This window comes from Medicago sativa, chromosome 8 (genome assembly GCF_051527215.1).
Source record: "Medicago sativa cultivar Bolivia chromosome 8, Bolivia_mono, whole genome shotgun sequence".
Taxonomy (NCBI): domain Eukaryota; kingdom Viridiplantae; phylum Streptophyta; class Magnoliopsida; order Fabales; family Fabaceae; genus Medicago; species Medicago sativa.
The window spans coordinates 17,781,820-17,925,998 of NC_140756.1; the positions used below are offsets into that span (position 1 = coordinate 17,781,820).

The 144,179-nt window shown below is 34.2% G+C and overlaps 4 protein-coding genes and 1 non-coding gene across 6 annotated transcripts; 3 read left to right on the top strand and 2 right to left on the bottom strand.

Annotated features, from left to right (window-relative positions):
- Positions 1 to 689: 689 nt before the first annotated feature.
- Positions 690 to 796, top strand: LOC146897461 (small nucleolar RNA R71). Its single transcript, XR_015024369.1, has one exon. It is a non-coding gene; the product is annotated as a small nucleolar RNA R71 (small nucleolar RNA).
- A 7,131-nt stretch (positions 797 to 7,927) lies between these two features.
- On the top strand, positions 7,928 to 10,245 carry LOC146897462 (cytochrome P450 78A3-like). The gene is made up of 2 exons (XM_085738083.1): positions 7,928 to 9,049; positions 9,227 to 10,245. The coding sequence occupies exons 1-2, from the start codon at positions 8,021 to 8,023 to the stop codon at positions 9,839 to 9,841; spliced, it is 1,644 nt and encodes a 547-aa protein (XP_085594209.1). The 5' UTR covers positions 7,928 to 8,020; the 3' UTR covers positions 9,842 to 10,245.
- A 7,787-nt stretch (positions 10,246 to 18,032) lies between these two features.
- Positions 18,033 to 68,567, bottom strand: LOC146897463 (cytochrome b5-like). Of its 2 annotated transcripts, XM_085738084.1 has the most exons (6): positions 68,521 to 68,567; positions 68,258 to 68,353; positions 64,704 to 64,770; positions 63,976 to 64,246; positions 60,434 to 60,495; positions 18,033 to 18,211 (listed from the first exon to the last, which is right to left on the bottom strand). In XM_085738084.1, the coding sequence occupies exons 2-6, from the start codon at positions 68,342 to 68,344 to the stop codon at positions 18,033 to 18,035; spliced, it is 666 nt and encodes a 221-aa protein (XP_085594210.1). In that variant the 5' UTR covers positions 68,345 to 68,353; positions 68,521 to 68,567. The 2 variants fall into 2 exon arrangements, with proteins under 2 accessions (XP_085594210.1, XP_085594211.1); XM_085738085.1 differs by lacking the exons at positions 18,033 to 18,211; positions 60,434 to 60,495 and having other exon boundaries at positions 63,728 to 64,246.
- Positions 68,568 to 70,802: 2,235 nt separating this feature from the next.
- Positions 70,803 to 73,895, bottom strand: LOC146897464 (NAD-dependent protein deacetylase HST1-like protein). Its single transcript, XM_085735020.1, has 5 exons — positions 73,769 to 73,895; positions 73,557 to 73,605; positions 72,774 to 73,420; positions 72,334 to 72,463; positions 70,803 to 71,037 (listed from the first exon to the last, which is right to left on the bottom strand). Exons 1-4 carry the CDS (start codon positions 73,772 to 73,774, stop codon positions 72,335 to 72,337), a joined length of 831 nt encoding a protein of 276 aa, XP_085591146.1. The 5' UTR covers positions 73,775 to 73,895; the 3' UTR covers positions 70,803 to 71,037; position 72,334.
- Positions 73,896 to 85,099: 11,204 nt separating this feature from the next.
- On the top strand, positions 85,100 to 86,982 carry LOC146897465 (uncharacterized). The gene is made up of 2 exons (XM_085736426.1): positions 85,100 to 85,963; positions 86,068 to 86,982. Exons 1-2 carry the CDS (start codon positions 85,100 to 85,102, stop codon positions 86,980 to 86,982), a joined length of 1,779 nt encoding a protein of 592 aa, XP_085592552.1.
- Positions 86,983 to 144,179: the final 57,197 nt, after the last annotated feature.

The following is a 144,179-nucleotide window of genomic DNA, read 5'->3' on the forward strand; positions in this document are numbered from 1 at the left end:
TTGGGGCACTTGAGAAGTCTGAGTTTCAAGCATCTTACTGTGAGTAACTATGGAGTCTTCTTTCGATGTAAGTTTGGCAAGAGAGTCCTTCAAAAATTCAGTTTGATTTTTGAGCTCTTGGAGCTGTTCAGATTGATTTATAAAATGATTTTCTAAAAAAAGTTCCAAGCTGGATTTTTGAGGGACTCTTTGGTTGTTTGCATAACTGGGTGGTGTTGTTTGTTGTCCAAAAAGATTTTGAGGGGTTTGAAAAAAAATTTGGTTGTTTCTACACCCTTGATTAGAGTTTACTTGCTCAGGACTTCTAACGACACTACCTAGTTGGCAATCAATGCCAATATGGCCAAATACACCACAAACTTCACAGGGAGGTGATACAGGGGCAGGTGTGACGGCACTAGTATTTATTTTATCAAATTTTTGTGTAAGTGTGTCAACCTTAGCAGCTAGATGATCAAGGGAAGAAATTTCATACATACCTACATCTTTTTTTAGAGGGTGAAGGAGCAACATTAGTGATGTCCCTTCCTTAGGTCCACTGATAGTGGTTTTGTGCCATGTCCTCGATCAAAGCATATGCTCCTGTGTATGTTTTATTCATCAAAGCTCCACCTGCAGCTGCATCAACATAAATTTTTGTGGTATACAAAAGACCATTATAAAAAGTGTGAATAATAAACCACTTCTCTAAACCATGATGGGGACAAAGTCTAAGCATTTCTTTGAAATTCTCCCAAGCATCGTAAAGAGATTCTCCATCTTTTTGATTGAATTGTGTGATTAGATTCCTTAATTGAACAGTTTTAGAATAGGGAAAGAATTGGGCAAGAAAAGCTTGCTTGATTTGGTGCCATGAAGTGATAGTACCGACTTCCAATGAATGAAACCAAGCACTAGCTCTATCCCTTAAGGAAAAAGGAAAGAGGTGCATCCTTACAACCTCTTGGTTTGCATTCAAGGTTCCACTGAGTCTTAAAAAGGTTGAAATATGAAAATTCGGATCCTCAGTGGGTGATCCGAAAAATTGATTTTGCTGCACTAAGTGAATAAGTGCAGGTTCTATTTCAAAATTGTCCTCACCCGTTGGGTACACAATAGCATCGTATGACTCATCTGAAGATGAGATTGCATACTCTTTGAGAGTGCGTTCCTCAGCCATATCGTTATTATCTCATGTTTCCCAAGAAGTTAAAGGCATAAGAAGAAATAGAAAAAGAAAGAAATAAAATAAAGAAAAAGATTTTTTTTTTCTTTCAGTCTAATCGTTAAAAAAAATTAATCAAATTGCAATAACTCCCCGGCAACGGCGCCAAAAACTTGATAGGATAAACCGCAAGTGCACGGTTTACCGATGTAGTAATAAAAAGATATCGTTCCGACAGGGAATTATGAATTCAATTAACTTTTAACAATGATTAGATTGAAAGTTTAAAAGGTAGAAAGTTGTATTTTTGTTTAATTAAAAGAAAATAAAAATAATGAAAGAAAAGAGTCTTGGGATTATTGGTTCATCATAATGACAAATCCTTCACAAACAAACCATAAACTTCTAACTTTACAATTGATCTACTTTCAAAAGACAAGTTTCTCTTTAGCCTATCACATCTCTTTTCGGTCTCAGTGAGTGTGTTCCTCTAATAAACACGCCTATTCTCATGGTTGATTGTTATTAGAATCCTTGAAGAACGAAACTTTATATGTCTCAAGGTTCGCTAGACTATTCTCATGTTTCGCAACCCTTGTCTAATTTTACTTGTTCCAATATTAAAACTTTATCTCTCGATCCTTCACCTAATATTTGTGATGATGACTTAACAATTACTAATCCCTTTGTGTTCGCTTCCTAGCTTTGTAATTGTTAATTCATTATAAAAATGGTAAAACTAGATTAGAAAGTAGATGTCTATAAAACTAGGGTTTATGGTTTGGTTTGATTAGGATTACGTCATTAGACTTATCCAACAATCCCAAGACAAGAAGAGTCTACTCACTCATGTTCATCGTAGACATAAAGAAGAAGAAGTAAAACATAAAGGTAAAATACAAGAAAGTAAAGGAAAAGGCCCATGTCTTTTTATCTTCCCTGACCTATAGATAAGAGGAAAAAAAAAAAAGGGAACTTGTAAATAAACAACAATACAAACACAATAGGAAGAAGAGGGTATAACCGGAAACTATCATGTTGCATCAATAATCTAGATTTCAGCCCATGCATAAGCTATAAAGAACGGAGGGAGTAACAAAGAAGTTAATGTTGTAGAGCTCATCGACATTATTTATTTAACATAGTTTTAAAAACTGGCTCGGTAATCGACTCGGTAAGTTGGCCATTGAGTTACTGGTCGAACTGCATGACTAAATCAGATTAAATCGATTAACTCGGTCATATAACTCGGTCTCTAAAAATTATCGTTCTTATAGTAATTCGGTCTCTAAAAATTATTTTTCTTATAATTAATTGAGTTAAATCAAAATAACTACTCACTCCGTTTCAAAATGAATGTCGTTTAAGGTTGTTACACACATATTAAGAAATGCAATAATGTTGTCTATAGACATGACACTTTTACTAAAAATGTAACGTCCAATTTTAAAGTTTTAATTATTGAACGTTACAGAAAATATCAAAAATAATTTTGGAGAAATATGAGAAAAATTAATTATAAATTGTTTGATAAACAAACTTCGAAAAAATCGGAAATGATTATTATACATCCAAGAAGTTCATAACTGATTAAAATACTCAAAAATGGGTATTTAATAACTACTACCAAATAAGAGAACTATGTATTCATTTTGTCTTCGAGCATTGATAACTAAACACAAAAACCATAACACATATACGACACCGTATCCAATTACACTGTTACTCAATACATCTGTTTTTTATTTTATTTTTTTATTTTATTTTATTCTTTCTCCATCAAGAACGGACCCTTCTTTCTCTCTCACCACGTCCTCTCTCTCTCTCTCTCTCACAGACCTCAGTTCTGACATCCACCGGCCTCCCTCCGCCGGTCACCGGCCACCAGAGACACGTCAGTTCTTTGCACAACCTCTGTTGAGCGTCGCTTCCACCACCACCTCCTCGTCCTCTCTCTCCTCGTGCTGTAATCGCAATCCCCGACTGCAACAACACCATCACGAAGGCCACCGTCCGCCATAAATTAGGACTGTCGTTTTCCGTAGTCATAGATTCAGTCGTTACTTCGCTTCTGTCGTCTTAGATCTAACGTCTATACTCCGATTCTTTATTTTCATATCGATCTGTTGTGACGTGAATTTAATCTTTTAGATCTGTTTCTGTCATTGTTTTGTGGAGGAGGAAAAGGTGGAGGGAAGGTGGTTTGCAGAGAAGAGGAGTAGTTAGATAGAGAAGCAGAAATTACGGTGAAAGGAGGAGGAAGAAGAAGAGAGAAAATGAAAAAATTGCCTTCCATTTAAAGTTGAAATTACAGAATTATCCCTAATGTCTGTATTGTGCCTAAAAAAGTGTGTTTAGTTATCATTTATGTTTTGTCTTCTAATTCCCAACCTATCAACCTAGTCTAATGAAAATGATACTTCTAAAATGTCGAACCCCGCAACTTTCAGTGTCATTAGTAGTCTCCGTCTCAGTCTTTAAATCTGAAAACAACACTTTAATGAGATACAAAATCCCAGTGAATAATACACACAGGTTTAAAAACGAGTATTGTTCTCAGCCGACGCGGTAACCGGAAAAATCTACCACTGTATCCGCTTTCTTTCTAAAATAGTCTTTAAAATATACATTATTATTACAATTAAATCAACCAAAAATCTCTTTGTTATATGGAGCATTAGCTCATCTAATATGGGGTACAAGACCCATCCATATGGAGTACATAGCTCATCCGGGTAAAAGGAATGTCCTTGAGGCCACTCTTGTGTATTGTGCGACTTTGTGTGGTAAGGAGGAGGAAAGGGACCATCTATTTTTTGAATGTGACCACTACGGGCGGCTTTGGCTCTTGATCTCTCATTGGTTTGGTAACGTTACGATTTTACATGGTAATTTACATTCACATGCTACCCAATTTTGTTCTCTTGGAGGTTTCTCAAAGAACTCTAGGACGGGCTTTACTGTTATTTGGATTTCGACCTTATTTGTTATTTGGAAAGATCGTAACAGGAGAATTTTTCATAATCAATTTGATCATGTTGATGCTCTTCTTGAGAGGGTTAAACTTCAAATGTATTGGTGGTTGAAAGCGAATTACATCATGTTCAACTTTGACTACCCCCATTGGAGGAAAAACCCTTTAGATTGTTTACAGACTGTTTTGTAATGTCTATTTTTGTTTTTTGGACTGTTTCTAGCCTGTCAGTATTGTAATTAACACTTTCCAGCTCCCTTAGGCACACCTTGTGCTTGAGGGACTGCTTGTTTCTTTAATATATTTCGCTTAGTTTCATAAAAAAAGGTCTTGTTAACTATTGATGCATTTCTCATCATTATAAATTAAAGTAAACTGTGGTACTTTGAAAGTAGTGTGCATAATAATAATTAAGGGGTAATATTAGAAAAAGTAATTAATAGTGCATTAAAAAGTGAGAGTGACATTCATTTTGAAACAATTTCATTTTGCTAAAATGATACTCATTTTAAAACGGAGGTATCGACACAATGACATAAATAAAGAGCAAACATTATCTAATATAGCCACGTTACAATTTTTTTCAATTCTTTGACAATGGGGTAACAGTCACTTTGATCCCTGAAATTGCAATGAGTAGTCAAAATAGTCCTTCAATGTATCAAAACTTCAAAATAGTCCCTGATTATGCATTTTGTTAGTCAAAGTAGTCTTTGATATTAAAATGTTTAATTAATATTGTCAGATTAGTCCTTCAATATACCTAATTATTGTCATATTAGTCCTTATAAGTACATGTTTATTGTCATTTTAGTCCCTCTATGAAAAGAGTTATTGTGAGCATTGAAAGGTTATTTTAGTGACAAGAACTATTTTGACTAACATAATGCACAATCAAGGACTATTTTGAAATTTTGATTCAATGAAGGACTAAAATGACTAATCATTACACATTCAGGGACCAAAGTGACTATTACCCCATTTGACAATTCTTAAATTCCCTACACCAGCCACTAATATAATTATAGAAGACTCTTGCACTTCTGATTTGTTGGGCATCGTTTTGTGGCACAGAGTACCAAGCACCCTCTTTTTCGTATCACTTATTACTCTATCCGTCTCATAGTGATGCAGTTGACATTGCCACATATACTAATGTATACTCCCTCCATTCCTTTTCTTTTGATGTTTTAAAAATTCAACTATATTCCAAAACTTTTGATGTTTTAGTAAATTTATTATTGTTTTCTCAAGTTTACCCTTGTTGGAAAACACAATAAACTATTAAAGTAGTTATGACCTTTGGTTTATCACATGTGAATTTAATGATAAATAAGGACATTTAAGTAAAAAACACACAAATATTTATATACTTTAATTACTCCTTAAAACTTGTGTCAAGAGCTAAAACATCAAAAGAAAAGGAATGGAGGGAGTATAATTTTGATCTTAAATAACTTTACTAATTTATTAGAAAAAATTATTAAAATTTGATATTTTGAAAATATTCATCGAGATGAATCCAACAACATCGTATATGATATTATTTATCTTTGTATATTAGTAGAAATATATTGTCAAAGTATGTTAGATCTATAATTCACATTTTCAAATAAATCATCTTTAAAAGACAGAGGGAGTATTATTCCATATTTTCAAGTACTCAACGTTAGTACTAACCAGAAAAATAAACATTCATTAGAGTCATTATTTTACCACTTAATATCCACCTTTCCAACTTTCCAAATGTTCAGTCTCCCTATATTGAACTAATGGTCGAACTAGAGCTATCAAAACAGATGACCCGACTCGTTTAGGGCCGGCCCTAACGGGCTTCGGGCTTGATTTGGCCGGGCCAAAAAGCCCGGTTGGAAAAACGGGCTTAAAATATACTACCCGAGCCCGGCCCTACACGGGCTGCGGGCTAAACAGGCCAGCCCGTATTAAAAATTACACCCTCCGGTCACAAATATAAGCAAAAATTCACACTTTAGATTCATTCAATAAATGATGTATATGGACTATTAAATAGACCACATACATCATTTATTGAATGAACCTAAAAAGTAAGTTTTTGCTTATATTTGTTGTGACCGGAGGGTGTACATTTTTTTTAAAAAAAAAAGTTCTATAAAATACTTCTAATAATTTTTTTATAAATAATATTTTTAATATGTTTAAATAATGCCTAACACAAGTAAATTGCAAACATTTTCGTACAAACGTCGTAAACTAAAACGGCGAGAAAATTTTTTTTTAAATAAATTAGATACGTTATGGTTATAGATATTTATATATTTGATCTTTAAAATTATAAATAACGAAACGAGTAAATATAATTTTATATTACATTTAGTTTGTGCAAAAAAAATTTATATTACATTTATATTTGTGTTAATTCATTGAATTTTCACTTTTATTTTTTACTTTGATAATCTACTAATTAAAGAATTATTTGAAAAATATATATAATTTATAGGATTTTTTTTTTTGTTATGCAGGCTATCGGGCAACCCGCGGCCCTTTCGGGCTAGCCCTAACGGGTACTGGATTTTTTAGGGCCGGGCTAAAAAGCCCTATTAAAATTCGGGCTCAATATTTAACGCCCATACGAGCTAAACAGGCCGGCTGATACAGGCTAGCCTGTTTTGACAGCTCTAGGTGGAACCATAATAACTTTCCTATTTAGAGTATCATCAATCTTCAATAACCATGTAATTCATCCTTATATTGATGTTCTTAATTTTTTTTTTTGAAGAATATTGATGTTCTTATTATTAATAAAATGAATTTAGTTGCTTAAAAAATCCCTACTACTCACTCTGATCATATTTATAAGCAAAAAACACGCCTCAAATTTTGATCACTATTATAAGCAAAATTTAACCACTTTTAAACCATTTAATACTTTTATTCAGAATACACCCTTATTTCATTCTATGTTATTTTATCTTTCTAAGGCATTCATTTCACTTTTACTCCCTCCGGTCACATTTATAAGCAAAAAAGCACTTTTTAGATTCATTCAATTCTCAATGTATTTGGTCAATATATAGGTCAAATACATTATGTATTCAATGAATCTAAAAAGTGCATTTTTGCTTATAAATGTGACCGGAGGGAGTATTTTTCAATGGTACATGCGATTTTCAAGAAAAATGATTGTTACGAGAAACATAGTAACGATAAAGAAAAGGGTAGTGTTAACTTGTGCCCTTAGGGCACATGTTAAGAAACCTAAAAGAAGAAACTTTCTCTAAAATTTTGTGATTAAAAAGTTAAATATTAAATACAATACACACATTCCAATAAATTTTTTCTATATTTAAATCATTAACTTGTGCCCTCAGGGCACATGAGGGCACAAGTTAACATTTCCCTAAAGAAAAATGAAGAGTCTTCTAATTATCAAGTGAACATTAAAGAAAGGAAAAAAAAAAAAAAAAAGAGCAAAGCAAAGCATGATAGCGCGTGCAACAAAAACTTTATAGGAGCATACTTTTCCAAGATTTCGTCATGCATTCGTGGCGGCGGAGCTCCTATGATTTCTCCAAAAACAACAAAAATTAAAACTTACACCATTTATTTATCTCCCCCCACTAAACAAAATCATTACCACCAATTAATAACCATAATACCTATTATTTATCCGTTATATACGGTCCTAGTAGTGTATTTTAATCTCATGTGTTAAGTATGTTTACATAACATAACCATAACGGTTATGATTTCATTTTCATTTCAACCTTCTCTCTTCTCTTCTCTTCTTTTTCTCCCTATATATATTCCCCTCAACCAACCTCTTACTTACTCACCACACCACACTTCTTCTTCCCTTCAATAACCAAACTATCTTCCCTTTCTCTCTCTACCTATCCCTTTCTCTCTCTAGCTTCTCAAACATGTCAACCAACATTGATAACCTCTGGATTTTTGCTCTTGCTTCCAAATGCACACAAGAAAACATTGCTTACTCTCTTTTGATCATGGCTTTACTTTGGATAACCATGACTTTCTTTTATTGGTCTCACCCTGGTGGTCCTGCTTGGGGCAAGTACTATTATTCCTCTAACTATTCCACCACAAAAACCAACAACAACAAAAACAACCTTAATTCCTCAACAAAATCTAGTACAACAACTTCCTCTTCAATATTCATTCCTGGTCCAAAAGGGTACCCTCTATTTGGAAGCATGAACCTTATGTCTTCATCACTAGCACACCACCGTATAGCTTCCACAGCAAAAACATGCAAAGCCACAAGACTCATGGCTTTTAGTCTTGGTGACACAAGAGCCATAGTTACTTGCAATCCAGATGTTGCTAAAGAGATTCTCCATAGCTCTGTCTTTGCTGATCGTCCTATAAAAGAATCAGCTTATTCTCTTTTGTTCAACCGTGCCATAGGATTCGCACCTTACGGTGTTTATTGGCGAACCCTTAGAAAAATCTCAACCAATCATCTTTTTTCACCCATGCAAATCAAATCATCTGGGCCGCAGAGAACTGAAATTGCGACCCAGATGATTGACTTGTTCAGAAACCGTCATCTGCATGGCGGTTTTTGTGTTCGCGATGTTTTGAAAAAAGCATCGCTTAATAACATGATGTGCTCTGTTTTTGGACAGAGGTTTAAGATTGATGAAGTTAATGAGAGAATGATGGAACTTAGTGGGTTGGTTGAACAAGGTTATGATTTGTTGGGTAGTCTTAATTGGGGTGATCATCTTCCATTTTTGAAAGATTTTGATGTTCAGAAAATCCGGTTCAGTTGTTCTGAATTAGTTCCTAAAGTGAACCGGTTCGTTGGTTCAATTATTTCCGACCACCGAGCCGACAAAAACCAAACCAACAAGGATTTTGTTCATGTTTTGCTCTCTCTTCAAGAACCAGATAAATTGTCTGACTCCGACATGATTGCTGTCCTCTGGGTAAGTTTATTAAATAAAAGTAGTACACAATTTTTCAATTTCAATTTCATTTAAATTATTATTCTGTTACATAAAAAAATGTTACACTTTTATTATAAGTATATGTATTGTATTCATTGGTTCTTATGTGACAAAAATATAAGAAAAAGACATTAAAAATATATATTTTTTTGGCAGGAAATGATATTTAGAGGGACCGACACGGTGGCTGTTTTAATAGAGTGGATACTTGCAAGGTTGGTGATTCACCCTGACGTGCAAAAGAAGGTACAAACGGAGCTTGATGAGGTAGCAAGTGGTGAATCACGTGCTATAACGGAGGAGGATGTGGCGGCGATGGTTTATCTGCCTGCGGTAATTAAGGAGGTTTTAAGGTTGCATCCACCGGGCCCACTTCTTTCGTGGGCCCGATTAGCCATCACTGATACGACAATTGATGGGTATCATGTGCCAGCGGGGACTACTGCTATGGTTAATATGTGGGCCATATCTAGGGACCCGAATGTTTGGAGGAACCCACTTGAATTTAATCCGGAGAGGTTTATGAATGAAGGGGCGGAGTTTTCAGTGCTTGGATCGGATCTTAGGTTGGCTCCGTTTGGATCAGGTAGGAGAAGTTGTCCCGGGAAGAATTTAGGTTTAGCTACCGTGACTTTTTGGGTGGCTAAACTCTTGCACGAGTTTGAATGGTTACCGTTGGATGAAGTGAATGGAGTTGATTTGACGGAGGTGCTGAGGCTTTCGTGTGAAATGGCTAACCCTCTTACTGTTCAAGTGCGCCCGAGGCGTTAGTTATTTAGTTAGTTAATTTTAAAAAAAAACCGTTTCTTTTGTTTCTTGTTGTAAGAGAAAATGTGAAAACCAAAAAAAGAAATGAAAAAGAGAGGTGAAAAATGAGAAGCTTTAGCATGTGGAGGGGGCTTGGTGGCAGATATGCCAATCAAAATATTAAGTGAATGAATGAATGAAAGAAACAAGTCAAGCTCGATAGATTGGATTTGCCCTGTCTCTTTAATTATAATGGGTCATCAGGTTTTCTTCTTTTTTGTTTTTTAGTTTTTTTCATTTGACAGTCAAGTTTTAAGTCTAAGTTGTCTTATTATTATTGTTATTATTATCTTCGATGATTCAAAGAAAAATCTGTTGCCCATGTAAATATTGCTGATATTAATACAACTTTTATGTTTACTACTATAGTCATATTCTCTGATTCTTTTCTTATTACTTCAAGTAAAGTTTTTATTTTAAGGAATTTAAGCCAAACCAAATAATTGATGTTAAAAATTAAAATTTTAGTTTAGTTTTTCAATGGATTTTTTTCACGCTAACGCTATTAATTCCAAGGTAATCAAAGACCAACTTCCTAGTAAGTAAATGGAGTAATTAACAGTAGTAACTACTACTTTATATTTCCAACCTAATATTCGTTATGCAGTACCTAAATCCTTCCATATTCGTTTGAGAAATGATATTTGAACAACTATTTTTTGATAACTTTTGTGACAACTTCGATATTCCTTTTATCAATTCAATTCAGTAATCCTCTTTAATTCGATTTATAATACTCCTCAATTAACAAAACCTAAATGTGTTTGCATAATTTTCCTTTTTTATTTGAACTTATGCAGACTAACTCTTCTCCCACTCCTCTCAATGAAAACACATATTAATAAGAAGCAAAAACATGTGAAATCGGCTTCATTATAGGAAAAGAAAAAGGGATACAGTTCAACGTGTGAAACCGGCCAATCTGCCGGTTTTCACCAGTTTTCCGATTCACTCCCCGGTTTTTTGTAGAACGGTTTTTATGGTCTATCGGACATAGGTCCAGTCCAATTTTTACTACCTTGATTGATAATATTAGAGAGTGTAAGACATTAAATACACATATTTTTTTGAAAAATTTGAATCTTAATTTATTTGAAATTTAATCATTTCAGTTAAATTTAACTTGGTTTTTTTTTGAGAGAAAATTTAACTTGGTTTAAAAATCACTTCTGTTTACTTTCTGTTTAATAGAATGACACTATAGACCCGATCAAGAGAAAGAGTGTTATGCTAATTTGTGCTTTTACGGTACATGTTAAACATTCCATTAATGGAAATAATTTATTGAAAAAAATTAATATCAAACCTTTTAAACAATACATTAACACAATTTCCAATACATATTTTTTTAACAGGCAAAAATGAAATATATATTAACAACAATGTCGCATCTCCAGCACAAGATGTGCCAAAAGAGTGTGTAGTTCACAAATAGAGTCCAAATCGAAATCAGACATGGCTTGCCAATGCCGAAACAAGCGAGCGGGCATGCCAAACAACTATGAACCCCTAAACCAGATACTCCAATCCAATCACAAACTAAATGCCATAACTCTCTGAATATGGTACAAGAGACAATTCGATTAGTGAAATTCTTAACATGTGCCCTAAAAGCACAAGTTATTTCCCAAAGAAAAATACTACTCCCTTCGGTCACTATTATAAGCAAAACTTTACTTTTTAGATACATTAATTATGCAATGTATTTTAAAAGTGAAATTTTGCTTATAATAGTGACCGAATTGATTACTTTGTTTTGACACGAGTGTTTTGTTTGTTAATTTTTTTCTGTCTCTCACAATTTATACGTGAAAGAAATTGTGAATGACTCTTGATTTATTTATATAAAAAAATGTTTATCTCTTAATATTAGACTCACTATAAATTACTAGTACATGTGTACCAAAAAAAAAAAATTACTAGTACATTTATTACTTATTTTTCAAATATACTAATTATTTATATTATCAGTTTATCTTAAAATATGAAAAATAATATTGAATGAATTTATATATAAGGAGTAATTTACTAATAGTCACTTATATTTCAGACAAATTTATGATTCAACAAGTCACTTATATTTCAGTCAAATTTATGATTCAACAACTTTTCTTAATACCATTGATTTTTGTAAAATGCTCTTATTAAAAAAGACAGATGGAGTATTTATTTTTCAATTCTACTATCTAATTTATACATTTTTCGTGTAAAATAATCAAATGCATCACTTACTTATAGATTAGAATCATCTTCATTTCTCGAAAGAAATTTATTACAGTTTTGAAATAAATTAACCGACATAAATGCATATTTTTTTAGAAAGAAATTTTATAATTTTAAAATAAATTAATTGACATAAATGCATATTTTTGTAGAATTTGTGACAATAATTAAATATTTATACAAAAATTAATTATGATGTTCATTTATATCTCTACTCTTTATTTGAGAAGTTAGGATCCCCTCCCTTCTTGGATAAGACACTAAAAAGAATATTCTTTGTTCATTTTATACGATTCTTTCAAAAGAAATTAATTGTACTCCCTCCGTCCATGTATGTAAGCACCTTTTTTTTTGTGAGGGTTAGGGTTTGAACCCCAGACTTTGCATATTTTATGCATTGTCCATACCAATGAGCTAAGCGCACGAGGACATATGTAAGCACCCTTTTATTAGAGGCAAAATGTACATATAAGGACGGAGGGAGTATTTATTATACTCTTTAGCCATACATCTATTTTGATTATATTTAAGATTGAATGAATCGTCGTATTATATAATGAGAAATGATATTTGTACAACCATTTTTTAACAACTTTTGTGATAACTTTATCTGATACTCATATTATAATTTTTACTTTCTCTATCTATTATTTTAGTTTTTGTATAAATACCTCAATTTCTTTATAACGTCGTTGAAATGATAGTTCAAATATCGTAACTTTTATATAATTCTCTCTTATTTTTGTTTGACAAGAATATAATTCTCTTTCATGAATACTCTATCCATTTCAAAATGAGTGTCGCTTTAGCCAATTATACACAGATTAAGAAATGAAATAAAATAGTCAAAAATGTCGTAACAATTTTATCAAATTATCCTAATCGACTATTGGTTTGTTTTTCATAAAAGAAAAAATAATACTTTGGAAGTAGTGTAACATAGTATTAATTGAGTACAATTGAAAAGAAAAAGTTATTATTGCATTGAAAACCGAAAGCGACATTCATTTTGAAACAATTTTTTTTGGCTAAAGCGACACTCATTTTAAAATGGAAAGAATAGTAGATTTAATATTTTAATATTAATTTAATGTCTGGCACGTTATTTAATACACTACTGTACTTGATGGAGTATAGTACATACCATTTGCCAATGACGTGTTTAGCCATTCATAAGTTAGCACACGTGATTTTCACACACTAATGTCAGAGTGACGAATTGCTATCTGAGACATGTTTAATTGCTTTGCTCTCAGAATTTCAGACCAACTAAAAAATTTAAGAGAAATGATATTTTGACAACCATTTTTTGACAATTTTTGGACAACTTTCTCTTTCATACTCACATGATGTTGTTATCTTCTCTCTTCTTTTTTCTCTCTCCATTGTTTTTGACCAATAAGAAGTGAGAAAAACAAGGTTGTCAACAAAGTTGTCATCAAATGGATGTCAAAATATCATTACTCAAAATTTAATGTGTCTAACTACTGTACATGCACAATTCAATGAGTTTCGAGAAATGATATTTGTACAACTATTTAGTGACAACTTTTAGATAACTTTATCTCTCATACTCACATTATTTTATTCTCTCTCTTCCTTTTTCTCTCTCCATTGTTTTTGAACAATAAAAAAAGAGAAAAGAAAGGTTGTCAAATACACCCTCCGGTCACTAATATAAGCAAAAATTCAATTTATAGGTTCATTCAATTAATGATGTATGTAGTCTTTATTATAGACTACATACATCATTTATTGAATGAACCTAGAAAATAGATTTTTGCTTATATTAGTGACCGGAGGGTGTAGGTTGTACCAAATGATTGTTCAAATATCATTGCTTATGAGTTTCATTGTCGGATGTAGGACTTGCTACAACTATCCTTCCAAGGAAGACACCAAATATAGGGTACTATTGACTACAGTAATTGATTATTCTGTACCGACTTAAAGTCCTTAATAGATCCAATAACTACAACTTGATTCCTTCATACTTCATCCTAACCTCACAGGAGAAAGAAAGATATAAATAAGTACCGTGCTAACTTATACATCCGGGACATTGATTAAGAAAACTAAAAATGAAAGTTTTAAGTCAAAATGTTACTTTTTAAATTTTTGATAAATTGATTGCACAACTTTTAATACAATACTGTTATATTTGATTCTTTAAGCAGTACCTTAGAAACACCAGTTAACATTTCTCGAAAAATAATAAAGGTCGGTACTTGTTAGTTGACTATAAACTAGTTCATCCTTTGTCCTAAGGAAGCTCACAAGCAATTTATATGTACTAGATACTGCAAACTAGTTCATACTTTGTCCTATATAGTTGACGACAAACTAGTTCATACTGTCTAAGCAAGCTCAAAAGCAATTAATATGTACTAGATGCTTAGACTACAAACTAGTTCATACTTTGTCCCAAGCAAACTCACTAACAATTTATATGTACTAGATCTTGACCTCAAACTAGTTCATACTTTGTCCTAAGCAAGCTCACAAGCAAATAAATATAAAGAGAAACATGAAGTTATGAATTACTACTAATTTACTCAAACTATCAATAAAAGAAACTCACTTCATTTGCAGTCATTCAACCAAAACTTGATTGTTGAAATCAGATGCAATCCATATTCAGCAATCAAGATTTGATTGAATAAATTGAACCATCATGCAAAAGTCTACACTTTTTTTTCTCTAAAATCTCTAGCCCTCTTTGATGCTTCACTATCAAATAATGTAATCGTTTAAGTGTGTGAATGTATATGCTTGCTATCTTGCACCCCAATAATTTTTTATGTTGTTTGAAAATTTAAAAATAATATACAAAAAATTCAAATGGTAAAATTGAAAATACATTTGTAAACAAAAAACAACTTTTTAGATATATTAAATAATTAATATATCTAACCTATAAATATGATTGGATACATTAATTATTGAATGTATATAAAAAATTGTTTGTTTATTGTATATGTGACCGGAAGGAGTACACTACTTATGTTCGCCCTTACCATGATTGGTATCATTACAACTAATTTTCTGCCTCCCCCTTTGTTCTTTCAAAGGGTCAGTCTACAAGAAAACTGACTCCTGAACTTCATTTTTACTCTAAAGGACAAACAAAAGTTACTTTTTTCATTTTTTGCTTCCATTTATCTTTAGGATAAACCTTTACTCTAAAAGGACAAAGAGAAGTTACTTTTTTTTTTGTCTCTTCATTTTTTGCTTCCATTCATCTTTACTTTAGGATAAACCTTTATGTTTTTTTTGTTTAGGCTCTGTTTGGTAAAAATAGCGGATAGCTGATAAGCTAGCTGATAGCTTTTAGCTGATAAGCTAGCTGATGACTGATGACTGATAAGCTAGTTGAAGTGTTTGGTAAAATTAGCGGTTTAACTAGCTGATAAATGTAAAATGACAACAAAGGACATTCTTAATTTATATTAAATTTATATCAATTAATAAACTAAATGTAGCAACACCTTTTCTATTTTCTCGACAAGATGCTATTATCTATTTATTATCATTTGTCTCTATTTTATACAAAGAATAGACATTACCAAAATGTATTATTATCTATACGGGACGACATTACCAAAATGTATTATTATCTATATGGACATTTTGTAAAAAAAAAAATCTATATGGAATATTACCTCAAAAATATATATGGAATATTATATACCATCTATATGTGTTATCAACGACGGATTATTTCTCTAAAAAAATTGATGGATGATTATAAAAAAAATAACTAAACAGTTATCGTAAAAAAAATGGACAATTGCACTTCTTTTTTGACAAGGAACAATTATACTTTATTAATACCCTGAAAAAACATGCCAGAATTATTCCTTTTATTGTTTTAATCTTTATGGCTACATTTAATACATATAAATTATAATAAATAAAGAAGGGGTAAAAACAGATTTACATAAAACAAAAAGGGTAATAATGGAAGAAAAAAGAATAAGCTATAAGCTCAAACGCTACTTGGAATAGCTTCTGAAAAATAGCTTATAAGCTCGTTGAAATTCGTGAAATAAGCTATAAACTCATTGTAAAAAAAGTTACCAAACAGAGCTTATTTTGTCAAATGAGCTTATAAGCTATAAGCTATAAGCTATAAGCTATAAGCTCTTTTGGTGGCCTTACCAAACAGACCCTTAGGATAAACCTTTATGTTGACATATTAAATGATATATAAGATGATTTTATATTAGCTTTACAAATTATACATGATCAGATATATAGTGCTAGTAACTTTACAACATGGCTAAATTGCATTTTTGGTCCCATAACTATTTAGGTAGTATCACTTTGATCCCTTAATTAAAATTCGATTTATTTTGGTCCCTTAACTTCTCTCCGTTACACATTTTGGTCATTTCCGTTAGTTTTAATTCAAAAACGTTAGGTTTTCTTCATCTTCTTCTCCTCTTTTTCATCGTCATATCATCTCCATCACTTCAACAACAAGAATCCCAAAAAATTCCTAAAGAAAATAAAGAAAACCTAACGTTTTTTAATTAAATCTAACGGAAAGGACCAAAATGTGTAACAGAGAGAAGTTAAGGGACCAAAATAAATCGAATTTTAATTAAGGGACCAAAGCGATACTACCTAAATAGTTAAGTGACTAAAAATGCAATTTAGCCTTACAACATTTAACTATTATAAGTGAATTTGCATTTTTTATTATAATTTAAAGTTTGATTCAAGATAAATAAAGTTTGAACAAAAGTTATTTCAAACAAAACTTGCACCCGTCTAAGCACTTTGCTTTTACGTTTAAATGACCTCAAATATGTCCTCGTGAGCTTAACTCAGTTGATAAGAACAATGCATAAAATATACAAGGTCTGGGGTTCAAACCCCGATCACCACAAAAAAAAAGACCCAAAAATAACCCCAAATATACGTCCAATGTAAAGCTACAAATTGAAGCTTCCATATTTTCACGGTAAATATACATTAGGACACAGGAATTTTAGCCCTACCGCCGTTCTAAACACCCACTAAGCTGCAGTAATTTTCATAATATGCCTCTTTCAAAATCACAATAAAATTGCATATAGACGTTCTTTTGGAGCCACATAAGCCAAACCAAAAACACATAACCTAAAATTTGATTACCAACTTATGTACAATTACTTGAGTGCTTTTGTATGGTTCTTAATTAAATTTAGGAAAATGATAACTAGTGCCCTGGGGCACTAGTTAAGGTGATTAATATAGAAACTTTGCATTGGGAAATGATGAAAAGTGGAATGTTTTACTTTAGAAAAGTCAAAAAGTTGTTGTCTTTAATAAAAAAATTCTATTTTTAACTTTCTTAACTAGTGTCCCGGGGGCACTGGTTAACACAACCTTTAAATTTATCATGATTTTATCAAATCCATAATTTTATCAGAGTTTGTTACATCAAAAAAGATATATTTTTAATTAAGAACCATACGAAAAATATCTAAAAAATTGGACCGAGTTTTGCCCTAAATAATACTCCCCCCATCCCGAATTAATTGAGCCCTTGACTCATTTCACATTTATTAAGAAAAATGTATAAATAAAGGGGAAAGTGGAATATATTGAATTAGGAATGATGAAAGTAGTATAATTAGAGTTATAAAAGGGAAAAAGTGGAATATATTGAATTGGAAATGATGAAAGTAGTATTGAAAATTGAAATGACTCAGTTATTTTAGGACACTTTTTTTAATAAATGACTCAGTTAATCCGGGACGGAGGGAGTATTATATTTGATGAACAGAATATTAAATACTTTTTTTGTTGACATGAACAGAAGATTAAGTACTTGATCATGTGTGCTAGTGTCTGCAACTTGGGTAGTGTTAAATCAATCATGCAAGAGTTGTCAATTAAACAATATTTTGAATGATATTGGCAATTTGGCACTACTATTAAGTCACACAGACAAAAATCTAGCTTTACACAAAGTACATGGTTTCTTCAGCTTTCTAGTTTCTTGGCAATTGTGACTCTTACACACAAACGACATCTCCATTACTGTGTGTGGGGGCACCACCACTGCCTTTCTACTTGTCCTCTCTCCACCTTTGACGCTCTGTAACACAACCTCTTTCTCTGTCACAAGTTGGACCACAATAACTGATGATATATTTATTTAATTTACCATGTCTTATTTGGTCATAAACACAGATAAAAATGTTTAGGGCACCAAATAAATGAAAGTAATAACTGTTCATGTGAAAAATGTTTTTTAAACTTTTAAAATTTGACATCGGACATAATATTTCAACACATTTTACACCGTTTATGATTTTATTTTTCCTTCACTGAAGCTGAGTCTATTTTATACGGTGTCATAAACACAAAACAAAAATATTTAGGGCACACACATAAATGAAATTTTTTACAAATAAAAGTAAAAAAGTTGATGTGTTTAATTTACTTTTTTTTTATTTGTGTGTTTAAATATTTTTGATTTAAGTTGTGACTAAGTAAGAACCATTCATGTTTAATATATGAAAAAAAATGTTTTTTCAGACTTTAAAATTGGACATCGGACAGCATATTTCAACATATTTATACTGTTTATGATTTTTTTTCCTTAGAATCCAAACACGTTGAAGCTGAGTCTTTTTTATACGGTGTTAAAATTTTGTGTCCAAATACGGGTGCTAATAATATATGGGTCATGTTAACTTGTGTCCTTAGGGCACAAGTTAAGGAGCTTATAAAGGAAATTAAAAATAAATTTTATATTAAAAGTATAACTTTTGCAACTTTTAAGATATTGAATACACACATTTCAAGAAAAACTTTATACATTTGTCTTCCTAATTTATGCCCCAAGGGCACAAGTTAACATTTCCCATAATATATTGGCTTAATAGCAGTTTCGATCCCTAAGTATTAGGAAATTGCGATTTTGCCCCCCTAACAAAATAAAGGGTAATGATATTTTGACATCCATTTGATGACAACTTTGTTGACAACCTTGTTTTTCTCACTTCTTATTGGTCAAAAACAATGGAGAGAGAAAAAGGAAGAGAGAGAATAACAATATCATGTGAGTATGAGAGAGAAAGTTGTCCAAAAATTGTCAAAGATGAAGGTGAGAAAAACACAAGAAGGGGGGGGGGGGGGGGTTGAATTGTGTTTTGAAAAATTCTTCGTTTCTCCTAAAAACTGAACACACTGATCAGAAGCTAAGTGAGACAGCTTCTGAAGTGATAATCAGAATCTAAATGCAGCGGAAAAAACAGAGAGAGAGAAGAAGAACGACACAAAACAATTATACTGGTTCCTTCCACAATCCGGAAGTAGTCCAGTCCCCCTTGCACTTCCAAGGAGATTTCACTATGAGTAATATCTGATTACAAATGCTCAAGCACACAAGCAAGAGACTTCCTTTGCTCAAGCACACAAGCTACAGACTTCCTTTGCTCAAGAACACAATCAAGAGACTTCCTGCTCAAGCACAACTGCAAGAGACTTCCTAACTAAACAAAATTACACAGAAAATTGTTTAAGGTTGAACACTTGATATACAATCAGAGGTGCTCACAATACAAATCAGATACAGACTCAATGGACTTAAGAATTTCTAAGATATGACTTTGAGACACAGAAATTCTAAGTGAATGCAGAACAATTTCAGCAGAGGTTTGGTACTTGTGAAAATCTTGTGAGTCTTTCGTTCAGCGTTCTTGCATTTCCAAATCTCTAGGTCTTCACTCCTTTATATAGAGGTGTGAAAGAGACGTTGTGAAATTGCCAGCACACCAAAGAGTCGTTGTTGAAGCTTGATCTTTCACCAATGATCTTTTGCCTGATTTGGTTGTTGTCCTATGAAGAACCAATTTGAAATCCATTCCTTATCCAAAGGAACATATATGCAGGCGAGACCGTATTCTGGAGCTGTTTTCTTGTCTTGTAGCGTGGACACAAAACAGAGTGGTGGAGAACGTGGTTGTACAATTCGTACAAAGTACAATGTCAACGCTTTCGTCCAAATTGCAAGCACAAGCCTTCAAACACCTTTGAAATGACCGTTGCAATGTTCCACTAATTTTCTGCTATGTTTTCGAATCCAATAGACAGCTTTTGCAATGTAGATCCTTCAATCTTTGAATGTTTTGCAAATCCAGTTGATCTTCAGCTTCTGGTGAAATGACTTCTGATGAGGCAGCTTCTGATGAAGCAACTTCTGCAGCTTTTGATGGTGCAGCTTCTGATGATGTGGCTTCTGGACCTCTTGTCTTCAGAAGCACTATTCTTCAGGAGCAGCTTTACTTCAGGAGCGGTATTTCTTCAGGAGCAGCTTTGCCTTCAGAATCATCTAAGCTTCATTTCCTTTGCTCTTTATTTGCTCATTCAGAACCAATGATGATGTAACTTTATAATTATGGTCCTGTACACTTGAACAAATATTAGCTAGTCCAATTTACAATTTTTAATACCTTGTTATCATCAAAACTCTTTAAGGTTCATTGTTAAACACATTTTGTTCCAACAATCTCCCCCTTTTTTATGATGACAAACAAAAGTATTTAAAATTGATCAATTGTTGTTAATCTAATTAACAAGTTGACTTTGGGGTTCTGAGGTTTGTAAGCTCAGAATCTGAGGTTTGTAAGCTCAAACTCCCCCTGAGTCTGATAGTCTTTAAGGTGAGGTTTGTAAGCTCCCCCTAAGTTCTATCCAGGTTAATTAAATTCATTTTTCGCACAATAAAAATACCAGAGCTTTAAAAAAAATTGAATCATTGAAAGAATTAACTTATAGATAAGAAGAATGGTTCAATTAATTTTACTTGAATTTTGATACTTCTTCGTTCGTTCATAGCTTATACCAATAAGGTAAAAAAAATGATAGAAGTTTTTCAAAAATTTCAAATGCCATTAATGGGGCTCAGAGCCTTTAAATACTTGTCACATATACTCCCCCTTTTGTCATTATCAAAAAAAAATAAAAAAAACATAAAAGACAAAAAGATTTGAGAAAAACTCAAACAGGAGAGAGTATACAAGAAATTAATTAATTCAATCAGATCAAAATATATGAGCATGAATATCCAATTATCAGAAGCAGCTAAGCAGTCAGAAGCAGTAAGCATTCAGAAGCATAAAAATAAAACAAGATGGTTTCAGAAGCAAGAACTAAGAATTTTAAAACAAACAACAAACAAAAATAACACAAAGGTGTGCAACTAAGGGTTGGTTTGTTGTTGTTTCTTCATCTCCTCCATTTCTTCAATTTTCTTTTGCAACAGTTCTTCAAGCTGTTGTTGCCTCTGGAGAAGAGCCTGTTCCCTTTCTCTAGCTTCTTGCTGCTGCTGTGCCATCTGTTTCTTCAGAAGCTTACACAACCTTGCTTCTCTGGTCAAGTAATCCGTTTCTAAGAAGAAAGGCTGGTTTGCCAGGAGCAGTGTAGAACTTCGTACTCTGAGACTCTGATTCAAATGCTCCATTAGCCTTCTGACTGAAGCTTGCTTGACTCTGATGCATTTAGCCTTGATATCTTCAATAAGCTCAGCTGCCCGGTTCTGAAGAGATGCCCAGGAGTCTTCATATGCACTTGTGAGATCAATTGTCCTTCTTTGATCCACCAGATTATGCATCTGACTCAGGATTGTGAGATGCTCAGCATTGATATATCCAGATTCCAGGATGTTTGTGGGTGGTTGTTCAAGAGTTTCAAGATCAGAATCACTGATTTCCAAATCTTGAACAGGGTTAGGAACTGGAATGGTAAAGTGTGTTTGTGTGTTTGAAGATGAAGGCTGGTCAGAAGCAATGTGTGTGGTAGAGGTTGAGGCTTGAACATTGACTTGAGAGATGTCAACATCCATAGGAGTTGGTGCTGGGGAGTGTTCAATTTCAGTTGGTGGTTGTTGTGGTGAAGTTGATGTTTGAGTGTTGAGTTGGGGGTCAATGGTAGCTATTGGTGATTGTGGGGGTGTTGTGGGTTTATGTGGTTCAGGTGTGTGTTGATGGGGGTTTTCTGAAACAACATTTTCAGAAGCAGCTGCTTCTGGAGTTGTTTCAGAGGCCTTTTCTGAGGTAGACTCAACATGTTAAGGAGTTGTTTCAGAGGCCTTTTCTGAGGTAGACCCTAATTTTGGACCTAAAAATACTAATCAATCTTTCTTTTCTTGCATTTCCAGTTATTTGAACTATCTCTGATCAATTGCATCTTTCTCTGCACCTCATTTCAATTCCATTTGCAAAATTTACATGTAAGGGCATTTTAGTCATTTCCTATGTCAAATTTCTCTCAATCTTTCAAAATTTTGTTTTGAGTCCTTTCAAATAGGTTGAATAAGTCTTTGTTTCATTCTATGTCAAAATCCATTCCAAAATCTGCATTTGAAGTCATTTTAGGTCAGTTTTGCCCCTAGGGGCATTTTAGCCTTTTCAAGTGCCAAGTCACTGTTTAAACCCTAAAAATTGTCTCTGAGTCCTTTAATTTTGCTTGTATGAGTCTTTGATTCATTTTCTTGTTAAAAATTCATTTTAAATTTGCATCTGAGTCATTTTTAGCCCTAGGGGCATTTTGGTCATTTCACACGAAATTTCGGCAGAGAGGTACTTTAGAGTACCTCATTTAGGCCATTGGTTCGTTTTAGTCCGTTTTGTCAAATTTTAGACGTTTCACTTTACGTTTAGTCAAATTACTTTTTTTATTTCCAATTTTATTTTAGTTTTTTTTCCTAAGTCCTAAAGTCCCTAAAATTGCACTTTGGTCCTTCATGTCATTTTCTCTTATTTTTTTTTAAGACTTCTTTTTATCTTAGGTCAAATTTCCTTTAAGTCCTCTTGGTCAAAATTGCATTTTAGTCCCAAAGTTCCAAATATTGCAATGTGGTCCTTTTTGTGTCCAGGTCATTTCTTTTTAAGTTTTAGTTTTTGCAGGTCAGTCCTTTATTTCTCAAAATTGCAAACAGGTCCCCAAGTCCAAAAAAATAGCCCAAGGCCGAATTATTCCAAGTCCAGGTGGCGCTTTCACATTGGTCCAATTATCACACTTGTCACCTATATAAAGGCCACATCACCAGTCACAGAGAAATCATCAATCATTACGTGACAAATCATCATAAACACACTTCATCATTCTCTCTCCAATTTCAAAGATCAAAACTGTAACCGTTTCCAGAAACCATCAAGAACACCATAGAACCCTAGAAAATTTCCAGAACTCAATTCATCAATTCATCATAGATTCGAACCAATTCCATCACAAATCAATCTAATTCTACAATCAAAGCAGAAGCATCGATGCAAATTCATAGAAGGTTCTCAGAGAATTGTCATCACTGAACCTTCACCTTCGCAATTCAAGCAAGAACTCATCGGAGACGAATTCGTTGCGATCACGAAGGGTTTTGTGAAAGAGAAGAAGAAGATTCACCGATTTATTTTCGGTTGCAAAGGTTTCGAAAGCTTACCAGGACAATCAAGAACGAACGTAGGATCTTTTTGTTCGAATCTCCAAACAAATCCAGGTAAATACACAAAAACCCTCTCGTTTGCATTCATGTTCGTCATCGAAGGCTTAAAATGGAAAATAAACGGTGAATTGATATAAAGATTCGAAAGGATTTGAAAAAGATTGAAAACCGAACCCTAAAAAGCAAAATCATGAAGATCCACCGTTTATTTTTCAAATCAAAGCTTGAATCCATCATTAGCATGAAAAATAGGTCAAGATAGGGTTTGATTCTAAGAAGATCAGAGAACTTTTTCAAAACCCTAAGAACGTAAGCTTCAGGCTTAGATCTGCTCGAATCTAAGACTCTATTCCAAAAACCAGTACCAGAATCATGAAGAGGACTTCTAGACGAACACAACGACGTATTTAGTTTTCAAAAAAGAGGTTCAGGTACGGCGGCGCCGCCGGCGGCCACCGTACCTCCGTCGTAGTGTTCGTCGGAGAAGACGACGGAACTCTAGAGAGAAGTGAGAGCTTCTCACTCTAGTTTTGAGAGAAGAGAGAGAAGGAGAGGTGAGAAGTGACCTTGGACCGGTCTTCTGGCTTTTTAAAGGAGCGTGAACCAGACCGGTTCACCTGAACCAGTCTGGTTCACTCCTGAACCTTGTGCTAGCCACCGTTGGATTTAGGGTTGATCCGTCTGGATCAATCCAACGGTCCCTGAACTCCCTGAGGATCCAGGATCCATTCACCCCTTGGGCTTGGGTTTGGGCTTAATTTCCTGCGTGCTTTCTTGTGTTTTTTTTGCTATGTGCACCACTGAATCTTGCTGCTTACACCACTGCCTTGCCTAAAATCCTTTAAAAAATTCCTAAACCATTTTTTCATGTGTTCTTGATATTTTCTTTAACATTTTTGTGGTATTTTTTGTGCTAAAGTCTGTGGAAAATCTTTGAAGCATTTTTTCTCTTATTTTTTTTGTTAGAATTAATATTTTCTTACACTTTTTAGTCCAAAAAACCCTTTAAAAAATTCCTAAAAATTCATGTAGACTTCTTGATATTTTTGTAGTATTTTGTGATAACTTTCACATGTTAAAATTGGTTAAAAAAAATTAGGTGTCAATTTTCTTGATATTTTTGTCATATTTTGTGCTAAAAATAAGTGGATTTTTGCTTGATTTTGATCCAAATGGCTTGATGAATGTTGGTGTTTTAGTTACTTGAATCCCTAGGAGTCTAGCTACTGTTTGTGTTTAGTTTTGTTGCACAATTGTGAAGTTTGGTAGGTTACTTAGAGTACAAGTTACTTGTATAGTTAAATAATGAAAATATGCTTAAAATTGGTTCTAAAAAATGTCAAGCAAATCATATAGCCTTAATTCCCATTCCAAACTTGTTTCTAAACCTTTAAAATGTAATTGGAATGTGAGAATTATAGGTCACTTGGTTCTTGCATCTTATGAACAAATTTTAGCCATGCTTGCACTTATTTTCTATCTTTTATCTTCTAGTATTTCTCTTACTTCATTTCTTTGATATTGCCTTATACCACTAACCTTCTCATTTCATATTTCATATTCATCATAAGCATCACCATTTCATCCCATTTTCATCTCTATTCTTCTTGCAACTTAATTTGTACCAAAGTTAGAATGTAAACACTTAGGAAATTTTGTAATATTCTTTCATGCTTTATTTTTCTTGGCAAAGAGGCCATAGAATGTATCTAGGGTATGATGTAAAGGACAATGGACTCTAAAGATGTACACCGACACAAGCACCGACACATGCACACACATCACTAAGTAGCTAGAATATGCATGTTTAGATGTATGATTAGGATTGTATGTTTAGATGAATGCCTAGGATTCATACTTAGAAAAAAAATCAATTTTCCAAATAAATGTGAACAACTTCACTTAAACCTTTTCCAAATAAACCTTGGGATCCAATATCCCATTGTATTTTTCTTTTCCATTTTCTTAATCAAATTTCAATGAAAATAATCAAACTTTGACCATATTTTGCAATTCACTAATTCAACCTCACTATTTTCTAATCTCATGCCCTTGAGGCCTCTTTCTATTCTTCAAAATCCATTTTCAAACTTAAAATCAACCAACAAAAACAAAAACATTTTTTGAGAGAGAACTACGGTGGATTTGATCCCTTAATCGGGTACGTAGGCAAGGAACAAAATTCCTTCAATTCAACTAAAATAAAAATTCAAAAACATTCTTCTCCCTCCAATTCTTCACTTAGTAACTTTTAGGTGTAAATATCATTTTCAAAATAGCATTTAAAAATAAAGCGCGCGCGTAGAAATTAAAGACGGTTCCTATAGGTTACTATAGTCGTTATGGGTGCCTAACACCTTCCCGTAGCGAAAACAACTCCCGGACCTCGATTCTCAAGGGTTTTGCTTACTTTTTCCCTTCCCAAGGAAAAATAAGATATCACCGGTTAGAAAGGTTCAAACGTAATCAATGTTTGACACCCGAAAACCAAGATAAAACAGCTGGCGACTCCGCTGGGGGGATTCGAGAGTTACGCCTAGTCTTTATTTCCACGCTTGCACTTGTATTTTTACTTGTTTCTTTTACTTGCTTTCCTATGTGAATAAATGTTTAATTTCTTGCAAACGTGTGGGGTGAGAATATCAAAAGTCCTGCACCCGGGCTGAGTGAACTTAGGATTTAGGAGGGATATAATCGACAATTCATTCCGGGGGTTGCCTCGTGTTTTGGATTATGCGATCAATCCCACATAGCTGAGGCATTTTGGGGGTGATGTTGTCGGCGCGGGTTGTCGCGTTTAGGCACTTTGCTTCTAATTGTTCTATGACGCTATGGACCGTAGATAACCAAACCCATCCATGGCCATTTTCTAGGACGTAGTGCGGAGGCTAAACCGAGTGTCGTCTCGAGTTTTAGTCGTCACGCGATACTACACTCAAGTTAGACCTTCCACGTATAATCATGGCGCGAGTGTTGTCTCGTGGCACCATGAGATACGTCGGAGAGGTTGCAACTTGGGAACCTTTTTTAGAACCCGGTTACTATTATCCTAAAACCCTAGTTTCACCGGACGCCGTGTCCACCCATGACTCCTCGACTTTGAACTTCAAACCCACCATGTTTTCTCCGAACTTGAACATAATTATGCATTCATGCATACATGCATACATGCATAAACTTTTTGTCATGCATTATTATCGAAGGGCTTAGACAAGTTAAAATTGTAAACATTGTAGGGATGAAGATGACTAAGTCCTACAAGTTCAAGGAAGTGGATTTGGCTAGTTTGAGGGATTTGGCACTCAAGATTGAGGATCCGACTGGTTTCCGACACCGTTACGGGGCTTTACTTCCTATTCTCCATACTAATGTGGATGAGAAGCTTGTGCACACTCTAGTGCAATTCTATGATCCGGGGTATCGGTGCTTCACTTTTCCAGACTTTCAGTTGGTGCCTACTCTAGAGGCTTATTCTTCCTTGACGGGTTTACCTATTGCTAAGGATACCTTTCTCAGGACCCGAAAATCCTCTTCCTCCATTGGTTATTGCTAAGGATCTCTATCTCAAGACCACCGACGTCTCCAAGAATCTCGTTACTAAGGCACATATCCGAGGGTTCACTTCAGAGTATCTTCTTGGGAAAGCCAACCTCAATACCACTTGTCAAGACACTCTCGAGGCTATTCTTGCACTTCTCATCTATGGGCTTATTCTCTTTCCGAATCTTGATGGCTTCGTGGACATGAATGCTATTATGATCTTCCACTCCAAGAATCCGGTTCCTACTTTGCTAGCTGACACATACCATGCTATTCACGATCGTTCCAGCAAAGGTCGTGGATACATTCTTTGTTGTGTGCCTCTCCTCTATAGGTGGTTTATTTCGCACCTTCCGCAGTCTTTCCACGACAATCCGAGGAATTGGTCTATTTCACAGAGGATTATGGCTCTCACTCCTAATGAAGTGGTTTGGCTCACTCCCGCTTCTAGGGTCAAGGAAATTATCTTTGGTGGTGGAAAGTTTCTTAATGTACCTCTTCTTGGTACCCGGGGTGGAATCAACTATAATCCGGAGCTTGCTTTGCGACAATTTGGTTTCCCGATGAAAGATAAACCCATCAATCTTGCTACGGCTCCTTACTTCTTTCACTACTCCAATGCTCCCACCGGAATTAGAGAAGATTTCATGCATGCTTGGACTAAGCTTCGGAAGAAAGAGGTGAAGCATATGGGTGTAAGGTCCGGTATTGCTCATGAGGCCTATACACAGTGGGTGATAAGCCGAGCTGAGGAGATTGGTATGCCTTACCCTTCTATGAGATATGTGTCTGCAACTGTTCCTACCATGCCTTTGCCTCTACTCCCACCTACCCAGGAGATGTATCAGGAGCATCTAGCTATGGAGAGTCGGGAGAAGCATCAGTGGAGATTTAGATACTATGAGGCTGAGAACTTGATCATGACTTTGGATGGAAAGGGTGAGCAGCAGACTCATGAGGTCTTGACACTGAAGAAAGAGTTGGCTAAAGCTAAGAGAGAGATTGAAGAGAAAGATATACTGCTTATGAGGGACTCCAAGAGAGCTAGGGGGGCCCGTGACTTCTATGCACGATACTGCGACTATGAGTCCGACTCTGAGGACGATGCTTCCACTTCCTATGCTTGAGGACTTCCATTTCCTGTTTGTTATTTCCTTTTGTTTATGTTGAAATGGTCTTGTAAAACCATATGTTGGTTGTTTGTTTCCCGTTTATGTCAATTGTTGTTTAGTAATGTTTACAAGTTTATAATTTGTCTAGAACTCTTCGATAACACAAAAAGAGTCTTTTTTGCATGCATTTACACATTTCATGCATCATATGCATTCATTGACCACAAAGAACTTCTCTCGTGCTCATTGCCTCCTGGTTTTGTCCGCCGCAGTCTGAAAAGTGGCTCGTGTTCGCAAAGTCTACCAACCAGATAGAATTCATCAGACAAGATTTCACAAGAGAAGGATAATGGCTAACTTTGAAGAAGAAAATGCTCTGCTCCGGGCCGAATTGGCTGCTATGAAAGAAGATCTGGCTAAGGCTCATGACGCTATGTCCACCATGATGGCTGCACAGGAACAACCAGCCACTTCTATTCCAGTTACTGCTGAGGTGATTCCCTCTATCCCACTGTCTACTGTGGCTACTGATGCTCGTTTTGTTATGCCCAACGGCCGTCCTTACGGACTCCCACCTTTCTACTCTCCTAATACTGCTGCTGGTGTCTCTGGGTTTGCTGGTCAAGGACAGATTCCTGTGTCTACTGCTATGCCTCAAGTAACCACCGTTGTTACCGACCCTATTGTACACACTGTGCAACAGGCGATTGATGTTGATACTCCGCGTGGACAAGATCCCGCAATGGAAGCTATGAAGAGACAGTTAAGGGAGTTGGCTGGGGAACTCCGTGAGGTCAAGGCTAGCCGAGGAAACAATGGTGCTCCTGCTAAAGCTCGTGATCTGTGCTTGGTGTCCCGATTTGAGGTTCCTAAGAAATTCAAAGAGCCAGAATTTGACAAGTACAATGGGACTTCTTGCCCACACAACCATGTTATCCGGTATGTCCGAAAGATGGCTAACTATGCCGACAATGATGCACTGATGATCCACTGCTTCCAGAGTAGCTTGACAGATGATGCAGCGGATTGGTACACTAGTCTGAGCAAAGACAACATTCATACTTTTGAGGAACTCGCTGCTGCTTTCGAAGGTCAATATGAATTCAATACCCGTCTAAGGCCAAACAGGGACTCTCTTAAAGCCCTATCTCAGAAATCAGATGAAACCTTCCGAGAATATGCTCAGAGGTGGAGAGGGGCAGCTGCTCGTGTTTCTCCTCGACTTGATGAGGAAGAATTAACGCAGACATTCCTGAAGACTCTAAAGAAGGAATATAAGGAGAGAATGATAGTCTCTGCTCCGAACAACTTCTCTGATATGGTTACAATGGGAACCCGTCTAGAAGAGGCTGTCCGAGATGGTATTATTGTCCTTGAGAAGGGTGAATCTTCAAACAGTGCACCAAAGAAGTACGGTAACGGTCATCACAAGAGGAAAGAATCTGACGTAGGGATGGTGTCTGGTAACCCGTCCGCAGCAGCCATGCAACTACCTTTGCCCTATCAATACATGCAATACTCTCAACATCCTTTCTTCCCACCATTCTATCAGCAATATCCTCTACCACCGGGTCAACCACCAATGCCCGTCAATGCCATCCCCCAGCAAGTACAACAACAGCCTCCTGCTCAACAGCAACGGCAGCAACAACAGGGTCCCCGACCCAAACCTTCTTTTCCAACAATACCAATGCTTTATGGTGAGCTGCTCCCAACTCTACTTGCTAAGGGACACTGTGTCACCAGACCAGGCAAGCCTCCGCCTAATCCATTGCCTCCCAGGTTCCGTCAGGACCTAACATGTGAATTCCATCAGGGTGCTCAAGGCCATGATGTCGAAGGTTGCTTTGCTCTGAAATATATTGTGAAAGATCTGATAGAAAAGGGACGGTTGACTTTTGAGAATAGCGTTCCTCACGTCCTTGACAACCCGCTTCCAAACCATGCTGCTGTCAATATGATTGAGGCCTTTGAAAGGATTCCCGTTCCTCAAGAGGATCCCATGTTGGATGTCCGCAATGTCGTTACTCCCTTGGTACCTCTACATATCAAGCTCTGCCAGGCTTATCTGTTCAAACATGATCATGATTCTTGTTCGGAATGTCTGCAGAACCCTATGGGCTGTTGTGTTGTGCAGAATGATATTCAGAGTCTGATGGATGACAAGTACTTGATTGTCAGTGATGTATGTGTGATCGTGCCAGTGTTCCATGATTCTCCTGTTGAAAGTGCAAAGAATGTTGAGCCTTTGGTGATCAGGCTACCTGGTCCTGTATCTTATACCTCTACCAAAGCAATTCCCTACAAATACAATGCAACCATGGTTGAAAATGGGGTGGAAGTACCTCTGGTATCCCCAGCTACAGTTGATAACGTTGCTAGTGAAATCACAACTCTGAGAAGCGGAAAGGTCCGTCCACCCTTGTTTCAAAGACAGGTGGTCACACCCATTGCTACGGTAACTCCACCAGTTGCTCCTCCTGTTGACAAGAACACCGGCCCAGCGGGCCAATCTATTGAAGAGTCCAATCTGGACGAAATCCTGAGGCTTATCAAGAAAAGTGACTATAAGATTGTTGACCAGCTGCTACAAACCCCATCAAAGATATCCATCTTGTCTCTGCTCATGAGCTCAGAAGCTCACAGGAAGGTGTTAATGAAGATACTGGAGCAAGCGTATGTCGACCACGAAGTCTCTGTGGATCAATTTGATGGGATAGTGAGCAATATTACTGCCTGCAACAACTTGGGGTTTGGTGATGATGAGCTCCCCGAAGCAGGGAAACGCCACAACTTGGCTCTACATATCTCGGTGCACTGTGGGTCTGACCTGATATCCAACGTGTTGGTAGACACTGGATCATCTCTGAACGTAATGCCCGAATCAACGCTAAGGCAATTGAGCCATCATGGAATTTCTCTGAGGGGTAGCAGCTATCTGGTTAAAGCTTTTGATGGATCCCGCAAAGATGTCCTCGGGGAAGTGGACTTGCCAATTACCATTGGTCCCGAGACATTTCAAATAACTTTCCAAGTCATGGATATCAACGCCTCTTACAGCTGTCTCCTCGGAAGACCATGGATCCATGACGCAGGAGCAGTCACATCCACTTTGCATCAGAAGCTCAAGTTCATGAGGAACGGTAAGGTTGTCACTGTATATGGTGAGGAGGCATTTCTGGTTAGCCAAATATCATCGTTCTCTTGTGTTGAAGCAGGGTCCGCAGAAGGAACGTCGTTTCAAGGATTGACTGTTGAGGGTGCAGAGCCCCGGAGGGCTGGTGCTAGCATGGCCTCATTGAAAGATGCCCAGAAGGCTGTCCAGGCAGGGCAAGCTGCTGGCTGGGGCAAAGTGATTCAGATTTTGGAAAACAAGCGTAAAGAGGGCCTTGGATTCTCCCCAACCTCTGGTGTTTCAAAGGGAACTTCCTACAGTGCTGGGTTCATCAATGCTATTACTGAAGGTGCTGCTGGGAGTAGTTACGTGCCCACTTTTGTTATACCAGGAGGCACTGTGAGAAATTGGGAAGCCATTGATGTTCCTTTAGTCATGCATGCTTCCATGTAATGTGTTTTGTTGCTCATGTTTTTTGTTTTCAAAATAACAATCCTCTCGCTCTGCCCAAGGCGAAAGTGATATCATTGTAAGGGCGTGTTTGTTTCGGCATTGCCGTTATCAATAAAAGTTGTCGTTTTTCTCACGACTCTTTGTTTTTTTACTTTTTAGTGCCTTTTTTTTCTTGGAAATAATGGTAATGCCAGAAAAAACCAAAACATCTGTATTTTCTTATTAATTTTAAAAATCTGCATAAAAAACATTTTTCTAAAATCATCCCAATCATATTATGCAGATTGAACCACAATAAACCCGTTGAACACAGTGACCCTATGGCTCCTCCAAATTTTGAATTTCCTGTATATGAAGCTGAAGATGAGGATGATGATGATGAAGAGATACCGTATGAGATCACTCGACTGCTTGAGCAAGAAAGAAGAGCCATTCAGCCTCACCAGGAAGAGATTGAGCTTATCAACCTGGGTACTGAAGAGAACAAGCGAGAGATCAAGATTGGTGCCGCACTTGAGCCAGAGGTGAAAAAGAAGATTATTCAGCTTCTCCATGATTATCCAGATGTCTTTGCATGGTCCTATGAAGATATGCCGGGTCTAGATCCCAAGATTGTGGAACATCGGATACCGACAAGACCCGAATGTCCTCCCGTCAAACAGAAATTGAGAAGGTCTCGTCCAGACATGGCTCTTAAGATCAAGGCTGAAGTACAGAAGCAGATTGATGCGGGCTTCCTCATGACAGCTGAATACCCTGAGTGGATTGCCAACATCGTACCAGTACCAAAGAAAGATGGGAAAGTTCGAATGTGTGTTGATTACAGAGATCTGAATAAAGCCAGTCCAAAAGATAACTTCCCATTGCCTCATATTGATGTACTTGTTGACAGTACTGCTCAATCCAAAGTGTTCTCCTTTATGGATGGCTTCTCCGGTTATAATCAGATACGAATGTCTCCTGAAGATAGAGAAAAGACGTCCTTCATTACTCCATGGGGAACGTTCTGTTATAAAGTGATGCCGTTTGGCTTGATAAATGCTGGTGCTACCTATCAAAGAGGTATGACAACTTTGTTCCATGATATGATTCACAAAGAAATTGAAGTATATGTTGATGATATGATTGTGAAGTCAAGTGATGAAGAGCAGCATGTCGTGTATTTGAAAAAGATGTTTGAAAGATTGAGAAAGTACAAGCTGCGGTTGAATCCTAACAAATGCACATTCGGTGTACGATCCGGGAAGTTGCTAGGCTTCATTGTCAGCCAAAAAGGCATTGAAGTTGATCCTGATAAAGTCCGAGCCATCAGAGAGATGCCGGCCCCTCAAACTGAGAAGCAAGTCAGAGGTTTCCTCGGACGTCTGAATTACATTTCAAGATTCATATCTCACATGACTACTACTTGTGGTCCAATTTTCAAACTGCTCAGAAAGAATCAGCCTGTTGTATGGAACGATGAATGTCAAGAAGCTTTTGATAGCATTAAAGAATACTTGTTGGAGCCACCTATCCTTGTCCCGCCAGTGGAAGGAAGGCCTTTGATTATGTATCTGTCAGTGCTAGACGATTCAGTGGGCTGTGTTCTCGGTCAACAAGATGAGACTGGTAAGAAAGAGCATGCTATCTACTATCTGAGCAAGAAGTTCACCGACTGTGAGACTCGGTATACAATGCTTGAAAAGACTTGTTGTGCTTTAGCTTGGGCTGCCAAACGCCTGCGTCATTATATGGTGAATCATACAACTTGGTTGATATCCCGAATGGATCCAATCAAGTACATCTTTGAAAAGCCTGCTGTTACTGGAAAGATTGCGCGTTGGCAAATGTTGTTGTCTGAATATGATATTGTGTACAAAGCTCAGAAAGCAATCAAAGGAAGTGTCCTTGCCGAGCATCTTGCTTGTCAACCTCTTGATGATTACCAGCCAATTAAATTTGATTTCCCTGATGAAGAAGTTATGTATCTGAAGGCAAAGGACTGTGAAGAGCCACTGATCAATGAAGGGCCAGATCCCAATAGCAAATGGGGATTGGTGTTTGATGGTGCTGTTAATGTTTATGGTAAAGGAATTGGGGCCATCATTGTAACTCCGCAGGGGCACCACATTCCTTTCACCGCTCGAATAACTTTTGAATGCACGAACAACATAGCTGAATATGAAGCATGCATCTTGGGCATTGAAGAAGCCCTTGACTTGAGAATTAAGCACCTCGACATCTATGGAGATTCTGCACTTGTTATCAATCAGATAAAGGGCGAATGGGAGACTCATCATGAGAAGCTGATCCCATACCGTGACTATGCAAGACGTCTGTTGACATACTTTACAAAGGTTGAACTGCACCACATCCCTCGGGATGAAAACCAGATGGCTGATGCTCTCGCTACTTTATCCTCCATGTTTCGTGTGAATCACTGGAATGATGTGCCTGTGATCAAGGTGCAGCGTCTTGATAGGCCCGCTCATGTGTTTACCATTGAAAAAATGCCAGATCAAGCTGACAAAGATGTGAATGACAAAAAGCCTTGGTATTACAACATCAAGCAATTCCTGCAGAATCGTGAATATCCACCTGGTGCTTCCAACAGGGATAAAAAGACTTTGAGACGATGGGCTAGCAAATTCCTTCTAGACGGAGAAATCCTATACAAGAGGAACTATGACATGGTCTTGTTAAGATGTGTTGACAAACAAGAAGCTGAGAAATTGATGCATGATGTACATGATGGTACCTTTGGGACCCATGCTTCGGGTCATACCATGTCAAGGAAATTGTTAAGAGCCGGCTATTACTGGATAACCATGGAGCGTGATTGCCACAAACATGCTAAAAGATGCCACAAATGTCAAATTTATGCTGACAAGATTCATGTGCCTCCACATGCCCTCAATGTTATATCTTCCCCATGGCCTTTCTCTATGTGGGGCATTGACATGATCGGAAGAATTGAACCAAAAGCGTCCAATGGACACCGTTTCATTCTAGTGGCAATTGACTACTTCACCAAATGGGTTGAAGCTGCTTCCTATGCAAATGTGACCAAGCAAGTGGTCGTCAAGTTTATCAAGAATAACATCATCTGTCGATATGGTGTTCCCAACAAGATCATCACTGACAATGGTTCCAATCTGAACAATAGCATGATGCAAGCTTTATGTGAAGAATTCAAAATTGAACATCACAACTCTTCTCCTTACAGACCTCAGATGAATGGTGCAGTTGAGGCTGCTAACAAGAACATCAAGAAGATTGTTCAGAAGATGGTCACTACTTACAAAGATTGGCATGAAGTGCTACCTTTTGCCTTGCATGGTTACCGTACTACGGTGCGTAGTTCAACCGGGGCAACTCCTTTCTCTCTTGTATATGGTATGGAAGCAGTTCTCCCTCTGGAAGTGGAGATTCCATCTCTTCGAGTAATCATGGAAGCAAAGTTAACTGAGGCTGAATGGTGTCAAAGTCGGTATGATCAATTGAATCTGATTGAAGAGAAACGTATGGATGCTATGGCTCATGGACAGTTGTATCAAGTGCGAATGAAGAATGCTTTTGACAAGAAAGTCCGACCTCGAGAATTCAAGGAAGGCGAACTTGTATTGAAAAGAAGGATAAGTCAGCAACCCGACCCAAGGGGCAAGTGGACACCTAACTATGAAGGTCCTTATGTTGTCAAGAAGGCTTTCTCTGGTGGTGCTTTGATTCTTACACACATGGATGGTGTTGAACTCCCAAATCCTGTTAATGCCGATATAGTCAAGAAATACTTTGTCTAAAAAGAAAAGAACAGCGTGGTAGGTCGAAAACCCGAAAGGGCGGCCTAGGCAAAAATGCGCTTCCCGGTGGATCGAAAACCCGAAAGGGCGATCCAGGCAAAAGTTAGGGACAAAAAATGAATATGAAAAAGCTCGCTGAGATTGTACGCAACTCAGGCAAGAATGAGCGCCTCGATGAGCCGAAAACCCGAAAGGGCGGTTCATGCAAAAATGAGGTCAATAAAAGACAAGTAACTATATCTGGCAAACCACCATCACCCCTTGGGGCATCTGCAACTGTCAATGATCTTCTTCATCAGAGGCTTCTGTACTTGTGAATTCAAAATTTCTATGAAATGTAGCGGTCATCGTGTTCAATGTATCACCAACCAATAAAATTACCATTTTCCAAGCTTTGTAAATCCGTGAGGCCATGCCTTTGGCTGACTTTCACTCTTCTACATCAATTTGAGCCTTTCTATTGTTTGAAACTCTATTTTTCTTTCCACTTTCAATGCTATATACAAAACATTTTCTTTCTATTTTGATAATGTTAATGTCTGAAACAAACATCTTTTGAAAATTGAAAAATCTTTTTCTGTCTATTTTGAAAACAAACCTGAGCAACAGGGTACATTTCAATGAAACATGCATGAATGAATGAGTATCAATGTCTATTTCAATACATGTTACAAGCAGGTTACTCCCCAGGATGATCTGTGGTCAGTGGCAAGAATGAAAAAACAGAATGAAAATGAAAAATAAAAAAAATGAAAATAAAAAGCTCGCTAAGTTGAAAACCCGAAAGGGCGGCTTAGGCAAAAATGAGCACCCCGCTGATTGACAACCTATGAAGGCAATTCAGGCAAAAATGGGGCAATGAAAAGAATCTTATCCCCCGGTGAATCGAAAACCCGAAAGGGCGGTTCAGGCAAAAATGGGGTTTGAAAATGAAAAATGAAAGAATGAAATATTGAAAAAGCATTGACCACAGATGCGAACATCCAATGTTTATCCAGCACTGACACGCCTAGCAACGGCGACCTGTATCCACGGACTTTCCGAAGGTCCCTCTTCTACAAGTTTTATTGCCCTCAGCCATGGTTTCGATACGTCTCCCAACGACGGTATCTCCAAAGAGGTTTTTTCCCTGTGAATATGTTGCAGCACGAGCCACTACGTGCCCAATCTTCCAATGTCTTGTCTGCCTTTGTGAAATTTCTCTGCCAAGTTGCCAACCAATCATGCATTTCAAGCATACATACATGCATAATCATGCATTTTATGTGCTCATGCATCCAATGATCTTGCTATATCATACATACATGTTGCATATCCAACTTTCAACTGCCAAATTCAATCAAAGTTTCAACTGTCAAACTCAATTCCGACTGTCAATTCCAATTTTAAATTCAACTGTCAAATCCAATTCAATTTCAATTGTCAAAATTCGATGCAATTTCAACCTTCCAATCTCAATTCCAAACCATGTCAAATGTCGAATTCGAAGCAATCTCAACTCCAATAACAATTCCAATGTTGACATCCAATGACAATGTCAATGTCAATCTCCAATTCCAATATTGACATCCAATGACAATGTCAATGTCAATCTCCAATTCCAATATTGACATCCAATGACAATGTCAATGTCAATCTCCAATTCCAATGTTGACATCCAATCAATGTCAATGTCAATCTCCAACTCCAATTCCAATGCCAATTTCCAATTCCAATGTCAATTTCCAATTTCAATCCAATTCCAATGTCAAATTCCAATTTCAATCCAATTCCAATGTCAATTTCCAATTTCAATTCCAATGACTATGTCAATGTCAATCTCATATTCCAGTATTGACATCCAATGACAATGTCAATGTCAATCTTTCAATTCCAGTATTGACATCCAATGACAATGTCAATGTCAATCTTTCAATTCCAATGTTGACATCCAATGACAACGTCAATGTCAATTTTCAATCCAATTTCAATGTCAAATTCCAATTTCAATCCAATCTCAATGTCAATTGCAACTTTCCAATATCCAATGTCAAATTCAATTCCAATTTCCATGTCAATGTCAAATTCAATTCCAATTTCCATGTCAATGTCAATTTCAATTCCAATTTCAATGTCTATGTCTATGTCTCTGCCAATGTCAATTTTCAATTCAAATCAATGTCAATTTACTCTTGGGCCAACAAAAATGGTCATGTCAATTTTTCAACTCAAATCAATGTCAATTTACTCTCAATTTACTCTTGGGCCAACAAAAATGGTCATGTCTATTTTTCAAATCAAGTCAATAACAATTTACCCTCAATTGGTATCTTGTTAAGCCAGACTTTCAATTGGTATCTCATTGCTGGTCAAGTGCCGGGTTCAATCCAAAAAAGAACCACTTGTACCTACTTGTATACCTATGCTTCCGGACAAACGGCAAGTTCGATAGAACAGTTTGTACCCAGCTTATGCTCTGTTATCGGTCAAACGGCAAGTTCGATAGAACAGTTTGTACCCTAGCTTATGCTTTGTTATCAGTCAGACGGCAAGTTCAATCTGAAGAACAGTTTGTACCCAGCTTATGCTTTGTTATCGGTCAAACGACAAGTTCGTTCTAAGAGAACAGTCTGTACTCTCCCACATGATGTGGTGATAACCCAACAAGCAAGTTCGATCCAAAGAAACAGCTTGTATCAACCCTTTTGTCTATGTCTCCAGCCAAACGGCCAGTTCAATCCAAAAGAACAGTTTGTGTCTGCCTATCTGTTTGTATCTTCAACCGAGTGTCAAGTTCGATCCAAAGAACCGCTTGTATCTGCCTATATGTCTATGTTTCCGGTCAAGTGCCAAGTTCAATCCCTAGAACAGCTTGCACCTATCCCTTGTTTTTGTATTCCTCGGTCAAGTGACTAGTTCGACCCAAAGAACAACTTGTACCCTATTTTCTACTTCCTGGCTTGTCTACCCTGTCAGTGTCTATCTGAATCCCCAGTGACATGATAGGTTCCATAGACTCCAGTTGTTTGTCTTGCATTCATAATCAAATATTGCATAGCATTCATAATTTTGAAAATCTGAAAGCGTATTTTTACGTCCAAAAACAGTGCAAATGTTAATATTTAAGTATCTTCGTCCCGTCAACTCTAAGACTTCGTCTCTCGACTCTCTGGGCAAAGAAACTTAAATAGGGGCAGCTGTTATACCCTAATTTTGGACCTAAAAATACTAATCAATCTTTCTTTTCTTGCATTTCCAGTTATTTGAACTATCTCTGATCAATTGCATCTTTCTCTGCACCTCATTTCAATTCCATTTGCAAAATTTACATGTAAGGGCATTTTAGTCATTTCCTATGTCAAATTTCTCTCAATCTTTCAAAATTTTGTTTTGAGTCCTTTCAAATAGGTTGAATAAGTCTTTGTTTCATTCTATGTCAAAATCCATTCCAAAATCTGCATTTGAAGTCATTTTAGGTCAGTTTTGCCCCTAGGGGCATTTTAGCCTTTTCAAGTGCCAAGTCACTGTTTAAACCCTAAAAATTGTCTCTGAGTCCTTTAATTTTGCTTGTATGAGTCTTTGATTCATTTTCTTGTTAAAAATTCATTTTAAATTTGCATCTGAGTCATTTTTAGCCCTAGGGGCATTTTGGTCATTTCACACGAAATTTCGGCAGAGAGGTACTTTAGAGTACCTCATTTAGGCCATTGGTTCGTTTTAGTCCGTTTTGTCAAATTTTAGACGTTTCACTTTACGTTTAGTCAAATTACTTTTTTTATTTCCAATTTTATTTTAGTTTTTTTTCCTAAGTCCTAAAGTCCCTAAAATTGCACTTTGGTCCTTCATGTCATTTTCTCTTATTTTTTTTTAAGACTTCTTTTTATCTTAGGTCAAATTTCCTTTAAGTCCTCTTGGTCAAAATTGCATTTTAGTCCCAAAGTTCCAAATATTGCAATGTGGTCCTTTTTGTGTCCAGGTCATTTCTTTTTAAGTTTTAGTTTTTGCAGGTCAGTCCTTTATTTCTCAAAATTGCAAACAGGTCCCCAAGTCCAAAAAAATAGCCCAAGGCCGAATTATTCCAAGTCCAGGTGGCGCTTTCACATTGGTCCAATTATCACACTTGTCACCTATATAAAGGCCACATCACCAGTCACAGAGAAATCATCAATCATTACGTGACAAATCATCATAAACACACTTCATCATTCTCTCTCCAATTTCAAAGATCAAAACTGTAACCGTTTCCAGAAACCATCAAGAACACCATAGAACCCTAGAAAATTTCCAGAACTCAATTCATCAATTCATCATAGATTCGAACCAATTCCATCACAAATCAATCTAATTCTACAATCAAAGCAGAAGCATCGATGCAAATTCATAGAAGGTTCTCAGAGAATTGTCATCACTGAACCTTCACCTTCGCAATTCAAGCAAGAACTCATCGGAGACGAATTCGTTGCGATCACGAAGGGTTTTGTGAAAGAGAAGAAGAAGATTCACCGATTTATTTTCGGTTGCAAAGGTTTCGAAAGCTTACCAGGACAATCAAGAACGAACGCAGGATCTTTTTGTTCGAATCTCCAAACAAATCCAGGTAAATACACAAAAACCCTCTCGTTTGCATTCATGTTCGTCATCGAAGGCTTAAAATGGAAAATAAACGGTGAATTGATATAAAGATTCGAAAGGATTTGAAAAAGATTGAAAACCGAACCCTAAAAAGCAAAATCATGAAGATCCACCGTTTATTTTTCAAATCAAAGCTTGAATCCATCATTAGCATGAAAAATAGGTCAAGATAGGGTTTGATTCTAAGAAGATCAGAGAACTTTTTCAAAACCCTAAGAACGTAAGCTTCAGGCTTAGATCTGCTCGAATCTAAGACTCTATTCCAAAAACCAGTACCAGAATCATGAAGAGGACTTCTAGACGAACACAACGACGTATTTAGTTTTCAAAAAAGAGGTTCAGGTACGGCGGCGCCGCCGGCGGCCACCGTACCTCCGTCGTAGTGTTCGTCGGAGAAGACGACGGAACTCTAGAGAGAAGTGAGAGCTTCTCACTCTAGTTTTGAGAGAAGAGAGAGAAGGAGAGGTGAGAAGTGACCTTGGACCGGTCTTCTGGCTTTTTAAAGGAGCGTGAACCAGACCGGTTCACCTGAACCAGTCTGGTTCACTCCTGAACCTTGTGCTAGCCACCGTTGGATTTAGGGTTGATCCGTCTGGATCAATCCAACGGTCCCTGAACTCCCTGAGGATCCAGGATCCATTCACCCCTTGGGCTTGGGTTTGGGCTTAATTTCCTGCGTGCTTTCTTGTGTTTTTTTTGCTATGTGCACCACTGAATCTTGCTGCTTACACCACTGCCTTGCCTAAAATCCTTTAAAAAATTCCTAAACCATTTTTTCATGTGTTCTTGATATTTTCTTTAACATTTTTGTGGTATTTTTTGTGCTAAAGTCTGTGGAAAATCTTTGAAGCATTTTTTCTCTTATTTTTTTTGTTAGAATTAATATTTTCTTACACTTTTTAGTCCAAAAAACCCTTTAAAAAATTCCTAAAAATTCATGTAGACTTCTTGATATTTTTGTAGTATTTTGTGATAACTTTCACATGTTAAAATTGGTTAAAAAAAATTAGGTGTCAATTTTCTTGATATTTTTGTCATATTTTGTGCTAAAAATAAGTGGATTTTTGCTTGATTTTGATCCAAATGGCTTGATGAATGTTGGTGTTTTAGTTACTTGAATCCCTAGGAGTCTAGCTACTGTTTGTGTTTAGTTTTGTTGCACAATTGTGAAGTTTGGTAGGTTACTTAGAGTACAAGTTACTTGTATAGTTAAATAATGAAAATATGCTTAAAATTGGTTCTAAAAAATGTCAAGCAAATCATATAGCCTTAATTCCCATTCCAAACTTGTTTCTAAACCTTTAAAATGTAATTGGAATGTGAGAATTATAGGTCACTTGGTTCTTGCATCTTATGAACAAATTTTAGCCATGCTTGCACTTATTTTCTATCTTTTATCTTCTAGTATTTCTCTTACTTCATTTCTTTGATATTGCCTTATACCACTAACCTTCTCATTTCATATTTCATATTCATCATAAGCATCACCATTTCATCCCATTTTCATCTCTATTCTTCTTGCAACTTAATTTGTACCAAAGTTAGAATGTAAACACTTAGGAAATTTTGTAATATTCTTTCATGCTTTATTTTTCTTGGCAAAGAGGCCATAGAATGTATCTAGGGTATGATGTAAAGGACAATGGACTCTAAAGATGTACACCGACACAAGCACCGACACATGCACACACATCACTAAGTAGCTAGAATATGCATGTTTAGATGTATGATTAGGATTGTATGTTTAGATGAATGCCTAGGATTCATACTTAGAAAAAAAATCAATTTTCCAAATAAATGTGAACAACTTCACTTAAACCTTTTCCAAATAAACCTTGGGATCCAATATCCCATTGTATTTTTCTTTTCCATTTTCTTAATCAAATTTCAATGAAAATAATCAAACTTTGACCATATTTTGCAATTCACTAATTCAACCTCACTATTTTCTAATCTCATGCCCTTGAGGCCTCTTTCTATTCTTCAAAATCCATTTTCAAACTTAAAATCAACCAACAAAAACAAAAACATTTTTTGAGAGAGAACTACGGTGGATTTGATCCCTTAATCGGGTACGTAGGCAAGGAACAAAATTCCTTCAATTCAACTAAAATAAAAATTCAAAAACATTCTTCTCCCTCCAATTCTTCACTTAGTAACTTTTAGGTGTAAATATCATTTTCAAAATAGCATTTAAAAATAAAGCGCGCGCGTAGAAATTAAAGACGGTTCCTATAGGTTACTATAGTCGTTATGGGTGCCTAACACCTTCCCGTAGCGAAAACAACTCCCGGACCTCGATTCTCAAGGGTTTTGCTTACTTTTTCCCTTCCCAAGGAAAAATAAGATATCACCGGTTAGAAAGGTTCAAACGTAATCAATGTTTGACACCCGAAAACCAAGATAAAACATCACCCAGAAGTGTCTTACCAATGCTTCGTATGTTGGTCCATTCAACATCTTGAAGTAATGCATAAGTTCCTGCTTTTCATAGTAGCTTCTGATCCAACACTCATGGAAGGCGAGTGATTCAAAATCCACCGGATTTTCTATTTGAACCTGTAGTTCCCATTCTTCCAATTTCATGCTTCTTCCTTTGTAGTCAAATTCAGGGACCATCCGTGAAGTAGATACTGAAACTTCTCGTTACGAGCTTGATGATGCCATTTGATGATGATTAACGAAGATTTGAAGAAGATGAAGATTTTAGGGTTCTAAGGTTGAGAGAATGCGCTTACTTCGCAAGAGGTTTGAGAGCAAAAGTGTTTGTTGTGAGTGAGTAGTGTGTGAATTGTCAAAGTGTTAAAAGTAAAACGATTGCAATTCAAAAGAGACAAACAAACATAACATTAATGACAAAATTGGGGGCGCGTGAAAAGTACTTTCAAAGCTTTTAAATCATCATTGCCCTTTTAGTTATACACCAACACATACAGGCCACGTAAGAAGTTCACAGAGTAACTACCAAGTTAGTGGGCCAGAAGTTAATTTTTTAAAAGGTAACTTCCAACGTTTCCACTAATTCAACTATTCAGAAGCAACAAATCCAGCTTCTAGACTTCAGATGCTGACGTCATCATCAGAAGCGAGTTTTCCTCAGAACCTCAATAAAGAGCTTCTGATGGACTGCCGCTTCTGAACTGACTTCAGAACCTGAAACCCTATTCAGGAGCAAGCAAGCATTTAATCAGATACAAAGTGCATGTTCAAATTTTTCTTTATAAAATCAAATCTTTCAACAGTTAAAGGCTTAGTAAATATATCAGCCCATTGATTTTCAGTATCAATGAATTGTATATCTAAAATTCCTTTTTGAACATAATCTCTGATAAAATGGTGTTTGATTTCAATGTGCTTAGCTCTTGAATGCAAAATTGGATTTTTAGACAAACAAATGGCAGCAGTATTATCACAATAAATGGGAATACTGCTAGCAGTTATCTGATAATCTTCCAACTGATGTTTCATCCAGAGTAGTTGTGTACAACAACTTGCAGCCGAAATGTATTCTGCTTCTGCTGTAGACATAGCAATAGTTGTTTGTCTTTTGCTAGCCCAGGATATAAGATTATCACCCAGAAATTGACAATTGCCACTGGTTGACTTTCTTTCAATCCTATCACCAGCATAATCAGCATCACAGAATCCAATTAGCTTATAATCTAAGGATTTCCTATAAAGGAGTCCAAGATTAGTTGTTCCTTTCAAATACATGAAGATTCTCTTGACAGCAGTCATATGAGATTCTCTAGGATCTGATTGGAATCTTGCACACAAGCATACACTGAATAAAATATCTGGCCTAGATGCAGTGAGGTATAACAAAGAACCAATCATACCTCTATACAGCTTCTGATCTACTTTAGCTCTTTCATCTTCTTTGCTTAAGTTGCACGTAGGGTGCATTGGAGTGTTCATCACTTTACAATCTTCAAGTTTGAACTTCTTCAGAAGCTCCTTTGTGTACTTTGATTGATGAACATAGACTCCATCTTTGCATTGATTGATTTGAATGCCAAGGAAGAACTTCAGCTCTCCCATCATGCTCATTTCAAATTCATCCTGCATTAACTCAGAAAATTCCTTGCAAAGAGATGCATTAGTAGAACCAAATATTATATCATCAACATATATTTGCACAACAAGAATATCTTTCCCAAGGGTCCTTCTGAAGAGTGTAGTATCAACCTGTCCTCTTTTAAAATCATTTTTGATTAAGAAATTACTTAGTCTATCATACCAAGCTCTGGGAGCTTGTTTCAAGCCATATAGTGATTTCTTCAGTTTAAAAACATGGTCAGGATATTTAATATCCTCAAATCCAGGAGGTTGCTTGACATACACTTCTTCTTCTATGACACCATTTAGAAATGCACTCTTGACATCCATTTGATATAATATTGTGCCATGATTAACTGCATAGGAAAGAAGTAACCTGATTGCTTCCAATCTTGCAACTGGAGCAAACGTTTCAGTGTAATCAATGCCTTCTTGTTGACTATACCCTTGTGCAACAAGCCTGGCTTTGTTTCTTGTTACTTCACCTTGCTCATTCAGCTTGTTTCTGAATACCCATTTTGTTCCAATAATGTTCTTGTGCTGAGGTTTGGGTACCAGATCCCACACATCATTTCTTTGAAATTGATTCAACTCTTCTTGCATAGCTAGGATCCATCCATCATCTGAAAGTGCTTCATCAACTGTTGTAGGTTCAATCATTGAGATTAGTCCAATCATTGACTCTTCTTGTCTGAAATGTGATCTTGTTCTTCTTGGACTATCTTTGTTTCCAATGATTAGCTCCTCAGGATGTGAAGACTTGTGTTTGAATGTGTTTCTGGGAGGATCTTCTTGATGTGAGCCATCTTGTGCTTCATCAGAAGCAGTTTCATCTTGCACTTCTGATGTGGGTTCAGCTTCTGGACTTTCTTCAGATTCAGCTATCTGATCAGGTTCTGGAGTAGCTTCAGGAACCTGTTTCTCTGCAGAACTTTCACCTTGCTTTGAAGTTTTATCTTCAAGCTCCTTGTCATCAAATTTAACGTGCATAGATTCTTCAACACAGAGTGTTTCTGAATTATACACTCTGTATGCCTTTGACCTTTCAGAATAACCTAAAAAGATTCCTCTTTGGGCCTTGACATCAAATTTCTTTAGGTAGAGCTTGTTGTTCAGAATGTAACATGTACATCCAAATTGATGAAAGTAAGAGATATTGGGTTTTCTTCCTTTAAAGAGTTCATATGCTGTTTTCTCCAAAATAGGTCTGATATAGATCCTGTTTTGAACATAGCATGCTGTATTCACTGCTTCTGCCCAAAAATGTTTTGGTAAATTGTTTTCATGAATCATGGTTCTGGCCATTTCTTGTAAAGTTCTATTCTTTCTCTCTACAACCCCATTTTGTTGTGGTGTTCTAGGAGAAGAGAATTCAAGGAAAATTACATGTTTTTCACAAAAAGCTTCAAATGGCTCATTTTCAAATTCTCCACCATGATCACTTCTGACTTTCAAATTTTTTGATTCTTTTTCAGATTGAATTTGAGTGCAGAAGCTACTGAATACATCACACGCAACATCTTTACTCTTTATGAATTTTACCCAAGTCCATCTGATGTAATCATCAACAATGACTAATCCATATCTACTTCCATATAAGGATGCAGTACTCACTGGTCCAAATAAATCAATATGGAGTAATTCTAAAGGTCTTGAGGTTGAAACAATGTCTTTGGTTTTAAAAGATGATTTCACAATTTTCCCTCTCTGACATGCACCACAGAGTGCATCTGAATGATAGTCAATGTCTGGTAGCCCTTTTACAAGTTGTAACTTACTAAGCTTAGAGATTAACCTCCAGTTAGCATGTCCCAACCTTCTGTGCCACATCCATTTCTTATCATTCACTGATAGTAGGCACATCACCTTCTGATCAGCCAGTTCAGAAAAATTGATTTTATAGACATTGTCAACTCTCTTTCCCTTGAACACAATGAATTTGTCTTCCTTGTTGATTACTGTACAGTTGGGTTTTTCAAAAAGCACATCATAACCATTATCACAAAATTGACTAATGCTCAAAAGGTTATGTTCAAGACCATCTACCAACCATACATTATTAATTGAGGTAAAGGAATTACCAATAGTTCCTGTACCTATGATCTTGCCTGACTGGTTGCCTCCAAATTTCACATTTCCTCCCTCTTTCATTGTTAGGCTGAGGAACATGGACTTGTCTCCTGTCATGTGTCTTGAGCAACCACTGTCTAGGTACCATGATCTTTGCTTTGGCACTGCTCTTAGACATACCTGCATCATTGACATTTTTAGATTTAGGTACCCATTGTTCTATGGGTCCTGGAAGGTTAGTACTTAAGGCTTTACTCTTCACTTCTTGTACCTTGTGCTGTGAGTTGGGTTGCTTCTGATTAACCATCACCTTAGGTTTTGGTACTTCAGAAGCAGTAACTGTCTTCTTCTGAAACTTAGACTTCAGAACCCCAGATTTTGGTTTCACCAGACTCTGAGGAATAGGTTCTGATCTTTTCAGGATCCTGACCTTTGAAGTCTTGGAATCAGATTTGATCATAGCCTTTGACTTAGAGTTCTTTGGCTTTGAAGTAATCTTAGCCTTAGGACTAGAAGCTTCAGGTTCTGATTGAACAACAGTTTCCAACTCAGCCCCTTCTGGTACAAAGAATGTTTTCAGACCTTCCTTGATGCATTCACAACAAGATTTTAGATTGGTTTTCTCAAGTTTCACTTCTGGAAAACCAATTCCTCTGCCATTGTTCTTGTAAATGCTATAAATCATAGAAGCTACTCTGCTTCTGTCAATGCCAGATATAATAAAATCTTCAGGAGCAATTTCATGGTTACTTAAAGGTTTTTCATTACACTTTTCTTGTAGCTTCTGACATAAGAACCTGAGCTGATCTTCATATGTTTTACACATGAAGTCAAAGCCCCTAAGTCCTTGTTCAGAAGCTTTCAGATCCAATAGAGTTGATTTTTGCTGTTGTACCAAATCAGCATATTTTTCTTTTAAATCCTTCAACTCATTGGTTCTTACTTCAAAATGTGTAAGAAGTTCTTTAAGAGACTCAACAAGTTCATCTCTGGGAATTTTGGAATATACCTCGTTTTCATCTTCTGAGTCTGAATCTGATCCAGCTTCTGAAGTTGCTGTTGCTACCAACCCAACAACTACCTTTGCATCTTCATCAGCTTCCTCTTTATCAGATCCAGATTCACTACCCAAATCATTCCAGGTTGCCATTAAACTCTGCTTAATCTGCTTCTTGAGTTTGCTTGGTTTGAATGTAGACCTCTTTGACTTATCCTTTGACTTTTCTCTTTGAAGATCAGGGCATTCAGCAATGAAGTGTCCAGGCTTCTTACAGTTGAAGCATCCCTTCTGATCTTCTTTCTTTGAGCTTCTGGAGTTACCCCTTCTGGAGAGAAATTTTCTGTTCTTCTTGGCCAGATATTGAAGTCTGTTTGAGAGCATGGCCATTTCAGCAGCATCTGGTTCAGAATCTGAACTTGACTGTTCTTCCTCTTCAGATTCAACCACTCTGAGAGCTTTTGATGACTTGCCTTTGGATGGAAGAGCTATTGATTTACTCTTCTTAGTAGACTCATGTTCATTAAGACTTAACTCATGAACTTTGAGAGAACTAACAAGATCTTCGACACTTAAAGTGTTTAAATCTTTAGCTTCCTCAATGGCAGTCACCTTCGGTCTCCATCTGGCAGGTAAGCTTCTGAGAATCTTGCTTACATGATCAGAAGCAACATAGCTCTTCTTTAGAATCTGTAGCCCAGAAACTAAGGTTTGAAACCTTGAGTACATCTCCTCAATAGTTTCATCATCCTTCATCTTGAATAACTCATACTGATGTACAAGCAGAAGAGCCTTTGCTTCTTTGACCTTCTTGCTCCCTTCATAATTTGAACAGAGAGAAGCAAACATAGCTTTAGCAGTGGATTTGTCACTCATTTTTATGTACTCCGCTTTGGGTATGGCAGTGACAAGAGCTCCTCTGATAATATGATGCTTCTTGTAGAGTTTCCTCAGTTCTGGAGTATGTTTCTTTCTATCCACAGCAGCTCCTTCTTCATCAAGGACTAAATCACCAACACCATCTTCCAGAATATCCCATAATTCTTCATCTAGGCTCATGATGTAACTGTAAAAATTGGTCTTCCACCAAGAGAACTCTTCAGCATCTCCATTGAACTTTGGAACTTTTCCAGCACTGGTTTTCTTACTATCACTATAATCATGTGAGACATTTTTATAGCTAGTATCACTAGAACCAGAACCATTAGGAGGAGGAGTAGTCATGTTTTTCTCAGAACTTTGACTGTTGCACGGTTAAGTGTTACACAACAGACCAAGGCTCTAGATACCAATTGAAGGTGAGAAAAACACAAGAAGGGGAGGGGGGGGGGGGGGTTGAATTGTGTTTTGAAAAATTCTTCGTTTCTCCTAAAAACTGAACACACTGATCAGAAGCTAAGTGAGACAGCTTCTGAAGTGATAATCAGAATCTAAATGCAGCGGAAAAAACAGAGAGAGAAGAAGAACGACACAAAGCAATTATACTGGTTCCTTCCACAATCCGGAAGTAGTCCAGTCCCCCTTGCACTTCCAAGGAGATTTCACTATGAGTAATATCTGATTACAAATGCTCAAGCACACAAGCAAGAGACTTCCTTTGCTCAAGCACACAAGCTAGAGACTTCCTTTGCTCAAGAACACAATCAAGAGACTTCCTGCTCAAGCACAACTGCAAGAGACTTCCTAACTAAACAAAATTACACAGAAAATTGTTTAAGGTTGAACACTTGATATACAATCAGAGGTGTTCACAATACAAATCAGATACAGACTCAATGGACTTAAGAATTTCTAAGATATGACTTTGAGACACAGAAATTCTAAGTGAATGCAGAACAATTTCAGCAGAGGTTTGGTACTTGTGAAAATCTTGTGAGTCTTTCGTTCAGCGTTCTTGCATTTCCAAATCTCTAGGTCTTCACTCCTTTATATAGAGGTGTGAAAGAGACGTTGTGAAATTGCCAGCACACCAAAGAGTCGTTGTTGAAGCTTGATCTTTCACCAATGATCTTTTGCCTGATTTGGTTGTTGTCCTATGAAGAACCAATTTGAAATCCATTCCTTATCCAAAGGAACATATATGCAGGCGAGACCGTATTCTGGAGCTGTTTTCTTGTCTTGTAGCGTGGACACAAAACAGAGTGGTGGAGAACGTGGTTGTACAATTCGTACAAAGTACAATGTCAACGCTTTCGTCCAAATTGCAAGCACAAGCCTTCAAACACCTTTGAAATGACCGTTGCAATGTTCCACTAATTTTCTGCTATGTTTTCGAATCCAATAGACAGCTTTTGCAATGTAGATCCTTCAATCTTTGAATGTTTTGCAAATCCAGTTGATCTTCAGCTTCTGGTGAAATGACTTCTGATGAGGCAGCTTCTGATGAAGCAACTTCTGCAGCTTCTGATGGTGCAGCTTCTGATGATGTGGCTTCTGGACCTCTTGTCTTCAGAAGCACTATTCTTCAGGAGCAGCTTTACTTCAGGAGCGGTATTTCTTCAGGAGCAGCTTTGCCTTCAGAATCATCTAAGCTTCATTTCCTTTGCTCTTTATTTGCTCATTCAGAACCAATGATGATGTAACTTTATAATTATGGTCCTGTACACTTGAACAAATATTAGCTAGTCCAATTTACAATTTTTAATACCTTGTTATCATCAAAACTCCTTAAGGTTCATTGTTAAACACATTTTGTTCCAACAAAAGAATGGTTGTCAAAATATCATTTCTCCAAAATAAAATACAATCCAGCCCCCTAAGTATTGCCCCTTTTGCAGTTTTGGCCCCCCACGCCAATTTTGACAAATTCAACGCTGACTGGACGCTACGTGTGTAATTTTCAATTTAAAAATAAATAACAATGCCACGTGCGTAATGATTTAATTATTTTTTTAAAATTTTTAATTAAAAAAATAAAAAAGTAATTATTTTAATTTTTTTGTTTTTTTATTATTTTAATTAAAAAAATAATTTAGAAAAAAAACAAAAATAATTAAAGCATCACATACATGGCATTTTTATTTATTTTTAAATTGAAAATTACACGCGTGGCGTCCACATCAGCGTTGAATTCGTCAAAATTGGCGCGGGGGAACAAAACTGCAAAAGGGACAATACTTATGGGGCTGGATTGTATTTTATTTTGTTAGGAGACCAAAATCGCAACTTCCTGATACTTAAGGGACCAAAACTGCTGTTAAGCCTAATATATAAATAAATCATTTTGAAGATATGTGTGTAGCCACCTCAAGTGTATGTCTACATGTATTTGTAATTGATAGGGTTGAGGTACAACTTTACTCCAATTTAGCATGTAGTACATGAGGGGAATGTTTTATTTATTACAATGCTTTTTATTAATCTTATTTTCCTGTTTTGGTCAAATTCACTTTGATTTCATGTAAAAGGGTTTTGCCGCATTTCAATGAAAATGGTTTCCATCATGATGGTATGATGGATAAAAGTGACTAAAAATGATTACCAGCAGCAATTTTGTGTACCTATAGTTAACTAACTAAGCATTGAAGTCAATTCAATTTTGATTTTTTGACCATGGTCTTCAATAATCTTATTCTTGTCGATTACTTTTTGCTATTTCTCTAACTTTTTCTTTGTTTGTTTGTGAAAATAATTTAGGGTAAAAAACTTCATTTTCTAAAATTCCTCCGACAATAATATGAAATTTGAATTTCACATCAAATATTGAAAATGGAAAAATATATTTAACTAAAGGGCTACGTCATTTATAAGAGATGTCATTTATTGTAAACTTCTTTAGATACAGTGAGATTTTTCCATTATAATCTCAATTGTACAAAGTTTAGCATACTCAAAATATAGCAACTAACTTCGTACTTTGATTTATCATTGATTTTCTAATAATGGTAAACAATTTGGACTCTTGACAAACATCTCGAAGAAGTGTCTATATGAATTAGATTCGATCTAAAATTAAAGTACATAAAAATCACTCAAAAAATTTACATTGACTTATGTGTTGGAGTCTTTACAAGTAGACACTATCATGTGTCTCGATATTGTTGGTGCCTTCACCATCATTATTTATGAAATTAATTAGTTCGCCCTTACATCAAATGAGATACCTCACCTTAAAACTCTATGCCAACACACTAACAAAACCTTTCAATCATAATTTTTAAGGAAAAAGTCACCTAAATAAACAAAATTTCTTCTTTTTGAATGTGAAATGGAATTCAAAGTCCTTTGAACCATAACAAGAAACCTTTTGGACTAAACAAATCGACACATTGGGACAACACTATCATCAACTTTGTTAACTAGTAGAGAGACGATAAGAACTATATGGCTAGTTCATCAAATCTAGCACGTTTGTGATATTGAATGGGCCCATTTTGGAAACTTGTCTTGGGTAAAAATTTCAAATCCATTAAATATTAGGTTCCCACATAATAGGAAACAAATGAATATTGCAATGACAACTCCAATTTTATGCAAGACATAGAAAAAGATACTCATGTTTTGTTCTGTCTGCCTTGAGATTTTTTTCTCCCTTTGTACAAAATAAATATATTAACATGTCTTATTTATTCATTTCTGTATTCTATGAACTAGGACTACAATGATGCTTGTTTGAAAAGTTGATCATAGTAGAATTAGCTTAAATCAAGTTTGATTAAGGACAGTTAAAGCACATCAATATTAAATAAGCAAAAACTTGACATTAGCATTAATATATGTTTATATTAAAATGACAAATTGTCACATCAACTTTTATTTAAATCCTGATTAAATTTTCACCACTACTAGAAAGAACACCTCCCATTATTAGTATTTAACGACTAATTATTTTTAATAATGCATTAATATACTCTATGTAATGAGTCCCTTTCTGCAGCTTGATTGTATTTCTAGTCGAACACGGAAGAATATTTTTGTTGTTTAATACTAGTATTTATATATGCTGTTAACTAGCATACCATTTACAATATTTTAGAATTGTCATTAAAGTACTTTTTCTTTTGTCTCGTAAGTTTAGATGAGTTCGTAGTTATCAAAAATATTATTTGTAATGGTCGTAAGTTTAGATTAGTTCATAGTTATCAAAAACATTATATGTAATGGTTTGAAGTTGAATACAAGGTTCCTCATTTCCTTATTCTTAAAGTGTGTAAATCTGGTTTCTAAATTATTTGAAAAAAAATACGTCTTATTTCTTTTAAAAGAAACCAAAAGGAATGCCGAATATTCAATGATAATTAAAATCTAAACTAGGCTGGCACTTCAACCGTCACTAGCCAAGCACGCCCAAATATTAAAGATTACTCCCTCCGGTCAATATTATAAGCAAAAGTTTACTTTTTAGATTCATTCAATAAATGATGTATGTAGTCTATATATAGACCACATACATCATTTACTGAATGAACCTAAAAAGCCAATTTTTGCTTATAATAGTGACCGGAGGGAGTATAAAATAGAGAGAAAAAGATATATCAATGAAAGATATAAAACAAAATACAAGAAAAGATTATTTCAAATGAACATTCCGCAAATATTCCGCCCTAAAACATTTTGAGGTGAAACTCCACCATGTATAACCCTTGTTGGGGAGTCAATAAAAGGTCGATGATTCACAACCACAAAAGAGCGAGACGATACATCTCCATCCAAAATCTTAAGGTATTAACTATATGGACCACATCTCTTATATATCATACATTTTAGTCGTTTATATCATTATATGTGATGTGATACTTAACTTCTCACACTTAAAATCCAACAATTTCTCCTTCAAATGTGAGTTACCACCTCCTATATCATGGTCCAACACATGATCCAACTCCCACTCCTTTATACCAAACCGAATGAGGACTCTCATACGACTTGAAAGAGAGTATGCAAGAACTCGGGAGCAACTACGAACCAATGCTCTAGGACCACAAAGGAGGAGACATCACATCTCCACAAAAAACCTCCAAACATTAGGTATATGAGTCACATCTCTTACATATTCAACATTTTTTACGTTAATAGGCGATAAGAGACTTAACCACTCATAATTGAAACTCATGGGAAAAAACACAAAAAGAAGCTAATTTGTTAACAAAGCGTGGTTTTATTCTCTAAAAATATGAGAGACCTCGAAAACCATGCTATTGGTGAGAAGAGTGCACTTGAGCAGTTGAGCCATCTATTTCTAGCTTCCAAGGAACAATATGGAGAGAAGAAAAGGCAAGAACCACAAAAAAAAGTTCCTTTCAACTACAGATTATGACAACATTAAAGTAGTTCTTGTCACATATTAATCACTAGAATGGATCGCTTTCTTACCTGGGGCTTGTTAGCACTTGTTAAATAAACAATTATCGTGTAAGCACACTTATATATAAACTATTTTGATAATTAAGAGATGGTTTGTTTTCGTATAAATTGTAAGCTGTGTTTATAAGTTGTCTTAAAATACTTACTAAAAAACAGTTTTTTGACATGTCATGAGTTAAACTCTATCAAACGTTTTCCTAAATTTAATATTATATAAGTAAATGTTAGAATTAGGTCTCAATGATCATAGTGCAAGCTAATAAACTATTGAGCATGAATTTGATCTGATCTACAATATCTTTGATCTATCATGATGAAAGGTCCTTCAACAGTAATCTAAACCATACAAAGTGATGACTTTTGCGATTCTTCCTCAACCGATACTGTTAATGCCTCGACTACTCTTCATATGGGGAGATGAGAGTTATTAGTGGGTTCTTCCTCAACCATCCTCGATGGCAGTAGTGGCAGTGAGCAAGGTTGAGGCGAACAACCACCCAAGGATAGGGATGGCAATTGGACCCAGGTCCGATGGGCACCCGTAAAAAATAACCACAATGGGTAGGGTAAAACCCCGCTTTTATGGGTATGGGCTTGGATCCGGGTAATTACCCGCAAATTTAGATGGGTATGAGTGCGGGTAAAGGCACTATACTACCCAGCCCCGCAACCCGCATATACATATTTATATAATATAATAAATATTTTATTTATTTTTGGTGTACAATTATTTAATTTATTTAGCTATTTAAGCATAAACCTAAACGTAAAAACAAATACGGTAATCGTTTCATCGTTACCTTCATAAGCTCACGAGTTACAAATTTATGATTTAAATCAATTTGATGTTTATTTTAGCATACACTTTTTTATATGTATTATGAATGTTTTTATTTTAATATTCGAGGAATATTTTGCATGTTTTTTATTTGGCTAAATACTACGATTTCTACTATTTTATGAGTTGCTTTAAAAAAATTTGTATCATGGTTTTTATTTCAATCGTGATGTTTTTTATTGTCTTTTTTATAATTAAAGCGTGGGTAATGGGTACGGGTATGTGCACTTAGGTGCCCATAAGGTATGGGGAAGGGCACTAAAGTTGTTACCCACGAGGGTACGGACTCGGGTACGGGCAATTTTTATAAACGCGGGTATGGGGAAGGGTACTATAGTACCCTACCCGTTGGGTACCCATTGCCATCCCTGCCCAAGGCCTCCTTTTTTAGGGGCAAAAAAGTAATTATATTTTTTGTCTTAGATATTATAAATTAATATTAAAATAAAATTTTGTATTATTTAAATTATAGGGTTAAATATGTTTTTAGTCCCTATAAATATACCAACTTTCCGTTTTAGTCCCTCTAAAATTTTCCTTCAACTTTTAGTCCCTATAAAATTTTCAATCACTACTTTTAGTCCCTATTTTTAAGTAAATTTTTGTATTTTTTTAATGAAATTGTGCAGAAATTTATGGAATATTGTAAAAATCACTCCAAAAAATATAATTTTTTTAACAAAACACGAATTAAATACGAATTTTTTACCGCCAAAAATATAAAAATTCATATTTAATTCATGTTTTGGTAAAAAATTCTAAATTTTTTTGGGAGAGATCCTTATAATATTATACATTTTTTTGCAAAATTTTATTCAAAATTATAAATTCTACATATGAGTTTACTTTAAACGAGGGACCAAAAGTAAAGATTGAAAATTTTATAGGGACTAAAAGTTGAAGGAAAATTTTAGAGGGACTAAAATGAAAAAATTGGTATATTTATAGGGACCAAAACATAGTTAACCCTAAATTATATACAATACTTACTAAAGAAATATATACAATACAAAACTAATGAATACATATGATTAATTAAAATAAAAAATAAATTCATTAACACCACAACTTTAGCAACTGGAGGGTCAAATTTTGAGACATAAATTAGAACATTCATATGGACACTAAAGAGTCTGATTTTTTTACCTCTTATATATACAGTAGTATTAACAAGTCAGGAATATGTTTACCTTAATGGCTGAATTTTTTTTTTCACCAAAAAAAAAAGGGTGAATTTTTTTCTTTCTAATATTTTATTTTAAATCTTTCTATCTCTTGATCTTGATGGTGAAATTTTATTTGAAGAATTAAAAGTCATTAGAGAAGTTTTAACGGTTGAATTAAAATCAAATTATATGATATTGAGTTCTTTAAATATGTTAAATTTGTTTTCCTAATGCATGCATATCATATAGAATAATACGAAATATTCCTATTATAGTTGCATCTGCTGAAAAAGAGTTTATCTAAATCGAAATTATTAAATTTTTATTTGAAATCCGGAAGTGCACAAGATAAATTAAACAATTTTGATTTGATTTCAATTGACAATACTATTTTAAAGAACATCAGTTTATGAATGAACTATTAATGTTTTTCAACGAAAAATGCAGATAGGATGATATTTAAATAGTTTTAGAGGCTTTGTCAAACTTTTTTATTGGGGCACATTTCTCATGATTTTCCCATGACATCCAAATTCAGAGGAACGAACCGTCTAAAGGGGAGTAGAGTTACAAGATTAAGCTCTTATCCCTGAACTAACACCTCAAATATTATAAAAACATAATATAATCTAGAACAACCTTATTTGTTCACTTTTAGTCATGCAAATCATATTGTGCTCTACTTATCAGGATAAGTAAAATGAATTTGCGGCTAAATATATGCACAAGATTATTGAATCAATTGAAACATTGATCACCATTTGTTATTATTAAATATCATTGATGATAAGTAGTGTTGTCTAAACTTGGTTCACTTGATTATGTTTAAAATTTGAATTAATAGTGAAATCAAACAAAGATTAAACATTTAGACCTTGCTTGTGCCGTGCTTGCTACTTGTTTTTTCCTATTTGGATCATGTTATTAAGACGGTTGAAGGAACAAATGGAGCCCATGATAATGATCTAAGAGACAATTAGCTCTTTTCTTTTGAAATTTGACAAAGACTTACCAACTGTTTCCAAAAACATCAATTTAAAATTAGCCTTGAGTAAAGCCTTAACCTTTATTTAAGGGAAGGGTATGAATTTCACTAGACAAAGACATTGACATGAATTTAAATCCAATTGAGTAAGGAACAAATTGTTAATTAAATTCCATTTTTTGGATAAGGGAACTTAAACTGAGATGCTTTTCAATATTCCTTATACAGTTCTAAGTCCATTTCAATTTTAATATACAAGATGTTTTGATAACTATGCTTGTGGTCATTTTATTGTTTTAATTTAATGAGAATATAATCTTAAACTATGTATTCAAATATTTGTTTCTTAGGCCATGCGGATCAGGTTAATTGTTGTTAATTATGAAGGGGTTTTGAGCCTATGGATCACTTATTATTGGACATTGATGTGTTACAATTTATATTATTTTGGAGTAGCTACTATTACTAAGTATTTTGAGAGGTTAGTTTAATACATAAAGGTAGATCCAAGTATATTCTTGTTTTGAACTGGACCGAGACCCAATAGACGCTTACTTAAGCAAGGTCTAAATCAAAAGAGTATTACTTTTCCCACCCTATGCCTTTCCATGCGCGCCCTATTTTTTTTCCAATTTTACCCCTGGTCCGGATTACGTATTTCGGATTGAATTGTTAGAATTTTGCAGATGTTTCCGGATTTTAAAATCCGGAATAGTATTTTAGCAGAACTTTTGCAATTTTAAGCTCTACAATTCGTAAAATAAAAAACGAATAAAATAAAAAACAGAAATAAAAAGACACAAACATAAAAACAACTCATTTTATTAATATATGAACAATACATTACAATAATTTTCAAGCTTTTTATAAGCTTATTACATAAGATCCTAAATCTATTTCTAATCTCCTAAGCTCCTAATTCTAATCTCCTAAGAGGCTAACCACTGGTATGTGATAGGACATACCAGTAGTTTGGCTATTGAAGGAAAACCGGAGGAGGAGGGAAGAGGAGGGCGGAAAGAAGAAAACAATGCCCCTAAGGGAGGTGGGGGGTGCTCAAACTTACGCCCAGACAGGCGAAGCTAAGAACCACACTGATCCACATGACCCTTAGATGAACCGCGCTTAGTTGCAGCGCAGTTCCATCCTCATTGACCGTTCATACAAACCCTGAAAGTTTTCAACGAGGCCCTTATCTATGAAAGGCCAACGATGGAAAACCATGGTTGTAGAAGAAAGAAGAGGAGGAGGGGGTGGGAGAGGATGATGTGAGAAATGGTGGGGTTTGGAAGGCTATTTATAGGGAGGGGTGGGTCAAAAACGGTTGGGAGGCCATAAATGCAGTCAAAAAACGTGGTAAAACGCGTTTTTTTGACTTGACCACCGACAAAAACGTGTGGTGCAGACCATCGGCCATGACTGATGCATTCCGGAATATATAATCCGGAATGCACATCTGTTTTTCGGAATATATTTTCCGGATTAATGCGATAATGATGAACGAGGGAAAAGTTGGCACTTCTTGTAGGGCTAAGGACATTCCGGAATGTAAAATCCAGAAAGCTTCAGCATTGGATTCTTTTGAAAGAGAGCTTGGATTCTTTTGAAAGAGAGCCATTAATGTGGGTTTGGACGGTTACAACCACTAACACGTTTTCATTGACTGTATTAATGACCTAGGACTTGTTTTAGGCTATAAATAGACTTCCATCTTCAACAAATACCTTTATTCTTCACTTCACCTCTTTTCTTCCATTTTCTTCAAATGTTTCTAATTTTTTTGGGGCGTCGGTGGTGTCATGGTCATTGTTGACCGTTTATATGAACCCTGCAATTGCATTGCAGCTTGTGTGGGGTTCATATAACATTCAATAGAGACCCTTGACATCAAAGAAAGACACAAAAAAGCACATAACAATATGGTCCGGAGTTCGTTTTCCGAAAATCACTAACAATCTTGTCCGGATTATATAATCCGGACCAGGGGTATTTTTGGAAATTTTGCATGGCGCGCGAGAAGGCAGTAGGGTGGGAAAAGTAAATCTCAAATCAAAATGATTGAGTTCCCGCAAAAATAAAACCAAACATGATTTCGCTTATAAACACTCCTAAAAAAAGTTTTTTTGAACAATCCTAAAAAAAGTTATATTCTTTATATTTGTCACTCTTTTCAATCACTCATTGATTTTCATCAACTTGAGCATTTGCGTACTTTTAGGTATTCTTAACAAATCGCCATACTTTTTGGTAGTCTTAACCAATCGTTAGAGACAACGCTCCACTGTCAATTGAGGTCTACTGCGGATCAATGGATTTGATGACAAATAAAGTGATCTAGATATTGACTAAAGGGTGCAATTTGACAAGATTTTTTTTTTTGGTTTCAATGAACTTAGCAGTGGAACTCACACAAAATAAATGCATAAAAATACTAGAAAATTGTAGGTTAGAATCCGAGTTCTAACATAGCAAATGTTCATGCAGTCTTTTATCGTCTGAGTTGTGCTTATGAAATTGACAATAAAATGACAATATAATTGCCGCTAATGAAACTTGGTATTATGGTAGTTCAACAATAATAATGCAGGGTTTATTTATGCACTATGCAGCTGTATATTAATCTGTAGGTGACTGAAATTTCATTAGGACAGTGAATCACAAAAGGAACTAAAAGATAGTATGCATGTATCATTGTACTCAAGCCTAGCTAAATTACTACTATTAATTATGATATATGATCAAGATGGATTGTACTAATGATTTTGTTCCCTTGTTGATTTTAACATAATCATCCCGTGACAACCTTTCTTCTTTCCTTTTTGTCTGTTTGGTGAACTTGACTAATCTAATCTAATTAGGCATATAACAAATTAATGTGGCATATCTCAAGAGTTGTTTTTTTTTTTTTTTTTTTTATATTAATAGTAAAGTTTGAACTATAAAGACATCATTTTTTTAGGGGAAGTGTAAAGACATAATTATGAGTTGTGATATTATAATTAAGAAATTTCTACGGTCCCAACTGAATTTTAACTGGACCATACTGTTTTTTTCATCAAAACTAATTAATATACACTAAAATAAAAATAACTACATACTTTGTAGTTCTTGAAATGACTTCTAAATATTTATTTTGAATATTGTAACAAAATACATAGAAATCAAGTAGAAATTATAATAATAATAATTGATTAAATTTTGTATTTAACATCTTAAATGATTTGAGTGTAAAATATTTCTGCAAGCGAACTAACTTAAATTTAAATCTGCTGAAAAAATATAACGTGTAAAAAGTAAGGTTAAGTAATTTGACAGAATCTTAAAGTGCAAGAAATGCAAATGATTTTGAAATGAAAGTGCAGAAATATATGTAAACGACTTTGTATAGACAGACGCATGTGAATGGCATGCCTATTTTCAGCAAGTGAAAAGTATCAATAATTTTGTAGATCTATATAATCCTAAAGATGGAAAAGTATCAATAGCTTGACTAATCATAATTGGTTTCCAAAGAATTTTATAAAAAAGAGATAAAGCTTGAAAAAAATTATAATGAGTTATCTGTGAGAAGTATGAAGTTTTTTTTTGTTGGCAAATGTGAGAAGTATGAAGTTGATGGCATATTATTGGTATAAGTATAACATGTGCATTAAAATAAATTATGTGGCATATAGTATGCATTTATGTGATTTATAAAATACACTCTCTAAGAGCTATAAAATACACACTCTAACATACTTTTTTTTTTTATTGATTGCATTTCATTTAGATCTAATTAAATTTATGTGGAGACTACATAATTTTATGAAATTCATTTAAATTTAAACCAATAGAAAAATATATGTTAAAGAATATGTTTTGCTAGGACTAATCTTGTATCCTTTTCTTTGTCTTGTGCCTTTGCGAAAATGCCTAATCATCCCCCTAATTTAAAAATATAGTGAATCACTATCCACGAACATATTTGAAACAACAATTTTTTTTTGTTCTGGTATAATAACAAGTTTTTTTTTTTTTTTGTATAAGAACACGAATGTATATTATCGAGCATTCGGTAACCTACATACGATATAAATTTGAATTTTATTAGTATATTTTGTCAATGTACAATTATTTTACATATGCATCTAATGATTTGTCGTCATGTCGATCAATAAATATAAAAACATATAAATTTTCATATTTATTAATTGATATGACAATACATCATTAAATACACATGTAAAATAATTGTTATACACTAACATAGTACACTAATTAAACTCGTATAATTTTGTGTCTAATATTGAACAAAGTCTCACTCATTCCTTTAATAAAAAACAGTCTCACTCATTGTCATTAGTCTTTATCATGGTTCCTATTTCATTCACCAAAATCTAAAACCGTATCCATCTCTTTTTAATCTTTTATAATGTGAAAGAAAAAGGAAGATTAAAAGAAACATACAGATAAAAAACAAAAGAAAAGAAAAAGAAACTATGTATTATGATGAAAAGACCTAGAATTATTAAATGTATATTATGGGAACAATATAAAGTTGAAATAGCAACGTGACCCCAACATAATATTTTGATGATACATAACAAGCGGGACAAATTCATTCGTGGGTTGTGTTGTTACTAATTATGATTATGATTATGAGTTGATATTTGAGCCAAACAAAGTGGGACAAACAAGATTTTGCGTCTACCTATTGCTCTCTAGCTTTGCAAAGGGAGAGGGGGTCCAATTATGTGTACAACAAAGTGACACATATTGTCATGGATATGCATTAGGGTGGGGGACCAAATCTTAGAACTTTATAATAAATATATAAGCTTTCATCCAGTGTAATCCTTAAGATTATGGATATTATGTATGTCTAAAAGTTTAAACTCAATGCTTTTTTTTACTTAATAAATCGCATGCATGCATGTGTCTGCAGGCGCGCGCATACACACTCACGTATATACACATTTCATATATGATTTGAGTGAAACAAGTAGTGAATCGGCACATTTGACTAAATCTACTTTACACGCACTAGGAAAATATTTTGGTGCCTCGAAAAATTGAGGCCCTGAGCGGCCGCAACTCCAGCACACCCTCATAGTCGCCCCTGCTTTCATCTATCCATAGCTCTATTATCGGCTTTCAAAGGGTCTACACAAAAGTGATTGTTAAATATGGAAAATGATTCCAGAAATTGCTTCCAAAAATGGAAAAGGTTTAGGGACAGAATTTCTTTCAGGTGGTCAAAGCCAAATTCTATGGTGAAGAGGTTATAGCCGGTTTGTTTTTGCGTTGAAAATATTTTGCCAAACAAGGACAAATGGTATTTTCTATAATGTCATAAGCCACGGTAAAATTGCTTTGAGAGAGACATGTTTATTTACCCGCACTATAATTTGAAAGTTTTTCGATAGGTACCTCAATTTCATTTGTGGATTTAGAAGGGGGATTAGCAGAGGCTACAATCTCCCAAAGATTATTTTTTTTGTTTCTGTAGTAATATTCTATATTTTTTGTCTCTATATTTTTTTTTTTAACTTTAAAAGAGATTGTATACTTGACCCTTTTTACTCAATATAGTGAGACTTAAACACTTAATTTTCTACTTTTTTTTGTTAACAAAAGGAGCCAAATGTTTAAAGGAAATTAGAAACCTTTAGGAAAAGAAATACAAGCTTAATCCCCCAATATGAGCAAAGACCATACTTGACAGGACCAATCTCACTTGATTAAATTAACGAGAATCATGTTGACAACAAAACTTATACGATAGAGGACATAAGACCTTAATATGAGACAACAAATGATAAAAAAAATTAACGAGAATCATGTTGACAACAAAACCCATACGATAGAGGACATAAAACCTTAATATGGGACAACAAATGATAAAAAAAAAAAAAACACGTAAAAACTCGCACTATTTTTAATCATTTTAATGGAAGACAGAATATCCCTTTGTACAATAAATTAATAAAAGACATGTTATTTGCCTATCAAAAGACCATGGTAAATACCCCACAAAAGCTTTTTAACTATGAAAAATACAAAAACAAGCATGAAAGTTAATTTATTACTCCGTTTCAAAATGAGTGTCGCTTTAGCTAAAAAAATTTGTTTCAAAATGAGTGTCGCTTTCAGTTTCCAATGCAATAATAACTTTTTCTTTTCAATTGTACCGTCCAATTAATACTCTACACACTACTTCCAAAGTATTACTTTTAAGGGTAGTGTTAACTTGTGCCCTCAGGGCACATGTTAAGAATCTAAAAATGAAATTAAATAATAAATTTTGTCTTGAAAAGATAAGATTTCAAATTTCAAGAATATTGAATGCACAATTTCCAACAAAATATTTCTATCTTTGGCTACTTAACTTGTGCCTTGAGGGCACAAGATAACATTTCCCTACTTTTAAAACTAACCAATAGTTAATAAGGATAATTTGGTAAAATAACCATTCTCTTTCTTTTAATCATTGAATTTCTTAATATGTGTGTAAACACCTAAAACGACACTCATTTTAAAACGGAGGGAGTAGAAGAAAATGTTAGTTCTTTTTATATTTGTTTGACAATATTAACTTCGGATATATCTTATAATTTTTTAATTTTTCTTATAAGGTTTATTCTTTAATAAGTTGTGCGTTTGAATATTTACTTTTTTCTTCACTAAATTATACTTTTAAGTTTGATCTCCCCTAAGCTTAATTTTCGGCTTCATCCCTAGACCAGGTCATAACTTCCAATCGACTTTTTTTGTGTGTAAAATTCAATCGGGTCGTACCTTTCAATCTGCTTTTTTCAGCCAAATGAGCAATTTTGAGGTGTTTATTGAGCAACCATTAATAATTTTAGTCATGTAGGAAGGAGAGGAAATGTTACAACCAACTTGATAGCCCAATTAGCTCATTCTAATCAAAATGAGGTTGGGGAGAAGAGACTCTCCTTCAAAACAGTAATTTTTAAATGATAATAGTGAATTTTGTGAAATTCCAAAGGCCAAAATTAACATTAGCTCAATGTAGTAATTTAAGAAACCATAGAATAATAAAAAAAATTGTTTTCTGAAATTTATTTAGTAGTGCAAGACATATAATTCAGTGTGCATCGCAACACTAGTAACATACAAACATATAACATCATAATCTTTCTACATCAGTAACTTAAGTTTAACAAAAATCCATTTCAAAATATTTGAGATATTATATCAGAGTCATGGACACAATCTAGCATGAATAAGAGGCCATAGAAAATCAAGAACACAAAAACCCTCTACATGATAATAAAACACATTATTTAAATAATACTCCAAAAAGAACACTGCCTTATGTTGATATAGATTATTATGAATGATGATATAAGTATACCAAAGAGTCTAAAACTATAGCCAAAGTTCAAATTCATTACTTAAGATTCATTGGACTTGCTTCTTTTTCCATAGTACTGAAGAGCAAATGCAGATCCCAATATCAGCAACGGCACCAGGTACTGCAAGAACTTCAACAAAACTCCAGAAGATTGATTGCTGCTTATGGTAGATGCTTGAATTGGTGCTGTTGGATTGTTCTTAGCTGCTGCTGGAAGAGTGTTGGCGTCAACCTCCCCGACATAGTACTTTTCCATCATCTCTGTTGCTGAGTCACTGTGGCCAACATCTTCAAAATCGGTGGTAGCATCCTTCCCTGTGTAAAACACCAGAAGATTGTTAGTTGAATGTATTATTTTCTCTGTTTCTCTATTGATTAATTTTTTCTTGCTCTCTTCTTATAGGCTATGACAGAGGTAATAGTTTTTAGAGTGAAAACATATTTTAATACATCAGAAAACTGTGAGACTCAACTGAGTTGCTGAAAAAAACTACGGGACTAACTTTAGACCCTGAGAATAATAAATAACAACGTTTAGTCTCCGAGAAAAATAATTTGAGACAGCATAGCCCCTACCTTCTTTAAAGACATGAGGCAAAGTTGTTCGGGTAGGAACAAAGTTGTCTCGGTTTATTTTTCTCAGGGACTAAGTTTTTATTTTTCTCATAGACTAAATTAGATATTGCCATTTTTCACATGACTAAAATGGGTCTTCGCTCTAGTTTAAAACTTGCAGATTAATGACATGAACAAACTAAGAGAAACTAATTACCTGTAGCAGAAAGTAAAGCCTCGTCACCTCCGGGATGATCATCCAAAAATGGGGTAACATCATATACCTATTACAATGGAATACAAGTTAGGTACATTATCTCGATGTGTATATACTCCTACTAATAACAAAAGTACAAATCTAAGAGTGTTAGTTTCAAGTTATCAAAACACATTCACATGAATGAATGGGTAGCGAATGTGTATTCCTATGTTTATTATAGGGTGCTAGAAAATTCACTCAGGAATAAAAAATAAAATTTCCATCATCGCTTTCCTGGGGAAGTTATTCCTAAATATAAATTTCATTACTTTAAACAAACGCATTTCGGTCTCCAATGTAGTTTATGCCATCTAACAACATAAATTTATAAGCCAGATATCATGACCTGTCCGAAGTTTGCCGAAGTAACCAATGATGAGTTCATATTTCTCTCTAAGATTAAAATGGTCTAAATATAACATTCAACTTCAAACAACAACACAACTACCACTCATATGAAAGATCGTATTTATCATGTTACTGATGGGACCGAAGAGGCAGATCCGTTGATCTATAAACCAGCCAATCCACCCATTTGGAAGGTGCACAGTTGGCGACATGGGAATCAGCAGGCAAAACTGCCTGATGCTAGTTCTTAAACGAAATAATCAGTGGTAGAACTGCTTAGTGGCAGTTATTTATTAGTAGCAATGTAGGGACTTGGGCACCATGATGTGCCGAAGTCCCCCACTGAGTAATATGAAATACTCCGTGGAATATTTCAGTGGCTTGGTTGTTCCCCCTAGACAGCAAACTTTAAGGGAGGGAACCCTCCCCAAGTGCTCAGAGTAAATTGCATTATCCTCCTCTAAGAGATTTTAAAAAGTAAATAGGTGTTACACTTTAACTCATATTAACATAAACGAATATTTTGATGTAAAGTTTTGAGATGAGAAAGCAAGGACACTGCTGTTGGTGGACATGTCCCGGTGTCAGACACCAGTACGACACGTGCCAGATGCAGGTGGCGGTGTCCCGAAAAAGAAAAAAAACAGAAAGACACGGCAGCGACACTGCAAAGACACGGTTTGGCGACACGTGTCTTTGCAGTGAAGGTTTTGTTTCTTTTTATATTAAATATATTTTATTTTGGGCTTCCAAATCCTACATAGCAGTCGTTTTGAAAGAAGCCCACAATTCTACTGTTTTTTTTTTTTTTTGGGTTAGATCGTTTTGTTTCTCAGCCGTGTCGCCAAATTGTGTCTTTGCAGAGTCGCTGCCATGTCTTTCTGTTTTTTTTTTTTCTTTTTTTGTGACACCGCCACCTGCATCTGACACATGTCGTACCGGTGTCTGACGCGTGTCCGACACCGGGACAAGCCCACCAACAGCAGTGTCTGTGCTTCAGAGGTTAGTGCAGCTGATTATGAAGATTGTTTTGGTTCCGTTACTTCAGTGAACATGGCTGCTTACAGGACAAGCTATGGACTGAATTTGCAAAGATTTAACCAGGGATATCGAAGACTTTGCTACTCTAAACGGTGTGTGAGTGACTTTAGACGCTAGAATACTGGACAAAACATGATTAATCTAGTAACAGCTGGTTGCTTGTAATGTTGAGTTTACAGATTAGATTCTCCAAAGCAAGGTTATCAACTCAAGTCTACATAACTTCAAAAATTTCCGCAGACACTACCCATAAGAGTTTACTAATTTAAATATAGAATTAGTGTTGAAAACATCTACAATGGTATGTAAACACATTTATTGTGTGTATAGTAAATATCCAACATTCTAACTTGGTAATGAAGCAAACCACAATACTTATGTTTAAAAAAATCAGACCACACCAGAAAAGACCTAGCATTATAGTTTCATTGATGAACAAATTTATAAATCACAAGATAAAAAGAACACTAAAAGTTAAAAATCCATGGACAAATTGACAAATCACAAGGCTTAAAATTGCTAAAGAGTGAAGAACGGTGTGACTGGATTCGACTCAATGAAGCTAGATTCAACTTGGTAGAGTTAGGTTTGTAATAAACTAAGATCAAGATCCATCTCCCATAACAAGCTGAGAATGTGATCTATCTATATATTTTGCACAGTTGCAAAGGTTTCCATGTCAAAATGATGAGAGAAAAAAAAAAGGACAATCCAATTTTCACAGTATGAATATGTTTTGATAATTAGACGGAACAACTCTCTAAATCGTTTGATAGCATATTCCTTCTAAAACCATGTAACTTTATCCAATTTTTACAGCAAATTCAAATTAGACTCTATTTATATCAGTGGAAACCTTTTAATGCAAACAAGTTAAACCAATTAGTATAAAATTAGATGCCACATACAATATTAAAGCAAAATGTTGGTCCCCCAATTTTTTTTTAACTACAATAACCTTGTGCCTAAAACTCCCATTATCCTCACCTGTCAAGCACGGAATCCGACACAACAGACAAGGAGACACTGCTAATGTAAAAAACAACATTTGACACCAACACCACTGCATACATATTAAGAGTGTCGGACAACGCGACACGCTTAATGCTAAGGTGTCCGTGCATCATAGTTCCTTACCTCTCATAACAGGGGGTTAATAGACATTTGGATTTTTACAAAATGATGCAAAAAAACTGTAATGGTTAACATCACGGAAATTAGATGGATTTTTGAAGGAAATGAGGTTAGTGTTTCAATAAATTTATACTCTTTTTGAGGAATGCTAGCAAGACTCTCTTAAACATTCAATCTCTTATTGGGTGAAACCAATGTATGTCCCAACACTTCACATTGATTTAACCCAATTAGAGAGTGAGTATTAACGAGAGTGTTGCTGGCACTACTCTTTTTTTAAACTTTCTCGATTTTGGGTGAAAATTAATTTGATAAGATTTAAAAAATGTAGTCATTCTAATTTGTAGGAAGATCAAGGATCTGAAAGTTTTGAGTATATAAAAAATTGATCAAAAGATAAGATCATACCAAGCCAAAAAAAATTGAAAAAAAAAAAAACTAAATTGGAATAAAAGGTTATGGACAGATCATCTAATTCAGCTGCATTAGATCATGTCATGATATGACCACAATCATTACTGCGACGTCAATTCAAAACCATACAAATTATTGACAGATCAAAATACTCTTGTGGACTGTGGCTGAAGCAGAAATTTCTAGCATACACATTGAATCCAAGGTTTTAAATAAAGATCTGCGACCAAAATCTAGACCATAACATAATTTTTTTATGTTGCTGACACCGTGAAACGACAACAATTGAGGCCACATCGGCTCCATCAGATCGCTCGTGATGTGACCACAATCGTTACTGAGACCGCAATTTAAAACCCTAATACCATGAATCATATTCATATTCCTATATCACAATCATTCTCAGTCAAATCAAGTAAAGAAAAAGTCTTCTACTGAATAAAAATGTATCATATGCAAAAATCAGATTCATCCCAGATACTAAAACAGATCAAATAACAAAAACAGATCAATAAAACAATTGCATGCATAAATTCAACTTTGACTATCAATAAAAAATTAAATTAAAAATTGACCTTTTTGTTGACTATGATCCAGCAATCGTTCTTGTTATTGTGCTTAGCCACATCCTCAAAGGTTAAAGTCTCTGATTTTGAACCCATCTTCTTCAACTGCAAGATTATTATCATAATTATTCATATAATTAATTAAAATTAAACATAACAAACAAAAATGAAGAAAAAAAAAGTTCAACAGTGAAAACCCAAAAAAAAAAGATTAATCAGATTTTAAGAACTGAAAATGAAGGAAAAAAAAATGAAGAAGAAGTTTTGCTTACAAGATTTTGACAGAGGTTGGTGATGAGTTTTGAGACAGTATGATGTTATGTTTTTGTTGATCTTAAAGTACAAAATATGAGTACTAGATTTAGGCATGGTAAACGATGTCGTTTTAGTCGACCTCGTTTATAACGCGCTCGTTGCATTGAATTTTGACTTGAATATTTTTTTTAGTTGAATATTAAAAACTATACGTTTCTTGACCAAAATACAAAAAAAACAAAAACTATACGTTTTTGTTTTTTTTTGAAGTAGTATCGTGATAGAATTGAATAAGTTGGTATATGAGGTTTTTTTTTTGACAAGATTGGTCTATGAGGTTTGAAACTCTAACTTATGCATATTTTTTATTTTTAATATCTTTAATTATTTATTAAAAAAATTATGAAAATATTTTGAAAATATTTTTCGAGATGAAACCAACAACATCTTATATGATAATTATTTATCTTTGTATATTAGTAAAAAAATATGGTTAAAGTTTGTAAGGTCAATAATGCACATTGTCAAACACGTCATCTAATATATGACAAAGGGAGTAATAAGAGAAATGTTAACCGTGTCCAGGGGCCGTCTTCAACAATTCGGAGACCCTGTTGTATTTAAAGAAGAATAATAATATTTTTTTGAAAGGCTAAATTGGAGGAGAGTTAGACCTGAAATCGAGAACAAATTAGGCCCCAAATTCAAATCTCCTCCCATGTTAAAAAAATAAAGAAAATTAAAAAAAAAAAAGGAGTTCTTGGGTGTTGAACACCGGTGTCATTGCACCTTATTAACACTTCCCCCAACCACTAGACCAATGCTTGAATTTTATTTACACGTTTAGTATATATTGATTTTCTTTAGGCCTTATATATTAAAAAAATAAAATTTGGGCCCCTAAAATTTGGAGGCCCTATGCCATGGGCATGGATGCTCTTGCTTTGGGCCGGCCCTGACCGTGTCCATGAGACACTAGTCAAATAAACAAGTATATTAGTATTGCATTGAATTTTTTTTAAAAGTATTGCTTTAATTAAAACATTTTTTTTCTTCCTTAACCAATGCATCGGAACTTGAGGCACCCGTAAACATGACCCAACTAATGATACTAGTAGTAAAAAAAAGTAACCTTGATAAGAAGTTTAAAGGGTAACAATAATGGTGTCGGAGAATCAAGATAAACGAAGAAGAGTCAACAAATGCAAAACATAGTTAGCACGGACAAGTCATCCAAAATATAAGACTTCATAAAAAAAAATTCGACTGATGGACCATATTAAAAATGATTTAAAATTACAAGGAGTAAAACTCAAGTGATCCATATTTATTTAGACTATTTGCATAATTAAGCTAATTTTTTTTATGTTAAAGTTATTTTCGTTAGTTATTTTTAATTTATTTATTCGGTGGGATTATAATCTGTGTTATGATCATACGATCTATGCTTTTTCAATAACGAAACAATCTTTAATGGGATCATGATTTTGACAACTATGTCGAACGGTTCATATTTAACCTCGGTACATTGAATCATAAATTAAAAATTAAAAATTGCATTATTTGGTTGTGTGATCAAGACCAAACAACCAAAGATATCCTCAAATGTGTGAATGTGTGATTACCTATCTGCATATGATCTGAATTTGATAGTCTTTGTTTGCTTCAAAATTTTGGTGGAATTTTTCTTTATTTGCAAAATACTAATGTTCAACTAGAGTGCATTCAAACTATCCAAAATAATGCATACTTAGTGGCAGGGCCGGACCTTGGGGTGTGTAAGGAGTTCAATGGAACCGGGTCACCCCAAGGTATGGGCCTAAAAAAAAAATTATAGTCCAGTAGTACTACTAAGTACTACCCCATTTAAAAAAAAAAATCTTATTCTCTTTCTCTCTGATAACACGCATTCCATCATCATCATCACTCCATCGAACTTTCCTTTTCTTCTTCCCTGATTTGATTTCCTTTTCCTCTTCTGTTGTCTTGTTTTAGGCCTATTAGAATTGAGTCATCTTGCTTTTGGTGTTAGGTGGGTGTTTTTCTGGAAGGGTGGTTTGAGGTTCCTCATGTATACGGTAATGATTTTCACCTTTGGGTGTATCGCATATATACGGCACCTTGTATTTATCTTTTAAAAATTTTAAATAGAACATTGTTCTTTTAAAAAAAATACGTTTTTATTTTATTACGGGTCTTTTTTCACTTACAGAACCGAGCCTCTAACGGCCCTGCTTAGTGGTATGACAAATTCCCTTTAATAAAAAATAGTGGTGTGCCAAATTCTTAGTAAAAATAGTTTGCCAAATTAAACATCAACCATATATATAGTCACAGATAACAGACATGTTCTTAATTACGTAAACTAAAGCCAACAGAAACAACATGAACACACAAATTACAAAATCACATGGTTCAATTCTTTGGTCATATGAGACACAAAGAAAACCTAAGTATTTAATCTCATACGTATCATAAATAAATATCATGTCCAGATAACAGTGACACTCCCATGGCTTAACACTAGCTAGTACCTGCAACAAACCAGAAAGGTTAATCCAAATAAACCCAAAAATTTCATAATATATGATGCTAATTAAAATACAACTATTCATATACAATATCAACAGTTTAAGTTAACTGTCTATAAATTTTGTCAAAAAAATGGTTTAACCACTACAAAAAGAGGCATATTAAAACAATCTCTCCATCAATATCACTTGAATAGATTGGTTATAACATGCTATATGAACCTCTTTGTTTGGATGTTTGGGACCATGAATTGAAAAAAATTAATTTGGTAAACAGGTTTTTCATCCCTGCATCTATCTTCACTGAAAGTGCATGCAATTATATACAATAATACTAAGTGAATGTTTGGTTTGCTTCAACGAAAATTGATTTTGAGTGAATTGATTATGATTGAAAGTGAGTTGCAAATAAATTTATTTTTGTTTGGATACATTATTGTAAAGATGAGTTGAATTGTAATAAATAGTAGCTTCAAGTATAATTGCTTTTAGTTCTCAAAATTAATTAATAGAAAAATGCCAAACATGATTTTATAGAGTTTGAATGCTTTTGGCAGTTGAAAAGCATTTTTAAGACATCTAAATGTGAAACAAAACACTCACTAAGATTATGATGTATCCTGCTTAATTGATAGGATGTTACTGTCCAAGAAAAAAGAGTTTAAGAGGACCCAGTTTGAGTGTTTTTTTAGAGGAACTTGTTTGAGTGTTGATTTTTTTTACAAAGGAGAAGATTATTTTTCTTCGTTTTTTTTACCATCATCCATATACCTATCTATTTATCTTAAAAACAGAAGGAGGATAAAATTAAGGTGAACACTCTAGTATCCTCGAGTTTAATTGTGTATGTATCTATTAGACTATCATTCAATATCATATGATATTTTTATATTAAATTATAGTCCTTTCGAGGACATCCGATAAAATTGGAATGATACAGGAGATATGATATTTTTATATTAATTTATTTTAAAATAAATATAAATTTGAATGAAGTTTGTCTACACCGATACGACTAAACCCTTAAAGTATCTAAGAGTTTACCTAAAATCAAATGATTATTTAGTGTAGAGATAAATGCAAAAGACAAATGTGAGAAAAAGTGCTCTAATGATAACCTTTTCAACCTAAGGTATGTGTTTGTCATGTAATGAGAAAACAAAGAAGAAAAACCAAATTAATTTGAGACATGCATCACTTTAGTCATACTTAGTTGTTTGCCACAAACCTTCCATCACAAGTAAATGATAATATAAAAAAGACAGTTCATGAAAAGGGAAATTGAAGCTACTAACATACCTTAAACTGCGATAAAAGACCTTGAGCCATTGCCTTCATTCATGTGGTTATTAATAATGTTTTCTTCTGCTTTGTGATTCTTGACATCAAGATCTGGATGGATTTTCCTCTTTAGCATCTTCTTCATCAGCTACAACATTACAAATCAGTTAAACCTAACCAATTAATTTCAAGCAAATAATTAATTATTGGCCTCAACACTATCCTATCTACAAAAGAGTCCTCACTGGTCAAACTATGAAGCACTGACACAGATACGGCATTAACACTCACACATTGACACCATTGTGAAAATGGAAATAAATGAACGTAGTTACATGTGCGAGTGTGACGTGTCAGACAATAGACATGTCTTCAGTGTCGATGTTGCATAGCTTCGAAAGAGTTTTTAATTACATATATAGCCTTTAGGAAGTGCATGATGTAGTAGTAGAACTTACTTTCTTGATGTCTTTCATTGGACGTGCATTTTCCTTAACAAGGGGAATAATCTTCTTAGCAAAAGAAAATCCATTTTTTGCTTTAAGTTTTGGTTTTTCACTTGACTCAACCAAGACTTTGGCTGCAGAATAATCAAGTTTCATCTTAACATCAGAATCAGCAAGGAATAGATCAGCTAATGTGATCCTTTTCTTTTGATCAGCTTCAACATCATTTGCCTCCATGATTTCATGACAAATCATAGGTGCCACCTCAACAATTTCCTTGAAGTTTCTAATCATCATTTCTTCCTCTTTTCTAGCATCATCATCAACTACATCATGGTTTTCACAAATAACAACCTCAAAGTTGTTCTCATCAAATGTGTTGTTGATCAATGGATTCAGTTCCTCTTGTTCAACATCATAGAAATTTTCAACATCATCATCATCAAGAACTAAATCATGTTGTTTTTCAGCTTCCAAAGCAAAGTATTCTTGGTGATTGTTCATGGATTTCAAAGGATCATAGCCAAGAGTACCAATGGTAAGAATTCCGTCTTTCCAATCACCGAGCATATCGGTCAAAGCAACTTGTTTCAACAAAGCTTGATTATCAGTGTTGTTGATTGAAGGTTCATTCTTTTTCATGTTTGAAGCAAATCCATCTAAGTAAAAACAACAAACGATTAATTGAAAGAAAAAAAAATTGTAAAAAATGCACTATTGATTTTATTTTAGACACAAAATTTGGAACCTAAGTTGCAAATGGAGCGAAGTTTAATTAATTTATAGAATTCAAACCGTTGAGAGTGTTGTTAGGATGAAACCTCTTGTGCACCCAATTGAAGATCTGTAACAAACAATTCAATATGATCACATGAATTTATATTGAAGTATATACTATTTATGAGATCACAATTTTTTAGACAATAAAGGAAAAAAGTAAAGTAAATTGAAAATGCATATGCATGAGAAATATAATGGCTGTGTTGTGTGTGCATGGTGTGATTTACCTTCATGGTTTAATTTCCTTAGAAAGTTGGCAACCGAATTTGGTGTGGTGAAGGTTTTTGAAATGAAGAGTGGGGAATGAGGGGGTCCAAATAATGAGGAAAAAAAGGGAAAACTATAATGGGGGACCAACATGGGTTGTTGAATTAGGTTCTGCCACGTGGTCACTAGACCCCACTGACCCCTCACAATTGGATTTTGTAGTTTGGCAATGTTTGTGTCACAACAATGTTGTTGGGATGTGTTTTAGTCACATTGTTATAGTCATTTATTCTTTATGTTTAGGTTGCACATTCTCATGTGGGAAATGCTAAATTAGATGGAAGTTGAATTGCTTAATTCCCTTCATGATCATGAGTTTCTCTTTTTAATGGCTTAATAGCAGTTTTTGCCCCCTAACTTTCACGAAGTTGCGATTTTGGCCCCCTAAGAAAAAAAACTACAAAACCGGCCCCTAAGTTTTGCACCTGTAGCAGTTTTGGCCCTCCAAGGAAAAAAAAACACGTGGCACCTCACTTAGGGTGTCACGTCAGCGTAGACCGAGTCAAAATTGGCCTTGGGGGCCAAAACTGCCACAAGTGCAAAACTTAGGGGGCGGTTTTGTAGTCTTTTTTCTTAGGGTGCCAAAATCGCAACTTTGGGAAAGTTAGGGGGCTAAAACTGCTATTAAGCCCTTTTTAATCAAGCAATTGGTGTGCAATATATTAACCAATTGGCATTGGTCCATTTTATGCATTTTTTTCTTCATGAATTAATGTGATTTACGGTGCACTCAGCCGTAGTGAATTCACGTTATATTCTTGATCTCAAACCTTGATCTTTAAATTTCATCTTCTCCTTTGTAAGGATTAAAATATGTCATATTATACAGAATAACGAAATTCAGTTATGTATGTACAAAATTCATTTTCCGTACATTTGATCCTATAATATTTGGTTCTTTAACAGTACTTAAATTATCTCTTAAAAAAAAGTTACTTAAATTATGATGTACTATATGCAAGTAATCAATAACAAAAAATGTACTACATATGCACTTTAGAAAATGTAGTCATTTATAGTATAGCTCTTGTGGACATTTTGTAGATGATAAATGTTAGTAGTTAATTTAATAAGAGAGAATCGAGATTGAACTTGATGTTCTACATAGTATTTATACAATGCTCATATTCATACAATTGAGTTACACTTCCAAAGAGTCAGGGACTATGAGTATTCCTTAATTGTTCAATCTTCCTTTATTCTTTGTGTTTTATATGACTCAAAATCTTGTTGGAGAATTTTTTTTCTTGTTTCTAAAGAAAGTTGAAGACATTACTTGTTTCTCAAGAAAACATAAATATAAGGTGTTTTCTTGCTTGGCAAGGCATATGAGCTGCAAGACTATTTCATGAAGTGCAAGACAAGCTGACTGATGCCTATATATACAAGGCAAGGACTTTCGGTTCCAACGAGTGGTGAAAAATGTGAATCTTGTGGAACCAAAAGAGGGGACTCTTGAAAAAGTTTTGGTGTCTTTTGGGGAGGGATTCATGAGGTGGATACACATGGGAAACACATGAGAGGTCATATTGAGGCAATCTAGTGTTTACCAAAAGAGGAGATCCTTAGGAATTCAAAGGTTAACGATCAGTTCCTCTTGAGGATGAAATCCAGGGTTTGGAAAAACCACTCAAACACCTTGGGTGTGAAATAATTGAGTTTCTTGGACACAGGAAGAGATTCGGGGAAAAGGAAGAAATTAGGGTTTATTGTTGAAGACTAATTCTCTTGTAACCATTGTATCTCTTTGTAAGAAACTCTTTGATAGTGAATTGGAGATATCTCTCTTTTTCAGACGTAAGTCAAATTTGGACCGAACTGGGTGAAAAATATCTTTATTGGTAGTGATTGTTTCATCTATTTGGTTTTGGTTGTCACTAATTTTTCTCCACACATTAAAGTATTAGTGTGAGCTTTAACCAAATTCACAGTTATTGGCACCCACCGTGGGGAAATCAGAACAAATCATTAGGTGAGCACCATGGGTACCAAGTGGGATATCGAGAAATTCACCAATAACAACAATTTCGGGTTGTAAAAGTGAGGATGCATGTAGTCTTGATTCAAAAAAGGAGTGTAGAAGCACTAAAAGGCGAGGTTGTGTTGCCGATTACCATGTCACAAGCAGGGAAGGCCGAGATGGTGGATAAGACTAGAAGTGCCATTGTCTTGTGCCTCGAAGATAAATATTTAAGAGAAGAAGCAAAACAAACAATCGCGACGCGATGTAGCCAAGGTTGGATTCGTTGTATATAACAAAGTCATTAGCTCATATGAAAATCCTAAAACATAAATTATACTCATTTAGGATAGTGGAGTAAAAAACAATCATAGAGCAATTGATGGAGTTCAACAAAATCCTTGTTGATTTGGTGAACCTTGAAGTTAAAATTGAGGATGAAGATAAAGCTCTGCTCTTGTTGTGTGCATTACCTAGATCCTATGAGCACTTCAAGGATACCATGCTATACGGTAAAGAAAATTGTCACCTTAGAGGAATTATAAGCAATGCTAAGAACTAAGGAGTTAATCAAGTTGAAGGACTTGACATTTAGCGATAATGATGAAGGGTTGAGTTTCTCAAGAGGAAGATGTGGAGTAGAGGTAATCCTGAAAACTCAAAGGGTTGTGACAAGTCAAAGTATAAGTGCTTCAAGTGTCACAAGAACGTTCACCTCAAGAAGGATTTCTCGAGTGGGAGGGAAATGATGACTCGTGCAATTCGTAGTTTCCTCAAATAAATATGAGGATGTGGGTGCTCTAGTATGTCTTGTTGTTAGAAGGAAGAAGGTGGAGTATCTTAACTTGAAAACGACGAAAATTGCAAGTTAACCTTCATATAGAAGGGGTATTCGTCTGGAGAGACGTTAAACATTTAACATCATCCAAGAAATGTGGTGCTAAGAATATTGAAGTTCAGTTTGGAAAGGCGGAGGTGAGAAAACTTATGATCAACCTTAGAGGTGGAGATTACAAGGTGAAAGACATAATGGATGCACGAATTTAGAAGTTGAGGCAGATAAAGCTCAACTTAAGGCGGAGTCTTCCACTATCAGGACTAAAAGGAGACAAACAATGGCATTAGAATGTGGCTCAGGGACAAAAGGAAACGTAGAGAAAATAGAGAAACTCTCTAATATTCTCAAAGAAAAGTTTATATTATTTGAATGCTTCGATGCTTGACTATCTTGAATATACCAAAACACTTGGTGATGAGTGTTGAGGCAAAATCCCTAAATAATTTTAAAGATAACAAACCTTGATGATTAAGGAATTAATGGACTTTGATTAATTTGTTGGTATTTAACTTGTGCTCTTGAGTGGTTAATTAAGACAGGAACAAGTTTCAATTCATACCAAGAAACAAAGAATCAAAAGACATAAAGACTTAAGAACTCAGTCAGAGTTCAGAAAGTTAAAATGAGTTCAGAAGGTTGGACAGAGTTCAGAAGGTTGTTCATGATGAACATCAAGAACCAAGCCCAGATATTCATGAACAAAATGAAGAACATGCAAGGTCTACGTGACTTAAATAAAAGCCCAGTAAAGTACAATGACTAATATCAATCAAGGAATAAAGGCATTTAATTGATTAAAGTCAAAGAGGGCATCTTCAATTCATTCAAGACTATGAACATTTGAAGTACAAAACATCAGGAATATTCCATCAAGAATATCATCCTAGATGTTTTCTAAGCTGCACTTCATAAATGTTTCACTATTAGGATTTGATTACATCAAATGAAAGTCTTACAAATCATCCTAAGTGAAACAAAAAGGAACATTCTGAAGTCCCCTGAGTTCATAAAGTTCGATCCTGCTCCATGCTTTTTCTGACATGAACAGTATAGTTGTTGGAAAGAAAAAGGCAAAGACAAAAGCAAGATCAAATCTTTTTCAACAAGATTTCGACACATAAGGGAGTTGGTACTGTACAAAGCAAACCAAATCCCCTAAAGCATGGAATGAAAGTGACAGCTCCACTTTATGAGATCCTGCACTTGTTCCAAGGCAGATTGCAAAGAAAATCTGACCAAGGAACATTCTGAAGTCGTACAAAGCAAATCTTCAAGTACAACCCAGAAATTCATGTGACATTCATCTGCAAAAAGCCAGATGCACATCTAACCGTCAATTCACATGAACCCAGATGAAGATCATCAAGAACACAACAATATTCTGGAAAATTCTCAAGAACACAACAACATTCTGAAGTATTCTCAAGAACACAACAACATTCTGAAGTATATCAGTTTTGCCCAGAATTCAAGTGTAAGTTGGTGGGTCCCAGGACACGTGGCACAAGACTAGTGGACACTCTCCAACGGCTACAAAGGTTCAAGAAACTCTATAAATAGAGATCAAGACCTCAGCATAACTTACACCTTTGCAAAGCATACAAGAAAACAACATAAGAGTGTTTGAAGCTTTAGCAAAAACATTGATCATCACAAAGATTCCAAGAAGTCTTCAAAGTGTACATCAATAATTCTCTTATCTTGTTAAAGATAAATCTCTTCCTTCATTTCTTTTTTTGTCTGATCTGTATCATTCAAACTCCATACAAACTCCATACAAATTGTAAACAAAGTCTCATCTAGCTTTAGGGGTACTAAAGTATTAGGTTGAGCAGAAAGGTGTAAAGTCTAAGTAGGTAACTTAGCAAGAAAGATGCAAGCCTGCTGAGGCTTAGAGAATACAGGTTGTGTAATTGTTCAGGTGAACAGAGTTGTACGGTGCAGGATTTGAGAAGTTATCTCAAGCATCATAGTGGAAAATCTCACAAAACTGTGAGGAGTAGACTAGCCCACATTGGGTGAACTACTATAAATTTCTGTGTGTCCTTCTTCTCTTCTCTTTACTCTTTAATTTCAGTAAACACAATACACACACAAACACATTTAATTAACTTAACTGTTTAAACTGTTTTTCAGACTAACACTTCAGAACGTTCTGAAGTCTGTCAGTTAACTTAACCATTCCAAGTTTTCAACTTGAGAATAAAATTTTAAGTGACAGGTTTAATTTTAAAAAGGGTCACAATTCAAACCCCCCTTTCTTGTGACTATATTATTTACTTCAATTGGCATCAAGAGCCTGGTTCTAAGGGTTTGAACACTTAAACAAGTGTTAGAGAAAAGATTCAGGAAGGAAGTATGTCTAAAGTCAAATACATAGCTGAAGGAGGATCATCAAACAGACCACCACTTTTTGATGGATCAAACTACTACTTCTGGAAAGGCAAGATGGAACTCTTTCTCAGATCTCAAGACAATGACATGTGGTCAGTAATCACAGATGGAGACTTTGTTCCAAAGACCAAAGAAGACACCATCAAAGATAAGAGTGCATGGTCAACTGATGAAAAAGCTCAGGTATTACTAAACTCTAAAGCTAGACTCTTTTTATCATGTGCACTAACCATGGAAGAAAGTGAAAGAGTTGATGAATGCAAGAATGCCAAAGAGGTATGGGATACTTTGAGAATACATCATGAAGGTACATCTCATGTCAAAGAAACTAGAATTGACATTGGAGTCAGAAAGTTTGAAGTCTTTGAAATGAGTGAAAATGAAACCATTGATGAGATGTATGCCAGATTTACTACAATAGTAAATGAAATGAGATCTCTTGGAAAAGCATATTCCACTCATGAGAGAATCAGAAAAATATTGAGATGCCTTCCAAGTATGTGGAGACCTATGGTCACTGCAATTACTCAGGCTAAAGATTTAAAATCTATGAACCTGGAAGATCTCATTGGCTCACTAAGAGCTCATGAAGTTGTACTTCAAGGAGACAAACCAGTGAAGAAGGTCAAGTCACTTGCCTTGAAAGCCTCTCAACAAACCTCATCAGTAACTGAAGATGATGTGCAAGAAACACAAGAAATTGAGGAAGTTCATGAAGAAGAAGCTGAAGATGAACTGGCACTAATCTCCAAAAGAATACAAAGAATGATGATGAGAAGAAATCAACTCAGGAAGAAATTTCCCAACACAAACAACACCAGATCAGAAGCTGACAAGAGTCAGGTCACCTGTTTTGGATGCAACAAAACTGGACACTACAAAAGTGAATGCCCTGACATTAAAAAGGTGCAAAGAAAGCCACCTTTCAAGAAGAAAGCTATGATCACTTGGGATGACATGGAAGAAACAGAACCACAAGAAGATGAGGAAGCCAACTTAAGTTTGATGGCTCAAACAGATGATGAAGAAGAGGTAATTGTCTATAAAACTCATCCTCTATATAAAGATCTTGAAAGCAAACTTGATAGTCTTTTATATGATTCTAACTTCTTAACTAATAGATGTCAATCATTAATCAAGGAACTTTCTGAACTACAAATAGAAAAGGAAGAACTTCAAAACAAATATGATGAATCTAGAAAAATTATACAAACTTTACAGGACTCTCATTTTAAAATGTCTGAACAACAAAGAGAGTTAAACAAGAAACAGAAGAACATTCATTCCAAACCTTCTGAGGTACAAAAGGAAAACATTCTTTTGAAAAAGGAAGTTGAGGAATTAAAAAATGATCTTACATGTTTCATAAAGTCTACAGAAACATTTCAAAACATTTTGGGATCACAAAGTAAAAGTGATGAAAAATCTGGTTTAGGATTCAAGGATCCAAACAAGAATCTTATTAAAAGTTTTGTACCTCAAAAGACTGAAATGAAACTGAAATGTTCTTACTGTGATAAATTAGGACATGATGTGTCTGTATGCTTTCATAAGAAGAATTTTATTAGAAAAAATAAAATTAATCTTAGTTCAGAACGTTCTCATCTAAATAGATCAGAAAGTTCACAAAAGGCTGAGAAAGCTAAGAAGATGTGTTCCTGCTGTAACAAATCTGATCATACAAGACAGAAAGTTACAATCAGAAAAGATCTCTTAGAAGAACTAACCCTCAAGGACCCAACATTACATGGGTACCTAAAGTTTTTGTCTTGTCAAATGTAGGTCCTGACTCAAAGTGCAAGAACAAAGCCATGGTACTTGGATAGTGGCTGTTCTAGACATATGACAGGTGACAGGAACTGTTTTCTGACCTTTGAAAAGAAGGATGGAGGACTGGTGACATTTGGAAATAATGACAAAGGTAAGATCAGAGGTAAAGGTACTATAGGTAAGCCTAACTCTGCTAAAATAGAAAATGTTCAGTATGTAGAAGGTTTGAAACACAATCTACTTAGCATAAGTCAATTGTGTGATAGTGGATTTGAAGTGATCTTTAAACCTAACATATGTGAAATAAGACAGACCTCCTCTAACAAGTTGTTTTTCATTGGATCAAGAAGAAAGAACTTATATGTCTTAGATTTAAATGATATGCCAGCTGAATCATGTTTTATTTCTCTTGAAAAAGATAAATGGATTTGGCATAAAAGAACTGGTCATATAAGTATGAAAACCATTGCTAAACTTTCTCAACTTGATCTAGTTAGAGGTTTGCCAAAGATCAGTTTTGAAAAGGACAAGATCTGTGAAGCTTGTGTTAAAGGAAAACAAGTCAAAAGTAGTTTCAAAACCATTGAGTTTGTTTCAACTCAGAAACCTTTAGAGCTTCTTCACATTGATCTTTTTGGTCCAGTTCAAACTGCAAGTCTAAATGGCAAAAGATATGGTTTTGTTATTGTTGATGATTTTTCCAGATTTACATGGGTTCTATTTTTAAAACACAAAGATGAATCTTTTGAAGCATTTCAAAACTTTTGCAAAAGAGTTCAAAATGAAAAAGGTTCTAATATCATCACAGTTAGGAGTGATCATGGAGGAGAATTTGAAAATGCATCCTTCAAAACATTCTTTGATGAAAATGGTATTAAACATAATTTTTCTTGTGCAAGAACTCCACAACAAAATGGAGTTGTTGAAAGAAAAAATAGAACTCTGCAAGAAATGGCTAGAACAATGTTAAATGAATCAAATGTTGAAAATTACTTTTGGGCAGAAGCCATTAACACATCTTGCTACATTTTGAATAGAGTTTCAATAAGAAAAGTTCTTAATAAAACCCCATATGAACTCTGGAAAAACATTAAACCTAGCATATCTTATTTTCACATATTTGGCTGCTATTGCTACATTCTGAACAATAAAGAAAAATTGGGTAAGTTTGATCCTAAATCAGATAAAGCTATCTTTTTAGGATACTCTACAACTTCTAAAGGTTATAGAGTGTACAATCTAAAAACCCAGACAGTTGAAATTAGTATGCATGTCATATTTGATGAATATGATGAACATTCTCAACCAAAAGAAAGTGAAGACACAGAAGTGTCAGAACTTCAGAATGTTCTCAGTCAGAATACTGACAGTCAAGTAGAGAAAGAAGATGATCAGATTGTTCAGGATCAGACTCTCCAAAGTCCACCCAGAAGCTGGAGAATGGTAGGAGATCATCCTGTAGATCAAATCATTGGAAGCACAACTGATGGTGTAAGAACCAGATTGTCCTTCCAAGATACCAACATGGCAATGATTTCTCAAATGGAACCCAAGTCAATCAATGAAGCTATTATTGATGACTCTTGGATTGAGGCCATGAAGGAAGAACTTTCTCAGTTTGAAAGGAACAAAGTCTGGAACCTGGTCCCAAATAATAAAGAGAAAACCATCATTGGAACAAGATGGGTTTTCAGAAACAAGCTTGATGAAAATGGTAAGGTTGTCAGAAACAAGGCAAGGTTAGTTGCTCAAGGCTACAATCAACAAGAAGGTATTGACTATGATGAGACCTTTGCACCAGTAGCAAGATTAGAAGCTATCAGAATACTTCTTGCATATGCTGCTCATAAAAGCATTAAACTTTTTCAAATGGATGTGAAAAGTGCATTTTTAAATGGTTTTCTAAATGAAGAGGTTTATGTAAGTCAACCTCCTGGCTTCATAGATAAAGAAAAACCAAATCATGTTTTTAAACTAACCAAAACACTTTATGGTCTTAAACAAGCTCCTAGAGCTTGGTATGATAGACTTAGCACATTCTTAATTGAAAATGGATTTTCAAGAGGAACTTTTTAGAAAAACTCATAACTCAGACTTACTCATTGTCCAAGTTTATGTTGATGATATCATTTTTGGTGCCACAAAAATAAAAATGTGTGAAGACTTTTCCAATCTCATGCAAAGTGAATTTGAGATGAGCATGATGGGTGAACTTGGTTTTTTCCTTGGTTTACAAATCAAACAACATCCAAATGGAATTTTCATAAGTCAAGAAAAGTATGTCAAAGACATTCTTAAAAAATATAAAATGAATGAGGCAAAAATCATGGTCACCCCTATGCATCCATCCTCAAGTTTAGATAAAGATGAGAATGGAAAATCTGTTTCTGAAAAAGAATATAGAGGCATGATAGGCTCATTATTATATTTGACTGCTAGCAGACCTGACATAGTGTTTGCAGTAGGCTTATGTGCTAGATTTCAAACATGTGCAAAAGAATCTCATTTAACTGCAGTTAAAAGGATTTTTAGATATCTAGTAGGTACTACTGATCTTGGCCTTTGGTATAGAAAAGGTTCTAGTTTTGATCTTGTAGCCTATTGTGATGCTGATTATGCTGGAGACAAAGTTGAGAGGAAGAGTACAAGTGGAACCTGTCAATTCTTGGGACAAGCTTTGATTGGATGGTCTTGCAGAAAGCAAAACACCATTGCACTCTCCACAACTGAAGCTGAGTATGTCTCTGCAGCAAGTTGTTGCTCTCAAGTTTTGTGGATCAGAAATCAGCTGGAAGATTATTCACTAAGGTACACAAATGTTCCTATTATGTGTGACAATACAAGTGCTATTAATCTTTCTAAAAATCCAATTCAACATTCTAGGTCTAAGCATATTGAAATTAAGCATCATTTCATTAGAGACCATGTTCAGAAAAAGGATATTGCATTAAGCTTTGTTGATACTGAAAATCAACTAGCTGACATTTTTACAAAACCATTAGTTGAGGATAGATTCAATTTTATTAAAGAAAAATTGTTAATCATGAAAAATCCCAACAAAGGTTGATCACTGTAAACACTAAGGGCCATAGACCAACCCCCTTGATGCTCTCTGATCCAAAATCAGAAAGTTCAACTAAGATCAGAATGTTTGTAAAGTTCAGAATGTTTGCAAAGTTCAGAATGTTCAACCAAGTTCAGAATGTTCGCTTCTGATAAAAAGGTTCAGAACGGACATTCTTGATAAATTAAATAATTCATTTATAAAATGATTATTTATTTCTTTTAGGATCCTTCCATATCTCTAGCATTTAATGCTAACCTAAAAGGAACTTTTTTTTTGGTTTTTAACCACTAGGTAATGGTAAAAAGGTCAACTACACCTTTTCTACTTCCCTCCTTTAACGGCTACTTTTTCTCTCTCCTCTCTGTACCGTTTTCTTTTCCTCTTTCCCCATATAAACTGCCATCATCAAACTTCTTCCACTTCTCCACTCTCACACGTTCACTTCTATATATCCAACTACTCCTTTCACTAACTCCTCACTTCAAACTTTTTCATTTCCTTCTTTCCCTCTCTCTCCAAAAACCTAAAAACTCTGTCTTTGTCTTCGTTCCCAAATGGCTCGAACCAAAACAACATCTCCATTGTCTGAAGATGACTCAACCCCTATTGCTCGTTCTCAACCACCATCTCAAACCGCTGCTGAATCAAACTCATCACCTCTGAACGAAACCCCTGTCCACACCATCCTTCCAGACGAAATTATCCCAATCACTGAACCCTCCAAAAACACCAAATCATCCAAACTCAAGACCAAGAAGAAGGTTATTAAACCTAAGGCAACTAGAAAATCCTCAAGGATTATGTCTGGATCCTCATCCTCCAAAACCAAAACGGTTTCTCACGTAGATCTCACAGACTCCGTAGAAAAGGATGATAGTGACGAAACTCTCTCTGAGTTCATGAAGGCTTCAAAAGTTGAGTCCAAGAAGAAGAAAAGAAAGACTCAAGTGATTGAGACTCCTCCAGCATCTGAACCTTCAGAAAAGAATTCCACTTCATCTGAAGAAGAAGAAGAGAAGGAAGCTGACCCTCCCAAGCATGGAAAAGGGAAGGATGTCAAACTGATTGCATCCTTGATGAAGGCTTAGAAGGAAGCAAAACAATCTCAAAGACCAGTAAGCAAAGCAAAATATTTTGACTTTGCTGATCTTAAGAAGAAAAACTGGAACCTACGAGAATACACTGATTCTCAAGAATGGACCCACTTTGTGTCCCTCCAAGACCTCACCTTTGAAGATTTAGTAAGAGAGTTCTATAGCTCAATGAGAATCAAGGATAAGAAGAAAGAAAAGATGCTCATCACCACTGTCAAGGGAGTAGAAATCAAGATTACCAAGGAATTCCTCTCAAAAGCTTTGAGAATCCCTAATGAAGGTAATGAACTCTTCTTTCCTTCCTGGTTTGATAAGATGAAAGTCAGTCGTAGCAAACTCATAGTTGAGTACACCAAACCTGACCACCCTTTCAACTCCACCAATCTAAGAGATGTCCCAAAGATTTTACACAACATGATTAGGCACACCCTGCTTCCAAGGAGTGGTACTTTTGAAGCAGTCACAGACACAGATCTCTGCATCATGTATCACCTAATCACAAAGAAGAAGTTGAATCTCTGCTATATCATTCTTCAACACATGATAGACTCATGTATGAATCCCAAACAATCAAATGCTGCCCTTGCTTATGGTATGCATATCACCCCCATTCTTAGAGCTGCTAAAGTTGATCTTGAAGGAGAAGAAGGTGACTACACCTTCATGAGATTCACCTCAAAGACTCTAGCTCAACTTCACATAACCACCTTAAACATGCCAACTCCTACAGCCTCAGAAACTACTGGATCTGTGAAAAGGCACTCAGATCAGAAGGTTAAGGTAACAAAGAAGAGAAAACTTGAAAAAGTCAGGAACTTGTCAAGTATTCATAGGCAAGAAGAAAATGAAGCCTCTGATGATGACATGGCTGATTCTCCTCCAAAGGAAGATGAACCCCCAGTTGTTAGTCTCTTCCAAGGAGTTGCAGAATGTGCAAAAAACATTCTCAAACAGCATGCAGAAGATCAGAATGTTAAGGAATCTCTGAAGGAAGATGAAGTTGCTGGTCAAAGGGAGATCCAAGATGGAATTGTCTCTCATGAGAAAGGAGAAGAGTCAACTCAAGAAGCATCCAAGATACAAACCCTGGAGAAGAACCTCAGAAAAATGATTCAACCATTGCTGCTGCAGTTCAGAATGTTACTGCTTCACATGCTGATCAACTTCAGAAAGTTGATAGAGTTGAAGAAAATACTGAGAAAACAGCTCAGAAAGTTGCTGATGATCTTGAAGAAGCATCTCAGGAAAATGACCAAGACATGCATGATGTGGCTGAAATTCTTGTCTCTCAAAGGATGAGTGAGGGACATGATAACATGGACTCTCAAGAGATTGAGCAAGAAGAAAATCAAGCTGGTTTTGATCTAAATGTGGAAGATCCCAGCTCTGATTTGAATGTGTACCAAGATGCACAACTTGATAACAATGAGGAAGTGTTTCAGGAGACTCAGGAAATGATTCAGGAACTTCAAGAAAATCCTGCAATCATAGTTCAGAATGTTCAGACAAACGCAACTGCTGAACCAAATCTGCCTCAAGAAAATGAAATGTCTGTTGACCCCATTCCTCAAGCATCAGGATCACTACCTTCTTCTCAAGTCCAGCTCATGGCTCAACAAACTCCTCAAAATCAGAATCTCAATTTCTCCACTTCCACCATGGAATCAGAAGTTGGAAAGTTTTTTGTTTCTCCTCTGCCCACTCCAAATGTGGTACCTTCTCCACCACCAGTCACAAACAAAAACACTAGCAAACTGCCAAACATTTCCAACCTCTTTGAATCTCTGGATACCTTTGTCACCAAAGATGGTCCTTCTAAGGAAAAGGTTGAAGCATCTGTTCCTGCTCCCTCTGCTAAACCATCCAGAGCTGAGAAAATGGCTGCCAGAGCTCTTAGGGTCTCCACTAAGACTCATAAGATTGCTTGTGTGCTAGCTAAATGGACAATTGATGTTCAAGCTCCTGGTCTTGCCATGGACCCTCCGGTTTTTGAAGATCCTAGTGTATTTGACTCTGAGCCCTCTTCTGACTCTGGGGATTCCACCCCTTAGTTCTCTGGTCTTGTCTTGTACCTCCTTAACTTTTTGCAGATGAAAAAAAGGGGAGAAGCTTTAGGATAATTATAATTATGTCTTTAAGTTTCTAGGTTAAGGCCCTAAGTAGGTCAGTGATCAAAACTTGTTGGTTGAAGTTCTTAAAACTTCACCTTTTTGCCTTTTGTTTGATCACATATGCATTTATAATTTCTTTTTTGTTTTTGAACCATAGGAATCATAAAATTGTACTGAATGCATAATATCAATGAGAATGAATATGATTTTGGTTCAAATATGAATGTTTTCATTTATGCCATAAATTATAAAAGTGAGGGGGAGCTTTATAAAGCTTTTAAAAACTCACTGCATGAATTATAAAAATGAGGGGGAGCATCAAAATAAATTTTCAGCTCTGAAACTCCTCATATATATAATCAAAATACATTATCCTAAATCATAGGTTTGTCATCATCAAAAAGGGGGAGATTGTTGAGGCAAAATCCCTAAATAATTTTAAAGATAACAAACCTTGATGATTAAGGAATTAATGGACTTTGATTAATTTGTTGGTATTTAACTTGTGCTCTTGAGTGGTTAATTAAGACAGGAACAAGTTTCAATTCATACCAAGAAACAAAGAATCAAAAGACATAAAGACTTAAGAACTCAGTCAGAGTTCAGAAAGTTAAAATGAGTTCAGAAGGTTGGACAGAGTTCAGAAGGTTGTTCATGATGAACATCAAGAACCAAGCCCAGATATTCATGAACAAAATGAAGAACATGCAAGGTCTACGTGACTTAAATAAAAGCCCAGTAAAGTACAATGACTAATATCAATCAAGGAATAAAGGCATTTAATTGATTAAAGTCAAAGAGGGCATCTTCAATGTTCATTCAAGACTATGAACATTTGAAGTACAAAACATCAGGAATATTCCATCAAGAATATCATCCTAGATGTTTTCTAAGCTGCACTTCATAAATGTTTCACTATTAGGATTTGATTACATCAAATGAAAGTCTTACAAATTATCCTAAGTGAAACAAAAAGGAACATTCTGAAGTCCCCTGAGTTCAGAAAGTTCGATCCTGCTCCATGCTTTTTCTGACATGAACAGTATAGTTGTTGGAAAGAAAAAGGCAAAGACAAAAGCAAGATCAAATCTTTTTCAACAAGATTTTGACACATAAGGGAGTTGGTACTGTACAAAGCAAACCAAATCCCCTAAAGCATAGAATGAAAGTGACAGCTCCACTTTATGAGATCCTGCACTTGTTCCAAGGCAGATTGCAAAGAAAATCTGACCAAGGAACATTCTGAAGTCGTACAAAGCAAATCTTCAAGTACAACCCAGAAATTCATGTGACATTCATCTGCAAAAAGCCCAGATGCACATCTGACCGTCAATTCACATGAACCCAGATGAAGATCATCAAGAACACAACAATATTCTGGAAAATTCTCAAGAACACAACAACATTCTGAAGTATATCAGTTTTGCCCAGAATTCAAGTGTAAGTTGGTGGGTCCCAGGACACGTGGCACAAGACTAGTGGACACTCTCCAACGGCTACAAAGGTTCAAGAAACTCTATAAATAGAGATCAAGACCTCAGCATAACTTACACCTTTGCAAAGCATACAAGAAAACAACATAAGAGTGTTTGAAGCTTTAGCAAAAACATTGATCATCACAAAGATTCCAAGAAGTCTTCAAAGTGTACATCAATAATTCTCTTATCTTGTTAAAGATAAATCTCTTCCTTCATTTCTTTTTTTGTCTGATCTGTATCATTCAAACTCCATACAAACTCCATACAAATTGTAAACAAAGTCTCATCTAGCTTTAGGGGTACTAAAGTATTAGGTTGAGCAGAAAGGTGTAAAGTCTAAGTAGGTAACTTAGCAAGAAAGGTGCAAGCCTGCTGAGGCTTAGAGAATACAGGTTGTGTAATTGTTCAGGTGAACAGAGTTGTACGGTGCAGGATTTGAGAAGTTATCTCAAGCATCATAGTGGAAAATCTCACAAAACTGTGAGGAGTAGAATAGCCCACATTGGGTGAACTACTATAAATTTCTGTGTGTCCTTCTTCTCTTCTCTTTACTCTTTAATTTCAATAAACACAACACACACACAAACACATTTAATTAACTTAACTATTTAAACTGTTTTTCAGACTAACACTTCAGAACGTTCTGAAGTCTGTCAGTTAACTTAACCATTCCAAGTTTTCAACTTGAGAATAAAATTTTAAGTGACAGGTTTAATTTTAAAAAGGGTCACAATTCAAACCCCCCTTTCTTGTGACTATATTATTTACTTCAATGAGCCTTATTTATACTACTCTAGTAAGGCTCATAGAAAGATCTAGAAACATTTAATGCTACTACTTAATTACAAGAACTATCTAGAGATTCTAATATCTAGTTCATGTTCCTAGAAAGTTCTAGAGATGCTAAGATGATCCTAATCACTATGACTTTATTTTGTAATATTCTTGAAAGTTCTTCGACATATTGAAAGTTCCATAATGTTCTATATTATTCTCCATAATTCTCTATCAAAATGGTACAAATATAGAGTCATTGTGTGTTATGCTCTAGTTGAGAGGAAGGAATTCTTCAAGAAGACGGAGAAGCGCACTCCGAGGGTTGAAGAATGTATGATATGACTTGTGGGATTACCTTAAAAAGTCATTGGTAATCAAAATCAAGGGAATATTCAGGAGGACATAAATTGATCACTCCATAGATAAAGAGATTATGGTGAAAACTTGTATATCTACCTAAAAGTATTAAGGTAGTTGGAGGCAAGTTCTTCAAGAAGGCGGAAGATGTTTCGATGTTTGAAGAGGTAAATGTGAAAGATTGTGGGACTACATATTCTAGTTGGATACAAGGGTAAGGAGCAAGTTGATTGATGGTTAAAGTGGCATCACCATCGATTTTGAGTCAAGGTGGAGATTTTTTGTGTATGACTTAAAATATTGTTGGAGGTTTGCTTTCTTCTTTTCTCAAGAAAGTTGAAGACGCCGCTTGTTTCTCAAGAAAACATAAATATAAGGTAATTTTCTTGCTTGACAAGACATATCGACTGCAAGGCTATTTCTTGAATTGCAAGACTAGCAAAGTGGTTGCTTCACTTATTTACCTACTTGCTTGACAAGTATAGTAGTCCATAAGGTTATTTCTTGAAGTGAAACACTTTGTAACTCAAACTCTCTTATTAAATTAACACTTACATGTTTCAAATCCTGTCATTTTCTACATATTCTTCCTTGAGATAATCCTAAATTGTTTTTGCAGTTTTGTGATTCATTATTCTAATAAAAATAGTTAATGAGACACCTACAAGCAAACATGTCTTTGTCTTTGCCTTCGCCTTCTTATTTTTTTTTTTCTTTCTTTATGAATTTCCATCTTGGTCAGTGTGAGATTTCCGGTAGAAAATAAATATCATAATCATCTTTAACAACTTCCCTCAGATCTAAAGCATCTAGAGAATCCCTTAAACAGTGGCGGAGCCAAAAAATTTATCGCAAAATATGGCGTGTTAAGAACGTTAAAATATGACTTTACACAAAATATTATAAATTTTTGACAAACAACAAATTAATTATGAATTTTTAAAGTGTCAAAAACTCAAAAAACGAAACGGAAATCTCGACCTATAAATCAAATTTTGAGCTCATTATTTGCAGAGACATCTATAAAAATACATAAAAAGGATCTGTAAAATTTCATAGCATTTCGAAGTCGTTTCAATTTATTTTGATTTTTCAACCAAAACGTGCAAAATTGAAATTTTGTTCCGAGTAAGCGTATACTCATAGGTCAAATTTAGTTTCTTAATTTTGCGGGCATGACTAGAATATGATAAGAACCTTCACAATAAAATTTTGTAGTTTTTAAACGAGATACAAATTAATTATAAATTGTTTAAGAAATTCATAATTATGGGGAATAAAAATTCATAATTAATTTGTCCCTGGTCGAAATAATTTAATTTTTAATGTAAAGTTATATTTTAACATGCTAAACATGTATGAAAAAAATAATGAAAAAATTCAACATCTATGTCACATTTTTATACTACGCGTATATTATAGGATAAAAAAATAAGAAAAAACTCGAATTACAATGCTTAGAATATATGTTTTTATTTTACATGGTCAATTTGAACAATTAACCATTCAAAATAAGAGAGATGAGCCTGTCAATAGTGTGCTAAATAAAATTAGGAGATAAATAAATGTCCTTTCCGATATCTCTTTGCGTGTGAGAATTTTCAGATGTTGTCCAATTTTATTTTATTTTTTTTAAGTAGGAAAAGGGCTATTGGGCTGGTCTTGATACAAAGAAAGTAGCAGCTGAGCCCAGGCTAGCTGGGGGGTGCCCCGCCCCTTCCCTCGAAGCTAAAAACCTATGACGGGACCAAGAACCCACAAACGAAGCAAAAATTACCCAACCACTCATACTTAAAGTTCTCCGTGCAATACTCTCCCCCCAATCATCTTGATTTTCTTCCAAGTCTTCAATGACTTCCTAACATCATTACCTGAAGTTGGTTTTGTTATTTTTGTCATACTCCATAATCTCTCCAATGTAGTTAGTGAACCTCTTGCCTACATTTTTTTTTCATCATACCGATCGACAAGTTATGAACTTGAATACATAGATTCGTGTGGAATAAATGGATATCTTTCAGTGGAGTACCAACCTTCAATTTCTCAAGAACTGGCATATGATTTTTGTAAGTCCAAGGGCTTCCATGAAGGAACTCATTCAGGTTAAGTTTGTGGAAGAATTGGAACCAAAAAACTTGAACGCGCTTCCTTCAGTGCCACCCCGTCATCGGCCTCCAAACCTCCAAAATACACACATTTTCGATCTTGAGACGAACAGGAAGATCCACCAGAAACAGACCCACAAGGCACAAATTAGGATCATGTTGAGATTCATCCTCCTCTTCAATATCGAAATTCAATCCCTGATCATCACTCAACGCTAGGTCATAGAGATTACTATTCGCATGGTAAAAAGTGTTGAACGAATCACACCTAACAAATACTCTCATACCAAGAGATAGTCAAAACTCTCACAGGATTCGAGATATCACTCCTAGCAAAGCCCCTTGATCACTTCACTACTTGGTTCTTTTAGAAAATAATGTCAAAATTAAAAAACAACAAAATTATTTTTGCCAAAACTAAATATACTCACCGTGGATGACGCATATGACATGTCTTTGTTAAAACCTTAAAATATCGTTAACTTAATAACTCTTAATTGTTTAATCTTTAATTTAACAATTAAATCTTTAATTTTAAGTTATATTTTTAAGATATATAACATGAGGTTTGCTAACATAGGCCAACAAAAAACATGAAGGTCCAAGTTACCAAAAGTGCATCTTTTCATTTGGACAAAAATATCCTTCATCTTTATTATTTAAAACTAATAGCTTGAGGGTTACTTTAGTAATTTTCATTAAAACATATTTGTTAACTTGTACCAATTTGCTAACTTATACCCACTTTTATTTTAGGCCAAATACCTCCCTGGGTCCTTTAAGTTTCACGTTTGTAACAGATAGGTCCTTTAAGTTTCAAAGGTTACAGATATGTCCTTTAAGTTTTTAAGGTTTCAGATAGGTCCTTAACGGAGGTTGATAGAAAGGACGTATCTGAAACAAACTCGAAACTTAAAGGACCTATCTGAAACCTTAGAAACTTAAAGGACCTATCTGTAACCTTTGAAACTTAAATGACCTATCTGTTACAAACGTGAAACTTAAAGGACCCAGTGAGGTATTTGGCCTTTATTTTATTACAAATAGCTTGAGGGATATTTACTAAACTATCCCTTACTTTAAATTGGTGGATATTGATTTTTTTGTCTAAATAAAAAGGTGCGCTTTCATGTAGACAAAACTATATCTACTAAAAAAATATATGTACCAAATTTTGTTGAAAATTACTCATAAAAATTATAATGAATAGAAATATTGTTGATTCCTAAGTTACGCGTTCACGTACTTTCTCACAACCAGAATCAAATTTGTTCTTCATCTGATTGGAAAAATTAATATCTAACCTGCACAGATAAAAAAAGAGTCACTAATTTATGTGTATCCCTAAAAAAAAATATGTGTATGTAGAATATAAAAAAATATTTATATAAATTTTTTTAAACGGTGTGTATACAAACTTTGGTGGAGGATAACTTTTTTTTTCTGCTACATATTTTCAATTAAAGTTGCATAAAAAACGTATATAACAAAACTTATTCAATTAAAGTTGCAGCACACATTTTCATAATACCTTAAAGGATCATTGCTCCATTCTAATTTTGACAAAACTAATTATAAAAGGCAAAAATCATAAAAGACATTAAATATGAAATGGTATGTAACATATTTTTTATTTTAATTCTTTATTTAAATAATCATTTGGTTGTTATTTGTTTGAACATATAAAAATGAACATAAAAATAATAATTGTAACAATCCATGAGAATCACTTAAAAAGAAAAAATACATTCAAATAATGCTATGAAAGTCCCCTTTTTCTATATTATATTTTGTAATTATGTAATACCTGTATCTACAAATAAGTGTAACTATTTTTAAATTTAATATAATTGCAAATTGTCCGCATAAATTTCAGCCCATACACATGAATTAAGAAAATTAGGAAAAAAGCGTCTTTAAAAAATAAATTAGCGAAATAATATAATAATTATTGTCCAATAAATTATTTTAATGACAAATATTAAGTCATAATTGAGTCGGTTTGAAAATAGAATAGTAATATACATGAGTTATACCAACTAGTATAGTGACCCGTGCCAAGCACGGGAAATAAAAAACTTTTTTGATCAAATGTATAGATTTTATATTATGTTATCTTAAAATTATAAATGTGGTTATAATTTAAATTTGATATGGAAAAAAATATCATCTTAATGTTGTTAATTTTGTATATATTTTGAAATATCTAAACATTGCACATAACGATTAAAGTATTTGGATTTATACTTATACTAATTATTTGTAGTATAAGATGTGCTCATTGTTAAACTTAGCATATGTAATATTTATGCAAAAATACGCCGACGTACTGTATATTATTATTTGTTGACATAATATATTTTATTAATCATAAAAACTAAAAAGATTATATTTTTTTTATATAACAGTCAGTGTCAGATGTATACCCATAGCCTGTGAATGCAAACGTTAAATTTTTTATGGGTGTGTCTAAATATAGTTTGGGCTACAGAAACGTCGATTGTTATTTGTTTTTATTTTTTACAAAACCAATGGTCTAATGTAAATTTGTATTTTGGGGTAACAACGATGTAAAAAAAAGTTCTGCGTACTATTATACCTGAAAAGTGCATCAATTAAAAGTCAATGGCAGGAGGATCTGCTTATATAAAAATTGCATGTCCTGTAATGACCAATACGTAGACATGGCAACGGGGCGGACCGGGGGCGGGTTTGAGAATCCCCGCCCCCGCTTCCATGCACCCGTACCCGCCCCCGCCTCCGTCCCCAAACCATATCAGGGGTAAAAATTGAACACCCAACCCCGCCTTCAACTCCCGGCTCCGCCCCCAACCCCACCCGCGAAAACTTTATTTTTTATAAAATATTTAAAAAATGCATATTTTTTCATTTTTTCATAGCAACAAAAACACAATAATTACATTAATAATTATTTATCTAATAAACTTTTTTCAAAAGAGCAAAATAATTATAATAAATATGTTTCTAAAGAGTAATATTATATTAAAATAGGTTGGTACTTATGGAAATAAGATTATAAAATTTAAGAAAGAAAGTTTTAAAAAACGGGTGCGGGGCGGGGGTGGGTGCGGGGCGGGAGTAAGCATACCCCGCACCCGCCCCCGTACTAAAACCCCAAATTTCCCCCACACCCGTACCCACACCCGATTAAATCGGCTTTTCCCCGTTAAATTCGGGGCGGGGGCGGCCGGGTCTTGCGGGGGCGGGGTTTGTTGCCATGTCTACCAATACGCCTTACAAAGAAATTAAAAAAGAAAAACGACTTCCAAACAATACGTAACTTTAGTTTTTTAAATTATAGCAACAACAATTCTAAAACATAGCCAATGATCATACTTTTTGAAAAACTTCACGATACACAACATTTTTGGTTTCCTTGCAAACATTATTATCTTCATCCAAGATGAGCAGCTTCAAACCTTTTCTAGAAGTAACTCGAGAGACAACGACATAGAGTTGTCCATGCGTGAACACGGGCTTAGGAAGATAAACTCCCACTCGAGATAAAGATTGACCCTGACTTTTATTTATTGTCATCGCAAAACAAAGCGTCAATGAAAATTGCATGCGTCTGAATTTGAAGGGTAGTTCTGGATCACTCGGAATAAGATTCATCCTGGGAATGAATACCCTGGTACCTGCCCTTTCTCCTGTAATTACAGTAGCAACTACCGTGCTCTTCCCTAGATGTGTAACTGTCAGCCTCGTACCATTACACAGTCCATTGGCCTGATCAATGTTTCTCATCAGCATAGCCGGACATCCCACCCTTAGTTTCAACCGGTGATTTGGAATTCCAGAGCTCTTACTACCATTAAGAAATTCTGTTGTGAAATACTCGCTTTGGACATCATAATTTTCACATGATCGACAAACAGAATCAGAGCTTAAATACTCTTTCTCTTCACTTGGAATCAGCGACATCATATATTCGTTAACATGCTCAACTGAATCAAGCGTTGGTGCGAGTATTCCCCTTTCTTGGAAAAATAGCTGGTCACCAATGTTATCATTCAAATCAGGATACATAAAGTTTATAATTGACATCAACGGATTTGTTGTGTCCGATATGAGAAAATATTCAGGAATTTCTACCTTCATTTCACCATTCTCATCCGAAGCGTCATTGTCGTCTCCAGTTGAGAGTATCCACTTGCCAAAATTAGGAATTTCTTCCTGCTCTGCATGCTCTGCAGTTACCAAAGATGCACCCAATCTCATATTAACAGTAAGCCTCGACAAATTACAATAAGCCCATATCTTTGATGAATTGATTGAGGCATCAACAATATCCCGCCTCGTTCCTTTTCGGACAACAGACAATATCTGCCTGAAATCACCACCTAAAATTACTGTCATTCCACCAAAAGGTCTAAACTCGTTTAGGGGATCATTCTTGGACATCACACATTGATCGGTCAACTGCCTCAAAGCACCATCGGTGCATCATTGGAGTCTCATCCCAAATTATCAACTTTGCAGCGCACACCAGGTCGGCCCTAGGACTATCCTTTTCCATCGTAAGCGATGATGCCTCATTAATCTCAATAGCGACTGTCAGCGTCGAGTGCGCGGTTCTTCCACCTGGTAATAGAAAAGCCGATATACCGCTGGATGCAACATTCAATACAATTAACCCCTTCGATCTAACAGCATCTGACAATGTTTTCCATATAAAGATTTTTCCAGTACCACCGTAACCATATAAGAAAAAGAAACCACTGTCGTCAGAACCAACGGACTCCATGATCTTGTCATGCACACATCTTTGTTCATCAGTCAACATCAGTGTGTGTCTTATCCAGTTCATCTATGTTGTCATTTAGCTCATCAACGATAAGCTTGTTTGTGAAAGTTGGCATGTCTGTTGCATTTGGCCTGGGCATAGATTTGAAGTCAATAAGAGACCGTTCGTTTTCCTGAAGCAGCATTTCAATTTCAATCAAACACAGCTTCTTCAAGTCATCGTCACTGATACGCAGATCTGCATATTAAATGTAAAGTCCCGAAATTAATATTAACACCTTTGCATGCATATGTGTGCACGTTGAAGAGAAAGATAAAATATTAGCTTTATATGAGAATTCTTTATATTTAAACATATCAGCTTAAAAAATGTAGAAAATGCGGAATGGTATCGTAGAGTTAGTAACTCTTGGTTTGTTCTTTACTATAATTGCCTCGTCCATGTCATTTGCACCCTGATGCTAAACTCGTCATCCCAGAATTCCAAGCAGTATTTGACTTGTGTTGCTTCAAAAACAACAACAAAGGAGTACGCAAAGAGAAGTGCAGTGGAGACAACACTAACAAAGCATATCTCGGTGGAGACTTGTTTTTACTTTGAAGTTTTATGTTACCTCTTAATGCATTTTAAGTGCAGCTTTTCCTTTTAAAGTTGCATAATGACACGCCATTTGTTCTAATTCTCATCAATGACAATTGCAACATGTTCTGGCCTTAAAAAAAATATCATTATGTCTTGAAACATGTCTATTTTCACTTCTGTCTTTGTCATAAAAACTAAAAATGATAGTAAGAGAATATATGCAATGCAACGGAAAAAATGATATTAAAGTTACGACTCAATTCTTAATCGAAAAAAGCTTCTTTCAGCTTAACTCAAACTAAAAAAATAAGCTTATTTGTGAAGGATTTCCCAAGCCATTATCTAATTAACGCGAAAATAAATAGATATAGAAGCTGCTACAAAAAGATGTCATGAATGCTCACTAATCTAGATAACGTGAAAAATTAATCAATTAAAGAACAGTTTTGTGGCGTTGATAGTAGGTCATGCATTAACCTTATGTTGTTTGCATTATTTGTGGGTGTGTTAGTGTCAGTTCTGCGCTGCTATTACGTGATGTAGCCGCTGGCTGGGAGGCTTTTGTGCGTGCATAATTGCTGTTGCGTCCGCTTGGCTTTTCTGTTTTTTAGTTGCAGGTATTTCAGCCTGTTGTAGTGCAGCTTTGCTGCTGTGCAGCTGCGATTTTTTAGAGGATCTTTGTGGGCATTAGGTTGTGAGACAGGGGTACTCTCGTGTAGGCAGCACCACGGTTTGCCGTTGTACTTTGCTGGTTTTGGTCTTTGATTAAGGCAACCTAGTGTACACCTCGGCCTCATGATTATTGCACCTGACCCTTGTATATGAATTTACCATCCGCATATATCTCCCTTAGATCATACCCCTATTCAAGCCTTCAAAACACTCCCTACATTCACATTTAGGTTCCCTCGTAGAAAAATATTTTCTCCTAGTGGTATATTTAGAATTAAGCCTCCTAAATCATCCCAAAATTTACTTTTAAAGTTTTTTTTAACCCTGCCCAGGGTGCATAAGCACTAATGATATTAAAGATGTATTGTTCCACTATAACTTTTAGGAATATGATATGATCTTCTATCCTTTTCACATCTATAATATCCTTCTTTCATTCCTCATCAACAATAATGTCTACCCTATTTGTCGGTCTAACTTATAACACTAAAGACGTATTGTTACACTATAAATTGTATAACTATGATATGATGTCCTATCCTCTTTACATATACAACACCCTTCTTTGATTCCGTATTCACTATGATGTCTACCTCATTTCTCGTTCTAACTTTATTAGTGTACCAATTCTAAAACCTTGAACTATCTAATTCTTTCGCCCTTTCATCCACCCACTTAATTTCATGATATTAAAGATGTATTGTTCCACTACACTTTTTAGGAATATGATCTTCTATCCTTTTCACATCTATAATATCCTTCTTTCATTCCTCACCAACAATAATGTCTACCCTATTTGTCTGTCTAACTTGTAACACTAAAGACGTACTGTTACACTATAAATTGTATAGATATGATATGATGTCCTATCCTTTTTACATATACAATATCCTTCTTTGATTCTGTATTCCTTATAATGTCTACCTCATTTCTCGATCTAACTTTGTTAGTGTACCAATTCTTAAACCTTAAACTATCTAATTTTTTCGCCCTTTAATCCAACCACTTATTTTCCTATATGCACGTACAATAATCTTCCTTCTAGTCATAGCACCAACTATTTCAATATATTTTTCTATAAGAGTGTCTATATTCCATGTTCCAAAACTGATCATACTCTCTTGTACTAACTTCTTTATCCACACATCATTTTTAGAGGTCCATATTACACCTCAAAATGAATGTGATAACATACATTTTGCCCAAACCATGGGTCGTTTATGCGTATGATGGTTTACCGAAAATTATCATTGATAGTTGAAAGACCAATTTTAAAAGGCTATATTGTGGTAGCAAAATATTTTCATTGATTTTGCTAGGCTGTATTTTTTATTCATTGTTTGAAAAATGGAATATGTTATTTAGTATATCAATAATATTAATGGGATCTATACCGTCTTCAATAATTTTTATTTTTAAACCAAAAGTGGGCAATTAGAGTATCACCTCACCAAAATATATTAAATAAAAAATATATACAATATAAAAAGAGGAGAGACCAAACCAAAACTCTCAGAAATTTAAGAATCTAAAGTTTGATAAACCAAACTTGTTTCCAACAGAATACTCACTAATTTGGGCAGAGATGCTATTGCAGTTAGTATAATCATTAAGAGTCAGACCTAAATTTGCTAAAGCATATAAGCAAAAATTTAATTCTCTATAAATATAAGAAAATATAACTTTCATAAGCATATATGTTCCAAATTTGTTAAACACATACAAACTTCTATAAGTAGCTAGCATTTCTCTTTATATATGTTTATATTTGGGTTTCTTAATTAAGATTTCTTTTGTCAAAAAAAAAATTAAGATTTCTAAAACTTTTTTATATATACATTCAAAAAAAAACTTTTTTATATATGTTTAAAATTATATTTGTATAAAATTTGTTAAACACTCGTACGAACTTCTTATCGAAGTCAAATATCTCAAAATTCAATAATTTTTTATATACACTTAAAATTATGTTTGTATAAAATTTATTTAATAAAACACTGATAAAAATGTCTCAAGTAAGTCGAATATCTGTAAAGATTAAAACCAGTTTATATGTGATTAATGCATTAAAATCACGTGATTCTCCTTTATTTCTCCATTAAATATCTAAGGTATTTTATTAATGATATTAAATCGATTTAAACAAAATTAAATCATTTAAATAATGTGATTCTCATTACCTGTATAGGAGTAAAGTAGTCATTAAGGAGAATATCTTCATTAATATTAAAATGTGATTAATGATTTAGAATTTTTTTAAAATGTGATTCTCATTAACGAAATATATATATATATATATATATATATATATATATATATATATATAAACACAGCCCTCTCATTAAGGAGAATATCTTCATTAATATTAAAATGTGATTAATGATTTAGAAATTTTTTATTACATTAATATCATTTGTTTTTTTTATGGTCCTTTTGAATATTTGTATTTCTTCATCAGTTTGAAAACAAATATTTATTGTTTGATGGTGAACAACGAAGACCATATATAGAACTTGAGATTCTTAAAATGCTTTTCCAAAGAATAAATATTTACACCAACAACACAACACGATAAGAAAGTGGTACACATCATATTATTGTAGCCAATATACATATGATTTACTAATAAATCCTTGAATGTCTACACATGACAATTGTCCACAAGTTCATTATGAATATTTCTAAAAAAAAATAATCATTATAAGCAGTGGTAGATGTGAATCCTTTAGTTATTTTCGTTTTTTTATTAAAAAAATTGATAAAATTTGTCATTTATTATTCTTAATGATTATCGAAAAATAATAATCATTCTTGCTTTTTTTTTAGGCATTTTATACTTACTTGTATAAAACTTATAAATATTACCATGTATTGGACCATGTGAGATTGAATCCGTAATCCTTATTTGTAAATGATAAAAAGCGAATTACTCCTTTGATATTATACCAAAAATATAATATCTATTGAGTATACGTGTCTACAATTAAATGCTCAAAAGATATGCTCATAGCAATTATGTTTTGTCTTAAGCCAATAGCTTCTTTTGTTTAATGAGTCAATTGATTTTTGAAATTATTGTTAGACCATTATTGGTTAAATTTTACTTAGACTCAGGTCAAACTCCATACTATCATAGACCTTCCATAGAAACTGGAGGGTCAGCACAAAAAATCATTATCATTCAAAATTATTATTTGAGAGTTTAGATTATCGGAAATTAAGAAAGTAACTTTTTTTACATATATTACTTCAAAAAACCTTTTTTTACATATATATAATTTGTTTTTTTTTATCATGATGGCCTACTATATTTATCTCTTTTTTTTAGGGATATTATATTCATCTTTTTAGGTGTTAATATTTATCTGTATATTTAATTTTAGCAACATTGTTGTGGTAAAGGGATGAAGATAATAGGAAAAAAAAAGTCATATATATGATACAACACTCATCAAAGAAATTAAATCAATAAAAAAGGATAGTGTCCACTCTAATTTCCTAATTGCACAAAGCAAGTTAACAACAACTATCTATAATATTCAATATGATTTTAATCAATATTAAAATCATAACATAGTCGGTGAGCAAAAGAAACATTGCTATTTGAAATGTAAAATATGATCAACTATACAAATCGTAGCTCTAAAATTAAGTGCATGAATAGTTTTAAAAAAAAAGTAGTCATCGTGTGCATCATATTTCATCAAATTCGTTCTTCGAGATGCACATTTTGAACACCTAAAGAGAAGGTGAAATAGGTTTCCATATGCTGAATTTCCATATGTTCAGCTGAAAGAAAGAAAATTAGAGTGAAATAAGTTTAATTGTTGTACCCGTGGAAAATATAAAAAATAGAATCAATTTTTGGAGACAGATCTATGAAAATAAGAAAAAAATCAATACATTGAAAGATGGATTTCGAAAACTATTTTAAAATTCTTGTATGAAATTAGAGATGATCTGAAAAATGGTGTGGAAAACATGAGCTTCAAAAGCAATATTTATAGCCAAAAAACACCAAATAACCACAAAAATTATTCCATTGATTAATGGATGCAATAATTGGGAATAAATTATACATTAATTTTTGAAACAAACTCATACACATACTCATGATATATTAGTCTTTTAATTTGAAATAATCAAACTCACAATTTTTTTTATTATAACAATATATTGATTGCGAAAAACGAAAAACATATAATAAAGATTTTTTATTTACGTATCGTTTTTTTAACCCTGTGTCGATCTAGATTTAATCTTATAATTTAAATGTGTTAAAAAATCAAATGAATAATTATTTAATTAAATATGTACATTTTTTTTTTGAAGAATGCACAATTATTTATTGTAAAGCGCATATTTTTTTTCCACATCAAGAGTACACAATAAAAACAAATTATTTTTTTATAAAAATATATAAATACTTGTAAAAACAAAGTAGAGTCTTGGAATAACGTATGTTCCATGATTTATGTTTTTTTTTGAGAGAATGATTTATGCTTTTTTGTTAAGACTTTTTTTACTATAGCCATATTTACGGTTGTTTTTTTTAACTAAAATTGAAATCAATCTTTATGCAATTAATTATCATCAAAGTCTTAATCAATTATTATTAACGCCCAGAAAATGTCATTTTTTTTAAAATTTAAATGTGTATAAAATATAAATTTCTAATATCAAAATAAAAACATTATTTTTTCATACTGAACACTTTTTTTAAAAAAAAATTCTTGGAAAATATAATAGAGTGGGGATATTTTTTTTTAAGAATAAAAATAGAAGTTTAAATACTCCTCCAAAATTTTCGGTTCATTAGAGTAATTTCATATGTAAATTTTCGGCTGTCATTCTAGTACATTAAATACTCCTCCAAATTTTAGCAAATAACATTTTGATGTGTATATGAAATAAAATATTAAATGCACCTTTCAATATAAGGTTGTCACGTGTACTATCAAAGTAAAACATGTGAATTGAAATTCTTATGAATGAAAATAAAAACTAATATAAAATAATAAAAAATAATGATTTGAAAAATCAAATTATATTTGAACCGTGTTAATAACAAAATGTAGAGATACACATATGTAATATTTTTTTGCATTATTCCTGCGATATTTTTTTTAATAGAAGAGATACACATTCATTGAATGATGTTGGGAATTTTTTTAATAACATTGCCAATTTATTGATATAATCTCGTTTGGCCATTGTGATTTTAGAGGAAAGGTGTTGAAATAATTTTTTTTTATCTATTAAGCAATTCCGATTTTTTTTTGGTTTAAGGCTTATTTTTTTTTGAGCAGGTCCACTAAATAGAATCAACTGAAATCATATTTTTGATATTCTCTAATGATACGTTTTCAATTCAAATTAAATACCTCCAATTCCAATCTTTTTCTGTCCTAAAATAAAGTATCCGATTTTCTTTTTCTTTCATAAAACAAACATTTAACAATTGAACGAAATTCATTAAAAAAAATTTGGTGAAATCTGTTCAACGGTTTTTGCGATTTTAGAGGAAAGGTCTTGAAATTTTTTTTTTTTTAGCTATTAAGCAATTCCTAATTTTTTTTTTTGGTTTAAGGCTTACTTTATTTTTTTAGGGAAGGTTCAACGTTTATTTTAGCAAGACCATTAAATAGAATCAATTTATATTATTGCCAAAAAAAAGAGGAATCAATTTACGTTAAAAAAAAAAAAAGAGGAACCAAATTAATAGCATTTAATATTTTTCTTTTTGTATTTCAACCAAAATTAAATTACATGATTCTACCAAAAATAGAAATATCTAATAAGAAAAACATGGGGTTTACGTCCTCTTTTTTTTTTTGCGGTAATCGGCGTTTTATTAAAAAATTTAATTGTGGTGGAATTTATCCATTGACAAAAATAACGTATACTTTTTAGTCTAGTAAATATTTGTATCATACATGACCTTAACAAAATAACCAAATATTATTTTTTTGGGTACCAAGTAAAATGTATCTAGTTAAATTATATAACAAATTAATGGTTACTACCAAATCTAATTAAATTATTTTAAAAAGTTACACTTTTATCAAATCATTTTTTTTTGACAAATCAAATCATATTTTTATTATTTGACATATATCAATTATTTTATCTCTTTGATATTTAAATAATTATTTCATTAGTTGTATTTTAATTAGATATTACTTGTTTTATTTTAATATCTGAATGCAAATATATTAATTTAAATTATTTGATTATTCAAAAAAAGCATATTAGAATTTGAAATTGTAAAACTTCCTTTTGTATTTGTATTTCTAAAATACGAAACGTTTAGCAGAAAGAAAAAACATTTAATTATTTTTACAAATATAAAGCATACGTTTTCACAAAATAAATCAACAATAATTTGGAATTCGTATTTTTTGAATGAATAGGAAATGTTTGATTTGAAATTTGAAGCATATTAGAATTTGAAATTGTAAAACTCCCTTTTATACATAAACAATAAATACAAATTTGTGAGGATGAATGTGGTGAGAGTATTTTGTGAGGATGAATGTGGTGAGAGTATTTGAAAAGAGAATAGGATGAGAGTGCCACGTGTCATAAGAATAGGAGGAGAAAAAACATTTCCATAAAGGGCTATGGAATCGGCCGTAAATTTATATTATATAGATTTCGAATTTCAAATGTGAGATTTAATGGTAATAACTCTAATTTCATTCTTCTCTATAATTTCATTCAAAACATTTAGACTAAAGTTCTACTATAAATATGATAACAAATACGATGTTGCTTCATTCACAACTTTCAACCCACACCTATACGTACTATAAATATTGAGCAATTTCACATATCTCTCTTCATGTTATGAATTTCCTTTTCTTTTTTTAATTGGTATTATGTAACAATTATTGTTTGTAACATTAATAGTACAAGTTTATTGAATAAAAGAAAATGCTACTTTTTGTTCATATTTTTTCTTTTAGTTTCTTATGAGAATTTCTGTCAATTATGCACATGCATTTTGTAACGGTGATTACGATCTCCTGCAGAATAAGTGAATGTAGAAACATTCAAATCATCATTAATTGAAAGTATAAGAGATCCATTTGTTTGTGAAGGTTAATATATTTACTAGTATTATTTTTTCCTTCATTGTTACATACACAATTGTAAGTAACTTTTATTTTATAATTTATTTTTATTTGAACACCTCTGAATTCTCATCGATCATTTAACACTTTTTTTTTCTCTCTATCTCTCTTTGTAACATTTGCTACATACTACATCAATATCAACAAAAAAAATTAATCACATCACAACCTTTACTCTGTTCTACTATAAATATGATAACAAATACGATGTTGGAAAAATCAAATGTTTACTCTGTTCGTAGCGTCTACTATAAATATGATAACAAATACGATTTTGGAAAAAGCAAATACGTGGTTTTTGCTTTGCGTCTGTTTCGGAATAGGCTACCAACAAAGGATAACTTATTTCGGAGTGGAGCTATAAATCATGATTCTTGTTTGTGTGTTACTGGGTGTGGATCTTTGGAATCTGCTAATCACTTATTTTTTCAATGTTCATTTTTTGGTTCGGATTGGTACTATATTCTTCAATGGGTTGGTATTTCTATGGCTCTACCGTTCGTTGCTTCAGATCATTTCAACCAATTCGGTTTTTGAGGTGGCAGTACACGGGAGAGGCAGTGGTTTTTGAATGTCATCTGGTTTGCTACTGTGTGGGAAATATGGAAGGAAAGAAACAACAAGGTTTTCAACAGCAAAAGTTGCTCGATCTTGTGTCTAGTGGACAAAATTAAGTTACTGTCCTATTCGTGGTTGAAGGAAAATTTTGTTCAATTTTCCCTCAATTATCATGACTGGTGGCTTAGTCCCTTAGATATGTTGGGCTATGGCTAGCTGTTGTTTCTTTCTTTTTTATTTTGTTTTTCTCTTTTGCTGCTTTCCTATTCTAGCTTTATAAATATTGTTTCAGACTTGTTGTCTTTTCCTTGGCACTCCTTGTGCTAGGAAAGACACTTTTGATGTCGTAATATATATTCCATTTTAGCCTCTTCAAAAAAAAAATTAATCACATCACTCTCACTATTTTTTTCTCTCTCAAGTGTCTGAATTATATGAGTGTCCAAATATAATTTTTATTTTACAAATACCAATCATAGAAGTACAATAACTTACTAATGGAAAACTCAACAATTCATCAAATATTTCAATAACAAAGCAACTCAGAAAATAAAAAATAGATCAATAAATCCTTTTTTTATCGATTAAATGTTTAAAATTCAAATAAATTAGACGACAATTGTAAACATAAAAAGAAATAAAAAAAAATCTTTTATGAGTGTATTCTTTCTAAAATGTCGACGATGGATAGATTCACAGTAAATTTCAAAGTCACTATTCTCAGCATTCACATGTTCATTTGCAACATTTTCTTATATGTTTCTTTTTATAATATTAGTGTTTTTTTTAAGGAATAATATTAGTGTTTTGTTTCCTTGATTGCATATATATGTTAGTCAACGTTTTTTATACATATGTTGTGTATTTTAGTGTAAACAAATCTTTGTCTAAGTATGTTCTTAATGTTTGTTTTTTTTCTAGAACAAAAAAAATTATACTGCAGTAGCCAAAAGCAAACATTATAATATATCTATCGTAATAACTCTAATTTTATTCTAATGTCAAAAAAAAAAATATACATGAGTTATAGCAATTTCAAATATAAAATTTAATGAAATAACTCTAATTTTATTTTCACCGGAAAAGAAACTCGAATTTCATTCAAAAATTATAGCCTAAATCTCTATTATAAATATGATAGCTAATTCAAATTTGCTTTTCATTCCCAACGTTCAACCCATAACTCTGCTATAATTATTTTGAGCAATTTCACATGTATTTCTTCATAATATGATTTAATAAAATGGCTTAATGTAATTAAAAAAGGCTTAATACTTTAAGGAATAAAATGCTGTGATTTTCATTTAAATAATTCAATGTGCATTTGAATATAAAAATGTATTTGGATTCTCTCCGTTGAAAATTCTCTCAACTTTTTTCAAGTAGAATCAAAACCATCAAATATGAGAGAGAAAGCGAGAATTAAATTGTAAAGAAAAGTGATTGTTGTATTCTAATTGTAGAGATTAAAAATGGAGAAAACTTGAGAGAATCAAATTTTAAAGTTGTTATTTTTAATTCAATGTGCCTTTTATTTTGGGTCAGTGATAATTATTATCATTCCATTTAAATAGTAAGGCCTAAATGTTGCGATCTTCATTTAAATGAAATTCCTAATGTTGATGAGTAACATTGATTGTTGGTCTATGTAATGAAGCTAGACTCTATGCCACCAATTTAGGAAGAAAAAAAAGTCATTGGCGTAAGTGATATTACAAAAAAAAAACATACGAGATGAAATTTTAGTTGCAAGAATGATTTTTGGAGTCAAGTGAATAAGAATTGATTTTTAATTTTTGCGGATACAATTTCCGTTAGCTTGATATTTCACACCTCTTCTTATCTAATGATTTATCTTCCAGAATTTGTATTCATCCACAATCAATTTTATGTTACGTTATCAAGCATGAGGTACACAAAGGGTCTTAAGATATTGATTCTAGACGAAAAGAGTAAGTACTTCAACTACAAATATCGTTTATCATGAAATATTTAACAATGTCTAGGGCATGAGAACATGCTTACTTTCATATGTTAAGATTGGTATATACGTATATATCTTTTTTACCAATATACAACTGTCTTGGATCGTTTGTAAAAAAAATAAAATAATCATTGGATCCATTTATATTTTCTTTCTTTCTTTTCATTGGTATACATAGTGGTGTCATGCTCCTATGGTACGTTTCTAGCAAGGGGTCAGAATTAAAAATGTTCCATTACTTTCATTTTTAATTTTTCTAATTAGCTTTAATCATGTATCTAAACTTTCATATTATCAAGTTTTGTTGATATTTTATGTTAAAAGAAAGCTATTGTTGATATTTATCTAAATAATTATTGCTATTGATTATTTTGTTTGATTTTTTTCTTTCTTCAGTTTAGTCGAAATGACAAATAAAGACCACATACTACATTATCAAATGATTTTGTTTGATTTCCAATAAACTTTAAAAAAACAAAAACATATGATTTATCTAAGAAAAAATTATTTACGATATGAAATTATCTTTGTTTTATAAACCTAATTGTTTAACTTCCTTTTTGGTGATGGTTCAAGTACGAGTTAAGTTGACCCGATATTTTTTCTAATACTAAAAATTGTTTTTTATTTCTCTCAATGAAAAAAATATGAATTTCAAGTTCTACTGAGTGTTTATAATAGTTTTATACTGAAAATAATATCGAATGCGTTAATTAAGAATACAAAAGTCTATCAATATGTATACATTAATTATGAATCAATTGAGTTTTATAGACAAACGTTACTCATTCTTCTCTCTAAAATTAAGTAAATGATCAATAAAACTTGCATAAACTTAGTAGTTTCAAAATTCAAAATGACATTCTCCTATAACATTACAGTCGATCCATAAATGTGTTTTTTTTTTAAAGAAATGATATGAAATGATGAGTAGTTCCTAATGCAGTTTGTTGATATAAGAATGGAGTTTTCACATGTCAATTACAAAGGTTTCGATATATAACAAGATTACAATCAATTTAAGTACACACTTTTCTATGTTCATTCCTTCTCATCCAACTAGCATTATTGACTTTGTCTTCTTCTTCCTTTTTTTTAATCTTTTTTTTCCTCTTCTTGGATGGAGTTTTAACATTGTAGTCCTTCCTTTCTAAATACATGTCGCCGTCAACCATTTTACACATGTCAATACGCAAATTTGGATATTAATATATTTAGTTATCTATATTAGAAAGTTATGAAAATTCGTTTTTTTTTTTGAAAATATTCACTAAGACAAATCGAACAACATCTTACATGCTAACATTTATATTTATATATTAGTTAAAAATAATGGTCAAAGTAAGTTAGATGAATAGTGCACATTTTAAAACTACGACATGTATTTTAAAACTGAGAGAGTATTTCTTTTCCCAAATATTAGTTGAAGGAGGATGAAATACGAAATAGAGTTATGTTTATTCTTTTAAGCAATGTTCATTTATTTGTCGAAAAAAGTTAATTCAATACAGGAAAGAGTTTTGCGTTTAATAAAAAATAGTGTGATAATGTTAAGAACAACAATGATTTAATAGAAAATGTCAAAAATGAAAAATTGGATTTTTTTTAAGATGTGCTAGAAATAGCAAGGAAAAAGTTGAACACATGGATCACAAAGCTAAACCAAGAGATTTATCCACCAAGCATGCAATTCAAAAGATAAATTACAAACTTAGCTCTGAAGTTAGTGGACTATTAGGCACAATTTCAAGATAGACAAAGTATATCACACTAAATTTACATGGGTTGGTAAAGATAATTTACCATCAAATATGTATCATTTTACTTCACGGGTTGGTATCTTCCAAGACGGAGTTAGTTTTTTAATTCGTTCTTAAGTTAGTTTTGCGATGAAAATTAAGTTTTTCATTTCTTTGAACACATGTTGTGTTCCCATTTAAATTGATTTAGGTTATTAAAATTAGGTGTTTTTTTAATAGATTCATTTACATGTATATATCACATTAGTTTTTGGATCAAAGACCTTCATTTCTAACCGTGAATAAGCATGATTAGATAGATATATTTTTTTACGAAAAAAACTCATGTTTAAATAGACCCCACTTCATTTTGTTGCACTCAAATATAAAAAGAATATTTTTTTGACAAATAAGATCAAAAGATGTCATTAAAATAATAAAATAGTTTAAATAATGTTATAAAAATAGTCGATGAAGGTTGACTTATCTGGTAAAGGGTTAACTTATCCGCAAAGTCGTATGTTCAACTTTCGTTGTTAGCATAATTACTTTTTTGTCTCTGGAATCCAAAACGATAAAATAATTTAAATGAATGGAAAGAATTGAATAAAAAACCACCTCAAAAATATGTGTATAACCTTTATGTATCAGATATACATACATTTTAACATGTATTTTAAATATTATCAACATAAATTAAAATATATAAACAGAAAATCAGCAAAATATTTCCCGTGCATGGCACAGGTTTCAATCTAGTTATGTATAGTTAGCCATGGGGAAGGAGTGAGGAAGAGTTTTGGATTCATATCTTTGAATTTTTTCAATGAATAGATTCCTTACTGTTGAGATATGCGTAATAATAGTATTATTGACTGATATATTATCTCCTTATTTATATTATCTTTATTTCCTTGTAAATAACACTTATATAATTAGGACAGATTTACTCCCTATGATCATGGGATTTACTTTGTACATATTCTTATTATAAATACAAAAGGTTGAGAGCTAATCTCTCTAGTTATTCAGCACCAGAAAACCTTGTTCTCAACTAGGCATCAGGGCTCACGATCTGTGGGCCTGAGAGCAAAAATCTAAAATCTCAAAACCCTACCCGTCAAGTCACAAACCTAGTTGTCCCATCGGTTGATCTATACCACCGGCCCTAGGTATCACACCGCCTCTGATATTAAATCCTTCTTTGGCTCAGTTTGGTCGGTAGGTTCCACTTTTCCGCTGTTTTTTGGTGATCTGTGAACAGTTTTTTGCACTGTTCCGAATCTGTCCTTCGTCCCACTTACACCTAAGTGCTGTCAAAGATGACTTCAACACCAGATAAGGCTGGATCCTCTGTTAAGAGTCTTGTGTCCTATGTTTTCTCCGACAATCCCTCTATAACGTCGGAGAAACTAAATGGTGATAATTATCTCAATTGGTTAGCTACTGTTAACATGTGGTTTCTTGGACAGAAGCTCGTAAATCACCTCACTAAGCAGTCCTCCGAAATTGAAAAAGTTCTGCGTGATGAATGGGAGCAAGCTGATTGTCAATTAGTCTCTCTTTTGTGACAAACCATTGAGCCCTCCTTGTTGGTCCATTATCGCTCGTACACCACTTGTTATGATATTTGGCAGAAAGCTAAGAATGTCTATTCTAATGATATCCAACGTCTTTATGGTGTGATTCATAATCTAGCCACCCTGCAGATGACAGAAGATGACATCAAAACTTATGCTAATAAAGCTCAATCAGCCGTAACTGAGTTCAAGCTCCTTGTGACCGCAACGACCCAAAGAAGATGCTTGAGAAATTGGATAATGTTTGCATGGTTTATGTCCTTCATGGTCTTCATGAAAAGTATGAGTCAGTCAGGAGCAACATTTTTTCTGCATCAGATATTCCCTCGGCAGAGGATCTCATCAGGCGCCTCACACGTCTTCCTGGTCCGAAAGGATCGGGGGGGAACGGGTCTCAAACTGACTTGGAATCTTCTGCTTTTGTTTCAAATCTTGCAGGTCGTAGAGGACACGGTCGTGGTCGTAGGGGAGGCCGAGGAGGTCGTGATGGTGGCCGTCCTTAATGTACTTATTGTAAACGCTTTGGTCATTATGAAGATCAGTGTTACTCCATTATTGGCTTCCCAGAAAAATCGGTTAATGTGGCTCAGTCTATTGATAATGAAAACTCCAAAAACAATGTCATATATGATGAGGAGTACAAGTCATACCTGCAGTTTAAGGCTTCACAAGCCTCATCATCGTCAACAGTTGCTCAAACTGGTAATTCTACAGTCTGTCTCTCCCACTCATCATCTATTGGCCCTTGGATTTTGGACTCTGGAGCTTCTGATCATGTGGCTGGTAATCCATCTCTTTTATAAAAAATAACCCAACCTAAAATCCCACATCATATCACTGTTGCAGACGGCTCTAAAGCTAAAGCAAGTGGTGTCGGTCAAGCCACTCCTCTCCTATCTTTAAATATTGACAATGTTCTTTTTGTTTCCAACTGTCCATTCAATCTGATTTCTGTTAGCCGTTTAACCAAGAGTCTTAATTGCTCTATAACTTTCATTTCTGATTCTTTTGTTATACAGGATCGGAGTACGAAGCAGATGATTGGTACAGGCTATGAGTCACATGGACTTTACTACATTCAGTCTTTATCTACAATTGCATCCTCTTCTACTACAGAGTCTCCAAGTCTTCTTCATCGTCGTTTAGGTCATCCAAGTCTCAAAAAGCTCAGAGTTATAGTTCCTAATTTGTCTCAGTTGCAGTCATTGGATTGTGAATCCTGTCAACTTGGGAAACATGTCCGGTCTTCCTTCCCAAGCAGTACTCAGTCACAAGCCCACTCTCCTTTTCATGTCGTTCATTCTGATGTATGGGGACCAAGTCGAGTAACTTCCGTTGTAGGACATAGATATTTTGTTACTTTTATTGATGAGTTTTCTAGATGTACATGGATCTTCCTACTTAAGGATAGATCAGAACTATTAAGTGTATTTCAAAATTTCTTTAAGGAAATTCAAAATCAGTTTGGTTGTTCTATTCGCATTTTGCACAGTGATAATGCAAAAGAGTATTTTTCAAGATCTTTTAATTCTTTTATGTCTGAAAACGGAGTGATACATCAGTCATCTTGTCCCCATACCCCACAACAAAATGGCATTGCTGAACATAAACACCGTCATATAATTGAAACAACACGTACCTTTGCTTATTAATGCCAATGTTCCTTTGAAATTTTGGGGTGATGTTGTCCTCACTGCAGGATACTTGATTAATAGAATGCCATCATCTGCAATCCAAAACAAGGTTCCCCATTCCATATTGTTCCCTGATGAACCTTTGTTTCGTATTGCTCCTCGGGTTTTTGGATCCACTTGCTTTGTTCATGATCTTACTCCAGGTTTAGATAAATTGTGTGCTCGTGCAATTAAATGTGTCTTTCTAGGCTATTCAAGAGTTCAAAATGGATATCGGTGCTATTGTCCCTCCACACATCGCTTCTACATGTCTGCTGATGTCACATTCTTTGAGGATACACCTTTCTTTGCGTCTTCCATTGAGTCTGAGTCTATCTCTCAAGTATTACCAATTCCTTTCCTTATCACGGTAATTCCACCCACGCCTGTCATTGATCAGTCAACTCCATCCTCTTCTACGGAACCCCCTAGTCCTCCTCCACCTCCACCTCCTCCACTGCAAATTTATCAACGTCGTCCACCTCTCCCTCCTGCCGATCCACAATCTACAGAAAGTCCAAGTGACTCATCTCCTGCCCCAATCTCGTGTTATACTTCAGATCCGCCGACATTGTCAAATGACCTTCCTGTTACTTTACGTAAAGGTACACGTTCCACCCGTAATCCTCATCCCATTTATAATTTCCTAAGTCATCATCGTTTATCACCTACACACTGCACTTTTATATCTTCTCTTTCTTCTGTCACTATTCCTAAGTCTCCACAGGAAGCTCTTTCACATCCAGGTTGGCGACAGGCTATGATTGATGAGATGACAGCCTTGGAATCTAATCAGACATGGACTCTTGTGCCTCCTCCTTCTGGAAAATCTATTGTTGGATGTCGTTGGGTTTATACTGTTAAAGTTGGTCCAGATGGGAGGATTGACCGATTGAAATCTCGTTTGGTGGCTAAAGGATACACTCAGGTGTTTGGCCTAGATTATAGTGATACCTTCTCTCCTGTGGCTAAAATGGCTTCTGTTCGCCTCTTTCTTTCTATGGCTGCCATGCGACATTGGCCATTATATCAGTTGGATATAAAAAATGCATTTCTTCATGGAGATTTAGAGGAAGAAGTATATCTAGAGCAACCTCCTGGTTTCGTTGCTCAGGGGTGTTATACCCTAATTTTGGACCTAAAAATACTAACTCATTTCTTTTCTTGCATTTCAAGTCATTTGATTTGTCTCTGATCAATCACATCTCTCTTTGCATTTTATTTCAATATTATTTGCAAAATTCACATAGAGGGGTATTTTAGTCATTTCCTATGTTAAAATTTCTTTCAATCTTTGAAAAATTGTTTGAGTCCTTTCAAATAGTTTGAATAAGTCCTTATTTCAATTCTATGTCAAAATCCATTTCAAAAATTGCATTTGAAGTCATTTTGAGTCAGTTTTGCCCCTAGGGGCATTTTAGTCTTTTCATATGTCAAAACTCTGTTTAAACTCTTAAAATTGTCTCTGAGTCTTTTAATTTTGTTCGAATAAGTTCTTGCTTTAATTCTCTGTTAAAAATCCCTTTTAAAAAAAAATTGCATCTGAGTCATTTTTAGTCGTTTTAGCCCCAGGGGCATTTTGGTCATTTCACACGAAATTTTGGCAGAGAGAGGTTACTTTAAAGTACCTCATTTAGGTAATTGGTTCATTTTAGTCCGTTTTGTCAATTTTAATCGTTTCACTTTACGTTTAGTCAATTTTACCAATTTTTTAATTCAATTTTATTTTTATTCATTTTTTGCACTTTAGTCCTCTAAGTCCTAGAATTTGCATATTAGCCCTTTTTGTTACTTTTCTTTTCTTTTTTTTTCAGCCCTTTAATCTTTAATAATTGCATTTTGGTCCACTTTTCTTTTTCAGTCCTTTAAACTTTTTTTTATTTACAGTTAAAGTCATTTTGTCCAAAATTTGCAGTTTGGTCCTTTTTTGGTTTGCAGAACAGTCCTTCAAGTTTCCCAAAATTGCAAAAAGGCCCAAAAGTCCAGAGATAGTCCAAGGACGAGTTAGTTACAGTCCAAATACAAGTGTCAGCAAGCTATTGGCTCAATCATCACACATGTCAGCTATAAATAGGCCACATCATTCAATGCAGTAACGGGGGATCAATCACAATAAGCCACATCACACGAACAGATTACACATTCTCTCTCCATTCTGTTACGATCAAAAAGAAAAAAGTTCCAAGAACACGAAGAACACAGGGAAGAACCCTAAGATTCCAGAACAAAAATTGAGCTGAATGCATTGCAATTCTCAGAGATTCGAGTTCGAATCTTCATCATCGAATTGAAAAACTGCAATTCAAGCACAATTTCAAAGAAATTGTGCGATCACAGTTCGGAGAGAGTGAGAAGAAGAGGATCGAAGCAAGATTTGAACCGGTGAAGAAGGGGAAGAGAGTTTCACCGATTTATTTTCGGTTCAACGCTTACCAGAAGAATCAGAAGCTTATTCAAGGATCTTTCGTTCGAATCTCCAATCAAATCCAGGTATATTCAAAAAAACCTTCTCATTTTGTTCGTAATCATCATCGAAGGTTTGAAATCAAAGATAAACGGTGAATCGAAGTGAAAATCCTGAAAAGCTTTTGAAAAATCTCAAAGTCGAAACCCTAATTTCAAAAATTGTAAAGATTCACCGTTTATTTTCGTAATCAGAGCTTAGAATCATCATCAGTGAAGAAAATAGGATGAATTAGGGTTTGGTTTCAAAAAATTAGGAAAAGAGTTGAAAACCCTAAGGACCGTAAAGTTTCAAAACCAAACCTGTTCGAATCAGTGTAGAACGAGACGTTTTGAACGATTTCCTTCAACAAACATCCAGATCGAAACGTTTCGAACAATTTTCTTCGAAAAATGTCAAGAACGAAACGTTTTGAACGTTTTCCTTCGACAAACATCCAAATCGAAACGTTTCGTGCACAAGCTATGCTGATTCATGGTCTATTTATGATTTATGGCTTGAATCCATGTTCGTAGTGAGTGAAAACCATGAGAGAAGCCATGAGAGAAACGAGAGAGTCTGAGGAGAAGAAAGAGGAATTAGGGTTTGAAATGAATTGAACCGGTCACTCTTGTTTTTATATAGGTGTGAACCGGATTGGTTCATGTGAACCGGTCTGGTTCACTCCTGGATCTTGTGTCAACCGTTGATCTTGCTGTTTGATTAGATGTGTGGTCCTGATTCGTTCCTTTCGTGTGTCTCTTTGAGCTTATCATGCGCCATGCATTCCCAGCCCTTAGATCTGGGTTTGTGATGGACTTGGGTCAATCCAACGCCTCTGAGGCATCTGGATAGTCCAAGATCCACCATTAACCCTGGGCTTGGGCCTGGATTTCTTCCTGTATTCGTTTTTTAGTGTTTGTTGCTATTTTCTATACTGCACCTTGCTATCTGCACCTCTATTTCATCCAAAAATCTTTTAAAAATGCCTAAAAAAATTTCTATGGCTTCTTGACCACTTTCTTGATGTGTTTGTGATGATGATATGTATTGAAACTTGAAAAAAATATGTAGTTTTTTTGATTAATTTTTTACTATTTTTTTGTTAAAGTTTGTAAAATTTTGCATGTTCTTGTGTCTAAAATTCTTTGGAAATTCTAAAAAAAACTTCATGTATGTTTCTTGTTATTTTTCTATGCATCTTGTTTACTAAAATTTTGTTGAAAAGTATTATCACATTTTCTTGCATTATCTCTTGATTTCATGTGAAAAAATATTATGGAAATTGTCCAAATCCACCTCAAGCTTTTGGTAATTGTTTGTGGTGCATGTTGCTTGAAGTTTGTGAGCTCATTGTTGCTGCTTGTGTTTAATATTGCTGCATGAGTGTGAATCTTGATTAATTACTTAGCTTACAAGTTACTTGTGTAGGTAAATGATGCAATTATGTCTAAGTTTGCTTCCAAAAAAAATGACAAGTTAACCATGTTGCCTTAATTTTTATTCCAAAATCTGATTCTAAACCTTTAAAAGTGCGTTGGAATGTGAGAATTATAGGTCACATGACTCTTGCATTTTATGAGCAAATTTTAGTCATAATTTGCACTCATTTTGCCTTTATTTTGGATTTTTTTTCTATGCTTTATGTTATAGTGTTTTCTTGCTTTATTTCTTTTGATATTACCATGTGTTACTAACCACTTCATTTCATGTCTCATACATTTCATAAGCATTCCCATTTCATCCCATATTCATCTTATTTCTTACACTTTAAGATTCATGCAAAAATTAGAATGTAAAGACTTAGGAGTTCTTGTAATATTTTACTTTCATGCAATTTAAATTTCTTGCAAGACCATAGAATGTATCTAGGCCAATGATGTAAAGGACAATGGACTCTAATAATGTACACCGACACAAGCACCGACACATGCACACACCTCACTTTAGATATATAGCTAGAATATGCATGTTTAGATGTATGTTTAGGATTATATGTTTAGATGAATGCTTAGGATTTACACTTAGAAAAATCAATTTTCCAAAAAAATATGAACAACTTCACTCAAACATTTTTTTCTTAATAAACCTTGGGATCAAAATCCCATTGAATTTTCCTTTTCTTTTCTTAAACAAAAATCTTAATGAATTTTAACCATACTTAGACAATATTTTGCAAATAACTAATTCTACCTCACCTTTTCTAAATCTCATGCCCTTGAGGCCTCTTTCTATTCTTCAAATTCCAATTTTCAAACTTAAAATCAACCAACAAAAACAAAAACCTTTTTGGAAGAGAACTACGGTGGATTTGATCCCTTAAACGGGTACGTAGGCAAGGAACAAAATTCCTTCAATTCAAATAAAATAAAAATTCAAACACATTCTTCTCCCTCCAATTCTTCACTTAGAATACTTTTAGGTTTAATAACACTTTCAAAATAGCATTTAAAAATAAAGCGCGCGCGTAGAAATTAAAGACGGTTCCTATAGGTTACTATAGTCGTTATGGGTGCCTAACACCTTCCCGTAGCGAAAACAACTCCCGGACCTCGATTCTCAAGGGTTTTGCTTACTTTTTCCCTTCCCAAGAAAAAATGAGATATCACCGGTTAAAAAGGTTCAAACGTAATCAATGTTTGACACCCGAAAACCAAGATAAAACAAGGGGGAGTGTCGTGGGTATGTTTGTCGTCTTCATAAGGCCTTGTATGGTCTCAAACAATCCCCTCGAGCATGGTTTGGGAGATTCAGTAATGTTGTTCAACAATATGGCATGATTCGAAGTGAAGCTGACCACTCTGTGTTTTATAAATGCTCATCCAACAAATATATCTATTTGGTCGTGTATGTTGATGATATTGTTATTACAGGTGATGATCATGATGGGATTGCATGACTTAATCAACATCTAGTCCAACACTTTTAGGTTAAAGATCTAGGCGGTTGCGTTATTTTCTCGGTATTGAGGTGGCTCAATCTAAGGCAGGAGTTTCTATTTCCCAGAGAAAGTATGCTCTAGATATCTTGGAAGAAACAGGTATGCTTGATTGCAAGCCGATTGATACTCATATGGACCCAAATGTCAAGCTGCTATCTGATCAAGGGGAGACCTTTTCAGATCCAGGAAGGTACAGGAGGTTAGTTGGGAAGCTGAATTATTTGACCATGACAAGACCTGATATTTCATATGCAGTCAGTGTTGTTAGTCAATTCTTGAATTCCCCTTGTGATATTCATTGGGATGATGTGGTTAGAATTCTAAGATATATCAAGAGAGCCCTTGGAAAAGGTCTTATTTATGCAGACAGAGGTCATTTAGATATTGTTGCGTATACAGACGCAGATTGGGCTGGAAGTCCGTCTGACAGAAGGTCCACATCTGGATATTGTGTTCTCATTGGAGGCAATTTGATTTCATGGAAAAGTAAGAAGCAAAATATCGTTGCTAGATCAAGTGCAGAGGCAGAATATAGAGCTATGACACTTACTACATGTGAGCTCATATGGCTCAAGCATCTTCTCCAAGTGCTTCACTTCAGCAAAATAGGCACTATGAATATCATTTGTGACAATCAAGCAGCCCTACACATTGCCTCTAATCTAGTCTTTCATGAGCGAACTAAGCATATTGAGATCGATTGTCATTTTATTCCTGAGAAAATTATGTCCGGTGAAATTGCTACTTCTTTTGTTGGTTCTAATGATCAACTAGCCGATATCTTCACGAAGTCTCTTCGAGGACCAAGGATCACTTACATATGTGACAAGCTTGATGCATATGATTTGTATGCTCCAGCTTAAGGGGGAGTGTTGAGATATGCGTAATAATAGTATCATTGACTGATATATTATCTCCTTATTTATATTATCTTTATTTCCTTGTAAATATCTCTTATATAATTAGGACAGATTTACTCCCTATGATCATGAGATTTACTTTGTACATATTCTTATTATAAATACAAAAGGCCGAGAGCTAATCTCTCTAGTTATTCAGCACCAGAAAACCTTGTTCTCAACTCTTACAAAAAGAGTAATTGTATATAGAACAAATCCCTAATTTAATCTTCAATTTTTTTAAAACATAAATTTTATTTTTGAAAAATTCATGGACATAAATTAGTCCTTCTAAACGTCATTTTCTGTGATAATCCAACAATGACATAAACTTTGTCTTGGTATAGATAGACTATACAATGACTTTTAAACATTTTAATGTTAATTAAATTAATTTTAATTTATATGGATTGTTGTGTATTAATGGTGGTCTTGATCACAGTTTGATAAACGACTTTCAATGATCCCGTCTTTTCAGGGACACCACAAAACATTTACTTAGTACTATGCATAAATAAATTGTTTTTGGCAAAAACCCCGGAGACAATGACCCTCTCAAAAAATAAAATAGACACAATGATAAAAACATTTATAAGATTTTTTGTTTTGTTTAATAGTATGTACAATTTATAAATATTCTAATCAAATTTTTTCCTAAAAAAAATATTATAATCAAATTTTATACGATTTAAATCATATAACAATTCAAAGAATCACACAATATTTTAAAAGCTGGTGGATCTTGATATCGATAACATGAAGGTCAATAATGTGAGAATGGTTATCGTACATATGTGAGTTTATAGTGGAAAACTTTTGTGATGTCTCGGGTTCAAATTCAATATCAAAACTTCATATATGTAAGTTTATGGCTCAAGGATTTTTTTTTTTTTTTTGTTAATCAAGAAATTCACTAACCACTTTTTTTTTTGATGGATTTTCTAATCTCTTAATGTAATGTTTGAGTGGTATGAGACATATGTGGAAATTTTAAAATCTTTGTTTAGTATTTAAATACTTATATCACTTTGATAATGACTAGAAATTTTGTTTTAAATATCTTAAAACTTATCTAAGACATTACAATTATGATAATCTTGATAATGAAGTTCTATTTGAATAACTAAAAGACATTTAATTTGTTTAATTAATATCATAGCTAACAATACATTGATAATCACAAGTTAGCATTCCAAAAAAATAAAATACTCCCTCCGTTCTAAATTATAAGCAAAAAAGACCAACTTTTATCATATTTAATTATGTTTTTTTAAAAAATTATCTTTTCCAAAGGAAAATTAAATGCAAAGTGCATTCAATTTGCTCTCTTTTTCATTTTCTCTATAATCAACTACCAATGAAAATTGTTTTTGTTAGAACAAAATGTGTTTAACAATGAACATCAAAGAGTTTTGATGATAACAAGGTATTAAAAATTGTAAATTGGACTAGCTAATATTTGTTCAAGTGTACAGGACCACAGTTAAAAAGTTACATCATTAATTGGTTCTGAATGAGCAAATAAAGAGCAAAAGAAAATGAAGCTTAGACGATTCTGAAGGCAATACGCTCCTAAAAGTTGAAAGCGCTCCTGAAGTCAAGCTGCTCCTGAAGATAGTAAAAGCGCTCCTGAAGAAATAGTGCTCCTGAAGAATAGTGCTCCTGAAGACAAGAGGTCCAGAAGCCACATTATCAGAAGCTGCATCATCAGAAGCTGCATCATCAGAAGCTGCCTCATCAGAAGTCATTTCACCAGAAGCTGCCTCATCAGAAGTCATTTCACCAGAAGCTGAAGATCAACTGGATTTGCTGAAGATTCAAAGATTGAAGAATCTACATTGCAAAAGTTGTCTATTGGACTCGAAAACACAGCAGAAAATTAGTGGAACATTGCAACGGTCATTTCAAAGGTGTTTGAAGGCATGTGCTTGCAATTTGGACGAAAGCGTTGACATTGTACTATTGTACGAACTGTACAACCACCTTCTCCACTACTCTGTTTTGTGTCCACGCTACAAGACAAGAAAACAACTTCAGAATACGGCTTCGCCTGCAAAGATGTTCCTTTGGATAAGGAATGGATTTCAAATTTGTTCTTCATAGGACAACAACCAAATCAGGCAAAATATCATTGGTGAAAGATCAAGCTTCAACAACGACTCTTTGGTGTGCTGGCAATTTCACAACGTCTCTTTCACACCTCTATATAAAGGAGTGAAGACTTAGAGTTTTGGTAATGCAAGAACGCTGAACGAAAGACTCACAACATTTTTACAAGTGCCAAACCTCTGCTGAAATTGTTCTGCATTCACTTAGAATTTCTGTGTCTCAAAGTCATATCTTAGAAATTCTTAAGTCCATTGAGTCTGTATCTGATTTATATTGTGAGCACCTCTGATTGTATATCAAGTGTTCAACCTTAAACAATTTTCTGTGTAATTTTGTTTAGTTAGGAAGTCTCTTGCAGTTGTGCTTGAGCAGGAAGTCTCTTGATTGTGTTCTTGAGCAAAGGAAGTCTCTAGCTTGTGTGCTTGAGCAAAGGAAGTCTCTTGCTTGTGTGCTTGAGCAATTGTAATCAGATATTACTCTTAGTGAAATCTCCTTGGAAGTGCAAGGGGGACTGGACTACTTCCGGATTGTGGAAGGAACCAGTATAATTGCTTTATGTCGTTCTTCTTCTCTCTCTCTGTTTTTATTCCGCTGCATTTAGATTCTGATCATCACTTCAGAAGCTGTCTCACTTAGCTTCTGATCAGTGTGTTCAGTTTTTAGGAGAAACGAAGAATTTTTCAAAACACAATTCAACCCCCCTTCTTGTGTTTTTCTCACCTTCAATTGGTATCTAGAGCCTTGGTCTTTTGTGTAACACTTAACCGTGCAACAGTCAAAGATCTGAGAAAAACATGTCTACTCCTCCTCCTACTGGTTCTAGAGATACTATCTATAAAAATGTCTCACATGATTATAGTGATAGTAAGAAATCCAGTGTTGGGAAGATTCCAAAATTCAATGGAGATGCTGAAGAATTCTCTTGGTGGAAGACCAACTTTTACAGTTACATCATGAGCCTAGATGAAGAATTATGGGATATTCTGGAAGATGGTGTTGGTGATTTAGTCCTTGATGAAGAAGGAGCTGCTGTGGATAGAAAGAAACATACTCCAGAACTGAGGAAACTCTACAAGAAGCATCATATTATCAGAGGAGCCCTTGTCACTGCCATACCCAAAGCAGAATACATGAAGATGAGTGACAAATCCACTGCGAAAGCTATGTTTGCTTCTCTCTGTTCAAATTATGAAGGGAGCAAGAAGGTCAAAGAAGCAAAGGCTCTCCTGCTTGTACATCAGTATGAGTTATTCAAGATGAAGGATGATGAAACTATTGAGGAGATGTACTCAAGGTTTCAAACCTTAGTTTCTGGGCTACAGATTCTAAAGAAGAGCTATGTTGCTTCTGATCATGTAAGCAAGATACTCAGAAGCTTACCTGCCAGATGGAGACCAAAGGTGACTGCCATTGAGGAAGCTAAAGATTTAAACACTTTAAGTGTCGAAGATCTTGTTAGTTCTCTCAAAGTTCATGAGTTAAGTCTTAATGAACATGAGTCTACTAAGAAGAGTAAATCAATAGCTCTTTCATCCAAAGGCAAGTCATCAAAAGCTCTCAAAGTGGTTGAATCTGAAGAGGAAGAACAGTCAAGTTCAGATTCTGAACCAGATGCTGCTGAAATGGCCATGCTCTCAAACAGACTTCAATATCTGGCCAAGAAGAACAGAAAGTTTCTCGCCAGAAGGGGTAACTCCAGAAGCTCAAGGAAAGAAGATCAGAAGGGATGCTTCAACTGTAAGAAGCCGGGACACTTCATTGTTGAATGCCCTGATCTTCAAAGAGAAAAGTCAAAGGACAAGTCAAAGAGGTCTACATTCAAACCAAGCAAATTCAAGAAGCGGATTAAGCAGAGTTTAATGGCAACCTGGGATGATTTGGGTAGTGAATCTGGATCTGATAAAGAGGAAGCTGATGAAGATGCAAAGGTAGCTGTTGGGTTGGTAGCAACAACAACTTCAGAAGCTGGATCAGATTCAGACTCAGAAGATGAAAACGAGGTATATTCCAAAATTCCCAGAGATGAACTTGTTGAGTCACTTAAAGAACTTCTTACACATTTTGAAGTAAGAACCAATGAGTTGAAGGATTTAAAAGAAAAATATGCTGATTTGGTACAACGGCAAAAATCAACTCTATTGGATCTGAAAGCTTCTGAACAAGGACTTAGGGGCTTTGACTTCATGTGTAAAACATATGAAGATCAGCTCAGGTTCTTATGTCAGAAGCTACAAGAAAAGTGTAATGAAAAACCTTTAAGTAACCATGAAATTGCTCTTGAAGATTTTATTATATCTGGCATTGACAGAAGCAGAGTAGCTTCTATGATTTATAGCATTTACAAGAACAATGGCAGAGGAATTGGTTTTCCAGAAGTGAAACTTGAGAAAACCAATCTAAAATCTTGTTGTGAATGCATCAAGGAAGGTCTGAAAACCTTCTTTGTACCAGAAGGGGCTGAGTTGGAAACTGTTGTTCAATCAGAACCTGAAGCTTCTAGTTCTAAGACTAAGATTACTTCAAAGCCAAAGAACTCTAAGCCAAAGGCTATGATCAAATCTGATTCCAAGACTTCAAAGGTTAGGATCCTGAAAAGATCAGAACCTATTCCTCAGAGTCTGGTGAAACCAAAATCTGGGGTTCTGAAGTCTAAGTTTCAGAAGAAAACAGTTACTGCTTCTGAAGTACCAAAACCTAAGGTGATGGTTAATCAGAAGCAACCCAACTCACATCACAAGGTACAAGAAGTGAAGAGTAAAGCCTTAAGTACTAACCTTCCAGGACCCATAGGACAATGGGTACCTAAATCTAAAAATGTCAATGATGCAGGTATGTCTAAGAGCAGTGCCAAAGCAAAGATCATGGTACCTAGACAGCGGTTGCTCAAGACACATGACAGGAGACAAGTCCATGTTCCTCAGCCTAACAATGAAAGAGGGAGGAAATGTGAAGTTTGGAGGAAACCAGACAGGCAAGATCATAGGTACAGGAACTATTGGTAATTCCTCTACCTCAATTAATAATGTATGGTTGGTAGATGGTCTTGAACATAACCTTTTGAGCATTAGTCAATTTTGTGATAATGGTTATGATGTGCTTTTTGAAAAACCCAACTGTACAGTAATCAACAAGGAAGACAAATCCATTGTGTTCAAGGGAAAGAGAGTTGACAATGTCTATAAAATCAATTTTTCTGAACTGGCTGATCAGAAGGTGATTTGCCTACTATCAGTGAATGATAAGAAATGGATGTGGCACAGAAGGTTGGGACATGCTAACTGGAGGTTAATCTCTAAGCTTAGTAAGTTACAACTTGTGAAAGGGCTACCAGACATTGACTATCATTCAGATGCACTCTATGGTGCATGTCAGAGAGGGAAAATTGTGAAATCATCTTTTAAAACCAAAGACATTGTTTCAACCTCAAGACCTTTAGAATTACTCCATATTGATTTATTTGGACCAGTGAGTACTGCATCCTTATATGGAAGTAAATATGGATTAGTCATTGTTGATGATTACAGCAGATGGACTTGGGTGAAATTCCTGAAAAGTAAGGATTATGCATATGAGGTATTCAGTAACTTCTGCACACAAATTCAAACTGAAAAAGAGTCAAAAATTTTGAAAATCAGAAGTGATCATGGTGGAGAATTTGAAAATGAGCCATTTGAAGCTTTTTGTGAAAAACATGGAATCATCCATGAATTCTCTTCTCCTAGAACTCCACAACAAAATGGGGTTGTAGAGAGAAAGAATAGAACGTTACAAGAAATGGCCAGAACCATGATCCATGAAAACAGTTTGGCTAAACATTTTTGGGCAGAAGCAGTGAATACAACATGTTATGTTCAAAACAGGATCTATATTAGACCTATTTTGGAGAAAACTGCATATGAACTCTTTAAAGGAAGAAAACCAAATATCTCTTACTTTCATCAATTTGGATGTACATGTTACATTCTGAACAACAAGCTCTACCTAAAGAAATTTGATGCCAAGGCCCAAAGAGGAATCTTTTTAGGTTACTCTGAAAGGTCAAAGGCATACAGAGTGTATAATTCAGAGACACTCTGTGTTGAAGAATCTATGCACGTCAGATTTGATGACAAAGAGCTTGAAGATAAAACTTCAAAGCAAGATGAAAGTTTTGCAGAGATACAGGTTCCTGAAGTTACTCCAGAACCTGATCAGATAGCTGAATCTGAAGATAGTCCAGAAGCTGAACCCACATCAGAAGCGCAAGATGAAACTGCTTCTGATGAAGCACAAGATGGCTCACATCAAGCAGATCCTCCCAGAAACATATTCAAACATAAGTCTTCACATCCGGAGGAGCTAATCATTGGAAATAAAGATAGTCCAAGAAGAACAAGATCACATTTCAGACAAGTAGAGTCAATGATTGGACTAATCTCAATGATTGAACCTACAACAGTTGATGAAGCACTCTCAGATGATGGATGGATCCTAGCTATGCAAGAAGAGTTGAATCAATTTCAAAGAAATGATGTGTGGGATCTGGTACCCAAACCTCAGCACAAGAACATTATTGGAACAAAATGGGTATTCAGAAACAAGCTGAATGAGCAAGGTGAAGTAACAAGAAACAAAGCCAGGCTTGTTGCACAAGGGTATAGTCAACAAGAAGGCATTGATTACACTGAAACATTTGCTCCAGTTGCAAGATTGGAAGCAATCAGGTTACTTCTTTCCTATGCAGTTAATCATGGCATAATATTATATCAGATGGATGTCAAGAGTGCATTTCTAAATGGTGTCATAGAAGAAGAAGTGTATGTCAAGCAACCTCCTGGATTTGAGGATATTAAATATCCTGACCATGTTTTTAAACTGAAGAAATCACTATATGGCTTGAAACAAGCTCCCAGAGCTTGGTATGATAGACTAAGTAATTTTTTAATCAAGAATGATTTTAAAAGAGGACAGGTTGATACAACACTCTTCAGAAGGACCCTTGGGAAAGATATTCTTGTTGTGCAAATATATGTTGATGATATAATATTTGGTTCTACTAATGCATCTCTTTGCAAGGAATTCTCTAAGTTGATGCAGGATGAATTTGAAATGAGCATGATGGGAGAGCTGAAGTTCTTCCTTGGCATTCAAATCAATCAATGCAAAGATGGAGTCTATGTTCATCAATCAAAGTACACAAAGGAGCTTCTGAAGAAGTTCAAACTTGAAGATTGTAAAGTGATGAACACTCCAATGCACCCTACGTGCAACTTAAGCAAAGAAGATGAAGGAGCTAAAGTAGATCAGAAGCTGTATAGAGGTATGATTGGTTCTTTGTTATACCTTACTGCATCTAGGCCAGATATTTTATTCAGTGTATGCTTGTGTGCAAGATTCCAATCAGATCCTAGAGAATCTCATATGACTGCTGTCAAGAGAATCTTCAGGTATTTGAAATGAACAACTAATCTTGGACTCCTTTATAGGAAATCCTTAGATTATAAGCTAATTGGATTATGTGATGCTGATTATGCTGGTGATAGGATTGAAAGAAAGTCAACCAGTGGCAATTGTCAATTTCTGGGTGATAATCTTATATCCTGGGCTAGCAAAAGACAAACAACTATTGCTATGTCTACAACAGAAGCAGAATACATTTCAGCTGCAAGTTGTTGTACACAACTACTTTGGATGAAACATCAGTTGGAAGACTATCAGATAATTGCTAACAGTATTCCCATTTATTGTGATAATACTGCTGCTATTTGTTTGTCTAAAAATCCAATTTTGCATTCAAGAGCTAAGCACATTGAAATCAAACACCATTTTATCAGAGATTATGTTCAAAAAGGAATTTTAGATATACAATTCATTGATACTGAAAATCAATGGGCTGATATATTTACTAAGCCTTTAACTGTTGAAAGATTTGATTTTATAAAGAAAAATTTGAACATGCACTTTGTATCTGATTAAATGCTTGCTTGCTCCTGAATAAGATTTTAGGTTCTGAAGTTAGTTCAGAAGCAGTAGTCCATCAGAAGCTCTTTATTGAGGTTCTGAGGAAAACTCGCTTCTGATAATGATGACGTCAGCATCTAAAGTCCAGAAGCTGGATTTATTGCTTTCGAATAGTTAAATTAGTGGAAACGTTGGGAGTTACTTTTTAAAAGTAACTTCTGGCCCACTAACTTGGTAGTTACTCTGTGAACTTCTTACGTGGCCTGTATGTGTTGGTGTATAACAAAAAGGGCAATGATGATTTAATAGCTTTGAAAGTACTTTTCACGCGCCCCCAATTTGTCATTAATGTTATGTTTGTTTGTCTCTTTTGAATTGCAAACGTTTTTACTCTTAAACACTTTTTCAATTCACACACTACTCACTCACAACAAACACATTTTGCTCTCAAACCTCTTGCGAAGTAAGCGCAAAAACCTTAGAACCCTATATTCTCTAAATCTTCTTCAATCATCATCAAAATGGCATCATTAAGCTCAAAAGTTTCTGAATCTACCTCCAACATGCAAAGCGCACCAGAATCTGGGTCCGTCTACAAAGAGAAGACTATGGATATTCCATGGAAATCCTTAACAGTTCAAGTAGAATCACCGGTGGACTTCGCTTCACTTAAGAAGTACAAAGTGAACATGGAAGGATTGATAGAAACTCAGAAGCTGTCTGAGTATTTCAAGATGCTAAATGGGCCAACATATGTGAACTTGGTCAAGGACTTTTGGTTAAAAGCTGAAGTGTACAATGAAAAGCCTGCAAAAGTTGTAAGCAAACAAGCTGGGTCAAAGAAAGGGAAATTGACCATGAATATGAATCCTACATCATTTGATAGCTTAGAAATAAGGTCTGAAGTGATGGGCATTCCTATAACCATCACTGAGGGCGTTATAGCTAAAGCTTGTAGAATGAATGCAGAAGGAAGGTTTCAAGAAATAGTCAAGGAAGATGTCCTGCTGCAAAGCTATTACAACACTCTTCTGGGTGGAAACAAAGATGCTAAGCCTTCTGAAATGGAGATTCACAACAGAATGTTGGTGAAATTCAGTAACGATTGCTTCTTTCAAAGAGCAGGTGGGTCTGATCAACCCAACAACCAACAGAAGCTAGCAATTTACTTCATGACCAATCTGGAAAAGATAAACTTCCCAAGATATGTAATGGATCATCTCTGCTGGGCTATAAATGAAGGCACTATTAAAGGAAGAAAACAAGTACCTTATGGAAGATTATTGTCTGAGATCTTTCATCAAGGAAGAGTGCTGAACTTCTTGAGAAATACAAGGAGTGCTTCTGATAAATGCTTTAAAGTGTCTACTGCTGAAAGGACTATTAGTAGCAGGAGCTTATTCTCTATGAAGTTTATCAAGAAAGCTCCTGAGAATGAAAAGTGGTTGGAGATGACCACAGAAGAAACTGAGATTATCAGGAACTTTCCTTCAATCTTTGAGGAAAGTAATTCTAAAATCTTGGCAAAATCAGTAGCTGAGTATGTCTTGGAAGAAGATGCAAGCACTCAGGAGGAAGCTTTTCCTGCTAAAGTGAAGAAGGTTAAGAGTGCTACTGCATCAGAAGCAGCTACTGATAAGGACAAGCAACAGAAGGTTGCTAAGAGAAAGAGAGGGAAAGCTGAAACCGTTTGTCACAAAGAAAGGTTGGAAGAAGCTTGGGAGGAGATAGAGAAAGAAGAGGCAGAGCCTAAGCTGAAAAGAAAGAAGGCGCCACTTGATATGAAAAGCTCTATGGTTCAAGTGACTCCAGTCATGAAGAGAATGGCCAAGGAACATTCTGATGACTTTTTAGCTAATAGGCGAGAAGTGAAAGCCTTGAAAGAACTTGGAAGAGAAGAGGAAGGAGAAAGGATGCTAATCGTGGATGAAGCTGATGCTGAAAATGTAGAGCAAGTTCAGAATCTTGGAACTTCAGAAGCAGTAGATAACTCTGCAAAGTTATCTAAGGTACCTCAAGTTTCTCACACATCTTGAACCACATCCTCTATTCCTTCTGAAGACACTTCTCTTTTAGATCACCTAGAAAGTCATTATCTAGGTGAACTACCCCAATCTGGCTTTAACACAACCTCACAAAAAGCCTCTGAGACAACTCCAGAAGCAGCTGCTTCTGATAAAGTTGTTTCAGAAGACCCCCCCACAACAAAAACCTTCACCAGAAAAAGCCTTTTCACCCCCTACAACTTCATCACTCCCAACTGTTCCTGAACCATCTGTTCCTGAACAAGTCATTCCTCAAAAGACTGTTCCTGAACATATTGTTCCTGAACAACCAGTTGCTAAACCCATTCCTGAACCTGAACCTGAAACTGCTGCTCCTGAACACATTGTTCCTGAGCCAACCCCTGCTTCCATAACTCCTTCACCAGTACAAGTTATCAAGATCACCCATCATACTGGTGTATGTGATATGGACACAGACTCTGAGGATGATCAAAATGATCATGCCTCTGATATGGTAGTTGACCCCACTCCTGACCAACCGTCAACTAGCCAATCCTTAACTACAAATGACCAATCATCATCAAACCTACCCATTATACACTTAGCCCCTCCAAAACCCTCTAAACAACCTTCACCTCCCACCATTTACCTGGATTCACAAGTACTAAAAGATGTGTGGGAAGATATTGCTTCTGAAGTTCTCAGACTGATAGCAGGAAGAAATGACTTGGGTCATCAAGTTAGCTATCAGAAGCAATGGAGAAGGATAAAAGAAAGGGTCGTCAACCTGATTTCAGCTTTGCATGATTCCTGCATTGAGGCTCAAGAGCAAGCCAAGCAGAAGCTGGAAGATTGGTTGAATGGAATAGAAGAGAATACTGGAGATGTTGAAGTTCTTGGTACTTGGGTGAAGAATCCACTCAGTATCAGAGGCAAAGAACCTGATGAATTCCTGCCTAAGGAGCTGCATCTGATTATTCCTTCTGAGATCCTGGAGAAGATTGATGCACCTAACCTGGCTCTAGCTCAGGAGAACAAGGTGCTCAAAGAAGAAAATGACAGGCTTGAAACAGAGCTACTAGAGCAGAAGCTGAAGATATCAAAATTGGAAGCTGATATGCAAGAAGCCAAGATCAGAGAAGACAACTACAGAAAAGATATGGACAAGAAGTATGCTGATGTTCAAGAGCTTCTGAAGAAGATTTTAGAGAAATAAGCCAAACCCATAGTTACACACTTTTAGTTTTTTTTTTTTTTTTATCTCTTTAGGCTTTTAATATTCTTTGATCATCTCTGCTTCTGATTTAGTTCTTTTCGCTTCTCATATTATAAGCTTCTGAATTCTTCTTGCTTTTGAAAATCTTTAACTGTTTATACCTTGTGTGTTATTATTTGCTTTGATAATAATGCTTGCTATGCTTGTTATTTAATCTTTGAAGATGGTTAATATGCTTTAAAATAATTTGAATTATGCTCTGAACCTTTAATCTTATGTTTTTCTCATCTCTTCTTTTTGTTTATGTCTTTTTGCTAATGACAAAAGGGGGAGTATATGTGATAGTATTTAAAGGCTCTGAGCCCCATTAATAATATTTGAGAATTTTGAAAAATTTCTATCTTTTTGTTTTACCTTTAAAAGGGTGTATCAAAAAGGGTGAAGTATCAAATTTCAAATGAAATTAATTGAACCATTCTTCTTATCTATAAGTCAATTCTTTCAATTTTTTTTAGCTCTGATATTATTGTGCGAAATATGAATTTAATTAACCTGGATAGAACATAGGGGGAGCTTGCAAACCTCACCTTAAAGACTATCAGACTCAGGGGGAGTTAGAGCTTACAAACCTCAGACTCTGAGCTTACAAACCTCAGAAACCCCAAAGTCAACTCGTTAATTAGATTAACAACAATTGACCAATTTTAAATACTATTGTTTGTCATCATCAAAAAGGGGGAGATTGTTGGAACAAAATGTGTTTAACAATGAACCTCAAAGAGTTTTGATGATAACAAGGTATTAAAAATTGTAAATTGGACTAGCTAATATTTGTTCAAGTGTACAGGACCACAGTTAAAAAGTTACATCATTAATTGGTTCTGAATGAGCAAATAAAGAGCAAAAGAAAATGAAGCTTAGACGATTCTGAAGGCAATACGCTCCTAAAAGTTGAAAGCGCTCCTGAAGTCAAGCTGCTCCTGAAGATAGTAAAAGCGCTCCTGAAGAAATAGTGCTCCTGAAGAATAGTGCTCCTGAAGACAAGAGGTCCAGAAGCCACATTATCAGAAGCTGCATCATCAGAAGCTGCCTCATCAGAAGTCATTTCACCAGAAGCTGCCTCATCAGAAGTCATTTCACCAGAAGCTGAAGATCAACTGGATTTGTAGAAGATTCAAAGATTGAAGAATCTACATTGCAAAAGCTGTCTATTGGACTCGAAAACACAGCAGAAAATTAGTGGAACATTGCAACGGTCATTTCAAAGGTGTTTGAAGGCATGTGCTTGCAATTTGGACGAAAGCGTTGACAATGTACTATTGTACGAACTGTACAACCACCTTCTCCACTACTCTGTTTTGTGTCCACGCTACAAGACAAGAAAACAACTTCAGAATACGGCTTCGCCTGCAAAGATGTTCCTTTGGATAAGGAATGGATTTCAAATTTGTTCTTCATAGGACAACAACCAAATCAGGCAAAATATCATTGGTGAAAGATCAAGCTTCAACAACGACTCTTTGGTGTGCTGGCAATTTCACAACGTCTCTTTCACACCTCTATATAAAGGAGTGAAGACTTAGAGTTTTGGTAATGCAAGAACGCTGAACGAAAGACTCACAACATTTTTACAAGTGCCAAACCTCTGCTGAAATTGTTCTGCATTCACTTAGAATTTCTGTGTCTCAAAGTCATATCTTAGAAATTCTTAAGTCCATTGAGTCTGTATCTGATTTATATTGTGAGCACCTCTGATTGTATATCAAGTGTTCAACCTTAAACAATTTTCTGTGTAATTTTGTTTAGTTAGGAAGTCTCTTGCAGTTGTGCTTGAGCAGAAAGTCTCTTGATTGTGTTCTTGAGCAAAGGAAGTCTCTAGCTTGTGTGCTTGAGCAAAGGAAGTCTCTTGCTTGTGTGCTTGAGCAATTGTAATCAGATATTACTCTTAGTGAAATCTCCTTGGAAGTGCAAGGGGGACTGGACTACTTCCGGATTGTGGAAGGAACCAGTATAATTGCTTTGTGTCGTTCTTCTTCTCTCTCTCTGTTTTTATTCCGCTGCATTTAGATTCTGATCATCACTTCAGAAGCTGTCTCACTTAGCTTCTGATCAGTGTGTTCAGTTTTTAGGAGAAACGAAGAATTTTTCAAAACACAATTCAACCCCCCTTCTTGTGTTTTTCTCACCTTCAGTTTTTACATTTTCCTATAAAACTTATTTTAAAGATACTACTATGTTTTAGTTTTCTTAATAAGTGTGATTTTTTTTTGCTTATAGTATGGGACGGATGTAGTGATGTTAAATTTTAGATATAGGATTGATTGTGATTGCTTGATAGCATAAAAAATTTACACTGACAAAGAATGAAATTTATAAGCAGAAACAAATTCTAAATCAAGGACCAATTTTAGATGACAAAAATTAATGTTGAGCTATAATGTGGTATACCTAGTTGCCAGTTTAATTGCCAAAGAACATCCGACCATGAGATATTGCTGGTTGGTGCACAGTCACTTTGATGAACTTATTGCTGTTGTTATTTTCTATTCTATCGCATTGTATGAGAACTTTTTTGTCTGGTTTTTTTATTAGCAAAATTTAGCACATATATCACTTCAATTCTTATCTCTCTTCCTCCAAATCAACTTATTCACCTTACACAATAAAGGTCATTAATGTTTGCATGTTTGGTAAAAATAAGTACAAGCTAAAAGTTAGTTTATAAATAGATAAAAAACTAGATTATTTAATTAAGAGTATTTCGTAAAATTAACTGCTGAAAAATATGATAAATATAAAATGATTTAAAAGTACATGTTTGTTTAACTTTTTTTATATAAATTATACTTATAAAGATTGTTTGCTTAATGTAGTTATTTTTAAATATTTTAATTTATTTAAAATTATTTTTAATCTCTAAAATTTTCCCACTTATTCAACTTTTTTTTTAAATTACCTTGCACTAACCTCAACGTCATTATGTTTTCTTTTGTCAAGTAGTTTAGTGGCTATAATTTCATTCTTAAGGTGAATATGTGAGGAATCTGATATTTGAACTTCGATCTCTAGTTTATAATGCATTTTCCTCTGCCAAATAAGTTATGCTCATATGGGTACATGTTCTTTTTCCATTCACAAGAACATGCAGACCAAAATAAAAATATTTTTTCCTTTCATGAATTATCGAACTTGCACTATGGATTTAAGATATTTTCTTCACTATGATCATGTGCAAAATTACTACAATTTTTGAGTTCATCCTTCAGATAACTATTGAAGGGCAACTGAGCCTCATCAATACTTAATTTTCTATTTTTGGTTTTATCTTTGTGGAAAAAAGTTTCTTCAAATAGATATTAATAATTTGGTTTTATCTTTGTGGAAAAAAGTTTCTTCACATAGATATTAATAATATTGAAAATCACGTGGAAGCAAATAATTAAGAAACAGAAGGGACTAATAATTATATATTCAATGGAACTATTGCTCGCTATATAAATTAGGTCTTCATTTTCTTATTTTCTTGTTGTCCAAGATAACAACGATATAAGCTATGGTCCAACAATGTCTTATCAATGCTACCATGTCTTCAATATCAATGTAATTTGTAGTTTTTAGGAGGATAATTTTGAATATACATTCCTGCCAAGATTAATGCCCATATGAAATTAAAAGTTAATTGAATATATAAAGTGCTAACTAAGCAAAAGAGGGACAATATTGCTGGCAAAACTTCCACAAGGACAAAATAGACATTCACAAAAAGAATGTTCCATGAAAGTGAAAGCTTAGCTGCAAAAGGTTTAAAAGAAAGATTAACCTAGAGGAAACAAAGTTATGGGAAGTTTGGATAATGGATGCTATTCAAATTAATGTTGCTCAGCGTTGTTAACTATCGCAATTTGAGCAAATCGCTATTGTTCCATGATACTATTTAGTATAGAATATTATAAAATAGCCGCTATAACGTAGTAGAATTTGAACAAACTAATAAAAATATTGATTGATTAGTGAATAGTTACCACTTCTTAGAAGTTTTTTTTTTGAGAGAAACCACTTCTTAGAAGTTAGTTAGTGGTTGTTAATAATTAGTCACAAGTACTATATATGAATCTCATGTATTTTATTATCTTTTATCAATCAATACAAGTTCTCACATTTATTTTTCTACTACATAAATCTTGATCTCTTTGACCCTATGATTTATAACACAAGCTGTTATTTTTTTCGTGATGAGCAATTGAAAACGTTGATGATGCTACATTGTTTTTGAGTTTTGAACCTTAGCCTATTGTCAGGTTGCAGCATTGAGTAAATTCCATGTAGCAATAGGGATGACACCTTTGATATATTGTCTTTCAATGGGTCTTAGTGTTGCCTTAAAAACAAATAAAATGCTTTGGATTCTTGTTAAAGCTAATTGGTATATTATCTTTGAGTATTTGAAAGGATATGTCACACATAATGTATTATGTATATAATGTCAAGTGGGTCATATATATGAGCAGAATGCTAGCTTCCATTTTACTAGCATACAAACTTTAGTCACTACTAAAGCAAAATCTATGGTTGGAAGGAAATTCTATGTTGATAACTGTGGAATTGTATAAATTTGGACACAACATTTTAATGACCCCTTAAGAGGGATGTTTTTAATTTTTTTTTTTTGTAACTTGTTGTGCACAAAAGGGAATATCTAATGAAAAAGTTAACTAGTATTCACAAAGGAGAAGTGGGGACTCTTCTAAGATCAATTTTATTTAGTGTTCCTAATTTAATCTCAATGCAATTATGCATTGGAGTAAACAAAAAATTAGTGACATGGTAAATGTATAAACAATTACTCGCTGTCTCCCATAATAATTGAGTCATTTTGCAAATAAAAGGTGTTTTAAAATAACTGAGCCATTTCAATTTTCAATATAATATTACTTTTTTTCCTTTATAACTCTAATTAATACCACTTTCATCACTATCAATTCAATATATTCCACTTTGCATTTATGATAGTGGAGAATGCACCAATATTTAACAAGAGCACTTAAAACCATTTTTCTCTCTTCTTCATTTATACATTTGTCTTACTACGTGTGAAATAAGCAAATGACTTAGTTAATCCACGGAGGGAGGACAATTGATAATATAGTTGGATTCCATTTTTTAACTCTGTAAATCTTATTAATGATGGGACAAAGACACTTAGAGACACCATATCCACGTACACATGCAATTGTTGTTCCCTTCTTGTTGTTTCAAGTTTGACCACATCACCACATGGATCTCATCACTTTCCAGCTCTTTGGCACACACATCCCATTCTCTTTTACCCATTGCCTTCAAAAGGTATCAAGGCTTACCTCGAACTAATTTCATTGCCCAACACAATATTCATTTTTTGTAAGGAAAAAAATATTCATTTTTTTGTTTAGGTTAAATTTGAAGTGATTTGGGTTAAATTTGAAAATTTTGAAAGGTTAAGGGACCAATTTACAACATTTTATATGTTAGGGATCAATTTGGAAATTTATAGGACCAATTTACAATGCTTTAAAACTTATAGGGATCAATCAGCAAAATTTAAAAAATAGAGACTAATTTACAAAATATGAAAGAATCGTAAAGACCAATTATAGGTTCGTATTTAATAAATTAAAAAAGAACTATAAATTCTTAGTTTTTAGAAATTATTTGACACCAATTGTTAAGCTTAGAATACTTATACAATATCTCTTTGTAGAATCCGAATTAAATCAATCCAAATTGTTGGATCATGTTATATTATTTGATGATCATGTATACAAAATTCCAAATTCCAAGCCTATAAAATTTCATCGAATTTTAGACTATATGAATGTCTAACATATAAATTTTACAAATTGATCATATCATATAGTCTTAAAATTCGATGAAATTTTATAGGCTTGATCAACTTAACCAGAACTCCTCTCAAAAAAAACTTAACCAGAACTTTTAATTTAACGGTTGGATTGCTTAATTGCATTCTACAAATATTTTTTGAAGCTATAAGTATAATAAATTTTACATTTCTTGTCAATAGATCTTGACTGAAAATGCATTACCTTATATCATTTCAATATCATAGAACATGTTTAAAAGTGCTTAATCATTTTGTTGCTAAAAAAATTGTGCAACTTTTTATAAAAGAAAAGCTAGTTAAGTTGACAAAACCCTAATGGATTTTGAATTATTTGAAGCGTGATAATGCTAAAATCAAGATGAGATTCTCAATAGATCATTTAAGTGATTACGTTCAAGTTCAATGATCCATAGGAATGAATGTCACGTTGGCATATCATAATCATTGACCATATAATGGAAGTAAAGCAATGCACTTTCCTATCTTTTTATGCCACTCTATATGAGTTTTTGAAGGTATGAACCTTCTAAAATATGTGTTCTATATCTTGTTCAATGGATATGGAAGATTATTCACATCACATAAGACCCACATAGAAAGCTTGAAAGTAATTGGTTCGTGGCATGATATGAAGTTGGAATGTATTCTCTGTATATAAACAACATCTTAATGTTAGATAACCACTAGGGGCATGTAGTGGTGACAAAGTTAGGTAATTTGTGGGATCTAGGATGTTAGTGTTATCAATCACTTTCAAAATTATATGAATTATGTAATAAAATATCCATATTTATTAATTTTGTTACGTGCATCAACTTAACCTAATTTTTTCCGCTCATTTGCTTTATTAGGTTTGCAATTATTTAACCTAACAAATTCCATCTAAAAAAATGCATTGCACACCAATTTCATTCCTATCCTCTTGCTTTTTTTTTTTTTGAAGAATATATTTTCTACCATATCAATGGTCACGTATGATCCTTCTATTTTATACTCTTTTTTTTTGTCAAGAATTTTACACCTTTTTTTTGGATTTTTTTTAATTTCATGCATTTTGTTTTTGACATCCTTATTTATTAACAGCAACTTAACCTAATTTTTTTTCCGCTCATTTGCTTTATTAGGTTTGCAATTATTTATCCTAAAAAATTTCATCTAAAAAAATGCATTGCACACCAATTTCATTCCTATCCTCTTGCCTTTTTTTTTGAAGAAAATATTTTCTACCATGTCAATGATCACGTATGATCCTTATATTTTATACTCTTTTTTTGTCAAGAATTTACACTTTTTTTTGGATTTTTTTTAATTTCATGCCTTTTTTTTTGACATCCTTATTTATTAATTTTGTTACGTCTGCATCAACTTAAATCTAATTTTTTCCCGCTCATTTGCTTGAAATTCCATCTAAAAAAATGTATTGCCCACCAATTTGATTCCTATCCGCTTGCCTTTTTTTTCAAGAAAATATTTTCTACCATATCAATGATCACGTATGATCCTTCTATTTTACTTTTTTTTTGTCAAGAATTTTACACTTTTTTTTTGGGATTTTTTTTAATTTCATGCCTTTTTTTTTACATCCTTATTTATTAATTTTGTTACGTCTGCAGCAACTTAACCTAATTTTTTCCTGCTCATTTGCTTTATTAGGTTTGCAATTATTTAACCTAACAAATTCCATCTAAAAAAAATGCATTGCACACCAATTTCATTCCTATCCGCTTGCCTTTTTTTTTGAAGAAAATATTTTCTACTATATCAATGATCACGTATGATTCTTCTATTTTATACTTTTTTTTTACAAGAATTTTACACTTTTTTTTTGGATTTTTTTTTTTAATTTCATGCCTTTTGTTTTTGACATCCTTATTTATTAATTTTGTTACGTCTGCAGCAACTTAACCTAATTTTTTTTCCGCTCATTTGCTTTATTAGGTTTGCAATTATTTAACCTAACAAATTCCATCTAAAAAAATGCATTGCACACCAATTTCATTCCTATCCTCTTGCCTTTTTTTTTTGAAGAAAATATTTTCTTCCATATCAATGATCTTACGGGTTAAAGATTATTTATTGGTCTCTATTATAGTCGAGAAAACTCGTGCGACGCACGGGTTTTTTGAAGAAAATATTTTCTTTCATATCAATGATCTTACGGGTTAAAGATTATTTATTGGTCTCTATTATAGTCGAGAAAACTCGTGCGACGCACGGGTCAAAAGTCTAGTAATTTAATAATAGTGTTACAATACCTACATATGGAAGTTTGGAGTGACAAATTTAGGTCTAGCTAGGAGTCTTATATTATTTTATAAACAAAAGGAAAAAGCAGAAAACTGATCGGGGACATAACCAAAACTCAAGCAAAGAAAATGACAAAAATATGAAGAATAAAAAATAAGGAAAAAAACTATAGAGTATTACGAAAATCTCTCATAGAACAGGTATTATGAACAACCAAACGTATTAGGGTTTTTTTTCTTCTTCTGAGTTTTTGATTTTGGAGTCTGATGCTACTTCAATAAAATCTTGATTAATTCTACAAAATTCTTCCAAATCGCGCGTATCATCGGTACCATTCACGTTAAGGATTTGACTAACGAATTTTGATAATCTAGTTCATTGTTATCTTTTGTTACCGCATCACTTCAAGACCAACAATGTGCATATTGGGAAGTTTGTTCCTTTCCATGTAGCCTCTCATCTCTCTTGGCTAGATGATTTTTCTTCATTATATGAATATATCTTCCAAGAGTTTTGATTCACAAGATGAGTTGTTGCTGCAATAAACTTCGTGAATATTATCAGTTTCCTCAATCTCGTTTAAATTTTTATGAATGGAATTTAATATAGGAGCAATATGACGATATTATACTCCATCACTAACAACTTCGTCAAATGAGTATTAACTATTAAGAAAGGAAACAATTTTTTGAAATTTACTTTTGGGTTCATAAATTAATCAAATTCATGAATCAATAGATAAACATGTTATCAAATTGATTTCCCGATTTCATCATGGAGAAGGACCTGAATTATGACTGTCACCATTGTAGAAGAAAGAAGTCTTTGCACCGAGGAGAAAAAGTGGGTCACGTGGCCTTTTTCTTTCTAATTTTGTTTTTATATTTATTACAAACGTACAATTAATCTATTTAAATGGTTTAGATTTGGTGTAAGACAAATGACTTACACCTAGTGTCCAATACTATATATATATATATATATATATATATATATATATATATATATATATATATATATATATATATATATATATATCCACTATTAGCTCTTATCTCTTATGCATAGTAGAAATATATTTACTCACAATGCATTTATGTTTCGAATAAGATCGTTTTGTACGACCTTCTCTTGATGAGTCTTAACCAAATGAAATTTGAAACTATGACAAAGAATGTCCAATACTATGAAATTAAGAACAAAAAGTTGTAGATTTTCATATTCAACATTAACATGAAAAACATAACCTTCTCTTCCAAAAAAATCTTTCAAAAAGAATAATTACTTGTGGCAGCATCAAAAGTCATAGGTGTTCTAAGACTATTAACAATGGTAAAAAGAATTTCAGGACAAAATTATTCATGAGCAAATCCAAGAAAATGCACCCAACAATGCACAATCGTTTGTTTATAGTTGTTTGAATTAAAATCAGGAGTCAAAGAAAATAACTTGAAAAAATTAGGCTTAAGATCTAGCAAGCCTCAACGAAAACACCACAAACATCATTAGTTCAAGAAAATAAAATTCATAGATTCGTTTTCCCAACAAAAAAAAAAATCCCCATTTTCCCAAAACATCACATTGTTGGGACAATATTTTGTGCAGAGGATTTGAATCCCTGAAGCACCACCCATCGGTATTCAGTATTTCCGTTGCATTGATCCACTTTGGAATTGTATTATCTCCGTTGAAAATTCTCTAAAAATTTTACAAGTTGAATCTCAGCCATCAAACATGAAAAATAAAGTGAGATTAAATTATAAAGAAAAGTGGTGGTTATTGTATTTCAATGGTAGAGATCGAGAATGGAGAACAATTAAAAGAACTTTCATAAAAGTGTAATTCCACTACAATATCCTTTTCATGAATAAAGGTCATTTCAATTGGTGATTAGAGGACAATATATGCTTAGATTTACAATAACGTAACTAATGTAAAAAATAACATAATATTGACCTTAAAAATTCAAAAGTTTGTGGGACTTTTCATAGAAAATTATTTTTTGAAAATAAAAAATAAGGACTGACCCGTTTTGTTTGCAGCTCGTGTAGGACCAGACTTCGATGTTATTTTTTTAGTCGATATTTAACAGACTTTTTAAATCCGACCAATAAAATCCGAAGTCCATTAAGATCGACCCCAAACGGGCCAAGTAGCTTCTTTTGACAGCTTTAACCTAAAGATTGGACAACCACTCAATCAATATTAATCTCAATAAAATCCAATTAGCATGAGGAAGAGACCATCTCACATATTTAATATGACTTGCAACTAGATTGTGAGGGACGTGCAAGGGATAAAGGATTTCTACCTTGAATATCATCTAATACGATAAAGCACCATTATTTCAAGGAGTTTGATTAAGACTCATATAAGCTTACTTCATAGAGAAAGTATCCGTAGTAGAATAGACCAAACAAGTTGATTACATACTTCAATAGAAGTAGGAATATATAATGAAACTGTTTTTCTTTTCGACATCAAAATTTCTAAAAATATTATATCAATTTTTAAAAGTAACCAAAGAAAATAGTGTGAGTAATACTAGATATATATTTATTTATATTTTTTAGTTGGAAGTAATTTTTTAGAGGCAGAAAAGCCTCTTAAGAGTATTATGCAATTCAAGCTTATTTATATGCTTATGAATTTTATTTAATTTTTGGTTAATGATTATTTTATAACAAAATTGATGCAAAGATGTGATTGGATTAATCTTTTTATTTTATTTTATATATGATATAATCTTATAAATATTAATCATTAAGATAATAAGTTCTAGTGCATTCTAGTACATGCATGGATCTAGGTATTAGTTCAAACAATCGTATACTTAAAGGAAGCCAGAGAGTGAGATCTGTTCTGCACAGGACAAGCAACTTTCTTAACTGTAGGTGTTAACTATTTGAACTACTCTCGTTGATTACTTTTATAACTTATATATGATACTGTTTTTTTAAAAGAAACTTATATATGATACTGTTATTTGTCGTAGGTGGTTACCTTGCCTTCTAAGTTCTAATTAAATTTTGTTCCTCAAATATGGTCCAATATTGCCTACAAAACGACATTGAAAAATTGTGTTTTCTTCCTAAGAAGAAAATTATGAGAGTAATGATAAATTGTTACATATTTGATTTGACCTCCTTGTAATGCATGATCTTTGTTTTCTTCTTCCCATTTTCTTGACATTAATGCCAATGTTCATGAACTTTTATGTCAAAATCTTTCAATCACATTTCATAATCACCAGCTTAATAGTAGACGGTAAAATGATTGTAAATAGTTCTCTAATGACATAATCGTTATTCTATGTTATCATCGTGGCAGGCAAATATATCATGACTAATAAACATTAGATACCTGATACGATATATAGTTATGATACGACATTGATACGTCACTACATAAAATTTTAAAATTTAAAATACGATACGACCATGATACTTTAAAAAAAAATTAAATTTAAACTACATATTAAAAGAGTGAATATGCAAAACCCCTCGTGAAATTTTAACATTCGGCAAAAAACCCCCGGCTTTTAAGAAACTTCAAAATCCCCCCTAAAATTGTCAAATGTTAGTCAATTATCCCCCAGCATTTAAACTTTGTGACGTGGCAGTTAACTGTACACGTGGCACCTCCATGTGGATTGAACGTTATGCCACGTCACAAGGGTGTAATTGACTTTTTTTTTAAAAAAAAATCTTATATTTTTACTTAAATTTTAAATTTGTGTGATTATAAAAATAGGCAAATATCCTCCTCAAATTCAACACTTATATGCAAAACACAATCATATATATGATTGAATCTAGACCGGGTTTCTAACTATATAATGGACTATTGTTATAACACCGTCTTACCCTCCATAAGACAATACTTTAACATCCTAAACTGAAATTAAACATTTCACCGTGTTACAATAACACAATTTAATATTCTCTTTCATTTTTGTTCTCTCTCTACGTATTTCACAGTAACCACAAATATAGTTCTGAATTAGATATGACAACACAACCCGCACCCGCCGGGTCCCCCCCCCCGCCCCGCCCCGATTTTAGCGGGGAAAAGCCGAATCAACTGGGTCCGGGTGCGGGTGCGGGGAAAACCCGGAGTTTTCATGCGGGGCCGGGGCCGGGGTCGGGGGATGCTCACACCCGCCCCGCACCCACCCCCGCCCCGCACCCGTATATACAAATTTACCTTATTATCCTTATTTTACTTAAATTAGCAGGTGTATATAAAGAGAAGGAAACTGAAAACGCTAATTTTCTTTTCCTCTTCAGTCGTATAACTCAAAGGATGAAAATAATTGTTTTGAAGATTGAAGGGAAAATTAGCAGCCGCATAACCTTTATTTGAAACTTAGAAAATGGAAGGAAATAATTATTAGAGCACATGCTAAATGACATAAATGATTTCACTGAATTATGAAGATTATAAAGAGAAGTTAATACTAAAGATGTCTCAAATTTAACTGGAAGATTGACCACAATGATGTGAGATATAAAGAAAGAAATTGGCACATATATTCTTTCTCGATCTACATGATAAAGCCTAATATTTTAAAATGGTTCTTAAATAATGCCATGAATGAAAATGTTTAGATAGTAGGAAAATTTAAGTTTCATTCGATGTCCTTTTAAAAATCTTACTGTGATTTTTTTTTGGACAGTTTTTGCGGGTGGGGGCGGGGGCGGGGCTGGGAAACCCGTCCCCGCTGGGGACGGGTCTGGGGGTAAAGTTTCTATCCCCGCCGGGTTTGGGGGCGGGGGCGGGGCTGGGTAGAGTGAAACGGGGGGCCGGGTATGTTAAAACCCGCCCCGCCCCGCCCCGTTGCCATGTCTATTCTGAATAGTATCTAAGATATCATTAAAGAATGATTAGACACAACTAAACGACCTTTTGTGGAATAGACATGGTAAACATTACTCCCTCCGTTTCAAAATGAGTGTCGCTTTAGCAAAAAAAAATTGTTTCAAAATGAGTGTCGCTTTACATTTCCAATACAACTTTAATCTTTTTCTTCCAACTTTACCCTCTCCAACTTTTCTCTCACACAATTTTCAATGCACTTTAATTTTGTCTTTTTCTTATAAAGTAAGGGCAGTTTAGTAAAATCGTTATATCCAATGATTATTTCATTCTATTTCTTAATCTGTGTGCCAAAGCCTAAAGCGACACTCATTTTGAAACGGAGGGAGTAATACATTACAAAATTATGAGGCTTATGCAATTGTATTATAGATACATAGGAAAATGAATGTTGATGATAGGAAATTAATAACGCAGTGCAACTTGGGTCAGTGTGCAACAAATAAAATAGAATTTCAGTGACACATCAAGAGAAAATTGTAAAAGGAATCAGATTCAATAGGCACTTCACTTTTAGCTGAGATTCATTTGACTTTGTTTACAAAGTTAGAAATTCTTTCATGTAAAAATACTCTAGGAGAAATCATTTCAATGTACCTCGATCAATTTAAGTCGATGGATTGTTGAGTGCCTTATTTGTCAATTCATATCATAGCTTTTCATTTTTCTTCCTGCTAGAAGTGGCTCAATCATTCTTACTTAATTTAACTTAACCTCTCTTAGTTATACTTTATTAAGATTATAATATTCTTAATCACGGGTTGCCAAATGTCAATCAAAAAAACTTCATTGTAGCGTCCAAAGTTGGATTGGATTGGAATATGACAACATATGTCGTATTCATTATTTTAAAACTCTTTTATTTTGACAACCCTTATTTTTATTTGTGTATTCAACACTTTAATTTTCTACATTCTTATCGTATCATCAATATATCACATTTCTCGCATTACATTTTTTTTCTTTTTTATCGCTCAAGTGGTCACTTGATTACCGATCTCCACAAAATATTTTCCTTATTTTAATAATATATTAGTGTGACTCGTGTAACACTAATATGTTGTCTTTAAATAAATTATTGTCTAATGTAGTAGTTGTTTGATCTATTATAAGTTTGAGAAAGAGAAAAAGATGTAACATAACTAAAAATTTATTGGTAAATTAGTTAATA

Bases quoted from the DNA above. Each gene is read 5' to 3' on its own strand.
- LOC146897465 (XM_085736426.1), top strand. From the start codon at position 85,100: ATGAGAATCAAGGATAAGAAGAAAGAAAAGATGCTCATCACCACTGTC. The intron at 85,964-86,067 runs GTCTCTCATGAG...GCTGCAGTTCAG, and splicing joins GGGAGATCCAAGATGGAATT to AATGTTACTGCTTCACATGC.
- LOC146897463 (XM_085738084.1), bottom strand. From the start codon at position 68,344: ATGGGTTCAAAATCAGAGACTTTAACCTTTGAGGATGTGGCTAAGCAC. The intron at 64,771-68,257 runs GTCAATTTTTAA...CCATTGTAATAG, and splicing joins GGATCATAGTCAACAAAAAG to GTATATGATGTTACCCCATT. The intron at 64,247-64,703 runs GTAATTAGTTTC...TGTTTTACACAG, and splicing joins GGCTTTACTTTCTGCTACAG to GGAAGGATGCTACCACCGAT.
- LOC146897462 (XM_085738083.1), top strand. From the start codon at position 8,021: ATGTCAACCAACATTGATAACCTCTGGATTTTTGCTCTTGCTTCCAAA. The intron at 9,050-9,226 runs GTAAGTTTATTA...TTTTTTTGGCAG, and splicing joins ACATGATTGCTGTCCTCTGG to GAAATGATATTTAGAGGGAC.
- LOC146897464 (XM_085735020.1), bottom strand. The intron at 73,421-73,556 runs GTTTGAATTCTA...GTTTTTACTTAG, and splicing joins TCCTAACAACACTCTCAACG to ATGGATTTGCTTCAAACATG. The intron at 72,464-72,773 runs GTAAGTTCTACT...GTAATGTTGTAG, and splicing joins CAATGAAAGACATCAAGAAA to CTGATGAAGAAGATGCTAAA.